This window comes from Lethenteron reissneri, chromosome 24 (genome assembly GCF_015708825.2).
Source record: "Lethenteron reissneri isolate LAM-NWPU_2019-01 chromosome 24, ASM1570882v1, whole genome shotgun sequence".
In the NCBI taxonomy this organism is placed as follows: domain Eukaryota; kingdom Metazoa; phylum Chordata; class Hyperoartia; order Petromyzontiformes; family Petromyzontidae; genus Lethenteron; species Lethenteron reissneri.
Window position 1 is genome coordinate 20586749 of NC_083802.1, and position 115893 is coordinate 20702641.

Sequence of the window (115893 nt, forward strand, 5' to 3'; positions counted from 1 at the left end):
ATGTATGTGTGCCTGTAAGTGTATGTATTCATATGTATTTGGGGAACGGTAGTGTAGCGGTTACCCTGCTGCGCTACGAACCCGTGGCCCGAGTTCGATTCCCCCTCTCGGCCACCAACTCCAGTGACGATGATCTAAGTCAGTTCTGGGCCTCCTCTAGGTCGATTAAGCCTCAAATTAGTACCTGGTGTGATGTGTCAGCATCGCTATTAGTGAGACAAAGGTGGCTGGGGCGTGGTTCTGGCCACCCAGCCCCTCGTGTGCCGGGCGGGCTTTCATAGGGGCTCGCTAACAGCACTTGTTCTAACAGGCTGTTAAGGCTATCCGGGAGGGATCTTTGTCTTTGTGTGATCGTATGCCTCGAGAACACGTGGCGTGTACCCGCGTCTCCGCGGGCACACTCTGCGGGCGTGCGGAATTCTTCTTATTCTGCACTGCACGTACTCTGCCGACGAGTGCTCTGTCCGTGGCAATGCTCTCTGTGTGTACTCTGTGCGTACTCTGTGCGTACTCTGTGTATACTCTGTGTATACTCTGTGCGTCCTCTGTGTGTACTCTGTGCGTACTCTGTGTATACTCTGTGTATACTCTATGCGTACTCTGTGTATACTCGGTGTATACTCTGTGTATACTCTGTGTGTACTCTGTGCGTACTCTGTGTATACTCTGTGCGTACTCTGTGTGTACTCTGTGTATACTCTGTGCGTACTCTGTGCGTACTCTGTGTGTACGCTCCCCGTGTGTACTCCGCGCACGGGACGATACGAGAAGGAGGCTGATGCCCGCTCGGCTGTTGCGTTACGTTTGCGGCGTCGTGATACCTCACAGGAACTCGTAACACAACGCAGCGATTGTTTCGCTGATGTCGTGTTAAGTGAAGTCGTGTTTTACTAGATTCGTGTTTATTGATGCCGTGAATATTGATGTCGTGATGACTGAAGTTGTGTTTGCTGAAGTCGTGTGTACAGAGTAACTGTAGGCTTGCTATTAATCACGCGCACTTCTTAATAACCACCGCGAGTCATAGAGTGTGTGTGTGGCTATGAGTGTGTGCGCACCGTGCGCACACAGTGGCGAGCACGTTGCACGCCGTCGGGTCTGCGCTCCCCACGTGCGCTCTCCAGATCTACTCTCCAGATCTACTCTCCAGATCTACTCTCCAGATCTACTCTCCAGATCTACTCTCCAGATCTACTCTCCAGATCTACTCTCCAGATCTACTCTCCAGATCTACTCTCCAGGAGAATGCGCCCAGCCCGCGCGAATTCGCACCCGTTCCGTCCCGAGCTCTCACCTCGAATAGCAACGTAAATTCGCCTTCCTTCACATACCTGTCTCTCCAAATAAACACATGTCTACACATTCCATCAGCCACACGGGGCTTCTGGGAGTGCACAATTTCCACACAAGAAAAACTCCCGACCAGTGTTCTCCAATGATTGTCCCATGAGCAGCAGTCTGGCTCGCCTGAACCAATCCTGGTCAACAGCCGGATGGATGTTTATAGGCAAGGGCCCTTCTCGGTTAGACACGGGTCCGAGTTCGACGACAAACTCTGCAATACACAGCGCAGGCGAATCACTCGCATCGCTCTGGAGAGTCACGCTCTCCAGAAGTCGCGAGTGATGGTTTCGTCTGATATCGGTGATGAGAATGAAACGGGAAACGAGCGCAGTTTGGCTCTCGCCTCCACGATCATCAACCCCGTGGCTGAGTGGTTGTGGTTGTTTCCGCAGCAGCAGCAGCTGTTGTGTGAGAAGGAGACACGGGCCCGGTCGCGCCATGCATGCAGCGGTTGTTTAATAGACTCACGGTACAGGTCAGTGCAGTGCACACACCTCGTCATGTACATCACGCGCGTGCAGTGCACACACCTCGTCACACCTCGCCACGTGCTGTACAACACACACGTGTAACGCACACACCTCGTCACGTGCTGTACAACACACACACGTGTAACGCACACACATGGTCACGTGCTGTGCAACACACACACGTGTAACGCACACACATCGTCACGTGCTGTACAACACACACGTGTAACGCACACACCTCGTCACGTGCTGTACAACACACACACGTGTAACGCACACACATGGTCACGTGCTGTACAACACACACACGTGTAACGCACACACATCGTCACGTGCTGTACAACACACACACGTGTAACGCACACACATGGTCACGTGCTGTACAACACACACGTGTAACGCACACACATGGTCACGTGCTGTACAACACACACACGTGTAACGCACACACATCGTCACGTGCTGTACAACACACACACGTGTAACGCACACACCTCGCCACGTGCTGTACAACACACACACGTGTAACGCACACACATGGTCACGTGCTGTACAACACACACACGTGTAACGCACACACATGGTCACGTGCTGTACAACACACACACGTGTAACGCACACACCTCGCCACGTGCTGTACAACACACACACGTGTAACGCACACACATCGTCACGTGCTGTACAACACACACACGTGTAACGCACACACCTCGCCACGTGCTGTACAACACACACACGTGTAACGCACACACATGGTCACGTGCTGTACAACACACACATGTAACGCACACACATGGTCACGTGCTGTACAACACACACACGTGTAACGCACACACATGGTCACGTGCTGTACAACACACACACGTGTAACGCACATACCTCGCCACGTGCTGTACAACACACACACGTTTAACGCACACACATCGTCACGTGCTGTACAACACACACACGTGTAACGCACACACCTCGCCACGTGCTGTACAACACACACACGTGTAACGCACACACATGGTCACGTGCTGTACAACACACACGTGTAACGCACACACATGGTCACGTGCTGTACAACACACACACGTGTAACGCACACACATGGTCACGTGCTGTACAACACACACACGTGTAACGCACACACATCGTCACGTGCTGTACAACACACATACGTGTAACGCACACACATCGTCACGTGCTGTACAACACACACACGTGTAACGCACACACATGGTCACGTGCTTTACACGTTACACCTCCTTTATTTACAGCAGCCGAGACCTCACGAAGAGGAAGTGGGACTCACGAAAAAAGTGCGTCTGGTTGAATCTCCGACATCTCAATCTCACATTGTACAACTCGCATACTTCAGATCAGATTTACACCAAACATTTGACCTCTTACAATTCACATCTCACATTGTAAATCTGACACCTTATATCTTACAGCCCTACATATTACTTCTCTGCATCTCACAGCCATACAGCTCACATTTTACATTAAACAACTTACGTCTTACACCTCGCATCCTAGACCTCACATCTTAAAGCTCCCATCTCACGTCTCATGAATCGAATCTCACGTGCTAAACCTCTCGCCTGACACCTCGCATGTCACGTATCACATTTTACATCAGCTCAGATCGTATACCTCGCGTCGCCCTAGCATCTCTTGCGAAACTGTTTGCCGGCCAAATATCGCTACAGGCAGACGGAAAAATAAAAATAATGACAATTACGATGGTGTCTGATGAGAGTGGTGGTGGTGATGAGGATGGTGGTGGTGACGCTCCATGAACCCGCACTCCAAACCCGCGTGTGTTGGGGCGAGGCGAGAGTTCGCGTGTCCCCGTCTCCCCTTCGCGCTGCTCCTTCAGTGCACCGACACGGACCGCAGGGCACCCGGCGGGGGACACGACGGGAGGTGCCCCCCGGGCGAGGGGCTCCTGTGCGGCGCGGCGGCGGGAGAGGTCGGGGAACCCCCCGGCCCGGAGGGCCGCGGGGAGGCCCCGGCGAGGAGGAGCGAGGCGGCCGCGGGAGCCGGGAGAGGCGGCGGAGGCGCGGGCTTGATGGGCACGGGCACCGCGGGGAGGCCCTGCGCCGCGTGTCCGCACACCAGCGGCGTGATGGGGACTCCGTAGGCGCCGTAGTCGCTGGTGCGCAGGCCCGGCACGGCCACGGGGCCCGCGGTCGCCGCGTCGTGCAGAACCCCCGTGGCGTACATGTGCGGCCACCCCGGGGCCAGCGAGCCCACGACGGGGGCCAGCCCGGCCGCCACTGGGTAGCTGGTGGGCACGGGCTGCACAGCCGCGGAGAGCGCCAGGCCGCCCGCAGCCATCATCGCCTTGTAATCCCGCGCGATGATGTTCTCGATGGCGAACGGGTGCTTGAAGCTGGACGCGGGTGGCAGCCCATGCATGCCGTACGCGGCGGCGGCGGCGAACTGCGGCAGGTGGGCCCCGCTGGCCGCCAGGGACAGACGCAGCTTGGCCGCGTGCTGCTGTTGCTGCTGCTGCTGTTGTTGCTGCTGCTGCTGCTGGTGCGCGTGGTGAGCGTGGTGCGCGTGGTGAGCGTGGTGCTGGAAGTATGGGGAGGGCGCGGGTTCCTTGCCGGCCGAGTGCAGCAGAACCTTGAAGCGCTTGCGCCGTCGCAGGAAGCTGCCGTTCTCGAACATGTCCCCGCACGCCGGGTGCAGGGCCCAGAAGCTACCCTTGCCGGGCTGGTCGGGTCGCCGCGGAATCTTGATGAAGCAGTCGTTGAAGGAGAGGTTGTGGCGCAGCGAGTTCTGCCAGCGCTGCGTGTTTTCGCGGTAGTAGGGGAAGCGCTCCATGATGAATTTGTAGATCTCGCTGAGCGGCAGCATCTTCTCCTGCGAGCTCTGGATGGCCATGGCCGTGAGCGAGATGTACGAGTACGGGGGCTTCTGGTCGCTGTACGTGTTCCGCCCGGGCCTCGGCATCTTCTGGGCGCGCCGGGACGCGGCCCCACGCGCGTCCAAGTTTCGCCTCGCGCTCGGGAGGAGGAGGAGGAGAGTCGCCGCTCTCCGCGCAGCCGAGAGCCGTGCGCTCCCCCGCTCCCTCCCCTCGACTCCGATTCTCCCCTCTCCCCTCTCGCTCTCTCGCTCTCTCGGGATTCGAGTGAAAGTTCCTCTACGGTGCGAACGGCGGCGACAGAGGGAGACGACGCGCAGCACGGCGGGGACTCGATGTCGCTTCTCCCCTCACGATGTCGCGGATCGCCTCTGTGGACTCGGTTCTCTGCTCTGGGCAGTACAGACCCGCGAGGCTGCGCTGCATGGACTGCATCGACTGCCTGGACTCGAGACGCGGTCCGCGAGACGGGGCTGGGTGCCTCGCAGGAAGCGCGTCCGCCTCTCCGCGTCTCTGACGTTCGCGAGTCGTGCTCACCCCCGGAGTGGCTTCATTAATGTTTCCTCACTCCATAATCACAGGACAATGGCCCCGCGAAGGCCTCATCTGGGTTCATTTGCACCTTTTTCACTCGGACACCTTTGGGCCAATCGGCTGCATCGCAACGCGCGGAGGGCGGAGCGCAGGACAATAGAGGGGGGCGCGCGAGGTTGGGGGCGTTACGGGGGGGGGGGGGTACGCACGGCCCTGCACCCACACCCCTCGCCTTACCCCCCCCCCCCCTCTTTCTAAACCCCTTCCCCCATCATCCTGCGCTCCCCAATCTGTAAGGCGCGCTCCGGGACACTGGGACACGGGACATGGGAATGCGGGACACGGGGACACGGAGATAGCGGGCACGGCGCATGGGGATGCAGGACACGGGAGACACCAAATACTTTGGAATGCGGGACACGGGGACACGGCAGACTGTGAGACGAGGGGACACGGCAGACTGAGACACGAGGGGACACGGGACACGGAAGCCACTGGAAGCGCCACGATACGGGAGACGTGAGGGACACGGGAGGAGCTTCGCGAGTCTCGTGGTGGCTCGGCGCCGTCACCGAGACCCGTGAAACCGCGCGCCTCGCGCCCCGCGGCACTGAGCACGATGCCCCCCCCCCCCCCCCCCCCCCCCGTGTCTGTGTGAACGGCTCTGGACATGTGCGCGTGTGGGTGTGGAGAGCGGTCGTGTCGTTATCAGCGCGCTGCGCTATGAACCCCGCCACCCGAGTTCGATTCTCGCTCATTGACAACACAAGTGAAGATTATTTGAACCGACCCTGGGCCTCCTCTAGGTCGACTCCGCCTCAAATGAGTACCTAGTGCGGTGTATTTTAACATCGCCACTAGGGAGATAAATGCGGTCGGGCGTGGTAATGGCCACCCACCCACTCGTGTATCGTAGGTGCTCGCTAACAGCACTTGCCCCAACAGTCTGTTCAGGCTATACGGGGGATCTTTGTCTTTGTGTAGGGTAGCGGTTAGCGCGCTGCGCTACGAACCCGGCGACCCGAGTTCCATTCCCGCTCACGGCCAGTAATGATTATTTGAACCGGTCCTGGGCCTCCCCTAGGTCGACTCAGCCTCAATTCGGCCTTTATAGGTGCTCGCTCACTTACCGCAGTAGTCTGTTAAGGCTATACGGAGCATCTTGTATTTGCGTGTGTGTATAACGGTAGTGTAGCTGTTAGCGTGCTGCACTACGAACCTGGTGAATCCCGTTCACGATCAACACCGTTGTGTTGAACCGGGCCTCCCCTAGGTTGATTCAGCCTCAAATGAGTTCCTGGAGCGCTGTGCAAAACATCGTCGCTGGGGAGACAAAGGCGGCATGGGCGTGGTACTGGCCACCCACCCTCTCGTGTGCCGTACCGGCCTTCATAGGTGTTTGCTGACAGCACTTGTCCCAACAGTCTGTTAAGGCTGTAGGGGGAATATTTGTCTTTGTATATATAACCACGCGGTATTTAATATGTGCGTATCTGTGTGCGTCGGGAGCGGTGGCGCAGTGGTTAGCGCACTATGTTACGGACCCGGCGAACCAAGTTCGATTCCTGCTTATGACCAATAACAGTGGCAAATATTTGAACCGGTCCTTGGTCCCCATGGATTGACTCTGCCTTAAATGAGTACCTGGTGCCGTGTTTAAAAGAACAGCATTGGCGAGACGAAAGCGTGCGGGCGTGGGGTTGGTCACCCACCACCTCGTGTCCCGTTCTGGCCTTATTAGGTGCTCGCAAACATCACGTAACCCACAAGTCTGTTAAGGCTCTTTTGGAGATCTTTGTGTGCGCGTGGCAGGGCATGAAAGTCAGGTGGCCGGGTTTGTTGCGCAGTGCACTGACCACGACGCTAATGTTCCCCATACACAACATGTACGTGTGTCTGTGTGCGTGTGAATGTGTCTTGGTATGTCTGTGTGCGTGTGCGTGGAGCGGTAGCTTAGAGGCTAGGGCGCTGGGCGCAGGGAGCCGGCGACTACACTATGATTCCCACTCAAAGCCAACATCGGTAATGATTATCTGAACCGGTCCTGGGGCGCTCCTCAACTCAATTTAAAATTAGTTCCTGGTGCCACTTGGGAGACAAAGACGGCCTGGCGTGGTGTTAGCCACCTACCCCCTCGTTCGCCGTGACGGCCTTAACAGATGCTCGCTAACAACACTTTCCAACAAAGAGGTATATGGGAGAACTTTGTCTCTGTACATTTCGTTATCTTCTTTCGTATGCCAGTATACTCTGGAGATAAATGCCAATATCGAGGTCTGCTCGCCACGAAAGGGGCTTAGGAGAGAGTTCGCGTCTTAACGATGTTCCGCCGTCGAAGGAGCGCAGACAACGGCGGTTTACTGAATCGCGAGTATATTTGTGCGTTCTGTGCGTGTCACGAGTTCGTGCTACGAACCCGACCACCTGAATTTGATTATCGCACTCCTCAGCCTTACCTGAGTACCCGGGGCGGTGTAAGGATGAGCACAGGGAAGACAAAGGCAGGCACGGTGTGCGTGGCGCTGGGATGAGAAGGCTCGGGTCCGTCTGTGTGCGTAAGATAAAGATCCCCCGTGTAGCCTCAACAGACTGTTGGGACAAGTGCTGTTAGCGAGCAACGCCTATGAAGGCTGTGACGGCACACGAGTGGGTGGTCAGCACCACGTCCGGTCGCCTTTATCTCCCCAGTGGCGATGTTTGCACACCTCACTAGACACTCATTTGAGGCTGAGTCGACCTAGGGGAGGCCCAGGATAATTGTCACTGGTGTTAAACGTGAGGGAAAATCGAACCCGCGTTGCCGGGTCCGCTACACAACCGCAGGTGACAGCTCTTCACACGCGCACTCGTCCTAGGTCGTAGGCACGCGTAGAGACACCGCACGTATACACACCGCACGTACACACACCGCACGTATACACACCGCACGTATACACACCGCACGTACACACACCGCACGTACACACACCGCACGTACACACACCGCACGTATACACACCGCACGTACACACACCGCACGTACACACACCGCACGTACACACACCGCACGTATACACACCACACGTATACGCACCGCACGTACACACACCGCACGTATACACACCGCACGTATACACACCGCACGTACACACACCGCACGTATACACACCTCACGTATACACACCACACGTACACACACCGCACGTATACACACCTCACGTATACACACCGCACGTATACACACCGCACGTATACACACCGCACGTACACACACCGCACGTATACACACCGCACGTACACACACCGCACGTATACACACCGCACGTATACACACCGCACGTACACACACCGCACGTATACACACCTCACGTATACACACCGCACGTACACACACCGCACGTATACACACCGCACGTACACACACCGCACGTATACACACCGCACGTATACACACCGCACGTACACACACCGCACGTATACACACCGCACGTACACACACCGCACGTATACACACCGCACGTATACACACCGCACGTACACACACCGCACGTATACACACCGCACGTACACACACCGCACGTATACACACCGCACGTATACACACCGCACGTACACACACCGCACGTATACACACCGCACGTATACACACCGCACGTACACACACCGCACGTATACACACCTCACGTATACACCCGCACGTATACACACCGCACGTATACACACCACACGTACACACACCGCACGTATACACACCTCACGTATACACACCACACGTACACACACCGCACGTATACACACCTCACGTATACACCCGCACGTATACACACCGCACGTACACACCGCACGTATACACACCGCACGTATACACACCTCACGTATACACCCGCACGTATACACACCGCACGTACACACACCGCACGTATACACCCGCACGTATACACACCTCACGTATACACCCGCACGTATACACCCGCACGTATACACACCTCACGTACACACCGCACGTACACACACTGCACGTACACACACCTCACGTATACACCCGCACATATACACCCGCACGTATACACACCGCACGTACACACACCGCACGTATACACACCGCACGTACACACACTGCACGTACACACACCTCACGTATACACACCTCACGTATACACACCTCACGTACACACACCGCACGTATACACACCGCACGTACACACACCTCACGTATACACACCGCACGTACACACACTGCACGTACACACACCTCACGTATACACACCGCACGTACACACACCGCACGTACACACACCACACGTATACACACCGCACGTACACACACCGCACGTATACACCCACACGTATACACCCACACGTATACACACCGCACGTATACACACCGCACGTACACACACCGCACGTATACACACCGCACGTACACACACCGCACGTATACACACCACACGTATACACACCACACGTATACACACCGCACGTACACACACCGCACGTACACACACCGCACGTACACACACCGCACGTATACACACCGCACGTATACACACCGCACGTATACACACCGCACGTATACACACCGCACGTATACACACCGCACGTATACACACCTCACGTATACACCCGCACGTATACACACCGCACGTACACACACCTCACGTATACACACCGCACGTACACACACCGCACGTATACACACCGCACGTATACACACCGCACGTACACACACCGCACGTATACACACCGCACGTACACACACCGCACGTATACACACCGCACGTATACACACCGCACGTACACACACCGCACGTATACACACCGCACGTATACACACCGCACGTACACACACCGCACGTATACACCCACACGTATACACCCACACGTATACACACCGCACGTATACACACCGCACGTACACACACCACACGTACACACACCGCACGTATACACCCGCACGTATACACACCGCACGTACACACACCGCACGTATACACACCGCACGTACACACACCGCACGTATACACACCGCACGTACACACACCGCACGTATACACCCACACGTATACACCCACACGTATACACACCGCACGTATACACACCGCACGTATACACCCACACGTACACACACCGCACGTATACACACCGCACGTACACACACCGCACGTATACACACCGCACGTATACACACCGCACGTATACACACCTCACGTACACACACCGCACGTATACACCCACACGTACACACACCGCACGTATACACACCGCACGTACACACACCGCACGTATACACACCGCACGTATACACACCGCACGTACACACACCGCACGTATACACCCGCACGTATACACACCTCACGTACACACACCGCACGTATACACCCGCACGTAAACACACCACACGTATACACACCGCACGTACACACACCGCACGTACACACACCGCACGTACACACACCGCACGTACACACACCGCACGTATACACACCGCACGTACACACTGCACGTATACACACCGCACGTACACACACCGCATGTATACACACCGCACGTATACACACCACACGTACACACACCGCACGTATGCACACCGCACGTATACACACCGCACGTATACACACCGCACGTATACACACCACACGTACACACACCGCACGTATACACACCGCACGTATACACACCGCACGTACACACACCACACGTATACACACCGCACGTATACACACCGCACGTATGCACACTGCACGTACACACACCGCACGTACACACACCGCACGTATGCACACCGCACGTATACACACCACATGTACACATACCGCACGTACACACACCGCACGTACACACACCGCACGTACACACACCGCACGTACGCACACCGCACGTACGCACACCGCACGTACGCACACCGCACGTACACACACCGCACGTACACACACCGCACGTACACACACCGCACGTACACACACCGCACGTACACACACCGCACGTACACACACCGCACGTACACACACCGCACGTACACACACCGCACGTATACACACCGCACGTACACACACCGCACGTACACACACCACACGTATACACACCACACGTACACACACCGCACGTATACACACCGCACGTATACACACCGCACGTATACACACCGCACGTACACACACCGCACGTACACACACCACACGTATACACGCACGTACACACACCGCACGTACACACACCGCACGTACACACACCGCACGTACACACACCGCACGTACACACACCGCACGTAGACACACCGCACGTACACACACCGCACGTACACACACCGCACGTACACACACCGCACGTACACACACCGCACGTATACACACCACACGTACACACACCGCACGTACACACACCGCACGTATACACACCGCACGTATACACACCGCACGTACACACACCGCACGTACACACACCACACGTATATACACCGCACGTACACACACCGCACGTACACACACCGCACGTATACACACCGCACGTACACACACCGCACGTACACACACCGCACGTACACACACCGCACGTACACACACCGCACGTATACACAGGCGCATTCATGCATTTGTACACAAACTCACACGCATATTCTCTGACGCTTACGTGTTTATTAATGTGCGTGGCCTGTATATCTGTGTACGTATAGGTGTGTGTATGTACAGTATATATAAACGGGTCCGGCAAGAGCTAGAACAGAGATGGAGTGATGTGGTACAGGAGGATATGGAGCTGAGTGGACTTGCCGATGACTGGTACCAGCGGTGTCAAGATCGGCCTCAGTGGAGGAGGCTCGTGAAGGACGTTACTGGGCAGCTGGAGGCAGTCGCCCTCCAGCAACAAAGGAGAGCGGAAGAACGACGCTCACAACAATAAGCGGAGCACCGGGCGGATAAAGCGCAGCAAGCCGGCACAGTGGGGAGCACAGGTGGTCTATTCCTCAGTCATCTCAGTTAACCCAAAACACCTAGGTCTGTCCCGTGACCTTCCAACGAACCTTCGACACTTCACGTGGGTTCAAGGTGAACCCAGCCTGGCACAAGCGCCGGCGCAAGCGTCACGTGTGCACACCAGAGTGTGCGTCGTGGGGAGCGGCAGTTTAGCGCTGCGCTACAAATCCGTCGACCCGAGTTCCATTCCGCTCACTAACAGCGAATATCGAACCGGTGCTGGGCATCCCCGAGCCTTCAAAACGAGTATCTGGTGGATTATGTAACAATCAAGACTGGGGGGACAAAGGCGGCCTGGCGTGGTGTTGGCTACACAACCCCCATGTGTGCTGTTCTGGCTTTCATAGGGGCTCGATAACAGCACATGCACCAACAGTTATGAGGGGATATTTGTATGTAAGTGTTAAGTGTATACGTGTTGTGTATTTATGTATATGTGTGGTGCATTCTATATGTGTGGTTTGCATTGTGCGTGTGTATTTTTTTAGAGTATTTTTGTGTATTTTTACGACGATTAAATATTTATATTTACCCCATAAATGTACACACGCACACATATACAAAGATCTTCCGATAGCCTGAACATGTTCACAAGAGGCCAGCACCACGCCCGGCCGACTCTGTCCCCTCGAGGCGATGTTCACACATCGCACCAAACACTCACCGGGTTCGTAGCGCAGTGCGCGAACCGCTGCGTCACGAGGCTGTCGAGTGCTGTTCGCGTCACCAATGTTCGTGGCCGCGAGCGGGAATCAAACTCGAGACCAGCAGATAACCACTACAAATACAAAGATCCCCCGTATAGCCTTTACCAGACTGTTAGCAAGCACACGAGGGGGTGGGTGGCCAGGACCACACCCGGCCGCCTTTGTCTCCCGAGTGGCGATGTTCACATGCCACGGTACTCCGCAGATGCACTGGTGAGGTGTGTAAAGCACAGGACCCGTTCAAATATTCGTCACCGATGTTGGCCGTGAGCGGGAATCGAACTCTGGATGCCGGGTTCGTGTAGCGGCGCGCTAACCGCTACACCACCGCTCCCCCCACGTGTACCAAGACACGCGCACACACAGGGCATGTGGAGTCAGGTGTCGTCCAGTTTGGATGGGCATGACGTGGTGTTGGCATATGAACGCGCGTAGTCTGTGTTAGGCGTGTATGTGTGTGTGTTATGTGTATGCGTGGTATGTCTTGTGTGTGTGTTATGTGTATGCGTGGTATGTCTTGTGTGTGTGTTATGTGTATGCGTGTTATGTGTATGCGTGTGTGTTATGTGTATGTGTGTTATGTGTGTACTGTATATGTTAGCACATTGAATGAGCGTCGCGGAATCCCCTACGAGTCCAGCGAACATCAGTGGCGAGTGATACCTGAACCGGTCCTGGGCCTCCCCTGGGGTGTGATGAACATCAACGTTGGGGGGACAACGTGGACTTGGATGGTTTCGTGTTTAGTTTGTTGTCCTTCCGCACCTCCGATTAGCACGGTTAGCTACGTGCGGTGCCAAAGAAGTTCAAGATACGTGCAAAGGCGTCCTGATGTGTTCCTGGCCACTCCACCCTGTTGCGTGTGCCGCTCCGGCCTTCGTAGGTAGTGCTCGCTCACAGCACTCGCCCCAGCGGTCTGCCAAGCCAGTCGGGAGGGTCTGTGTCTATGTGTGAGCATGAGAGTCGCTTGTGTTTGGATGCACACCTGTCATGTTCTATCTCCAGGGATTCTCCAGCTGAAATACTTGAAGTAAACAAATGAGAATGATGTGTTCGTGATTTTAACGATGCGGTCCGAAGTGAATTTACAAATCAATTCGCAGCTTCACATTCCCCGCGTGTCGCTGTGTTGCCTCCACTTGCCCGTCACAGCGGAGTCGCCCCGCCAGGTTCGTGGGGAAGCAGAGCGGCAGGGTGCGGAGTCGAGGGAATGAGTCTCACATTGAGAGGGGAGTCTTACACAGCGAGAGTTCGTGAGTCACAGTGGGAGGTGAGAGGGTCACAGTGAGGGGGGGGGGGTCACAGTGAGAGTGAGTCACAGTGAGAGGGTCACAGTGAGAGGGGGGGTCACAGTAAGGGGTGAGAGGGTCACAGTGAGAGTGAGTCACAGTAAGAGGGGGGGTCACAATAAGGGGTGAGAGGGTCACAGTGAGAGTGAGTCACAGTGAGTGGGGGGGGGGGGTCACAGTGAGGGGTGAGAGGGTCACAGTGAGAGTGAGTCACAGTGGGGGGTGAGAGGGTCACAGTGAGAGTGAGTCACAGAGTGGGGGGGGGGGGGGGTCACAGTAAGGGGTGAGAGGGTCACAGTGAGAGTGAGACACAGAGTGTGGGGTGGGGGTCACAGTGAGAGTGAGTCACAGTGAGGGGGGGGGGGTCACAGTAAGGGGTGAGAGGGTCACAGTGAGAGTGAGTCACAGTGAGGGGTGAGAGGGGCACAGTGAGGGGGGGGGGGGTCACAGTGAGGAGGGAGAGTGTCACAGTGAGAGTGAGTCACAGTGAGGGTGTCACAGCGAGAGTGATTCACAGTGAGGGATGAGAGTGTCACAGTGAGAGTGAGTCACAGTGAGGGTGTGACAGCGAGAGGGTCACAGTGAGAGTGAGTCACAGTGAGGGGTGAGAGGGTCACAGTGAGAGTGAGTCACAGAGTGGGGGGGAGTCACAGTGAGGGGTGAGAGTGTCACAGTGAGAGTGAGTCACAGAGTGGGGGGGGGGGGGGGTCACAGTGAGGGGTGAGAGTGTCACAGTGAGAGTGAGTCACAGTGAGGGGTGAGGGTGTCACAGTGAGTCACAGAGTGGGGGGGGGGGGGTGGGTCACAGGGAGGGGTGAGAGTGTCACAGTGAGAGTGATTCACAGTGAGGGGTGAGAAGGTCACAGTGAGGGGTGAGAGTGTCACAGTGAGAGTGATTCACAGTGAGGGGGGGGGGTCACAGTGAGGGGTGGGGGGGGGGTCACAGAGTGAGGGGTGAGTGTCACAGTGAGAGTGAGTCACAGAGTGGGGGGGGGGGGGGGTCACAGTGAGAGTGAGTCACAGTGAGGGGGGGGGGGGTCACAGAGTGAGGGGTGAGTGTCACACAGAGAGGGCGAGAGACTTCCCCGAGTGAGACCGGGACCCCGAGGCCCGAGAGGAGTCGCATGCAGACCGGCTCACTCACCGGCCCCGGTCACAATCGATAGCACAGTGGGCGAAGTATGGTGCGAAAGAAGTTCAACATACATATATTACAGTTGATATAGTACAGTCTAGATATAGACTGCACGCGCCACGATAGACATTAAGCGCATAAAGACGCCAGCGAACTTCACAGATTACACGTCGAACTTCACAGATTACACGTCGAACTTCACAGATTACACGTCGAACTTCACAGATTAAACGTCGAACTTCACAGATTACACATCGAACTTCACAGATTACACGTTGAACTTCACAGATTACACGTCGAACTTCACAGATTACACGTCGAACTTCACAGATTACACGTCGAACTTCACAGATTACACGTCGAACTTCACAGATTACACGTCGAACTTCACAGATTACACGTCGAACTTCACAGATTACACGTCGAACTTCACAGATTACACATCGAACTTCACAGATTACACATCGAACTTCACAGATTACACGTCGAACTTCACAGATTACACGTCGAACTTCACAGATTACACGTCGAACTTCACAGATTACACGTCGAACTTCACAGATTACACGTCGAACTTCACAGATTACACGTCGAACTTCACAGATTACACGTCGAACTTCACAGATTACACGTCGAACTTCACAGATTACACGTCGAACTTCACAGATTACACGTCGAACTTCACAGATTACACGTCGAACTTCACAGATTACACGTCGAACTTCACAGATTACACATCGAACTTCACAGATTACACATCGAACTTCACAGATTACACGTCGAACTTCACAGATTACACGTCGAACTTCACAGATTACACGTCGAACTTCACAGATTACACGTCGAACTTCACAGATTACACGTCGAACTTCACAGATTACACGTCGAACTTCACAGATTACACGTCGAGCTTCACAGATTACACGTCGAACTTCACAGATTACACGTCGAACTTCACAGATTACACGTCGAACTTCACAGATTACACATCGAACTTCACAGATTACACGTCGAACTTCACAGATTACACGTCGAACTTCACAGATTACACGTCGAGCTTCACAGATTACACGTCGAACTTCACAGATTACACGTCGAACTTCACAGATTACACATCGAACTTCACAGATTACACGTCGAACTTCACAGATTACACGTCGAACTTCACAGATTACACGTCGAACTTCACAGATTACACGTCGAACTTCACAGATTACACGTCGCATATTCGCGGCATCGCGGGCGCTGGGAACGACAGTCGGCGTGACAGTCCACGCAGACAAATACACAAAGCGGCGCTTGCGCGTTTCAGCACCACCCAACACAACAGCACCATGGCGTGCGGTGGTGGTGGTGGTTGTAACAGAAATCTCACTGATGCTGCTTAGAACCAGGAATGGATTGTAAGGATTGATGATTGGTGACGAGGCGTCGTGTGGGCGTCTTTGGGTGCGACTCCAGTATCTTGAAAGGCGGCGCAGTTGGGGCACAGACTCGATCTCTTGGCATCTCTCAACGTCTCTTACATCTCTCCCATCATCATCTCTCCCACATCGTCACATTGATCCAGCCGGGCTCCCGTCTGGATCATGGAGAGTGGCGTGAGGTCCTATCCGTGACTTCTCTCCCGTCGGCACCCTCGCTCCCACGTGCACTCTATTGTACCCGTGAATATGCAGGTTGTTGTGCGTACTGCTATTGCATGCACGTGTGCTCCCGTCGAGCTATCGATACCGTGTGCGTGCACTCTGTGTGCACTGCGCTGTGTGTACACGTGGTGATGAGTGAGCGTCACCGCCCCGAATCGTGTGGCCTCTGTCCGGGGAGGAGAGATGGAAGTAGAGGGGAGAGGAGGGGAAGCAGAGAAGAAGAAGAGGGGGGGAGAGCGGGGGGAGCGGGGGAGAGAGCGGGGGGGAGCGGGGGGGGAGCGGGGGAGAGCGGGGGGGAGCGGGGGGGAGAGGGGAGCGGGGGGGAGAGGGGAGCGAGGGGGGAGAGGGGAGCGGGGGGGAGAGGGGAGCGGGGGGGAGAGGGGAGCGGGGGGGAGAGGGGAGCGGGGGGGGGAGCGGGGGAGAGCGGGGGGGGAGCGGGGGGGGGAGAGGGGGAGCGGGGGGAGCGGGGGAGAGCGGGGGGAGCGGGGGGGAGCGGGGGAGAGCGGGGGGGAGCGGGGGGGAGAGGGGAGCGGGGGGGAGAGGGGAGCGAGGGGGAGAGGGGAGCGGGGGGAGAGGGGAGCGGGGGGGAGAGGGGAGCGGGGGGGAGAGGGGAGCGGGGGGGAGCTCTTTACGTGCCTGGGTTGGTCGGTGAGGAGGTCGCGAGCTTCCCCATCCCCCTGGCCCCCCCACCCGCGCACCTCCAAACCCCGCCCCTCACCACAAGGAGCCTCAGGTGCGGCCACGTGATGCGGCGCCGAGGCTGGGCCGATCTGCGTAACGGGTAGAGGGGGGCGTGATCTGATAGCGGATAACGGGGGGGGGCGATCTAGGTAATGGGGGGCGCGTGGTCTCGGTAACGGTGGGAGGAGGGGGCGTTATCTGCGTAATGGGGGGGGGGGGCTGCAAGTCTCTGACAAGAGCGACTGTGTGGCGCGCATCCAATTAGCGGCGGCAGCGCCGCGTCTCTTTCTGAATATTCAAGTTCCGCGCGGTAATTAGCGGAGAGTGGGAGAGGAGACGCGGGCCGGGGGACGGTGGGGGCTGGTGAAAGGCCCCGGACACAACGGCGGCGGCGGCGGCGTCAGCAGCAGCAGCAGCACCGCGGCGGCGGCCGTCGCCGCTCCTCGCCTTGCCCCCCCCCCCCGCCCCACTCGCGCACGGATGAGTGCGTCGAGCGGCGCTCACAGGAGCCGCGCTTACACCGCAGGCTCAAGTCCCGACCCCATCCCTTGTGGGATCGCGCTGCTGCTGCTGCTGTCACCATCCCAGAATCCCTCCCAGATCCGCAAGGACGCCGCTGGTGAACAGAGTGGAGAACAACGCGGCCGTCCAGAGTGACCCCCTCGTCTGAGACCCAAACATCGCCGCACCACCTCCTGGCTTTGACATTCCTGATCGTCGAAGACACCCGTGAAACCTTCAACCGTACCAGAACATCCACAGGCCTTTGCGCACATCTTGATGAATGGAAAATCAAAGACAAAGCCACAGTCGTGCGATAGTGGACATGCCATCCAAACTATGGACTATACAGTAAACCCAATATGGTCTGCGCTCCTTTAACGAAGGAGGGGGAAAGGCAAAACAACAGCAGCAGACCTCGACATCCAGCTCCCGAACCGTATTGCCTTACACAAGCATAGTATACATAGTTGCGAACTGTGGGATCAACAGTTCGTTTGATTGGTAGTTACTGGAGTGATCATTATTCTTGGTCATTCACCGTCAGTTTGGATCTAAATACTGCTGGATGAAGGCATTCCCCAACTCACCATATTTCACGTTCCCGCGATGCATTACTCCATGTCGCTCCTGCTCATAACCTATGCTGTTGCTTTCATCTCTGAGGTGTGCACGTCTACGTATGTATGTTGAACTGCTTTCCCGACCGTACGTAGGAAGGGGTGAGGTGTGCACGTGCATGGGTCAGGGGAGCACATTAACAGGTGACGTGTGCATGTGTACAGGTGAGGCGAGCACGTGTGTGGGCGAGGGGCGCTCGTGTGTGGATGAGGTGTGTACAGGTGTGGTGAGCACGGATACGAGTGAAGTGTACAGGTGAGGAGAGGACGTGCACAGGTGAAATGTGGGGGAGAAGCCCCCCCCCCAAAGGTTTCAAGATAAATATTAACCTGCGAGCACAATGGGAGCTGCTAATCTGCACTGGAATTAATATGCATGTAAAATGAATTAGGCGGCTTTCGGGAAATCAGAACCCCAGACAAATAAGCGCGTGTACGGAAAGCCCTTCTGGGCATTTGGAACATAAGCTGGAATTACACTTAATTGACTAATTACATAAATTACTCATTAATTTTACAGCACATCAATATTATAAGATATCTCAATTATTTTTGCATAAATTACACTGCGTGGAGGGGATGGAAATGAAAGCACTCGGTCCCCGCGGGCAGATTTCGGGGGCGACGGGGGGACCCCCGGGGCTCGAGGTCCGGTCGGCCTCCCAGCAGCCTCCACAGGCACCGCCGCCGCGGTGTCGCAGGGTCCCCACGCTGATGCAGTCTCCTTGACGCCGTGGGGTATGCGGCGCTGCTCTCGGAGAAAGGGGATCGCACCCTCTTCGACGGTTGGGGGTGGGCTTCGTAATGCCGGGACTCTGGACTCGTGTAATTAATATGATGTTCAAACTAAACGCGGAGCGCGGAATCCAACAGAGTAGACTCAGTCTGGGATTCACAGCTCCCATCGCATTGGCGACCCTGTTGGGGCGTCCCAGTGGCGAGATGTTGACTACCTCGCCTAGTATACAGGGGGTCGTGATTTAGACCCCGACCCTGACGCCTGTGTATTTGGAGTTTGTATGTTCTAAAAAAATATAGCATGGATTTTTCTCCGGGTCCTCCGGTTTTTCCCTACACATTTAGAAACATGCGTTTGGAGTATTTGGCTGCTATAAATTTACACGTAATAAGTCACTTCGTTGAGCTGTCATTTGTGGCCAGGTCGATTCTGAAAAATAGGTATACAGCTCAGTAGGCCTTACCTTTCAAAATAAAATAAATAGTTTAGCTTTTAGAATGTCGAATGTGGTCCAGACTTTGCTTGTGTTTAACTAATGCAGCTTAAATTAAACACGGGGCCGACTGGATGCGTAAGAGATACAGTACTTTTGACTTAAAGCTTTCATGACTGCAGGAATTCATATTCTTTGGGTCTTTCGGTAAAGCCACGTAGATAAAAAATATATATTATAATAAATAATAAAATATCACGACGTTTCGATCGCAACACAAGCAATCGTCATCAGGTGGAACAATCTAGCGGGAGAGCTGCTGAGGCAAACATTGTTTCTCACCTGATGACAATTGCTTGTGTTGCGATCGAAACGTCGTGATATTTTATTATTTTTTATTGATATGTTTTCTATCTACGTGGCTTTACCGCAAGACCCAAAGAATATACTTTATTTTTTATGTGGAGCGACAGATATGGGACCGAGGCAAATGATCTGCTTGCTTATTTTGTTCTCATTAGGAGCCTATTAATTACATGACTGGGATCACAGTCAGGAGACGGAGCGAGAGAAGGGATCGAGAGGGGATGGGATGCGAGTGGGGTGCGTGAGAATATCTCCGACCCCTGGGATGGACACGCGGGGACCCGGCACGACCACCACGAGGGGGCGCCGAGACCCCGCGGCCCGCAGGGTCAGACTTCCTCGGCCACCCTCGACATTTGCGACCCGTCTCCTCTCCTGGCCTCGGCGCCAGGAACTCGGGGTCAGGGACTCGGGGTCAGGAACTCGGGGTCAGGGACTCGGGGTCAGGGACTCGGGGTCAGGGACTCGGGATGAAGGGATTGAATTATGCCTCAATCGCGTACAGTTTGATTGTAAAGAGCGGATGGCCGCGCGTCGCCTGTGCAGCTGCAGCAGCAGCTGCAGCAGCAGCAGCTGCAGCAGCAGCAGCTGCAGCAGCAGCTACAGCAGCAGCAGCAGCTGCGGGGTATGGCGGAGAGGAGGGGCCGCGGTGGTTGCATCGCCGGCTTTGGTCAACGATGGCGCAATGACCTTGGGCCTGAATCGTGACAATTCCTCGGATCGCCGGGGACGGTGTGCCATGTGCAAGCCCCGGCCCACGTGATGATCTGCGGAGGTGTTCACTTTGATCTGATGGGCAGCGGTGATGCATTCGTGACCAATTCTAAATGCGTTTACTCAGATGCGATGCAAACCTCACACCTCTCTTTCAGGAACAGGCTCCGCGAACCGCATCAAACATTTCACCTGGAACGGCGCTTGAGACGGAGCGTCCAGGGTGTCGATTGTCGCGTGCAAAGAAAACGCGTGGTGACGACGCGCACACACGCGTGGTAAACCTACAGCTCACACCGTACGCAGTTATGCAATGACCGTCACAGACAGGGGAATAGGTAAATATCTGCGTCATGGGCAATGCAGTGGTGCACACCACCGGGTCACGCGGAATGCATTCTGGCTATTCTCTTCTCGCGTATGGCCACATGTCCTCAAGCAGTAACTTCAGCTGTCACAGTTGCGGATGGGGTGCGAATTCGGAGATTTAACTCGGTCAAGCTGCCCATTATTTCACTGGGAGATCGCTCCTTGTGAAGAAGCTCGTTCACATGTTTACGTATTATGAAAAATTCCATTTTACGAAACGTTGCCTATTATATCTACGTCACCTTTTAATGGCACAGTGTTATTGACACGGGACGTGTTGATTTTGTAGTCAACTGTGGATGCGCACCATGCACTGCTATCACCGAATCACGCGTCTGGATGAGAATGTGTCTCTTCGGGGGTTTGCTCTCTTTGCAAAAGCGCCTACAGTGACTCCTAATTAATCGGCCTCATAATTGAGCCTAAAATGGAATTCAGATCAAAGAAGGCGCTGTCTCAGCACATCGTTGTGTGTGTGAGCGCGATCATTAATATTGCAGGAGGCACCGTGGGGCCTGTGGTAGCCGCAGCCCATTGACGCGCGGCGAGGGTCCTGGGGCGACATCAGCCTCGACCTGCGCGCGGCGTGGACGAGACTGAAGCGCGAGGCGCTGCCACGGGCGCGAGTGGCGTGAAGGGGAGCACCTGGCCACCACGGCGCCAGCCCCGGCGCTCTCGCGAACCAGCCGCCAGCGCTCGCCCCGCCCTCACCAAATGACGCCACGCAGCCTCAATCACAACTCGTCTACGACGCAGCTGTAACTGACCCCCCCCTCGCCTGCCTCCCACACGAACTTCGGAGCTCGGAGAACGCGACGCGTCTCTCCCAGGTTCCTGCGTTCGCTTGCGGCATTGATCAGCAAAACGCGAAGCGTGTCGATGGGGGCAGTGACGTTTCCCTGCGGCAGCGTGGTCGCCACGTGAGGTTCGCGGCTTGGTCCCCACAGGCAGGCCTCGCCTTTGCTAGTAATGTGGATGTATTAACCGCAAAATACTGCACGCGGTCATCTCCAGTGAACAATAAAGATCCCCTGACGTCATTGGAAGAAGGTAGACCATTGTGTGCCGGCGTCACGGTCAAATGTGAAAATAAAAAACAGAACTCGCAAATGACAAATCACTTGAGTGGGAAACGTAGCAAGTATCTGCGTGCTAAGCTGACGAAGTAACATCATCCCCGACTGCAGAAGCATAGCGAGACCCTCCTAAAAACCCTTGAGACGCAGTGATGTGTCCATCGCTCTGCCAGCACACCCTTGCAAGCGAGATGCATGTCTCGAGGGATTATCCAGGTGAAATGCTTTATTCAAAGGCACATTCTAGTTTTTCACCCCTTCTGCACAGAGACTGCCGCCCACTTGACTGTGACGTCACCAATAAAACACCTGTTGTCACGTGACCAGTCACAGCTGCCCAGGTTTCGATCACCTCACCTCCCCACAGCTGCTTTTAGGGCACGATCACGTGGCTTCATCAGCCAATGGGAATGGCACGCGTTGGCTTGGCAACGCGGCCTAGTTTACATGCGCGGAGATGGAGCCTGCGCTCGGCTAATGCTGCCGGCGCAAGTTCCCGCTCAGGGTGAAGACAGGTCGGCGTTGGCGTCCGGTTTCACTTGAGGGCGTTGCACTCGAGATCTCCATCGACTGCGCGTAGAGGCGGAACCGAGGCCCTTGAGAGGGGCGCGGGTGCACGGTCAGCGGGACCGAGGGGACGGCGCGGAGCCCCAAGGCAGACCGAGGCTCGCGAGCCTGCGGGCCGAGGCCGCGTCAGGCTCCACGCTCTCGACTCGAGAAGAGGCCCCCGCGTGCTGTGGGGGCTGCCGTTGTCTCGCCTCGCTGGGCACTACCGTGACGCTGTAACCATCGTGTGGAGGAGATGGAGCAATTCCTGTGGGAAAACAAGAACCTCCTGGCGGTGAGTTCCCGCGGCCTTGGGTCGGAGCGTTCACTCGTGCCTCGAGGGCCGCTTTCGTCCGCTGCGTTAATTCTTCCCGGCATCACGTCGCCCACCTCGGGTGTGTGTTGTGTGCTTGCTTTTTTGACATCGTATCGCTGGAGGCCACGGTCTCTCGCCAGGGGAGTGACGACCGCGCAATGAGGCGGCGATGGAGGCCCGTTGCCACTCCGCGCTGCAGTACTGTCGAGTAGGACGCCGCTGCTGCTACTGCCGTCGTGCAGTGCCTGGCGCACTCGGTGAGACGGTGCACCACACACACGTCAATCGGCAGGGTGCTTGTGGTGGGTGAAGTGTGGGTGCGCCCCCCTCTTAAGACTAAATACCGTCTCGAGTTTGCTGCAGTGGGGACCCTTCTGCCAGCTGCGATTGCAGTGATACAACTTGACAATTTTGTTTTACTCCACGCCGTACAGACATCCCGAGTTGCAGAGCATCGCCATTATCATGGCAGGTTTCTCTAAACGTATCTCAACCTCGTGGGTCTCGTTGACCATGGATAGTTTATAACAGTGTAAGGTCAAAAGTCAAAGCGATTTCCTTCTCAAACGATCATTGAGGCGGAACTCATCTCCTGTTTCCAGCCATGAGCCAAAGGTGAAAATTCCACATTCCTAGGGCGGGAGCAAGTCTTTCAAAATTATATAACCACTGTTAACATTTACACAAAGTGGTTCACACAAAGTGGTTATTGTTTGATTGACCCTGGACGGACGATGGGCTGAGAGAACTCCCCCAACCTCATGGTCGGTTACTTGTGTAAGGCGCGGTTCCAAACGACTTGAAATTACTGTACTGTGATATTCATAACGTTAGCATTAATGACCAGTGATACCAGGTATGTGCCTTGAAATATCCATAGCTCCTCCCATTATCAGTCCTGTACATGAGCACAGGATTCGCCATTATAATACTATTACACCGAAGAGCTAAATGCAGCCATGAGGAGCATCGTCTCGGGCAAGTTGAAGAGCACCGCGCTGCCGCCGCTTCCGGTCCTCGCAACCATCGCGATGCCGCGTGTGTGTGTGAGGGAGTGCTGTGAGGCCATCAGAAATCCGAACCTTTCAATTAACAAGGACGTCTCCAGGCTCTAATCCAGAAAACATTTCTGGCAATATGCAGAGCACCTCCACGACGACGACGAGACCACTGAAGCACAATGGAGGGAAGCCCGGGCAAACACCAACCTCTTTGGGTCTTTCGGTAAAGTCACGTAGATAGAAAAAATAAATCGCGACGTTTCGATCGCAACAAGCAATCTCGGTTGAAATTGTGTCTGTGTTTATATATCTGGATGGCTTCATGAACATATCTCTGTTGATAGCCAGTGGGTTTGCATAGTACCTTCGTCTTGGATAAATCAATTTCATTTGTGCCCACCACAGCGTTAGAACAATGAGCAGCCACGGCAGAGGTATTAGTCCTACCGTGTTTCAGATCCGCCTTGTGTTCACGAACACGGTCTGAGACATGTCGCTTGGATTCTCCAATGTAACTACTGCCGCAGGCACAACTTAGTTTGTAGACACCGGGGTATTGCATGTCAGGGATAACATACTTCATAGATGGGATCAGATCACGAATTTTATTTACTGTGTTGAATCGAACCTGGATCTTGTGTTTTCTCATGATTTTGGAAATGTTTTTGGTGACCTCTGCTATGTATGGCAAGGTGATGGTTTTCATTGGGTCCTCAGGTGGTTTGGTGTACGTGCTCCAGTTCACTGGCTAGGTGGTGATGGTCAGCAGTTTGCCGGCTGTATTTTTTCACCTGAAGACGAGTGCTCGTGTTGCGATCGAAACGTCGTGATTTTTTTTATATTTTTCTATTTACGTGACTTTACCGAAAGACCCAAAGAGTATTAATTCCTGCAGTCACGAAAGCTTTAAGTCAAGATTTAAACACCAACCTGCTGCATAAATCCATCGTCAGTGACCCCACAATCCTCCAACCAGGATCTGGCCTACCGAGGAAGATCTGGTTCTCCTTGAATCGATTCCGGACACTCCATGGAAGATGTGGACACTTTCTCCATCAATGGAAAATTAATGAGAGTCCAGTTTGTGACTGGTGCGACATCTCAGGCCATGCAACATATCGTGAACGACTGCCCAATCGGATCATGCAACGGCGATCTGAAACAAATCCACGCAGCTACTCCTGAAGCAGTCGAATGGATATCGCATCTCGACATATACAGGGTGTTCCGTAGTGATGGACCCAATTTCAAAGCAGTATATTTCACGATGGCAACATGTTACAATTACACGAAAAGTTACAAACGGTTTAATGAGTAATCATGTTTTACTAACCATTTTATAAATGCTCTGTGTGCCCTCCGCCTGCTGTACGGACAACATCGAGACGATAGTTGAATTCGTCCCAAACGCCTCTCTTCTCACGTTTTCCTCTGAGGTGCGTGGTCGCCCTGTGCCCTTCCCCTTACATCAACAGCCGGTTTCCTCAAATTGTCGGTACCAAGGACGAATGCTCTTTGACATTGGCGGATCAATGCCAAAACGCCGTTGAAACGCATGCTGCACCGCAATTACGGATTCAGTCTTGCTGAACTGCAGAACGCAAAACGCCCCTTGTGTGTTTGCTGGGTCACCATCTTGCGAATGACTGAGGCTAGGAGCTGTTTGTGCGCTGGGAGAGGCATCAAGGGGTAATTATTTGAAACTCTATGCCCCGCCCTCTCTATGCCCCGCCCTTTCAAGTGGTAAGAGTTTCATTCATGGGCGGTTCGTGGTTGCAGAGATATAGCGATTTCAAATCGGGTCCATCTTTTTGAAACGCCCTGTATTTGTAATATGTTGCAATCCCCAAAAGTGCCATACAAAAGAAAAAGACTGAAGAGCAAACAGTGCAGCACCACTTCAGGGATCGTTTGTGACCAAGTACTATTTGGTTTGAGAGTACAAAATTTGTTGCGCATTTAAGACCATTTTGAACACAACCAAGGAGGCATCTTCTCTTTGCCAGGTGATGACATCCATCTCGGGTGTGTAATGTGCACACGCGTCTTTTTACTGTAGAATCCTGGAGGAACTGCACTGTGAATCATTCGCATGTGCTTTGTCGTAAAAGGTGCCTTCAAAATAAATCCAACCCGGATGCGGGATCTGGCAGAGGTTATAAATAGTTGGCGAGCTGTGGTTGCATCAACGACTTTGGCCATAATCATGTCTTGATCATGATATTGAAATGCAACACTGTTAAGCAACTGCCCGTGCCCCCCAGTGCAAGATGTCACGAAGTTAATGGTCCCATCGTCCGCAATGCACAAGCCCTTGTGTGTGATCTTCACAGCCTCTGATCTTCAGGAAGGATTCCTTGAAATTGCTTGAGTGCACGTGCAATTGCAGGAGCAAATAAAAGGCGTGCGCTCAGCTGACTGTATGTGAATGGCTGGTGGTGCAAGACAAGTCGATGAGGCGTGTGTGCCTGGTGGTGGGTTTAGGTGGACAAGCAAACCGATGTGAGGTTGATGGGCGGGTGGGTTGGTTTTTGGTGGGGGGTAGAGAGACTGCCGCTCCCTGCCAGCTGCTGGCTGATTACACCACCCCAGGCCTCGCGCCGAACCAGCCAGGCGCGCCGACCTCCCATCATCCACACGCGCCACGCAATCGCTTCTTAATGACTCCCGTCCCGTGATAGATGGCACTCAGCTGCGTGAATCAATTTAAGCAGGAGTTTGTTGGTCATGCCGCCAGGCAGGGCGCCTGTCCCTGCCACTTCCTGTATGTGTCACGCTTCCTCATATGTCCAAACAGTTGGGTGTTGGTGAACGCGTGGACCTCGTAGCACGCGCGTGATGTAACAGGGGTGAGGCTACTGATGGGCAGCGGGGTTGGTGATGCTGGTGTGATGTAAAGAGATTGGTTTTTGTTTTAACAATTAAAACAAGTACAAACATAATAATCGCATCAAATACTTTGTGGATTTGTTGGTCATGATTAAAATGTTTAACCTGGAAAATCCCTTGCGATAGAACAACTCATTTGGAAGAGTGTCTAGGATCTCGATTGACAGATACATACCAAAAATGTAATTACACATATGCAAACATTGACTGCTTATACATAATTCTGATAGCTTTTATTCTATCTGGGCTCATTATCCTTTTAAAAAGTCAACCGTTACACAAACTGGTCATTACCATAGGTACAGTATATGTGGGCATTGTGTGATGTTTACTTGTAGAGGCATGGTGAGTGAGGTGTGTGTGTGTATTTAATTCCTGAGTACGTGAGCTGGGTCATTTTGAGCGTCAGCTGAAGGCATGGAGAGTAAATATGCCTTGTTATGTTTATTGGTTAGTAGTGGGTTGCATTTGTTAGCTAATTAATGTTTAAGTCACAATATTGGAGGCTTAGTGCGGTTAGATGACCATGGTTGTAATGACTACATAACGACAGTCTGGGAATTTAATGCAGTTTAGCTTTTGATATTTCACAGGAACAAGTGGAAATAATATTGAAATGCATTCAAGCCCAAATGCAGTATTATGTATATATGTTGAATTTCTTTCGCACCGTATGTAGCCAACCCTGCAAATGGAAGGTGCGGGGGAAGGACAACAAACTAAACACAAAAGCAGTTGTATTAATACTCTTAGGTTTTTTCGGTAAAGTCACGTAGGTAAAAATAAACACTTGATACAGTAAATCTAGCTGTGACGGTCCCACCTGATGACGGAGACTTGTGTTGCTTCCGAAACGTCGTGATTTATAATTTTATTTCTATTATTATTTCTATTATTTTTATTATTTATTTTTACCTACGTGACTTTACCGAAAAAACCTAAGAACATGAATCCTTGCAGTCACGAAAGCTTCAAATCTAGAATCAGTTGTATTAAGTATGGACTCAGATAATATGCCTCCACATATCTGTCACGCCACATAACAAATCGATTTTCTACACATCCCGGCATCCACATGGCCTACAGGGAGTGTACAATAGCAACAGTGCTCGTTAAACAAGCCAAACACGAGACTGGCTTTGACAGTGTCACCAACAACCACGCTTGCTTGAACCGACATCGACCTGTGGACCGCTAGATGTTTATAGGTGAGGACCCTCTGGTAAATATGGGTCTTAGTTCGATGCAAAAAAAAATACACAACATAAAATGTATTTTCAGATATCTCAAGGAGTCGTGTTGTCTTCGGATTGAATTTTATTTTACTTATATTCCCCATGACGGCACGAATTATTACTTTGAGTTATTATTATAAAGTATGCGAGCGTGCGTTCACTGTGGGGAACGCTGACATGGAAGTGCACAATGGTGCTTTTGGTTTCCTAGATGCTGTTTGCCGTTCCCACGTGGCGTTTCCATGTTGTCTGTTTGCAAATCTAAATAAACAGTGACAAATGCCCGACTTAGGATGTTTGTGGTACTAATAATGTGTTTTGTGGGAGGACATTTTCTAGCTGGCTGGAGAGGTAATAATCCATAAACGCCAATTCATTCCCCACTCTTCACGAAGCCATTTAGTGGTGCGCCGCAAAGAATGGGCTATGGTGACTTCATCACCAAGAGGTTTAACTATAATTTATTTTTGTACATTAACTTGGTGTCTTTTATGATAGATTTGTTTATGTTATTAGTGGAACTATGAATGTGAATTCTTTTGTTGGTTTCGGCTGTAATGTACAAATGTGTATTTTTTTATCCGTACAATTTACAACACATGTAACACATGATGTAAATTGGATGGACATATAGTGAAGGACAATTGGGCAATGAGTAGTTAATTATAAAGGACAAATTATATCCCAAGTGAGGACTATACAGTGCTATGTGTTTGTTCTACGATATTAAATACATTACATAAACGTAATATTTGTTTCCCTAATGCCAATAAAATGAAGGCTTTTGGCCCAGTGTGCTAATTAGATATTTAAAAGAAATATCATTTTAGTTTTGGTGAAAGTTGTAAGCGCATTGCTCCAATGGTGCCGTGATCGCAGAGATGGAGGCGTCATTTTCATCTTGTCAAACTCCTGTTGTGAGTGAATTGTTTTAGGCTGTCACGGGGCTTGTAAAGTTTACGCTCCCCCTCCGTCGCCCGTGAATGATGAGTATAATTAACGGGAGTGGAGGTACTTTTTCACGCCATCATCAGAATCCGCTCCCGGAAGGCTGCCGTATGTCGTGACAAATGAGTGCTGATCTGGGCTGGGATGAGTTGGGGGGGAGCTGCGTGGCCCTCCATGGCTGTCCCTGGTTGTCAGAGGCGATCCGTAGCGATATGTGGATATCCTTGACTGTATCTCACGTTCCTTGGCGATCTGGGGCTATATCTCACTATCTCAAAGCAATATACTATCCCCAGCTCTCCCTGGCTATCTGCGGCTATCCCCGGCTATCTCTGGATATCCCAAGCTATCCCTGACTATATTTTGTATGTATGTTCAACTTCTTTAGCCAAACGTGCTACTCGGATGTGTGGGGGAAGGACGACACACTGAACACTACATCTGGCTCTCCTCAGCTATCCCCGGCTATCCTGGTTATCAGACTCTCCATGGTTATCCCCAGCTATCCCCAGCTATCCTGGTTATCAGACTCTCCATGGTTATCCCCAGCTATCCCCAGCTATCCTGGTTATCAGACTCTCCATGGTTATCCCCAGCTATCCTGGTTATCAGACTCTCCATGGTTATCCCCAGCTATCCCCAGCTATCCTGGTTATCAGACTCTCCATGGTTATCCCCAGCTATCCTGGTTATCAGACTCTCCATGGTTATCCCCAGCTATCCTGGTTATCAGACTCTCCATGGTTATCCCCAGCTATCCCCAGCTATCCTGGTTATCAGACTCTCCATGGTTATCCCCAGCTATCCCCAGCTATCCTGGTTATCAGACTCTCCATGGTTATCCCCAGCTATCCCCAGCTATCCTGGTTATCAGACTCTCCATGGTTATCCCCAGCTATCCTGGTTATCAGACTCTCCATGGTTATCCCCAGCTATCCCCAGCTATCCTGGTTATCAGACTCTCCATGGTTATCCCCAGCTATCCCCAGCTATCCTGGTTATCAGACTCTCCATGGTTATCCCCAGCTATCCTGGTTATCAGACTCTCCATGGTTATCCCCAGCTATCCCCAGTTATCCTTGGCCAGCTCTGCCTATCTCTTGTTATCTTTTGCTATCTCCAGCTATGCTGGATGTCACCAATTTTCCATTTCCGTCTGGTACTTGGAGGGTTGGTGGATCACGCCACTTCGTCAAACTCGCTCCCTGCCCGTGGGCATGACGGTTGTCATCTTCAGCCTTCCCATGATATGACAGTCCTGGAAGTCTTTTAACTTCCATCACGATGGGGATTGAGTGTTATCCCCCCCCCCCCACCTGAGCGTGTATTTTCTATGGTGACTGTGGTTTCCTCGCACGTGTATAAACACTCGTGAATGGAGATCACCAAACATCCCAAGATAGGAAACAGAGCTTGAGCAATTGTTGGCTCTGGTTCTGGCTGCCTTCCCTGCTTCTCCGCGGTGCAAACCTCCATGCGCGTTACAAATCCTGCATCGTTTACCGGTGAAATTTGCATAATTGACACCGTATGAAGGACAGTTATTATGATGATCTCTCTTCAAACATCTCAGGTTCGTCATGACTTGTTGTGTCTCTCCCTTGCTTACTAGAGTGTCTTCTGTGTCCCTCACTCCCTGTTATTAATAAGCACTTCCTCGCTAGCTCTCTGTGAGTTTGCATTCTAAAGTTTGAGAATGTTGCAATTGTAATGTATCCTTTCTTTGTATATTGTTTTAACTATTGCTGTAATTTGTTTGACTATACTCTTTGTTTTTTTTCGGTAAAGTCACGTGACTTTACCGAAAACAACCCCAAAGAGTATGAATCCTTGCAGTCACGAAAGCTTCAAATCCAGAATTGTTTTGCTATATTCTGTTTTTTATTATGAATTTATGTGATAGTTCAATGGATCTGCCTATGTGACTTCCTCTGTAATTTTCCACCAATGCTGACCCCAGCTTGCGCTGGACACCTATGAAAAAGAACTTCGCAACTAATGTATTCTTCCATCTTAAATCAAATGTCTATGATCCTCCACACATTTCTTACGATGGTGTCAATTATATTATTTTTAGTCCCATAACCAAACCTCATTACTTACACACGAGAAACTCTACTTGACATGCATAGTTTATATCGAGAAAAATCCATCTAAGATATGAGTGATTCTTTTTTCTCATAATTCACACTATTCCGTGATTGGTATTAAATTGAAGGTAACGCAAGTGTGTAAGTGTGCCTTGTGTTATTGGTGCATTATCTCGTGTAGCCTCTTTATCATTCCTCATTCTCCCTCTTGTATTGCTCACGCGGTCTTTGCTCATCCGTCGTCGTTTCATCCTCTCTTGTCTTTGACGACGACGGTTTGCATTTCATTACCTGACTCATTTATTTTTTAATGTGCCATTGATTGCAATCCCAGTGTCGCGTGTGCCGCCTCCTTCCCTGCAGGAGGTGTTGGCCCGAGGTGGAGCCGGTTGTGCAGAGAAACGCGCGACAAACGCCGGGGACGACGGGGAGGCCGTGGCAGCAAGTGGGGGAGCGGTGCGTGTACACGCTGTGCTGGGAAATGAGGCTTGCGACTTGGACTCGACCGTGTGTGCGCTCGTCTACGCACACTTTCTCGCCAAGGTTCGCCACGCTGACACCGCCACGCTGACACCGCCACGCTGACAACGCCACGCTGACTCTGCCTTGGCCCCGTCATCTACGTGCGTTCCGTACAGTGCTATCCACGGTGCCACCGTCATGATTGTATTGACATGTATTGTCGTGGACAGGCTGCTGTAAACACGAAGGTATATACAACTCTGATGCCATTGTCTTGCTCAAGATTTCGCAGTGCAACAAATCCAATTAGGACCTGCACATGAACTGCTCTCATCACTCCATTTTCTAAGCTGACTTGCTCTCGTTCCATTCCTTGGCCGCCACCCTGTCATGATTGACTATCGTCATTGTGCAGCATGGTGTGGTGTGCGTGGTGCAGCATGGTGTGGTGTGCATGGTGCAGCATGGGGTGGTGTGCGTGGTGCAGCATGGTGTGGTGTGCATGGTGCAGCATGGTGTGCATGGTGCAGCATGGTGTGGTGTGCATGGTGCAGCATGGTGTGGTGTGCGTGGTGCAGCATGGTGTGGTGTGCGTGGTGCAGCATGGGGTGGTGTGCGTGGTGCAGAATGGATTGGGTGGTTCAGCATGGTGTGGTGTGTATGGTGCAGCATGGTGTGTGTGGTGCAGCATGGGGTGGTGTGCATTGTGCAGAATGGGGTGGGGTGGGTGGTTCAGCATGGTGTGGTGTGTATGGTGCAGCATGGTGTGTGTGGTGCAGCATGGTGTGTGTGGTGCAGCATGGGGTGGTGTGCATGGTGCAGCATGGTGTGGTGTGCATGGAGCAGCATGGGGTGATGTGTGTGGTGCAGCATGGGGTGGTGTGCATGGTGCAGCATGGTGTGCGTGGTGCAGTATGGGGTGGTGTGTATGGTGCAGCATGGTGTGGTGTGCATTGTGCAGCATGGGGTGGTGTGTGTGGTGCAGCATGGGGTGGTGTGCATGGTGCAGCATGGTGTGGTGTGCATTGTGCAGCATGGGGTGGTGTGCGTGGTGCAGCATGGTGTGTGTGGTGCAGCATGGGGTGGTGTGTGTGGTGCAGCATGGGGTGGTGTGCGTGGTGCAGCATGGTGTGGCATGGTGTGGTGTGCATGATGCAGCATGGTGTGGTGTGCATTGTGCAGCATGGGGTGGTGTGCGTGGTGCAGCATGGTGTGGCATGGTGTGGTGTGCATGATGCAGCATGGTGTGGTGTGCATGGTGCAGCATGGTGTGTGTGGTGCAGCATGGGGTGGTGTGCGTGGTGCAGCATGGTGTGGTGTGCGTGGTGCAGCATGGGGTGGTGTGCATGGTACAGCATGGGGTACATGATGCAGCATGGTGTGGTGTGCATGATACGGTGGTGTAGATTTCACTGGGCTGGCAACATCCCGATCACGTCCATTATAATTAGTCGAATGTGATGTTTTACGAGGGAAAACTTTTCTGGGAAATTAGACTGATTGAAGGAGACAAAGTGGTTTTTGTAGCAAAAAAATTAAAAAGCCCCACGAGTGTTTTCAAGCCCCATTAGCTGCAGTGATCGCAGGGCCTGATCAGAGATGGGAGGAGATGAAGCTAAATTGCTTCTAGATAGAGTTAGTAATAGTGTAAGCCACTTAATCAGGCTGAGATGGAACTGTTTATTGAGACACTACATTAGTTATTTCTTCAGAAGGTGTATAGCTTTCTCCGGAATGCTGTCAATCATCGCGTGCGGCTGCTATAGGGCCTGGTTAAGCTATTTGCGAAATTGTTTATGCTTCCAAATGGCCTTACATGTTTGCAGGGTTGTGTGTATATTGTTCGCATAATTTTATTGATGGTGTGTGCACTCGTGCTTGTTGTGATTGTTTATGGGACAGACACTTTGTTTTATGTCGGCATGTGCACGCATCTTTGTCCGTGTGTGCACGTGTGTGTATTGAATATACGTGCTGTATATTTATGGCATACATGTATGTAAATTGCGTGTTTGTGTGTATACTTGAGGTACACTCACATGTATGGTTTTATGTATATAGTGTGTGTGCATTTGAGTGCGTTTTGGGAGCGGTAACACAGTGGTTAGTGCACTGTTACGAACCTGGCAAACAGAAGTTCAATTCCCACTCATGCCCAACATCGGTGAGGAATATCTGAACTGGTCCTGGGCCTCCCCTAGGTAGACTTGGCCTGAATGACTCCTTGGTGCGGTGTGTTAACACCATCACTCGGAAGACGAAGGTGTTCCGGCATTGTATTAGCCACACCACCCACTTCATGCACCGTGTTAGCATTTATTGCTGCTCTCATATGGCCCCAACACTGTTATGGTCATATGGGAGATCTTTGTCTTGCTAGGAGTGTGTGTATATTTTGGGTGTGTTTGCGTGTACCGCATAGAGCCGGAGCTGGGCTGTGTGCGTGTACAGTAGTAAGGCTGGTAATGAGGCCTGACTACTGCTGCAGGCTCTAATTAGATAACGAGGCAGGGTGCCGACAAAGAAAATTAAAAAGTTATGCTGTGGTCCAAAACATTTAAATCTTATTTCAAGAAAAACATAAATTATATCTGCCAACACTCATTTGGTTTGGCTGTCAGCTGCTGCTAAGCCATTAACATTCTATAGTGTTGAGAAGTTTGTGACACAAAGTTTCAACAGTGTGCATTACTCTTGAGGGCATTCAGATCAGGGTTTGGTGAATTAAGAACACTGGTTTCCAATGCACATCGATATTCATCACATTGGTATATCAGACATATCGTTCTACCAGAATGACTGTTTCATTTAATGCACAGTGTCTTCAACCAACCACAATATTGCAAGTCAAAACAACACACTCACCCACTCACTCGTCCACTTAATCAGCCACCCACTTAATCACTCATACAATCACTCTTCTATCGCTACTATCATGATTACTGTGCATGTTAAGTTTACTTATTGATTCGTCCATCTATGATGAGGACTCTGCCTACGAGACTTCTACAATAATGTGTTCAATAACAACAGTTGCCATTCACCAATAATTGGTGGTGATGTCACCACAGCGCTGGTGCCAGACTAGGTGCCCTTTGAGGCCACGGAATGTCGAAGGGCTGCTGATAGGAGCTCACGGATCAAATATAAATATTTTGGATTAACTGTCTGAGATGACTGACAGATGCACCACCTGTGCCCCCCACTGTGCCAGCTGTCTGCGTTTTAGCCACCCGCAGGTCCGCTGCTTATTGTGAGCGTTTCTCCTCCGCCCTCTGCTGTTGTTGGATGGTGACTGCCTCCAAAACCTTAGAATATCTATGCTCAATTCAGGAAACGTGTTTCACTGCTTGATGTTTTGGGCCTTTGGGCCCCGTGCCGAGTAACTGTTTTACAAAACAAAACCATGTGGTCCACATGAATATAGCACATCCTACACACTGGCCTGGTCACCCTATCTTCCCACTGCCCAGACTCGCCCTGCCGGCACTCATGTGGTGCACATGCCGGTGCTGAACATTTCACGCGAAGACCTCCCGCTGCGCCCCGATGTGTGTCGCCTGCTCGGGAGCCTGGGTCTGTCTCCCGCAGCCCTCACCTTCCGCGACGAGGCCAGCCTGCACACCCTGCACGCTCGCCAGAAGCTCACCCTCACTCTCGTCGACCACAACCTCCTTCCACAGTGAGCAGTGATCCACACGGACTCTTCGCACCATCATAAACGTTCAATGGTTTTCCAAAAGAAACTGTACACGTTACCATCCGGTATTGTTGCTTAGTGGTAGAGCGTGCCGCTTGCAGTTGGAAGGCTGTGAGTTCAATAGCCCATCATTCCTTCAGGCTCGGTTAAAACACATTCCTGCGGAGGGAGCTGGTAGGAACGTTGGGTTGCTCGGTCAATGGCCAGGGTCAACGGCGGCGTGGTGTATTCCACAAATATGCCCGACTGTGAGGGCGGGCACAAGCCGGCGTGCGTAGGTTAAACGTTGAGTTTTATAAGGGCACCACGGGGTGACCAGCCCCACCCCACCCAGCCCCACCCCTCCCACTGTCCACCCAGCCCCACCCTCTCCACCCAGCCCCTCCCCACCCTCCCTTCCCCACCCAGCCCCACCCTCCCCACCCAGCCCCTCCCCACCCTCCCCACCCAGCCCCTCCCTGCACGACGGACGGACACAATAATCCCCTGTGGGCTGGTGTAACCAGGAGGTTCCTACCAGTATGAGAACTACTCTGTAGGGAAGTCAACAGTGGTTGTTCTAGGGAGAGACTTGCCTGCCATAGGAATGTGCCGTTTCCACCACTGGATATTCTACTCTCACGTATGGCAATACGTGCAGGAGCTAAATGCCAATTTCGAAGTCTGCTAGCCATCAGAGGGCTTCAGGAGGGCTGTGAACAGGACATTAGCATGTCCCCAATGTTCATTTGAGCAGGAAATCTTTTGAATACGTCTTTAGTCAACTCGTGTGTATTGTTCCGAAATATGATGCTATGCTAATTTATAACTTGCATTCATTGTTGTAAATTTAAAGGTACTATCTGTATTCCATGTCTTTTATTATATTGGAGCTTTTCCATTTCAACATATTATAATTAAATAGTTTCCTCTTGTTTACGTATTCTCGAGTTTATTGTGTGACTGGTGTAGGGCTTCTCAGATTGGGTTGTGTGAGGGTGTGTCATTTGTCTGGTCTGGTGTGTTGGCTGTGTGGTGTGCATGATGTGGTTTGTCGTCATCATGGTGTAGTTTATGGCTGGTCATGTGTCTGGTCTGGTGTGTTGGCTGTGTGATGTGCATGATGTGGTTTGTCATCATCATAGTGTAGTTTATGGCTGATTCTGTGCGTGGTTGCTCTGGTGTCAAGCTGGTGGAATTGTAGGTCTGGTGCAGTGTGTAAATAGTGTTACATGTAGTTGGTACGGTGTATGGTCAGTGGAGTGAATAGCTGGTGTGGTATATGATAGGTGGAGTGTGTTGTTGGTGCGGGGTGTGGTTGATGCGGTGTGTAATTGGTGCAATGTGTGGGGTGTATCCCATGCAGTGTGTGGCTGATATGGTGTATGGCTAATGTTGTGTGGTTGCTGTGGTGCTTATCCGTTGCAGTGTATGGCTGGTGCAGTGTGTAAATGGTGTGGTGTTTGGTTACGGCGATGCACGATGGCATGCTGGATGATTGCTTTGCTGTGGTGTGTGGCCAGTATGGACACAGAGCTGGAACCTGCCGTGGTGGAGGTGATTGACCACCATCGTTTGGAGCGTCCCCCTTCACCAGGCTGCTGTGTTACGGTGGAGCCTGTAGGGTCCTGCGCCTCCCTAGTGGGGGCAGCCATGCTTCTTCAAGCCCCACACCTCCTTGATCTCACGTGTGCCACCATGCTGGCCGGTAGCTACCCAGCCCAGCACACACACCATGCACAACATCACCCCAAAGTCACTTGGCACTACGGCTCCACTGGTTCGACTCGGCAGCTTTGTATTGCTGCCAGAAGGCTGATGGAATGTGTAAAATATACTTTTATATTTTTATAAAAGTATATATTGGCTGCTTATTTATTTTGTCTAAAACAGAATTATTCACATATCCAGATGTTTGTAATTTGGCATTGGTGACAAGATCTCCTATCTGTCCACTGTGATATGATTCCCATTGTGGTGGAACTTGTTGGTGTGCTTTCTGAGCTGGTAATAGTAACTATTCACTCACATTTCGTTTATAAAGAATTGTGGCACCCCTTGAAGATCCATCTATTATTTTCAAGAGTCCAGGGTAATTACAATTTAGTTAAATGTTGTAGAGTTAATGCAGTTTATTTGAACTATATCTATCTCTTAATAAAATTAGCATGGACAACAATCTCTGAAGTGAATGTAAAATAGTGTACAATACATTGTCCAATATACATTTTCTCAAAAAAGTAATTTGATAGCCATCATGTTCAGTGGTGTACAAAAGTCAAGTCAAAGTAATGTTTTCTCAAATGAGAATTGAGGCAGTACCTATCTCTTATTCTGGAGTTAAGCCTCTTTTTAGCACAACCACCGTGATCTTCCCCACAAAGTAGTACCTATTTTATTGACCCTGTAGGGGTGATGGATGGAGTCAACTCCCCAATGAGGATGTGAACTATCTTATGCTATTTTATATTTGTTGCACGTGGTTGCACTTTGTATTTCTTGTGGTTGCACTTTATTTTGCTTAGTCGGTGTTAGCCGCCAAGGTCGTTACAGGTCTTTTTCATTCTTGTTGCTGCATGCTCCTGTACTGTTCACGTTCTGCTGTAATGTACACTGATGCTTACTTTATTGAGGGCGATATTGGCACTTAAAATAAAGATTGATTGATTGAACTCCCAGCCTTCCGATCGCAAGCCGCTCGCTCTCCCGCTGAGGCTTCCGCTGTAGTGCATTGCGTTACCATTGCGCTTTGCTGTGGTTCTATGTGCTGCTGCTGCTGTAGCTGCTATCGTGGTGGACTGCGTGGACATGAGGGTGGAGGCTGGGCGCGTGACCACGCGTGACCGGGAGGTGCTTGCTGAGTTGCGGCGCCGCTTCCCACTGCTGCCTCCAAGCCACGACACCTTCATCACGCTCCACGCTGCCAAGTTTGACGTGTCTGGTACCCCCCCGCCCGCCTTCCCATACACCCTGCAGAACTCTCCTAGCAAACTGCGTGAACACAGTCATGTTAGTACAGTACACCAAACCTTGCCCATCGCAGGTAATTAATTTCTTGAAAAACAGCCACAATGGGTAGATCTGCAATCTGCAAACTCAAAGCCATGTGGGAAAAATAGGGTTTGCACTATGAATGCAAACATGAAAGAGTAAGTATTTTTTATGCAAAATATGATTTATATTTTCTACAGTGTTGAATATAACTTATACAGTCAATGTATAGAATGAAAAAGTAGATGTAAGAGAAATTAAGCAACTGAACCTGAGACTGCCTGACTGATGCTGGGGACATGGGGCCCACAATGGGCTGCGTGGGAGACAAGATGGAGGAAAGATGGTGTGTGTGTGTATTATTTCGCGCAAGCATCATTGTGAGCAGTGCAGCTAGAGTACAGTACTTCCTTATGATGCGTACAGGAATTTCACTCGACCACGAATGGTCGGGCATTGTGTACATGCAGGACTTACGGTGGAGCAGACTCTGCGTAAGGACATGAAGGTGCTGAAGAGTGGTGATATCAGTGTGGCTGTATGTGCACTCTTCACTCCACTAGAGGTAAGGGTGCACTGCACACTATCTGTACAGGTATAGGGCAGTGGTGAGTACAGGGATGTGCCCAGGATGTGGGGACATTTATACAGTTGATGAGCATAGGCCCAATACCCAAACGGCACTATCAAAGTTCAATCTTGATTTGAAGCTTTCGTGACTGCAGGAATCCAGCTGGATATTGTTTTACGCCTGAGGACGAGCGCTTGTGTTGCAATCGAAACATCGTGATATATTATTTTTTGTTTTATTTTATATTTCTACCTATGTGACTTTACCGAAAGAACCAAAGTGTTTCCTATCAAAGTTGTAATAGAGAAGAGTGTAACTTGCTTGTTGAATTGAGCAAGGCTATAGGAGCTTGGGGAATGAGATGATGATGGGAGGGAGTTCCAAAGTCGAGCGGTGGGAGGGAGGAAGCATGACTGCTTACAATGTGTTTTATTATTATTCTTTGCAGAGTTTGCTTGTGTTGAGCCAATGCTGCTGAATTGATGCATTCCCAGAAGGCTTGATGGCTGATTGGATGTGTAAAAAAGTACTTAAATGCGTTATGATGAGGGACAGGCATGTGAAAGAGGCATATTGTTTGCTTAGTTATGTTATCATTCTCTTGCCTTCACTTTTGGCCTCTAATTGTGCGGTTTCCACCGCGAACATTCAAGTGCAGTTCAGGTTAAACAATCCACGTTGCTCTATTATTCAATGGGAACGAAAGTTGAGCCTCTTGTGGCATGCAGCACTGATGGGCTTTTAGATGTTTAAGCATTTCCTCTTATGGCAATAAATAAGAATTAATGAGCGCTCTGCCGAGTCGTGGGCGGCTTTCTGTGGCCAATCCCGGCGGGCAGCAGGGCCCCGGCGGCCCGTTCGCCAGGACGGGCCCACAGCAGCAGCAGCAGCAGCGGCGGCGGCTGTGCGCTCGAGAGCGGCCATCACTCTTATTTAATTGTGAGAGGGTCCCCGTGTTGCGCCGGGGTTAGTTAAATTTTAATTCGGACCTCCAGTTGTAGTGCTGCTGCCACACGCTTAATTGGCCGAATTAGTGATGTGCAAATGAGAGCCTTATTTAAATGGCCCTGGCAGTGGTTATGCAAATGAATGTTTTGCAGAACCTCCTGCATATTCATGTGGTGCAGCATGCAAATTTAATGGCCCCACTGTAAAATGCTGGATTTAGCTGCGCTCTGTTGTGGCAGGGCATGAGCACAGGTATTCAGACACAAAAGGAGCTGTGAAGAATGGAGCCTTGGTTTAAGTGTTCTGTTTATTTTGTGCAGAAAATACTTTGCTGTCCCTGATGTTGTATATCTGTTGACTCCTGTGCCATCTGTGTAATGGATATCTGGCCGTCATGCTACATAGCATTTGTATAAGTGCCTCTGCTTAACCCCTATGTGATGTGTAACTAGGCTTCCTTAACCCCTGTGGATGCCTCAACCCCTGTACAACCATGGGCCACTTAACTGTCTTGCTCTATGTGTATTAGAGCTGTGTTCTCCTGTGACTTTCAGTGTACAGCCACCAAGGGCTGTAAAGTGATTAATGTTTTGAGAATACGTGGCTTATTTAAGTGTTGCCCCAGAGACTCTACAGCTGTGTAGTTGTTTACATTTGTGGATTTAAAAAAAAAATCAGTGCCACAATGTAAGAAGTGAAGAGTGAAGGCAATATTTATGTTGGTTTATATTTCTGTGCCAGTTCTGGCTATACAGTATCAATTCTTATCTTGCTATACTTGATAGCTTGATATAATCCAATGTAAAGCAGTCAGATTGATTGATGATCTGGCACTCGCTGACTTACACCATTTCCTCGCTCACTCACTCGCCGGTGGTCAGTCGCCTCACTATTGCTCTTCTGTCGCTACTACCACGAACGTCAATCATTGATGCCTCCACCCATGTTGAGGACTATGAGACTGTTTCATCTCATACACACTGTGTTTAACCACCATAGTGCATGTCACAACACTGCTCACTCTAACACATAGGCTTTTGTGACCAATTTGATTCATCATGAAAAATGTTGGTTTTATCGCGTGAGTAAAATGCTAATGTGTGTCGTACACCCTCCTCCACCCGACACAGCCAAATCAAATGCGTGCCATGAATAACCATGGCGATGTATTACTGCTTCAGAGCACTGGTATGTTGGGGAGTAATCCACACATTTAGCAATTGGGTAATCTGACGTTTTGCTGTTTGTCTGGCGATTACCAGAATTGTGAAAACCTCCAGTCTTAGGCCTTAAACAGGTGATGTGATGTCATAAACATGCCCCCACAGGGAAGCGGCGAATCACTTCCACTTCCATAGTTTCAGCAGCATTGGTTCAACACAAGCAAACTCGAGACCAGTTTCGACATTCAATTCATCATCAGCAGAGTAAAGCTGGCTTGCTTATATATTTTTTGTGGAGGTACAGATACGCGAAGGAGGTATATTGTCTGCTTATTGATTTTGATGCTTATTTCTCCACATTGATGCTCATTAATTTGTGTTAAGTCTTAAAACCTTGCTGAATTTAAGAAATGTGTTACCTCTTACCTCTTGCAACTTTGATAGTGCTCAGTTTAACACTGTAAGCGTATTATTAAGTAACTAGCCTTTTGCCCGTCCAAGGACGGGTAAATCTGAAACTTGCAAGCGAAAAGCAGACCGCAACGTGATATATCCATTACATCAATTCGTGTGCAATTTATAAGGCCGCGGTGACACAGACCTATTTCATTTTAAGGTTATAATCCATTCTAGAAAGTTGTAATCCCTTGTTCATCATGACGTCCTTTTTACTTCTATGTCTCAACAGCGTGTACGGAGATTGCGTAACGTGAGGGTTTCTGCCTTTGTAGTGAGGGTTGTCAGTTGACGAGGGGGGAGGAGGCGCCTCGCCCCCCCCCGTCACCCGCTAATTATTATTAATGGAGGGGGTGTCCATTTGAAAGATGTCACCTCTTCATTATTATTAATGAGGGGGGCTCTTCCATGTGGAGTGACATCACCTGCTCATGATTATTAATGAGGTGGGGGGGGTCCATGTGGAGGTCGTCACCTGTTCATGATTATTAATGAGGGGGCTGGCCGACGTGGAGTGACGTCACGCGCGGGACACAGAAATTCTTGGGTCAAAGTAGTAAATACACAACACACATTGCAATGCCTTACAGGTGAGTCACATGCTAATTGGCTGATTACTGATCTATTACATAATTGCATACACCCCCACCGCCTGTGATCTCGAAACGTGATGGGGTTCAACAATGATGACGTCATCCTGCACTTTTTCAGACCGGAAGCAGGTGGATGGCTTCGCTATTCTGGCAAATCGCACGAAAATGGTTGATGTAATTTCCAGCAAAACGTCGTACTAAAATTGTAAATGTTGTGGATCCACACTTCAACACACCGGTGGGCTAAAGTAGTGGACTAATTATCTTTTGTCAACGTGACACATTTTTTACTGATTGGCCGTGTCGGGTGGTGGAGGGTTGTGACACATTTATAAATAATGCAATCTGACCCAAAAACCTTTATTATGAATTTGATAGTGCTGTTTGCTGCTGGGCGCTTGACGTTTGGGGGGGCCTTTGGGCCTGTGCTCAGCTACTATGGTTGTCACCTGTTTGGGTTTGATTGGGACAGTCACAAAGGTAATGAAGGCCCTTTGTGCCAACCCGAATATCCACATTTTACCGCAACTGTTCAGGTGGCAGGAATTGACTGTACCGAGATGTGGTTGTGGTATTATTGTCAGTTTAACACGTGCACAGTTCTGATACACCTTGGCAGACTGAGGAGTATGTCTTGAGTTTGGTCTGTGGAAAAGGTACATGCACGGCCCTCCTGCCTGCCTGCCGTGCATGCTGGCTGCATAGACACGGGCGCCCTCTCCTAGTTACAGTGTGCGCTGCAGCAGTGGTACATGGCTGCCCATATGACTTTGTCTCACCAGATCACACAATCACCATTGGATATATCTCACAATTAGGACACGGATTCGTTTAATCATCGCACTCAGTTGTGGTGCAGTATTTATACACTCCAGACATCTTCAACACGGACAATTAAATCAGAAACCCTGATGCTTGACAACAAAATCGGAGAACCGCTTTAGCAGTTGTATCACAGGTACAATCAATATTTGAAAATCACCACGTTCCTTGTTAATACTGCCTTAACATGTACAAACATATGGAAACGATGTGGACCATATCCTTTCAGAGCCGAGATGGCATAAAGATTGGCTGCCTTAGAGTTATAGATCACACTTTACACTGATGTCAAAAGGCAGTGATTTCCTACTTAAATGAGCATTAAGGTGGTGCTCATCCCTGAGCCAGTGGTGGAAATTCCACATTCCTATGGTGTGGGTGAATCTATCCATAGGACAACCTCTCTAGATTTCTACATCAAGTGGTATCAATGTTATCGACCCCGGAAGGATGATGAGCCGAGTTAACCCCTCGACCAAGATTTGAACTGAAAATCTTCTGATTGTGAGCCACTTGGTTTTCTTTATCTCCATAGTTGTAGATGCCTATATATATACAACACCCTGGTGAAAATCATGGGTGAATTTTTTTTTTTAAATAGCAGTTGAATCAAAAAAGTATTGAGTCACGTTTAATTTAAAATGTGTAATTGGTACATACTGTTAAATGTGTCATCAATGATCAAGATACTTGTTGGCACAAGGACGGGAGATAGTACGAGCTGGCACCCATTTCCAGGTTTGTGCATGGGAATGTGTTCAGGACCAATGCCCTCGTGTCACTGTTTGCCCTGGGCCCTTCCCAAAGACGAAGATTATGCTTCAGTCACTGGATCAGCCCCCTTTAAAACCAATCTCCTACAGTGTTTTCACAGGAGGTCAAGTGTTTCATTTGGATAGTGTGATGTATGTTTGTGTGTTTCCGAATTAATGGAACTCCCTGCATGAATAATGCATCGAGTCCCCGCTGGCTGCGTGTGGGAGCGAGGGTGCCTCTCCGTCTGCAGTGCCCTTTGTGTCGCGCGCTGCACGGCCTCATTTAACTAATCCCGAGCGCCGCCATAAAGGCGCAGGGTTGTGGCCGCCCAACCAGGCCGCCATTCCCAGGCCGACACTCGCAAGCACGCACGGACTCACGCACACACTTAACGGTGGCTCATTATGCAGCACGCTTCTTTCAAATAGATTTGTACCCACTTGTTCCAGCGTTTTGCTCATTGGCAGTGCCTCGAGTTTAAATCTCTATTTCGAATTGTGAAGCAAGAGGATCTGAATGGAATGGTTTCTGTGCATTTGCTTGCATCTGCTTGGTGTGTTTCATGATTAGCAAATGTGCTTAGTAACAGAGTTACTAAGCACATTTTCAAAGGCCTGATATGTCCAAGTGGCCAGCAACAAACAGTGCTCTCAGAGTTGTAATTGATGATAATAATTAACACGTTTCTGCAAGGTCATTATAAGAGTCTTGGGAAAGGAGATGATGGCAGTGAATTCCAAAATGGATCAGTGCGAGTGAAGTGCTGTGACCTGCAGCGTGGTGGCTGAACACAGAGTGGATGAGACGAAACAGTAAGTGTCTGGTAGAGCGGCTCCTCAACATCAGAGGAGGAATCAGAATGAAATTCACTGAAGCAGTAATTATGGTAGTAGTGATAGGGGGCTGACGGACTACCGCTGAGCAACTGCATCGAGTGAATCGGTGAGTGCTGGATTAGGAATCATCCTTATTGCTTTACATTGAAGTCTATCAAGTACATTGAGGTAGGAATGGAGCGCTTCACCCCAGATAGGACATTTCTCCACTGGTCAAAGTTGTGCTTTATGTGATTATAAGAGCTGTTTGGAGTAAAGCAAGGCTTTGGGACAGCAAAGAAAGCCAGGCTTAAGCGTGTTCTATAAGGGTCTGCAGGGTCACGATTGCAATGTGCTTCGCTCTTGTGTGCTGGCAAGAGGCTATTGTTTTGTTTATATCTGTTTGCCCCGAAGATCACAATAACTGAGCGCTTTTAACGTGAATTCTTGAGTAATCAACAGAGTACAGGGTAAACATTCATATTTCATGTGCTCACATAAGTCAGATCTGTCCATTAGCCTTGCCGCAATCCATGCATATTGAAGGTTTCTGCACGAGCATAATAATTTATGATGAAAAGTGGCTGTAATGGCTGAGGGCTGCAGATTCTGGAGAGGTTCCCATTTGTTTGGCTGGAGTGTGATCAGAGCTGCCAAAATGTGTGTGATCACATAAGGATAAGTCTATGCATATTCTATATCGTGGCACTTTGTCAAATTCCTCAGTAACCCAACGCACCTTACATGATATTACCATTCACTCGCTCACCAACGATCATCGCCTCCTTATGACTCTTATATCGCTACTACCAAGGTTACTGTTCCAGTAAACTTGACTCTGATTTGTCCATCTATATTGAGGACATGGGTGACCATTGGTCTTGATTGGAAAGCCTCTATACCAAAAGGATGAAATGTTGAGAACCACTGTGTTATGGCATCGTGTCCACCAATATTCAGTGAATATGTCGAAGCCTCGAGCTCTGACACCCATTGAGTGTCTAGATAGTGTCACCTAACATACAGCCCCGCTTCGCTCCTCCCCATCTTTGATCTCAGTGATTAGAGTGAGTTGCCAGTGTACATAACCAATCAATTACCGCAGTTGTGAAATATAGTGTTGATTGAAGAAAATGCATATATATCAGAGTGATGTCCTGCTCAATGAGCGTTGAGGCGGTGCCGCCTCCTGTTGGCAGCCCTGAGCTAGTGGTGGAAATTCTGCATTCCTATGACAGGGAGAATTTCTCCATAGGACAACATGTATATGATGTCAAAACATAATATTTTCATGAGAAGCGACTGAGTGGAGTGAAGTGGTGTTCGCGTGAGTTGACGTGGCAGTGAGGAGGCAGTGGGCCCTCTGTGGTGTTGCGCCATTGCGGTTGTGTCGCGTACGATCGCTCAACCCACCACCCCACCCTTGCACGGCCATAAAACCCCGCAGCCGTGTTCGTGGGTCACTGCAGTGTCAGTGCTGCTATAAAGCGTATTGATGATGTGTCAAAGGGGTGTTTTAATTTAGCTGATTATCTTCTGTTTTATGTAAGCAGTATGTTAGTCTACGTGTATTTTATAGAGGATGAAAGGTTGACCTAAAAAAACTCGGCTGCGCAGTAAATCTGCACACAGGGCGGCTGCAAGTTTACACCTGAACGGCGTGTCGCCACTGATGGGATTAGATACAAGTTGTGGTTGTCTGTGTACAATGCGAGCGCCATGCACAACTCGTCACACAGAGTGTCACGCATCATTATTTGGGGATTTTTCTCTTTGAAGAGCGTCCTGCTGTCACGCAGGCCTGCCTGCCGTAGTGTGCGGCCGCGGAGCCCGGGGACACTGTTTAGTACACGGGAGATTAAACAGCATTATTCACTCCGAGATGCCGAATTTGGCCACACACACACATCGGCAAAATAGCTGATTAGAAGAAGTTCTCATTGTGTGCCGTGCTTGTGTTTTTTTCATTGTAAAAACTTTTTGTTGTAGTTGTTGGAAGCATCGGGGCTAATAAAACTAACATTTGTGACCGTTCAAAAAGTCAAAGTGATTTCCTGCTCAAATGAGCATTGAGGTGGTGCTGAACCCCCGTTCACAGCCCTGTGGAGGCAGCAGTGGACATTTTACATTCATATGGCAGGGGCGAGTCCATCCATATGCCAGTTACTGACCGGTTACAGTTAATATGCTAGAAATCATCTATACTGCAGTGTTTATGATGTCTGTCAGTAACAGTTCTGTACAACAAAACAAAGATCCCCCATGTAGCCTTAATAGATTGTTGGTGTAATTGTCATTAGGTCGCACCTATGAAGGCTGGCACAGAACAATAGGGGGTGAATGGCAAGAACCATACTCAGCCTCCTTTGTCTCCCTTGTGGAAATGTTTACACATCGCACCAGGTACTTATTTGAGTCTGAGTCGATCTAGGGGAGGCCCAGGACTGGTTCAGATAATTGTCACTGGATTTGGTGGCCGTGAGCTGTAATCAAACTCGGGCCGTAGCGCAGGGTGCTAACTGCTACACGACCGCTCCTCACAATATCCATTAGCACACATGTTTGCAGAGGAACGCATATCATATGTTAGCTGCATGTAAAACCGAAAGAACTGTTTCAGCAGTGGTGGACATGCACAGGCCGAAATGCTTAATTCACCACTTTTGTCATTAACACTGCCTTATAATTTGAAACATTGATGAATAAATATTTAATACAGTGTTAAAACGAAATAATAATATAATTTTCTTCACCCAGCAAAGTCTCAAATGAGTTTCAATGATCATTACCAGTAGAGATGTTTGACAAACTCCTTCATGAGTTCTTTTAAAAGAACACCGAGTTCGAATTCTGGCTGGGGGGTCATCTCAGCCCATCATCTTTCCCTCCGGAGTCGGTTAAACGAGTAACTACTTTGCACAGAATATCAAAGTGGTTATCATATGGATGGGCTTGCCCCTGCCATAGGATGGTGGAATTTCAACCACTGGCTCTGCAGGGCTATAAACAGGAGATGAGCACCGCCTTAGTGCCCATTTGAGCCGCAGGAGATCACTGTGACCTTGACTTTGTGAGCACAGATAAGAAGTGCTGTCAGCACTTGCACGGCCATTGTGTTGACCCCCTCTTCCAGGCATCCGTGCAGCTGGAGTTGGCGACGGCGATCGCACACTCGCTACGTAATGTGTGCAGCTGCACTCGCTACGCGATGTGTGCAGCTGCTGCAGCTGGAGCGCATGGCATGTGAACCTGTAGTGTGCATCATGTAATTATTGACGTATTATGGGTGTGACTGGGTGCGATGTTAATTGAATTTAATGCATGATGTGCACGTTAAAGTTTGGCAATAACAGTGCCAATTTTATTATTTTAATGAAAATTTTAACCACAAGAGTATGTGGAGAGATCTGATCTTGCAAAAAATACAGAGATCATGGCAACATTCTAAGAAATAGAAAACAAAGCAGAAAGCTGAACCCTCATCACTATGAAGGCAAACTGGTGATTTGTGTGGGACTTACTGCTGGGACACAGGAATGTATGGATAAAAGTGGGTGGCATGGCTGTGAGAGAAAGGGAAGCAAGTTAATAGACAACCAAAGAGGACAGGGCACATGTGGAAGAGTTGTAGTTCCATGTGCATAGCCGACTGCCAGGAGGGAACTGCTGTTTAGTGGTGGTTGAGCACAGTGTGGATGAGACAAAACAGTGTTTGTTGACCCGAGCCCTGAACATGGGTGGAGAAATCAACGAGTGAAGTGAATGTGAACTGTGACTATGTTAATAGTGATAGTAGAGTGGTGAAGAGGCTCAGTAGTAGAGCAAGCAGCTCAAAAGTCGAAGGTTTCGAGTTAAAATCCTAGCTGGGAGTTGACTCAGCCCATCGTGCCTCCGAGGTTTACACAATTAGTACTACTTTGTTGGGAAGTTAACAGCGCTTGTCGCTACCAGTATAGGAATGTGGGATTGTCACCGCTGGCTGAGGGCTGTGAACAGGAAAAGAGCACTGCCTCGATGCTGATTTGAGCAGAAATCACTCTGGCCTTTGCCTTGCCTTGCATGGTTTTGTACAGCATGCAGCCATTTCCACTATATTTGATTGTGCAAGGATTTAATTGTTAATTACAATGTGCTGTGGGTAGAACCACAGGTGTACAGATAGGTCACAGCATACAGACATGGGGACACAGATATGTGTCTTCCCACATCAGCATCTCCAAGTCTGTGCATCTAACGGCATCGCCACACAGACAGACAACAACACAGGTGCACAAGACAACATTTGCAGCAACGGTGCATCTCTGCGCCCGCGGGAGTGAATGGCTTTACAGAGGAATAATGCACTGAGCCGGATGTTTGAAGGCTTCCCTTGTCCTGAGGGTGGGGAGAAGGAATGGAGGCAGCTGAGTGGGAGACAGGCCAGGGGGTGGGGAGACATGTAGTGAGGTGCGAGGATTGTTTGAAGATGTCCGTTGTCCTCGGGGAAGATCCGATTGGTGTTGGAGGGAGGTGAAAGGGGGGAGGCGCTACTTGGGCTGCAATCTCAAATCTCAATACAAACGGATGGAGCTTCTGTTGCGCTATGGGTTTCAGAGTTGTGATGATGCTCACACTTTGTGCTTTGTCCATATGCAATGGCTTTGGTGTAAATGTTAAAGGATGCATATTTAATAATGGCATGTATTGATATATTTTCTTGAATGTGGATGAAACCTGTTTGAGAAAATATCTCAGTTTTTCAAGGGGGGCCTTGTGAAACAAAGAAAATGGCAATTGCAAAAGCGAATAAGGTATAACTTTGGCACAAACAGCAGCCAGAAATAGCAGAGATATGCGTAATATGTTAGAGATTTACAAACTTTTAAAATTATGAATAGAAAAATAACAATTACATCCAAGATAACCGACTACAAAGTTACAATTTAAGGATGTACCTTTCACTTTAGTCTTCAGTTAAATATTGTTTTAAGTTGCAAAAAAAACATTGATTATAACAATGAACCTAAAAGTTTTGGGGGAAATTTTAAATTTTCTGGAAGCATATAACAATGCATTTTTTATAACAATTGTTGTATAACAATGTATTGAATAATCTATTACATGCTATCCTTGCACTCAGCATGTGTATCAAAGCATGTGTGTGAGAATCAATTATTTCCAATCTGTATGTATTATGTCATTGGTTTACATAAGTCCTGCAGAGATGAGAAGAAGCACTATATTCACTAGCACAGCAACAAAGTAATTGATGATTGAATCCAATCATGATTCTGAATTGTAATAGTTAATTGAATAGTCAAGGGGATTTGAACTCGTGAGTTACTTTTGCATCAAATCAATGAGAATCGTGCTCATGTTTACCACTCACTGCATTGATCAAACCTGAGCTGGGAATCCCGGTGGTGATGGTGGTTTATAAGTGAAGGGTAAACACCGTCGTTCCATGTAATTGAGGCTTCATAATTTAACCTTGTTAAAATATTGAGTGTCCTAGTTTTGACAATAGGACCCATCTCTAACATCGAGGGAGGATATGTATGTAAACATCTGACATTTCACCAGCATTGGTGAAAGCAAGCCTGACTGCTGATTAGACATTGAATGTCGAACTAATGCTGATAAAAAAAAATTACGTACTTCCAGATGGCTGTGTGGCCAATGAGATGTGAATTTTTTTTCATATGGAGGAACGGATATAATACAGAGCCATATCACAAGGATTTGCAAATGGGTAGAGATTCTCCTCATGGAAATGGTATATTTTAGTGTTTGTTTTCAATCAAATCGAGAACACCAGAATAATTGTAATCGTCATGTGGAGCGTTATCTGGACTTGTGAAAAACTGGCAACCATAAAACACATTTTCATGGACCACAATGGACTGATAACACTTTTTTTTATTAAAATGACTCAATAATGGTATCTACAACAGTTCCAGGAATCACTTCCCTTGGTCACTGTCCCTCTGGAGTCGATAATAAAATGAGTCCCACTTTGTGGGGTTTCAACAGTGCCTGTCCTATGGATAGACCCGCCTCCATCAAAAGAATGCGGATTTTCCACCACTGGTTTAGGGCTGTAGACGGGAGACGTTACACCGCCTAACTGCTAATTTCAGCAAGATATCACTTTGGCTTGGGGTTCGTGTGTTTATTTTGTGAGTTTTTCCTGTCGCGTGCGCTTCACTGGGACCGGTTGTATTCTCATTTATTACCTTGAGTGTCGCCTCCAGTAGTGTGCCGATTATGTGTGTGCCTTGTTGCTCTGCTAAACTTAAGCGTTATTATTTCTGGTTAGTTAGCAAGTAATACACGAATACTGACATTGTGTGAATGTGTACATACACACACCTTTACGCCGAAGTGGAATTTTCAGCAGATGTTGCTGCGATGTTGCGTAATGTTGATACATTGCATCTGCTTGTGGAGATTGTCAGTGATTTGTAATTCAGTTTTACTTTGAATAGTTTCTGAAATAATTTATTTAAGTCAACCTTTTGTATAGGAAATAAATTCTATTTAATAATGATTTATAATTGTGAACAGGTTAAAATTTCGATTTAAAGCTTTCGTGACTGCAGGGATTCATATTCTTGGTTCTTTCGGTAAAGTCACGTAGAAGGGAAATAATGACATAATAACAATAAAACAATACAATTCTCACAACATTAAGAAAAGAACGCTACTTTTTTCAAATTTTCTTGTTGTGCTTTTCACACCTGGTGATTGCTTGTGTTGCAACGGAAACGTCGTGAGAATTGTATTGTTTTATTTTTATTATTTTATTATTTCCCTTCTTAGTGACTTTACCGAAAGAATCAATAATAGTTTAAAATTTGTAACGTGATTGTTTTGCTCTGATTTGTATGTGGTTGTTTTTGAGCTAATTTTATTTACTTAATTGTTGTCCTCAATGTTTATGTTATTGTTTTTGTCATTTGCGGTGATCCCAGTGAGTCTTGCAAATGAGACTGATCCTGGTCTCTCGAGTTCACCATCTGGTTAAACGAAATTTACTTGTCACCCTCTATGCCAACGTAGATGAGGCAGGTCGGTACCTCAACTCGCTGCTTCATTTCCAAATCTGGTTGCTTAAGTAGCAGATTTATAGCATGCATCCCACTCTCCCCAAACTCCTTCATGCCCCTCCTGTGTCCCTGTGGTAAGTATGTCATTAATACGTTCGGTGTTTGCATTGACCCGTATCATTGGTTTATGGAGTTGTCTCCCGTGTCTTGAGACAGATTTATGTTCCTCTTGCAGGGTCATCTGAGTTAATGGCCTTTCCCAAGCTTCACCTGCCCACCTTCACTGCTCTTGCCACTGACATCAGTTCCTAGTCTCGTGGAGGCATAAGCAGAGTGGCAGCACCCTAGATTGAGATTTCTGCCAAAGTCGGGTTGCTCTGAGTATAACGCAGAAAAGATAGCAATGTTTGTGTGTATCTTGAACTTCTTTCACACCGTACATAGCCAACCGTACTAATCAGAGGTGAAGGGGAATGAGAACAAACTAAACCCAAATTTTTTCCCAAGAAATGAGTTCAAACAGATCAGCGCAAACCACAGAAGATGCGGATCCCTAATGCGCAAGTGGAACTCCAAACCATGGACCAAACAACTTTGCACTGCCCCACGTGAAGGTGGTGGTGGTGGGGGTGTTGTATCTGCGATGCACCAACTCTCAGACAAAGCAATTTATATATGTGTTGAACTTCTTTCGCGCACCGTACGTAGCCAACCATGCTAATCACTTGCAAGTGAATCTCTAATGCACTGCATAGGCCATATGAAACAAGGAGAACTGAGTGTTGAATGTACGTATGTGTGCGAGTAGTGATGATGGCCCATGTGGAGGTGATGTGGCATAGCTATGGCAATCTGCTGCGGATTGTGCTTCATTTTAAGATTTGTTAATGGGACTCAAAGAATGCACTTGTGGACTTTGCATTGATTTTAACAAAAGTTAATAGTTATTTTATTTGTTAAAGAGCACTGCAAAGTGAAGCAGGTGCATGATCCTCATCTCTGGGCATTAGCGATGGCAATCGGATGGCGAAAGTTTGAAGTTGTGCTCCTGGCTTGGAGATGATTCCAGATTAGCCGTGACCTTCTCCGTCTGTCGCAGCTAACTCATGCCCACCCCAGGGGGGAGGGGGGAGCCTTGGGGAATACACACGCCACCTCATCAATTACCACAGGAAGTGTTATCAAGGTCGCAGGCTGGCTGATTTAATTACGCTGGCGGTGTGTATTAAATGGTACATTTAGAGATTGCGAAGTGCAGTAATTAATTCACGGCTGGGACGCGCAGCGGGAAGCGCGGCGTCTCCCCCCGGAGCCTGATGAATGGATCAGACACTCGCGTCGCCCTCATGTGGGGCTCATCCCCACCGCCTCTAGCCGCCCCCCCACCGCACCCCTTCTCACAGCAACCTCCCACCCCTGCTCCGACCTATCCCACTCTTCCTCCCCTGCTCTCAGTAGCAGCGCAATTTCCTGTGGCATTGCGAAGGATTGGCGACGTTGCTGCGGTAAGATGAAGATCTTTATGCATCGTAGAGGCTGTGAGTTATAGCGTGGGTTGCCACCTTTTCCGCCGACTAAACCCAGACATATCTCAAGTCTTGCCTCTTAGAGTTGATAACCCAGATCGACCTTCACAATAGGTCTATCAAACACTGTGCAATATACTGTAACCGAGTACAATACAAAGCCACCACATTTCAGATCAAATTAATCCTCGCTGCTGGCACACAGATGGCAATTCCTGGACCGTTCAGGTTATGGCATTGATTTTAAAACAACTGTCTATAGACAGGTGGCAACCATAGTTGTTATATTGTGCATCGTTATATTTTCATGATAATATCCTGCAGATGTACGAACGTGAAAAACTTAAATTGTAAATATTGGTGCTTTAAGTGTACACAGCACACAGCATGAGCGTGTGGAGGCTTTGGCACGCAGACGTCCCATGCCTGGCGTTGATTATGTCTGTCACAACCTCTTTAACTGTTAATCTGTAGCAACGTAACTTTATCAGGTTGTGATGGAAGGCACGGGTGGCAGAAGCAACATAAATGATGAGCTGGTTAGAGTCAGTTTTTATTTGCCATTATCCATTACCCTTGGCTGACACCTGGTGTCGGGAGCCATGAAAACGCTGCTTCATCACGCCCGCTCTGCCGGAACATCCCATTTGTAACGAGCCAGGAGCCGGCTCTGGTCAGACGCCTCGGCTAATTAAAATTTCCTGCCGACGTCGCCACCCAGCCGCGCCGGTTGCATGACAAGCGAGCTTTGCTGAGCTTGTTAAAAAAAACACTCCCCTCTCAAGCTTTGTGTCCGTCGCATCAAATGTGCACATGCTCTATCGTCACCAAAACACCGTGATCCTTGGCTCGGCTGTGGACTCACGACACCAAGCTGAGTGTCGCACAGGGGCGTGTGGCTTGGGGTTGACGTGTGTCCCCACGCACGGGGGCATCGCAAGGCGTTGTCGCTGGGCCGGGGCACCAATGTGTGGAGTTTAAGTTGGTTGTGTATTTCATACTTCTCCTGTCGGTGCAACAGAGGAATCCAGCCTAGTGGTGTAGCGGTGGAGAGCGCAACTCTCAATATGAAGGTTGCAAGTTTGAATCCTCGTTCCGGGGTTGACTCAGCCCACCGTCCCTCCAGGGGGTGAGTCCCACTTTGCAGGGAAATCAAAGGTGGTTATCCTCTTCTTGGTTCTTTCGGTGAAGTCACGTAGAAGGGAAATAATAAAATAATAAACATAATAAAATACAATTCTCACGACGTTTCAGCCACAACACAAGCAGCCGTCCTCAGGTGAAGAACAGGTCTGTTGGCAAGACAGCGTCTGAATGAGCACCACCTTGCTTGGCAGCGTATATTTAAGTGGTTATCCTTTTGATTTAAAGCTTTCGTGACCATAGGGATTCATATTCTTGGTTCTTTCGGTAAAGTCACGTAGAAGGGAAATAATAAAATAAATCTTTTTCACATACTTTATTATTTCCCTTCTACGTGACTTTACCGAAAGAATCAAGAATATAGTGGTTATCCTATGGATAAACTTGCCTCCGCCATAGAAATGTGGAAGTTCCTACGACTGGATCAGGTCTGCAAATGGGAGGTGAGCACCACCTCCCATTTGCTAATTTGAGCCGGAAATCACCTTTACTCGACTTGAGCAAAGTAAGGATCATATGCCAGATTTTTGTACAGTGAAATTACAAGTCAATGTGGTCCGCATAGGAGGAGAAATGTAAATGTCGTTCTACCACTTGTGTGCTTTGACTTAAATTCCGACTGGGTTTTCCGTCAAGACAGTATCAAGAGAACAACTGAATACATTGGTAAAGAGATCAGAAACGTGTAGGTGCACTTTGAAGTAGACGTTTCTTGTAAAGACATAAACATTGTATGACAGACATTTGAGCAAAGTGTATTCATTGCGTTGGTATGTGTAATGTCCTGCTCAAATGAGAACAAGCATTGCTCATCTCCCATTTACAGCCCTGAGCCAGTGGTGGAAATTCCACATTTCCATGGTGGGAGTGAGTCTATCCATAGAACAACCACTGTTGACTTCTCCATAAAGTGGTACATTACTCATATAATTGACCCTGCAGGGTGGGATGAGTCAATCCCCAGCCAGGATGTGATTGGGGATTGACTCAAGAACTTTCTATTGTGAGATTCGCTGAGCTGTGTGTGCAGTGGGTATATTATGCAATTAATTTAATATCTTAATATTACTTGCTAAAATATTTAACATTTTACATTTCAACAATAGGGTGGTGGATGAGCCTCCACCAGAGTGAACTCTATACTCTTCGATTTTTTCTGTAAAGTCACGTAGGTAAAAAATAATAAAATAAAATAATAATAAATTAAAATAACTACATGAAAATAACAAAATTTCTATTTATTCTTATTTTATTATTCTTATTTTTTACCTATGTGACTACCGAAAAAACCTAAGAGTATGAATCCTTGCAGTCACGAAAGCTTAAAATCTAGAGTGAACTCTGTCTATATCTTAGTTGTCTGCTCTTTGGAAGAAGTGGGTGTACCCACACTTATCCTTGTCACGTGACCTGCCAATTGACTGGTGTACCCATTTATCCATTGATAGTGCTGGGTGGACAGGCGGGGTGGTAACGGGGGATTTAAGACATTTGCCCCGATGTTTCAAGTGCTTTGCCAGGAGATGTAATTGAACTGGCGATCTAGGTTGGAAACCTGGTGTGCTCACAACGACACCGCCATGGCAACTCATGGTGGAGAATCTTGAAGTAATCTCATTAACAGGATCTGAATCATTTGCAAAGAGTGGGCACGTAAGTTCTGCCACTGCCGTTTGTTGTGTACACGTGTACCGAGAAAGTGTCTGGCGAGATCCGTTGTTTGCTCGTCTTTCATCTGAAGCGACGCTAATTTGATTGCCGCTTATATTTGGAACAAACACTTTTGGTCGGGTTCCCGTGGTAGTTCCCAAGAGAGGAATAATTCACGGTGCTACAGCCCAGCAACAGAAAGTAGATAACACGACACAATCATGAGCGTCATTGTGGAGAATATAAATAACAAAAATATTACTCTATTCAATGCGTATTAAATAATGTACTCCCAAAAGGCTGTGGTGGCTGATGGGATGTGTCATTTTTTTTTTATGTGGGGGGAGGGACAGATATGGGAAGGAGGCAGTATTGATTTTATTTATTTTGTTAATGCCAAAACGGCTGCCGGCGACTCAGCTTTCATGCCGTATCGAATCCAGCGCGTGTGTTGACACCGCACGGCCACCGCTTGACTTGACGCCTTCCTCGAGCCGGCGCTGCCCTCCGTATCGAATCCAGCGCTGCCCTCCATATCGAATCCAGCGCGTGTGTTGACACCGCACGGCCACCGCTTGACTTGACGCCTTCCTCGAGCCAGCGCTGCCCTCCGCGAGTCTCTGGAGCCATCTGGCCCTCCAGAAGCATTGTGCCTGAAACTCGGTCACGACCAGAACCCTCAAATTAAAGAAGCATATTTAATCATCCTACCTCCTCCCTCCCATCTCCCCAGAAATTATACAGCCTACTTAGTTTTCCCACAAACACCTCAAACATTTAAATCCCATTAGTGGTGCCATACAAGGATATGCAGAGTCCTAATTGGGGATCAATATGCATTTCCTACCTTTGTAAATTCCCAAGGCTGGGGATGATTAATAGACAACCAATGGGTTCCCTGTAGCTTGTGAATAATTATACAAGGGCCTTCACCACAGCTCATTTACAGAAGGTTGCGAATTCTGACAAAAAAGTCAATAATATATCACAGTATTATTATGCGTATCAAATACATGCATTGTCGCACTGTTAACTATTGTGAATCCAGAAAAAAGGCTTTTAAATGTTCCTCTGCGTGGGGTTGTGGTGGGGGGTGCACTTCCACGTGTGTGTCCATTGGCTAGAGGATACATTTAAGAATGTGTGTACACTACTCTGCATACACGTGGTTGTGTACCTTAGCGTGGATTGTGGCAGTATGTTTGTGCCATTATGAATATGTTTTTATGCCAACATGGATATGTTTACCGTCATGTATATCTAATGTATATGATTATATGTGCGTGCTTTTTGTGTGCCTGTATATGCAATCTCCTGTATGCACGAATATATATGTATCTATTCCAATGTGTGTATACATGTATGTGTGCAATTGCCTGTGTGTGTATCGGTGCGCCTGTGTGCCTGTGCATGTACATAGTAGTGGCGTGGTGGTTAGCGCACTGCCCAACAAACCCGGTGACCCGAGTTCGATTTCCGCTCACAGCCAATATCGGTAAGGAATATTGGAACTGGTTCTCCCCTAGGGCGACTCAGCCTTAAATGAGTACCTAATGCGATGTGTAAACATCAGCACTGGGGAGACAAAGGCGGCCGGGCGTGGTGTTGGCCACCCATCCCCCCATGTGCCGTTCCGGCCTTCATAGATGATCGCTAGCAGCACTTGCCCCTTCAGTCTGATAAAGGCTACAAGGCGGGTCTTTGTTGTACGTAATAATATGTTCCTTTATGTAGATGTGCGTGCATATCTGATTGTATATTAATGTCCCTGTGTATATATGTGTGTACCTGTGTGTGTGCACGCCTGTGTGTGTGTGTGGCAGAAGAGAGAGTGCCGCTGTCACCCTCTCTGGTAAACACGCAGTGCCGTGAGCGCGCGTGTGGCCGTACGTCATCCCTCAGCACCATTACGCCCGCAGCCCGCCGTGTTGTTCCTGCCTCATTTGCATTCGCTAATTACATTCCACCATTACAAACCGTGCAGAGTTCGCCGTAATGTAAACCATAAATTATTCCTATAAAAAGCTGCTTAATTGAGACACAGCATGATACAAGGCCTCATGCTTTTAGGCTTAATTACATAACCACAACAAAAGCTGATTATCCCACTAATCTCCTGGCAAGGAACTTTTGCAAGTGTGGAAAGTTGGAAATACAAATGTGTGTTGTGAAGTTCAGTTGTACGCATGAGCATTCGTTAGCTGCTGCTGGAAAGCAGTGTCCCCGGGAGGTTGTACAGTGCTCTTGAGACGACACAGCAAGCAGCAATAGCCACATCCCGGTGCACAGCATCCACTCTGAGCATTAGTGAAATATGGAAGACGTGCAAATTGAAACACCGATATTAATTCTATCCATAGTTTCATTGCAACCGTCCACGTAGCTCAGCGGTAGGGCGAGCGGCTTGCAATCAATCGGAATGTTGGGAGTGGGGATTTCCTTAGTCCATAATCCCGGTGTGGTCGATAAAAGATATACCACTTTGTAGTGAATATCAACAACCCTTCAGCCGGGACTTTAACTCACAACCTTCGGATTGTTCGCCACTTGCTCAACTGCTGAGCATCCAAGTCGGATACAAAGAAACAAGAAATATCATCAGTCGCTGGCAAATGAACTCAAAGTGGAGAAACTCGCGCCCACCATATGAATGTGGAATATCTACCACTGGCTCAGGGATATGAGCACCACCTCAATGCTCTTTTGAGCATGAAATCACGTTGACTTATTTATTATTTCAATGCCCTGCATGTGTGCTAGATACATTACTGCATTCAAAAAGCATTGAAGCATCATTGCCAATGTAAATGTTCTCCATAGTGACACTAGTGATTGTTTTGTGTTGTGCATTCGTTTAGCGTCGAACTGTGACCGACATCTAACAGAGGATCCTTGCCTATGAATGTCTGACAGTTCACCAGCATTGGTCCAAGCAAGCCTGACTGCTGATGAGGCACTGAATGTTGAAACCGGTCCAGAGTCGGCTTGTGTCTATTTTCTTCTTTTCCGTAAGCATTTAAATGCACAGTGCACTCCAAGGGCACAGACAGAGAAGCACGCACATATAAAAATGTACGCTGAAACAAATGGTGTCAGTGTAAATGTAAGGTAAGAAGAGAGATGTTGAGCGTATAAGTGGGTGGTGTTTGGGTGGTGAGAGAGGAGGTCCATTGTCAGAATTTCCTGTTCCTTCTGCCCTCTACCCATCCCCTACGTGACCAGGGCAGAGAGGCTTGGGAAGCAATCTAAATATTTGTGTGGATAGTTTTACCCAGGATTAGTTCGAATGTCAAATTGGGCCCAGAGTTGGCTTATGTATAACCAATGCTGCTGAAATTATGCACTCTCAGGACATGTGACTGATGGGATCTGTAAAAATATACTTAATCTTTCCTTGTGGAGGGACAGATATGGGAGGTAGGTGAATTGTCTGCTCATTTATTGTTGCTTATATTCCAGGCCTCCTAAAACTGTGCATATCTACAAACTATACAGACTAGCTTAGTTTGTAGACACCGCCAGGATTAGTTTGTAGAATAAATGTAGATCATCTATAGAGCCCCATTGTTTCATTGATTTACGCTCGCTAACGAAGCAACGACACCAGGAGGCGACGCTGCTTTGTCTGGAAGATGCCCTCAAGGGACAGATGCATCATAGAACTGCGGAACTCGTCGAGTTCCCACTTGAGTATCGAGAAGTCCGACTCGACCGCCGTCGTGTTGGCGAGCACCGATGCCAATCCGCCGCTGAAAGCGCGGAGGTTGTCGAAACCACTCGGCAGCACATCCCACGCGTCGTTGAATGTCGTCGTGTTGGTGTGCTTGTTGATGGCGTCGTGAATGATCGTGTCCTCCTTGTAGAGCTTGACCAGTTGGCGATGCTCCTCCTCGACCATGTCGACCTTCACAGCTGACCAGAATTTCGTAACATGCACGCGACGCACTGCCAGCACGTCCTTCACGAACACACCAGGACGCATCTTCACGAGCTGAGCGGGCATCATGGGCGCCGCATCCTGGTCGAGCGCTCGATTGGCGTCGTTACGCTCTGCTTTGACGTCGTTGAGACCCGCGATCAGCGTCATCGCATATATCGAGATCTCCTTGACGATCCTTGTCTTGTCGACCTCATTGAGACCCTCGTAGCTCTCCTGCGCAAACGATCCCTGGTCCTCAATGTGGGCAATGATCGCGGCAGACGCGATGCGCATCGACTGATCATGATACGACACGTACGCCTCATCATGATTGTTGACGCCATCAACAATCTCAACACTGAACAAAACGGTGAGCGACCCGATAAGCGACTGAATATGCTCCTCCTGCTGCGCGATGAGCAGCGACTGGCTCTGGAGCTGGACGATAGTGATGTTGATGGCGTCGATGGCGGGTGCGAGCGCGTAGGTAAGAACCCACCAATCGGCGGTGGGCAGCTTCGCGGGGTTCTCAGTAGTGTACTCGATCAATGCTCGGCGGTACTGCTTGTAGAACTTGAGCACGTTCCCGAGATTGGCCCATCGGTTCGCCTTCCTGGGGCACTTGACCTTCATCTTGATGATCAGGTTGTTTTGGGTGCGGAGGTACACCGAAAAGTCGTACACGATCTTCACCCAGCTGCCATCGAAGACGCACTCGGCGGATTTCTTGACCACAATATCGATCTGATGAGGCGGACACCAGATTCGAATGACGTCGTTCTCGGCCTCCTTCACAATGAGCGTCACCAGCCCCCCATGACGCCCAGTCATCGTATTCTCGCCGTCCGATGAAAAGCCGATCAGCTTGGCGCGCCAGTTGGAATACAGCGCGTCGAGGAACTTGACGAGCATGTGGAAGATGTTCTGAGCAGTGTGACGCTCGAACATAGGGATCGCGACCAGGTGCAGATTGACGAGGAAGCCGCGGTAACAAACGCGGGTGCGCAGGTCGAAGAACGACTGGCCGCGGTGAGTACTGCCGTCGCCAGCCAGAGAGAAGGCCCACACCGATGGATCGTCGATTATCCTGGCGATCATCTGCAGCCCGTAGGCCACCAGAACACGGACTGACTGTGCGACGATGAGGTCGTTCATGCCCTGCAGCTTCGGCGTGTTGGTGCGGATCCTGGCATGATCGATGGCAGCAGCCGTTTGACGGAACGACATGCAGACACCGACGTGGTCCATGGCGAGCTCGAAGCGCATCTCGTTCTTGATTGTTGCCGTGTACGTATACGTCCCCTTCTCGATGTTCACTTTCTTGACGAACAGCTTCATCGCGTTGACCTTCTCCTTGGCCTTCTTGGCGGCCTTCTTGGCGATGGCTGCGGCCGCGTCCTCGTCGTCGTTGTCGTTGCCGCTGTCCTCGTCGTCATCGCGAAAGAACAAGTCCCCGATAATTGTCTCAATGATGCTGTTCTGGATCACGTAGTCGATCGACGCGGTCGACAGGTCCATGTAGTTGTGGAGCGTGTTGGTGCGCTTGGCCATGCCGTTGAAGTAGCTCTTCTTCTCATCGGGCGACAGCGTCTGGTAGAGCATCCACGGTTCCTCGTGCCGCCCTTCAAGATGGTGGCGGTACTGATGCGGCAGGAACGGCTTCGTGAAGTACTCGATGTCGGTGCGGTTCTTGCGCTTGCGGCCCGAGTCGCCCGTCACCTCGACCACATCACGGCCTTGGTGAACACAGAACAAGCAACGACAGGACTGCGCGCCATTGGCCTCCGTCGTGATGAGCTCCATCCCATACTGAAGGGTGTGTGAGGATTGGAACGGCGTCGCCACTTTCTTCCCTCCCATGTTGCTGCAGCTGCAATGCTCGGTATAACGATGCGGTACGTCTTGCCGCGGATTACGCAACTGCGCACTCCGCGCACTCACTAGTTTGTAGACGCAGCCAGGCTTAGTTTGTAGATATGTGGCGCTATTTATAGCGAATCTACAGTTTTAGGAGGCCTGTTATATTCTCTACTAAGATGCTGACGATTATTTAGTGGTTAATATAACGAGCGGCTTCTAAAAGGCGCCTGGATTCGTGGGGCTACACTGGCGTGGCCGTGCTGTAGTATGCGTGTATGTTGGGTTTCTCTTGCACCGTACGTAGCCTACTGTCCGTGCTATTCGGAGGTGTGGGGGAAGGACAACAAAGTAGTAGTACTAAAGAAATTAGTTTTCACTTTGCTTTTAAAAGTGCTTAGCTCCAGTGGCTTCCTAATATCGGAAGGACGAGCATTCCAGATGGCTGCAGAAGCGAATCTGAAGGCTCGCGATGCAGTGACAGTCTTTGTTCAATCGTTAGCCAAAAGCCGCTGCGAGGATGACCAGAGTTGGCGTGATGGTTTATGCTCCTTGACGAGATCAGCGAGGTGTCGTGGTTCATTTGTGGCAAGCACTTTGTGTGCACTGAGTGCGACCTTACAATGTATCCGATCGGCAACCAGAAGCCAATGCAGCTCAGCGAGGACCGGAAAGACATGGTCGGATCTTGCAGTACCCGTCACGAAACAAGCGAAAAGATATTGTACATGCTGCATGGGGATGGGAGCGAGTGGCCGTGCACCAGGGAGGCCTTGGTGAGGACAGGGGCCATGACAACGCTGCCTCGTGCATCACAGTCATGTCTGTTGATTCAGACACAGCCCTCACCAGTATTGCTTGTGCTTGTATCATCTTAATGATTAGTATATATCATAAGCATTGTGCCTTTATATACAAATATTCAAAATTCCAATTCTGTTATAAAAATATATATTTTATAAAATTTCCGCACCCCCGATTAGCGTGGTTGGCAAATTCGGTTGGAAATAAGTTCAACATACAGTGGTACCTCGGAGATCGAACTTAATTCGTTCCAAAACTGTGTTCGATCACCGAATTGTTGAAGTTCTGGGGCGTTCGATCTCCGAGGTTCTACTGTATATACATATAGACATGTAAAAGTGGATCTTTGAGAATTCCAAGTTCCACAAAGAGGTAATTTGTTGGATTTGCTGCTCAATATTTTTCACAAAGAATGCCACAGCCATAGTTATGGTGGACTAAATTGTTGGTTAGGGTGGACACCAATCAAGGGCATTGACTGCATCACCCATTATTGTCATTAATGCTTGTACTGTTTTAAGTCGGAGATAAAATGGGTCCGAGATCGACGCAAATCTACACATGGCACGAGCTCGTTATAACAAGACGCACCTAAACGACACCCGTTTATGACGAGTGGTGGTGCAGGAGCGCGCAACGCTCTCTTGCCTTCTTTGTGATACCTCCACACCGCAACCACTAAACCTGTTCAGGTGAACTACTCTTAGGAGCACATTTTCTTCCCAGTCAGCAAGTGGTTCCTTATGATGACGAAATGCTTGTTATACATAACACAAAGCAATCATGAGCATCGTTGTGGAGAATATAAGTAACAACAAACAAGCAGACAAGACGCCTATGGTTTAGGGTTGTGAAACAGAGACGGCGTGCAGAAGCAGCGATGTGTAGTCGAGCTTGGGGAAGGTCACCTGTGGTCTCAGTGGAGGGCTCCGGAGGTGTTCAGTAATGGACGCTAAGGTATTTAATGCCATCTTCTTCCTCGTATGGCAGGGTGATGAGCAATGTTGTATGTGGCATGTTGTATGTTACGAGCGACATACCTGCGTTCGGGCCAGTCCTTGGTTTCTACCATCTTTCATGCTTTGTTCAATGATCTCTCTTCTTCAACACGGCACTGACTCTCTGGGGTGAAGAGGCGTGAGTGCCTTAAAGAGCAGAGTAGCTACCCTGTATAGGGCAGTGTTCTTCACTAACTTTCAGATGGGGGGCAATTTCGCAGATAAGACATCAGTTTGAGGACCGCTATACATTTGAAACCCCATTGGGTTTAACAGTATGATGGGGTGTTTTCACATTTGTGTATTGTCAGATGCCGCACGCCAGGTGCTGCACTAAAAGCTACCAGGGGCCGCCAGTGGGCCGCGGGCCTTGCGATGAACAACACTGATATAGGGGCACATACCCATACCAGGCAATAATCACGAAAAAGTGTGCTGGCTCCGTTTGTAAATGGGGCTGACTCTTGAGCCTACATTCCATTGGCAGCATGTCAACCCTACGCCAAATTGGCTCGAGAGCTGTGCTTTTGGGCTTGCATTTCATCCCAGGATCTCAATAGTGTTTTCTGAGCAGTTTTGGATGGGAGTGTGTGGCTGTGAGCGTGTGATGTTTTAATTACTGGTAGTGCATGGGAGTGTGAGTTAGGTGGTCGTGGTGGATGTAAGTGTGTGTTGTGTTAAGTAGTGGTGGATGGGAATGATTCTTGCTAATGTAATAAAGGACTCGACCACGATGTCTGGCTTGGTGTCCTTTATTCGGTTCTTCTCTCTTAACCCGCACGGCTGTCCTTCTATAAGACTCTATACTGACACTGATACTGCTCTCCTGCAGTTTCTCCCCTCGTCGTTCTCTCAGCCTCTCTCTCCTCTCGTCGCTCTCGTAGCCTCTCCCTCACACACAGCCTCGCCGGCTGTGTTCCCCGCAGCTCCTCGTCCGCCTTCTCTCCAGCCGCCCCACCGCTGTCTTCTCTCGCAGCTCCGCTGGCTGCTCCCTTAGCTGGCCACCGCTGGCCGCCGCTGCCACCCCTTGGCTTTGCCCACGTGGCCTTACTCTGGTCCAGTCCCACTCGTTCTGCCTTCCTCTTCCGGTCTCCTCCCTTAAGAACCTTAACCTTTCCTCCCACGTCACCTAACTCCACCTCTCCGTGACGTCACATCCGGGAGGTCGCCCGCGCCCGCATTACACCACCCTCCCCCGTGGAGAAAAACCCAGCCGACCTCGGCTGAACAACACCAACAGTAATGCGGGCGAACCCGAGCGTAACACACCAAAGGACACCAAGCATGCAATATAACAGTAAGAACAATCAACACAACTCAACAATCAATAACGTAGCAGAAGCAGGCAATAAATACACAGTAAGAACAATACAACATAACAATCAACGAAACACAAGGGATTTAGAGCGTGTGCGGGTCGCCGGCCCGTCCCGGACGGTCGGCGGCCCATCCGCGGAACGGGAACGTGATTGAGTTTGAGGAGCGACAGGGTGAAATCCCCCTGTCGCTGTTGGAAGTCCACCAACGTCCCGTGTCCTTGAAGGATCAGTCTTGGGCTTGTCCCGCGGATGCGTCTGCAGCGGGGTCGGAAGGGCTGCAGGGCTCGAAGGACCCGCAGATCTGGCAGGCACCCTCCGAGCAGAGCGCCTCGTCCCCTCCGGCGTCAAGGCCGGCCTGCCTGGAACAGGTACGACAGGCGCTCTAGCAAGATCAATGGACGCAGGCGGGGGAGAGTCGGCAGCAACAGACCCCGGCAAGGCAACATTGGGAGATGATGCATCATGTAGGGGAGCAACATACGGTTTCAAGCGCGACGTGTGAACAAACCAGCGGCGAGAACCAATTTGAACACGCGCCGACTGAGGATTAGGAACCTCAATGAGGCGGACAGGCCCTCGCCAAGGTTTGTGAAATTTGGGAGAGGTACCCGGCCGCACCTGCGGGCAATGGAGCCAGGCCAGGTCCCCAACCTTCCAGGGGCACTCCCCTTTGGAACGCCGTGCGTACCTCTCATTTCGGGCCTGAGCTTTGGCCGTAGCCACACGGGCACTCTCCCGCGCCTCCGAGACCCGGCGAACAGTGTCACGAATGTAGTCAGGAAGCGGTTTACAAGGTCCCCTCACACCGGTTCCCATCTGCACATCCATTGGCGGCACGTTTTCCCGACCATACATAAGGTAAAATGGCGAATAACCCGTAGCCGCATGAGGAGTCATCCTGTACGCCGAAAGCACCCCCGGGATGTGCAGGTCCCAATCCGATTGTTGCTCACTCACCGTGTGGCACAGCATGGCAGACAATGTCCGGTTTAGCCGCTCAACCATACCATCCGTTTGCGGATGGTATGGGGATGTCCGGACCTTCTTAGTCCCTAGGCCCGCGCATACTTCCGCCAATAATTTCGAAGAAAAATTTCGGCCCTGATCCGTAAGGAGTCTCTCCGGCGCACCCTTGTCCATAACATATCCGAACAAAAAGGCGTCGGTAATGGCCGCGGCCGATTGATCGGGCAACGGCCAGGCCATCGGCCAACGGGAGAGGTACTCAACCCCGACCAGCAAATATTTATTACCCCTCGCCGAAGGTGGGAAAGGTCCCAAAATGTCCAGTGCCACCAATTCATTGACCCGAGACACCCGAATTGACTGTAAGGGTGGCACATAAGGATGTTTAGGAGGCTTACGCCGGGCACAGTCAGGGCACGCGCGGACGTGCCCCACGACATCCGTCGACATGCCGTGCCAAAAATAATGACGTTGCAACGTCAACAAGGTCTTCTGCACACCCAGATGTAATAGCGTGTCACAATGGAGAGTTCTAATCAACTCGTATCGGAGGGACGCAGGCACCACTAGACGCCAGTGTTCCTGGAGACTTTCCCTCCACATAAGCAGACCATCTCGGACCGCGGTTTCCGGCGCACCCTCCGTAACCGGACCCCCAACCTCCACTTTGGATCGCTTCCGCAAGGACACTAACGACTCATCCATCATTTGCTCCCTTATCCAAACAGACCGTGGCAGATTCAAAACCCCATCAGTCGGCCCCGGTTCCACAGTAGCATCCGACTTCTCCACAGCCAATACCACCGGCTGAGGGGGGGGTAGGCTGGGCGCACATCTCTGCGTCCCCGACGCACATTTGCAAGGGGAGCGCTGCGGCAACCTAGAAAGTGCGTCTGCGTTCGCATGGCGCACCCCTTTACGATGGTGAATTTGAAATGAAAATTCTTGCAGCGTGTCCAACCAACGCGACAGCTGGCCGGAAGGTTGATCCATTTTAAGGGCATATTGCAAGGCCGCATGATCCGTACGTACGATAAAGGAACGGCCGTACAGGTACGGTCGAAACTGACGTAGGAAAAAAACGACGGCTAAGAGTTCCCTGCGAGTGACACAGTAGCGTGTTTCCGCGGGCGACAGGACCCGGCTACCATACGCAACGACGCGCTCTACGCCCCCTTTAGACTGAGACAACACCGCGCCAATACCTGTGTCGCTCGCATCCGTATCAAGAATGAACGGTTGATTGAAATCCGGATAATCCAATGTTGGGGCGGTAGCCAACAGATTACGCAGACTCTGAAAGGCCGCCTCTTCCGGTGGTCCCCACGCAAACTTACGTCCCTTACCCGTAAGGAGGTGCAAGGGCCTCGCGATGGTCGCAAAATTCGGTACAAATCTTCGATAATACGAGGCAAATCCCAGAAAGCGACGTACATCCCCCACGGTGACCGGAGTCGGCCAATCTCGGACGCACGCCGTTTTTTCCGGGTCCGTAGACACCCCCTCAGCACTCACGATGTGCCCCAAATAACGGACGGACCGTTGCAGTAGGTGACATTTCTTTGGTTTAAATTTCAAGTTCGCGGAGCGCATCCTCGCGAACACCGTCTCCAGCCGCCTTAAATGTTCATCAAATGTGCGGCTGAAGACGATGATATCGTCCAAATATATGAGACATGTCTCCCACTGCAACCCCGTCAAAACGAGTTCCATGAGCCTTTGAAATGTGGCAGGGGCCGCATTCAGCCCCATCGGAAGGCAGTTAAATTGAAACAACCCCTGCGGCGTACGGAATGCGGTCTTCTCCCGTGAGGGCTCGTCAAGGGGAAGCTGCCAAAATCCCGAAGAGAGGTCCAGTGTAGAGAAATACTTAGCCCCCGACAATGCGTCGAGGGAGTCGTCCATACGCGGCAGGGGATACGCATCTGCCACCGATATCTTATTCAATTTTCGAAAGTCAACACAGAATCGCAATTTGCCATCCTTTTTCTTAACCAAAACCACAGGCGCGCCCCATGGGCTGTTCGACGGCGATATAATATCCGCAGCCAACATATCCTCCACTGCCCCCCGAACGTGTTCTCGCTCGGCCGGACTCATTCGGTGCGAATTCAACCGAATAGGGGCAGCGTCGCCTGTAGCAATGTGATGGTGAAGCAATGAGGTGCGTCCCAAATCCAAATCATTGGAGCTGAACACATCGGAATACGTCAATAACAATTTATGAAGCGCACCCCGTTGATCCACAGACAGGGAAGAATTTCCGTCACATAAGCTAGCAATCCAGCGGTCATCCGAAGCCACAGGCTCGGAAACACCAGCAACCACTCCCTGGCTATGCGAACAATCGTGAGCCGTAAATGCCGTGGTGGCATGTGCCACAACCGTGCCGGCTGGGACACAGACATTTTCCGTACCCGCATTGAGCACCTGCAAAAACGGTAATTGATCTGGCCGGACGATGGTCTGCGCTCCGACCAGCGCCGATCCGGCCGTTATCGAGGCTGAAGGTGACAACAAGATCCCAACCGCTCCCAGCCGACCAGGCAGGGGCTTCCGATACCGCAGGGGAATAAGCATCTGTGAACCAGGTGGAATATCAACAGATGCCACGGATAGCGCCTGCACTTGTACGGCCGAAGCAGGTCGCCCCCAGGGCGACGGCAGAAACGAAATTTGACGGCCACCCGGCAGTTCAATACAATTCTCATTAATTTTGATCAAAATAGGCATCTTAGCCAGAAAATCAGTGCCCAATAAACAGGGAACTGCCAAGGATCTTGAAATCAACACAACGCCCGAGGCCGACACATCCCCAATAGATATTTTAGCGTCCACCTGGCCCACGATGCCCATACTACCCCCGTTCGCAGCGACGCACGACCCGTAAACCGGACGCACGGCCCCGGGTGGGATGCCTAACAGATGAAAAATGACATCCGAAATAATAGTCGCGGACGCCCCGGAATCGACCAAAATGCGCACGTCCACCCCTTGTATAGACCCCGGCACGGTGGACGAACCCGTAGCGGCCGCAACAACCCTCCGTGCCAATTTGCGCCACTGCGTCACAGAGCGACAAGGCCCCGTCGAAGGTCCCTCTTTAACAACAACACTATGACCGCACAACGAAGGTGATGGGTGAGGTGTAAAGCCTTGCCGGGTGTCTGGTGCGTGCCGACTTGCCTGTTTCGGTGGATCCTTGGGCGGCTTGGCCGGTAATGAGGCCTCCTGTTGTGGCGGACCCGGGATGCGGGCCCAGCAGTCCTTCGCGTAGTGGCCCTTCCGTCCGCAGCGGAAGCAATCGGCGTCGTTGCGCCGAAGCGCAGGCCTTGCATCGCGCCGCCCGCGTATCGGCGGTGCAGCACGAGAGGCCGGTCCACCGCGGCCTGACCATGGCACCGAGGCGGCCGTCAGCTCCTGAGGGCCCCGCTCATCCGGCACGTATACCGACTTCGTAGGGTCCCAACCCAGAGCGCCACCCTCCGCGTCGGGCCCCCCTGTCCACGCCGTGACCTGTTTCCATCGTCGTAGGTTGAATTGTGCATCCAGACATTTCGCCGCCGCCCGGGAGGTGAGCTTCTCATGCCCGCACACCGGCATGGGAATCCCAAGATCCCGCGACAGCTCGAGCATCTTGCCCAAGATGAGAGGCTCGAGCAGGTCAGGTGTTGTATCTGGATACGCGGCCATAGCCAAATCAAGCACTGCACCCCTGTACGCCACAGGCGACTCCTCGGGCGCTCGTTGTCGTTGAGCGAATCGCCGATGCGCGTCGTCAGGTGGCTCGTAGGCGTCGGCCATTTCTTGAAAAACTCCATATAATGTCCTCTTCTTCTCGGCCTTAATGGAGCGAAAAAAACGAACAGATTCGTCGTCCAGAAGAGTCGGCAACACTTCCAAGGCCTCAGCATCGGTCCATCTCGCAGAACGGACCGCCGCTAAAAATCTGCAGGCGAAAGCGCTCCAGTCGCCCCCAATGGCGAATTCCTTGACCGTGGTGAGATGGCGACTCCGACTTCGCTTCACTCCGCCCTCCGCCGATGGTTCCTCCGGAGGCAAATTCAAAATGGCGTCGAATCGCGGCGTGGTCAAGATGGCGGATTCCCGCCGCGGCACGCGCAAGATGGCGGCCTCCTGCCGCGTGGCCCATGGCGCCGGGAGTGAAGAACCCGTGGCGGCCTGTGGAGCACTCTCCGCTCTCTCCGTCGCCGTGCTTGGGGTGACGAGATGACACAATTGGCCCAGGGCGTCCTTGAGAGTCTCCAGTTGCTCAGCCACCTGCAGCCATCGCCGATCAGCGTCTGATGGTGTCGGCGGCCCTGACACTGTGGCTACATCTTCCACTCCCGTCCCCGCACTCGTTTCAGCAGGGCTCTCCTCCACCACCCTGGCAGGATCCATGTTTGGAGGGAAGTCTTCGTCTTCCGACGAAGAAGCCGATGCCGGCGCTGGAACATTTTTCTTTCTCACTTGTTTCGACATGCCGTTGCACTTCCGACACCAATGTAATAAAGGACTCGACCACGATGTCTGGCTTGGTGTCCTTTATTCGGTTCTTCTCTCTTAACCCGCACGGCTGTCCTTCTATAAGACTCTATACTGACACTGATACTGCTCTCCTGCAGTTTCTCCCCTCGTCGTTCTCTCAGCCTCTCTCTCCTCTCGTCGCTCTCGTAGCCTCTCCCTCACACACAGCCTCGCCGGCTGTGTTCCCCGCAGCTCCTCGTCCGCCTTCTCTCCAGCCGCCCCACCGCTGTCTTCTCTCGCAGCTCCGCTGGCTGCTCCCTTAGCTGGCCACCGCTGGCCGCCGCTGCCACCCCTTGGCTTTGCCCACGTGGCCTTACTCTGGTCCAGTCCCACTCGTTCTGCCTTCCTCTTCCGGTCTCCTCCCTTAAGAACCTTAACCTTTCCTCCCACGTCACCTAACTCCACCTCTCCGTGACGTCACATCCGGGAGGTCGCCCGCGCCCGCATTACACTAAGATAGTGGTGGCGATGCTAGGTTGGAGGAGTATTGTGTTATTGGTGGTGGATGGGAGTGAGTGTTATGTTAAATAGGGGCGGTGGTGGTGGATGGGAGTGACTGTGTTATTGGTGGTGGATGGGAATGAGTGATGTTTTAGATCCTCGGTTTGCTTTTGACAGTTTGCTGGCTTTGATTTGAGGGGTAGGGGTGTTGGTGAGGGTATGGTGGGGGTACGGTGGGGGTGCGGTGATGGGTGTTGTTGGGTTTGGGCGGAGGTGATTCATTGGTAGCTGCTGCGACCCAGCTGGCCTGATACTGTGCTCACCCAGCCTCTTCTGCTCGGCCTACTAATCAACTTTAATGGGCTCCATTAAATTCAGAATGATGCTATGCCGGGAAAGGTTTTAATATCGTCAGTTAAAATGAAAGTTGCGCTACAGTAAAAATGACAAATTGGGTTCCTGAGGATTTAAGAAATTGAGTCAAATTAAATTAATAACGAGATTTTAACTTCCTTGAAGTAGTTTGTCATCGTCTCATTCTACATATGCATGCTGTGAGTCTCCGCTGTAGGAACGAGCATATGCTGTGCATCTCTCCGATTCACAATAAGTTTCTTTAATACCAGACGAGCACTCGGTGCTGCGGAGACGTGGAGTCACGTTGATCATTGTACTGTTATGCTGCTTAATTGGAGCATTTAGGCTCTTGATGTGAAAGTTGAGCATTGTTTTATTACAGTTATTTCTTATTTCTTTCCAGTAAATAAGTCAATATTGCAAACATATCAACTCACGATTTAATAGTGGTGTCGTTATATATATTAACTAAAACAGTATTACATTTTAATATACAATGTTAACTGTCTTGTGGCTTTGAAACTGCCCAGGATTTGCCAAATGAGTGTTCTTGCATTGGTACATTTGGGGAGGACATTTGCACGATGGTGGGGTGAGTGATCACGCAATGATTGTTCAGCCTTGTGGGTCAGGTCACCAGTTTTTCCACAGAGCAAACCCAGATATATTTCTCAGCCAGCTGGGTCTTTCTAAATTGTAAAGAATACTGTAGAAAAGTACAACACAATACCGTCACGGTACAAATCAACTTTTGGCACCTGAACGCAGGTGCCAAGTCCTGGACTGACTGGCAACCCAAGGGACTGTCTGGGTCAAACCTGGGTCACACCTAGCCCTTGTAATTGTATGAATGTGCATCACCCCGCTGACATCGCCTGCATGCGGGACACCTGTGAACCACGCTTGTGCCGTCGTCAGCCGCACGTGTGTTTGAATGTGTCGTCGCCGCCGCGGTGCTAAGATGTTAATTCCCTCGCCTGGTATGCAGGAGGTCGTGGGTTCAAATACTGGTTGGGGGATAAGTCAGCCCCTCATCCCTCTCAGAGTGATAGAATGAGTACCACTTTGTGGGGAAATCAACAGTGGTTGTCCTGTGGATAGACTCGCCCACACCATAAAATGCAGAATTTCCACCACAGGCTTAGGTCTGCAAACAGATGTTGAACACCACTTTAATAGCAATTTGAAGAGGACAGCTCTTTGAGTTTATTTGTGAAATGCACTGGGCCTGTGAAATGTTCACAGTATGCCAGACAGCTGATGTTATTCGCTTCACTTCAATTTCAAAACATAAAACGAGTTCGTTCATTCGGTCACACGCACACAACGCACGTATGCACACACGGTGTTGAATAGCACCGTTGGCGGTCGATTACCGGTGACTTTAATGAAAATTTATGGCAGGAGTGGGATACAAACGACCCACAGCCAGCACAGTGACACACAGGAAAGTCACCTGGCCCAGGATTAATAACCAGCCAAGTAATAGATTGAGCTACGTGTAGGTGAGCGCACTGCGAGACGGAAGCTATGCAACGGGTGCAATCATTTTTCATTCTAATTGAGAATAGGACTTCCCCCACCTCCCAAAGCTGAGCCCCCTCTCCCAACCGTCGGTTTCTCTTCTGCGACAGGAATACCTGGGGCGACCGCAACTGGAGGAAGACTTGCGCGCTTTCTGTCAGGCCCGGGGTCCGGCTGATGGCTACGCTGCACTCGTGCTCATGGCGGTCTCCTTCCCGGAGGGGAGCCCCGTGCCCTCTCGACAGGTGGCTGTGTACAGCTGCTGTGGAGCACTGCAGGCGCAGGTGTGTCTGGGTAACCGCAGATTCAAATGTAGTCTCAAGTGGAGTTAGTCTAACCAGTTGGGAACTTGCGAGGTTGGGATCTTCTCATTTGCCAAGTGACCTGTGTGATATTTGCTTGATTTATTTTGATGACCAATGTCACTCTTACGACTGAGTCAAGGTCTTGGTCGCTCTCGTTCTCACCTGGTTGGGAAATATATGTGTACATATTTCATCTGAAATTTCTCTTTGAGATGGAACATTTCATTTTCAGGGGTGTCCATGGTATCCGTTCACACATACTTGGCAAACACATACTGACACATCTATTAATGTGTTAAATCTATAACATACACAGTATGCATTTATGCAATGAACATCGTACCCAAACAAATCAAATACATAATTAGATGGTATACATCGCTGGTTCATATATAATGCACTCTAGTTGTACATAGATTAAACTTCATATATATGTTATGATGTTTCGCTCTCACCGACTCATGGTTTTTCTTCGTGTAGATCTGTGGGGCATTGCAGGCGGCCGATAGCCCCGACTTGCAGCTGCGTGCGATGGAGAGCAGGTGCCCCGTGGTGTCCAGCTTCCAGCAAGGCACACACTCTGCTACCCGCAAGCACGTGCTGCCCATCCTCGCAGGCTTCCTGCAGAGGTAGCAGCAGTCACCGTCCCTCTGCCGCCTTGCAGACGCCGCGTTGGCTCCTGCTGGTTGGGGTGGACCAGGGCTGCCACCTTGTCCAGAGACTAAAGCCGGACAAAGTTTTACTGCCATTTATACCTCTTCCAGTACATTAATCAATATTGTGAACATATCTATATACACTTTAATACTAGTGTTATTATTATTTTTTTTCTTTCCTTAAACAGTGCCAGTTTTATTATACTGTATTGTGTTTAACCATGATTCATAATTAGTTTATTTTGGGTTAGATCGTATTGGTATGTACATTTTTTAATATAGCCCTCCACCACTGGAGAGCCAATCAAATTATGTTGTAACTTGGGTGGAAATGTGCCAATCGATTTGGTTTATCAGCAAAACTGGAGGAATGTTAATGTTGCACACTCGAAATGAAGGACGTGGGCAGGTGCTCCAAATCGAGGGCAAGCACATTTATTTATTATGGTTAATATTAATCTTGGGAAGAACAGCACCGTCACTCTGTAAAATGCAACAACACGTGTGTTACAACCAGCCTTGCGCCCGAGTCGCCATTAACCATGTGACTGGTTTACACGTACGGTTATTCATTAACCCTTTCTCTTAAACCCAATTCTACTACTGATAAACCATCCTTGTCTTTGACAATCGCATTTGCACATCACTATTCGACTATTACTTTAATCCTAAGCTGTATGTCTATCTATACCATCCACTTATATCGGTATATTACACCCATTATATGTACTGTATGTGTACAGTATACGTACTGTATCTCACCGTTGTACAGCTTACTACTTTACATGTGTTCTATTCTCAATAGCATTGCAAGTAGTCATACTCTGGGTACATGGGCATGGTTATAGACTAAACAGTATTAGAGTTAGAGAATTACAATGACAGTAACTAATTACAGTGCGTCATCCCTTTACAATGCACAGTGCTAAAACGCCTCTAATTGCATATATCACAAACGAACAATTCAAAGCAAAGGCTTAAAGTCTAGAACAAGTCTAGAACAAGTCTAGAACATTTATATAACGATCAAAAACAACATTTGGGTCCTTTACCTGTAAAATGCAACAACACGTGTGTTACAACCAGCCTTGCGCCCGAGTCGCCATTAACCATGTGACTGGTATATCCGCGTGGTCATTCAATAACCCTGCCAGCCACCTTACAGGCCCGACTCAGTCATCACATGCTGCTGTACATACATGCATTGATGCACTGCACAGCCCATCAGGACTTTCACAGAACCACACTTTACTCCCTTGCTGCACAAGGACATACTTAAAAGAGTGATCCATTCCTAATGTGCCACATTAAAAAGTAAAATGTTTACAATTTGTATTCGACCTTTAGCTGGAGATTATAGCCAGCATCATCAGGCATTTAATAACAGCTCAGCTTTTGAAGACCCACATCAGGAAGCTCTTTTATGCAAGAGTATGAGCTTTTGTTAAACGCTTGATGATGCTGGGTGTAATCTCCAGCAAAATGTCATATAAGCATTGTCAGCATTCTGCTTGGGCTTTTCTAGTTTTGTTGGTCAACCAAACCACTCAGCATATTCGCCCCCACGTGACAACTTGATATGATTGGATCTGTCGGGCGGAGGTTTATGGTTAACATTGACAATACCTACATGACCATTTAACCCAAAATAAACTAATTATAAACCATGAAAATTGGTTATGAACGTCTACCTATAAAACTAGTATTTAACTGTGTTGTGGCTCTTAAACTGCCCTACATTTGCCAATTGAGTGGACATGGACTTTGCTCTTGTAGTTCCATTGGTACATTGGGAGAGATTTGCACGATGGCACCGTTAGCGATCACGCAATGATTGTTCAGCCTTGTGGGTCTAGCCAGGTCGCCAGCTTTTCCACAGCAAACCACCCAGATATATTTCTCAACCAGCCTGAGACTATCTAAACTGTGCAAGATACGGTATGAAAGTAAAACACATTACCACCAAAGTGTTTGGATTCTGTATGGCTTTCCTGGGTCAATAATTACATATTACTCGCGGGAAGCACCCGGCGCTGCCCGGGCGAAAAAGGCACACACACGCATCGACTTACACACAAAGACATCGACCCACACACAAGCACATCGACTTACACACACATGGACTCAAACACACACATACTCACACGCATCGACTTACACACACACATATCGACGTACACACACAGTGACTCACACACACACACAGCGACTCACACACACATCGACTTACACATGCATCAACTTAAACACACATACATCGACTCACACACATCCAACAACACACACGCACATATGGACTTACACACACACATCGACGTACACACACACACACATCGACTGACGCACATAGACTCACGCACACACACATTGACTCACAACAACAACAACAGCCATTCGCCACTAAGTGGCGGTGACATCACCACGACGCTTGTGCCAGGCCAAGTGCACCTTGAGGCCACGTGAAGTGTCGAACGCCCGCTGGCAGGAGGTCACGGGGCAGACCCAGGTGCCACGGGTCGACTGACCGAGATGACTGGCTGATGCACCACCTGTGCCCCCTACTGTGCCAACTTGCTGTGCTTTAGCCACCCGGCGCTCCGCTCGTTGTTGTGAGCGTCGCTCTTCCTTCCTCCGTTGTTGCTGGAGGGCGACTGCCTCCAACTGCCCAGTAGCGTCCTTCACGAGCCTCCTCCAAAAAGGCCGATCTTGACACTGCTGGTACCAGTCCTCCTGCACCACATCACTCCATCTCCTCTCTAGCCCGTGCCGCGCCCATTTAGCCCCCTCGATCCGGCCGAACAAAAGCTGTTTAGGCATGCGGTAGCTGGGCATGCCGGCTACATGACCCAGCCAACGCAGCCTTGCCTGCCGGAGGAGATCACCGATGGGACTTTGCCCAGATCTTTCAAGGATTTGTGAGCTCCTCACACAATCCAGCCTGGTTAAACCCAGGATGGATTGTAGGCAGGCCAGCCTAAATGTTTCCAACCGGCGAAGATGCTCCATTAGGGGGGTCCACGTTTCGCAAGCGTAGAGAAGGGAGGGAATGACCGTGGCCGAGAAGACCTGAAGCTTCGTGCGGAGCGACAGACCAGGTAGCTTCCACACAGCGTTACGCAACCAATGAAAAGATATTGCCGCTCGACTGATTCGGAGTGAGACCTCTGCTGATAAACTGGAGCCGGTCATAAGCACACTGCCCAGGTATGGGAAACTCTCCACTCTCTCCACAACTGCCCCATCACCGATTGGGAGTTGTGGGGGTGGAGTGTCCAATGGTACAAAATACCCAGGCAGGTGCTTAGTTTTGGTGGGGCTGATGGTAAGGCTCCACCTCTTAGTGGCACGCTCCAATCTCAGCAGCAGCGTCTCCAACTCCTCTTCTGAATGAGCAGCTATTACCAAATCATCGGCATACATAACGTGGTTGACCAATAGGGAGCCATCCCTTGATCGCACCCGGGCGTCGATCAGCCTCCCATTATATCTGTACCAAATGGAAATTCCCCCGGTACAGCTATTGAAGGCTTCACGAACTACGCAGTCGAAATAGATGTTAAATAATGTAGGAGCCAGAGGACATCCCTGTCGCACCCCAAGGTGTACAGGGAAAGGCTCCGACTCCCGGCCACGTAGTTTTACCCAGGCCCGCTCACCATCATGAAGGTCCTTAATGATCGTGAGCAGAGGGTCAGGGACTCCGAAAGCACGAAGAACAACCCAGAGCCCAGGCCTACTGATGGTATTATAGGCCTTGACCAGGTCAATAAAGCAGAGATGTAGATATTTTTGGAATTCCCTACACCTCTGCTGTAGCAGACGGACAGAAAATATGGCATCTGTGCAGGACCGCCCTTTCCTGAAACCGCATTGGGGTTCCGCAAGCCTCTCCTCAGCGTGCCTAGCAAGGCGATGTTAAATAATCCTTGCCAGGACCTTTTCCGGCACACTGAGGAGTGAGATTCCCCTGTAGTTGTTACAGTCTGTGCGGCCCCCCTTCTTAAAGAGGGGGACCACCAGGGCATCCTTCCAATCCTGCGGAACCCGTCCAGTGGTCCAAACTGTTGTTATGATGTCATATAGGGCAGTCTGTGCACAAACGCCACCCTCCCTCAGCATTTCGCTTGGGAGATCATCTCTGCCCGGTGCCTTTCCTGGTCTCAGACTCCGGATCGCCTTCAGTACTTCCTCAACAGATGGCACCTCAGCCAGCCACTCACAGGGGGTGACCTCTTCCATTATTTGAGGCACCGCAGCCTCAGCAGGGTTATCCCCACTTTGTGCCATGATGTTTTCCTGACTGAGAGATTTTCCCTCCCCCAGGACCTCACAGAAATGCTCAGCAAATCTGCAAACCTGTTCCTGGGTGTCGGAGATTGGATCACCGTTTTTTCCCCTAATGATGGTAATAGGTGTGGTGCTGCAGGTTACTTTTTTGATGGAGTTAAATAGTGATTTGTGATCGCGGGCCACTGAGGCAGACTCCATCTCCTCAGCAACCCGCGACCACCACCCATCCTTGCAGCGCCTTACGGCTCTCCGAACCTCCGAGCGAAGGCTGCGGTAAACCTCATTCTCTGATGTGGGATGCTGTAGCCGATGAGAGTGGGCCTGTCGCTTCTTCTCAATTAACCTGAACACCTCCTCTGTCAGCCAGGGTTTCTGGGGAGGTCTGGACCGCATCCCCAAAGCAGCCATTTCAGCTGCATGAGTCAGTCCTAAACCTCGCCCATTTACCCTCGACATCAGGAGGAGTGGGGGACGATGCCAACCCCAGCTGCAAGCGATGATGAAATTCTCGCTTGCAACTTTCATCAGCTAACTGAGACCAGGCCACTTTTTGTTGGAATGGGGTCCTGGGTGTACACCCACCACCGGAGTGGAAGAATGGCAGGCGCATCTTACAGATGACTAGTCGATGGTCAGAGGGCAGATCAGCTCCATGGTAGGTCCTGGTGTCAAGGACATGGGCTCGCATCCACTGGTCCGTCACTATGTAGTCCAGCAGATGTTCTTGCTTGGACCCGGCATGCATCCATGATGTGTGGATGCGCCGATGCCGGAAGAGCGTGTTGGTAATTACAAGCCCATGGGCTGCACAAAAATCTAGCAGCCTCCTACCGTTGTTATTGAGCTGATCTGGCCCATGCCTTCCAATCACTCCAGACCAGGTGCCAGCATCATGACCAACTCGGGCATTGAAGTCACCCAACAAGATGACTCTGTCCCGAGTGGCCACTTTAGTCAGCACCTGTGACAGGAGGTCATAGAAGGCATCTGACTCATCGGCTTTGCCTGCATCCCTCCACGGATGTTCGTCTTCGGTGGGGGCATAAGTAACCACGACCACCACTCCTTGCCTCCGGTTGATGGGAAGGCGAGCCCAAAGTATCCTGGGGCTTACAGTTTCCCACTACCTCACTGCCACGCTCCCACGCCCCCTTCATTCTTTTGTTCAGAAGAAGAGCCACACCCTGTTGTTTGGCAGTCTCCTGCCCCAAGTGGAGGACTGTCCACCCCTCATGGTGGCAGGAGCCAGAACCGGTCCACCGGACCTCCTGAATGCCACAGAGATCCAGGCGGTACCGGTCCAGCTCCCGACAAAGGAGTGGCAGCCTCTCCTCCGCAGTGAGCGTTCGAACATTCCACGTGGCCATCCGCAATGGTTTTTCGTTGTTTCTGAAGGAGCCCCGAGGGTGAAGATTCAATCTCCTGGCTCCGCCAAATGGGGTTTGGCCAGGAGACGTCATAAAAGCCTGTCCCCCCGGGGCCTCAGGCACAAGCTTATTTGTTTCATGTTTATATCGTTGTTTAGTGGTAATTAATTGAAGGTGGAGGCGTTACCAGCCCCTCGCACCCGTCCAGAGCCCCTGTTTAGCCACTGTGGTGGTCACAGACGCCATGAGGGGAGAGGCCAATGGGCATTGGACCTCCCCACACAGCACTGCCCACGACAGTGTTGCCCGTCCGGCACCGCGAGGAGGTAGGAGGTTGTTTTGCCGGACTCACGCACGCACATAGAGCCACACACACACATCGACTTACACACATTGACTCACACACACACATCGACTGACACACATCGACTTTCACATACACACATCAACTCAGAAACACACGTAGATCGATGCACACACACATCAACTTACACACATCAACTCACACACACACACATCGACTCACGCACACACACACACATGGGCTTACACACACAAACACAGCGACTGTCACGCACACGCATATGGACTCAAACACACATCGACTCACACACACACACACATCGACTTATACACACAAATATCGACATACACACAGCGACTCACACACATCGACTTAAACACACACATCGACTTACACACATCCATAGACTCACACATCGAACTACACACACACACATGGACTTACACACACACATCGATGTACACACACACATCGACTTACACAGCGACTCACACACACATCGACTTACACACACATCGACTTACACACACATCGACTTAAACACACACATACATAGACTCACACACACATCGAACTACACACACACATATGGACTAACACACACACATCGACGTACACACACACACATGTGTAGTGTAGTAGAATGGGGGCTGCAGGCAGGTGTCACGGGGGTCGTGTCGGGCCGTGACACTCTGCGTGAACCCAACAGGACACGTGACCGGATAAAGGGGGGCCAGGGCCACCAGGGGGGTCCACGTGGTTGGGGTTCGGGCCTTCCCGAAGGATCGGGAAGGAAGGCATGGCCTGGGGTGGTGCCGGAGTGGTTCTAAGCGGGGCGTGGACGGAGAGCTGGGGCTGTTCTGTGCGGTTCTGCTGGGTCAACTCTGGGATGAAGCCACCATCTACGATCCTCGGTCTCCAGTCCAGAAATGTAGTATCCCCGTGTGTTCGCTAAGTTAGGAACGGTGGTTACCACCACCCTATGTCGTTATCCTGCTAATGTTAAGAGTTACCCGTTGTGTTTAGCTAATAAAGTGTTGCCTCCAAAGTTCCAATGTCCGCCTGAATTGAACCTACTACACATGGACTTACGCACACACACACATCGACCTACACACACATCGACCTACACACACATCGACCTACACACACACATGGACCCACACACACACACATCGACTCACACACACAGCGACTCTCTCACACACACACATGGACTTACACACACATCGACTCACACACAGAAATATCGACTTACACACACACACATCGACCTACACACACATGGACTCGCACACATCCATACATCGACCCACACACAGACACATCGACTTGCACACACACAGTGAGTCACACACACACATCGCGACTCACACATACACATCGACTAACACATGGACTCGCACACAAAGACAAAGACCCCCCATATAGCCTTAGCAGACTGTAGGGGCAAGTGCTGTTAGCGAGAAACTATGAAGGCCGGAACGGTACATGAGGGGGTGGGTGGTCAGCACCACGCCCGACCGCCTTTGTCTCCCCAGTGGCGATGTTTACACACCGCACCAGGTACTCATTTGAGGCTGAGTCGACCTAGGGGAGACCCAGGACCGGTTCAGATAATCATTACTGGTGTTGGCCGTGAGTGGGAATCGAACCCTTGTCGCCAGGTTAATAGCGCAGCGCGCTAACCGCTCCACTACGCAGACATATTGACTTACACACACACATCAACTCACACACACATCGACTGACACGTCGACTCACACAACAACAACAACAACCGCCATTCGCCACTAAGTGGTGGTGACGTCACCACGACGCTTGTGCCAGGCTATGTGCACCTTGAGGCCACGTGAAGTGTCGAACGCCCGCTGGCAGGTCACGGGGCAGACCCAAGTGTCACAGGTCGACTGACTGAGATGACTGAGATGACTGGCTGATGCACCACCTGTGCCCCCTACTGTGCTAACTTGCTGTGCTTTAGCCACCCGGCGGTCCGCTCGTTGTGAGCGTCGCTCCTCCGCCCTCCGTTGTTGTTGGAGGGCGACTGCCTCCAACTGCCCAGTAGCGTCCTTCACGAGCCTCCTCCACAGAGGCCGATCTTGACACCGCTGGTACCAGTCATCGGCAAGTCCACTCAGCTCCACGTCCTCCTGTACCACATCACTCCATTTCTCTAGCCCATGCCGTGCCCGTTTAGCCCCCTCGATACAGCCGAACAAAAGCTGTTTAGGCATGCGGTAGCTGGGCATGCAGGCTACATGACCCAGCCAACGCAGCCTTGCCTGCCAGAGGAGCTCACCGATGGGACTTTGCCCAGATCTTTTGAGAATTTGTGAGCTCCTCACACAATCCAGCCTGGTTAAACCCAGGATGGATCGTAGGCAGGCCAGCCTAAATGTTTCCAACCGGCAAAGATGCTCCATTAGGGGGGTCCACGTTTCGCAAGCGTAGAGAAGGGAGGGAATGACTGTGGCCGAGAAGACCTGAAGCTTCGTGCGGAGCGACAGACCCAGTAGCTTCCACACAGCGTTATGCAACCGATGAAAAGATATTGCCGCTCGACTGATTCCGAGTGAGACCTCTGCTGTTAAACTGGAGCCGGTCATAAGCACACATCGACCCACACACACACATCGATGCACACGCACATGGACTCACACGCACACATGGACTTAGACACACATTATTGTAAAATTATGTAACCTAGTTGTTTAATATTAGTTGTGTACACACGCACACACATTGACTAACACACACATCGACTGACACGCGGACATATGAACTCACGCACACACATCGACTCGCACACACATCGACTTATACACAGATACACGGCCGTACACACACACAGTTGCAGACACGCACATAGACACATTAATATTGTAATATTTAGCAGCTAAATATTAGTTGTGTACACACACACCACGCACACACATTGACTAACACACACAGAGACATCGACTGACACACACACATATGGACTCACGCACACACACATATAGACTTATGCACACACACACGGACGTACAGACACACTAACATCGTCGCAGACACGCACATGTACTCATACGCACACCAGGACTTAGACACTTGAATAATACTCTTATATAATCGCAAAACTTTATCTGTGATGAATGCTGCACTTTCTGTCGTTTTCATGCAGGGGGCGCTGCAAACCTACGCGCTCCTGCATGAACGACGGAGGCGCAGGGACAGACGTTCGATTACGTTGGAATCGATCTGCAGACGGTGGTCTTCTCGCACGGCCAGCTCTGTCGCCTTATCTCGATCTCACAATCCCAAACAGGTAAAGGTCCGCGTCGAGCCGAACCCCCAGCAAGGCCATCTACTTAACGACGAGAGAAAATTCACACGAAATGTCCTATTCAATGAAGTTTTCCAGATGTAAAATGATATAAGCTTTTCATGAATACAATTTTAAAAACATAATACAGGGTGTTTCAAAAGATTGGACACAATTTCAAAGCAGTATATTTCACGATTGCAACATGTTACAATTACACAAAAAGTTACAAACAGTGCTCTATGTGCCCTCCACCTGCTGTACGGACAACATCGAGACGATAGTTGAATTCGCCCCAAACGCCTCTCAAAGTGTCTTCTTCCACTGAAGTCACCGCTGCCGTGATTTTGTTTTTGAGGTCATCCAGATTAGTCGCAAATGGTGGCACAAAAACACGGTCTTTGACGTATTCCCACAAGAAAAAGTCGCAGGGTGTGATGTCTGGGGATCTTGGGGGCCAAAGAGTGTAGCGCCAAGTCTTGGGGTCCCGTGCGACCTATCCAACGTTGTCTTGCGAATGACTGAGGCTAGGGGCTGTTTGTGCGCTGGGAGAGGCATCGAGTGGTCATCATTTGAAACTCTATGCCCCGCCCCCTCTATGCCCCGCCCTTTCCAGTGGTAAGAGTTTCATTCATGGGCGGTTCGTGGTTGCAGAGATATAGTGATTTTAAATCGGGGCCCATCTTTTTAAAACATCCTGTTCAATTCAAAGATGTTTCATTTTAAAACTTCTAAACGGAGCATTGGGTGCTTGCGTGAATGTGTCGTTCATGTGAAATTATTTTCGTGACTTTCCTGGCCGAAGGCCGTAAATGGTTGCGCAGGGCGCCACAAGCGCCCCCGAACAACCCCTATAGTAACAATTACCAAGTAAATTTATAAATATTCGTTGTCAACACACAAAAAAAATATTTTTATATTTCCAAGGTGATTATTAAAATAATAGGTTTCTATGTACGTGAGTTTAGCGAAAGAAGCAAGAAATAGAAATATTAGTTGTCTGCACAAAACATAAATGTTATATTTGGAAGGTAATTATTTGAATTGGTTTCTATCAAAGCGAATTTAGCGAAAGATACAAGAAAATAGTACATCGCCGTGGTGAGGCCTAGTCCCGTACAGAGCCTCCGGACTCGCCTAGATTGGCCAGCCCGCTGTGCAGTAATATCTATGGCCTATAGTGTATAGTAGTAACTGCACGCATTGGGCTGGGGGGGGGACATCACACTGTGAATAAGTTATCTGAGCGTTTTGTGTATTTTATTGCATTTTTAACATGAAAGAAAATGTCCCCCTCACCTCCACTGAACGCGCGTGACTTGGTAGGGCCAGTCCCCCCCATCGAAGGCGTTTGAGTTGGTATGGTCGAGCGCACGTAATAAATAAATAAATCCCCCTAAATCGCTAATTTAAGTACTTGTACGTTGAGGGATGATACAACGGAATAGCGCTTGCTCACCACGGGGCTCACGGCGTGGTGCCTGGAATTATTTATTTATTTTGTAAACCCCTTTTGAGAGCCAAATCCTTCGCAAGTGTGTGTGAACACATACACAGACGAAAATGACATTTATATATAAGAAAAATTGTCTGGGCCCATCACAGGAACCCAGACTTATAAACCGGGGTCATGTGCCACGTTTCCACAACCATAAAGGAGGGTGCTGCTTAGTCTGTGAACCTGCTACTCAGAGCCGTGCTTCCATTGGCAGCCCCGTAAACCCAACATTAAGCACACTTGTAAAATGGTCCCAGGAACTACCTTTGATTAAGGAAGCACGCATTTAGTCGGGCTGATCTCAGAACCATTAGTGAATTGCTTTTTTAAATGTTTCACCTGCAAAATCCCTATATGGAACAATTCCGTTTTCAAGGGTGTACATGGTGTTCGACACATACGTAGCTGACACATATGAAAAATAATCAAGTATCAATAATGAACGTGAAACTCAAATACTTGGTCAATGGCAGATCTTGTTTATTTCACACAGGGCCATGTTTAAAACAAATAAAATTACAAAATAATATCTTTAGCTTCAAATAGTTGAACTTAACCCTGGGTTAACACGAAGTAATTCGCATTGTTGTGGAGAATGTAACAATAAATAAGCAGACAATCACCTCTATTCAATATCTGTCCCTCCACATAAAAATACAAGTACGTTTCACACATCCCATTGGTTCAATACAAGCAAAACTCTGGACCTGGTCCGATATTTACGGTCTCATCAGGAGAGCCAGGCTTGCTTGAACTAATCCTGGGTAAAACGATCCACACAAATATTGATTTAGATTGTTTCCTAAGCCTTTCCGAGCTGGCCATGTAGGGGATGGGTAGGGGGCAGTTGGAGGAGCAGAGGGACTCATCCCCCACAGAGCGTTATGAATTGTGACCACTTTAATATTTGGGACATGATGCCAGTGCCATGTGCTGCTGCTGATTCTCGAACAAGAGGTACTGGATTCCAGAGCCTTGTTGCAGTGGTTGTGGAAAAGTAACAATTAGAGGAGCTGCTTAATAATTCAGAAATGCCAATAGCATTAAACTCACTATTGCCGATCAAGACAACTCGTCTTCAATGGTATTTTGCTTGTAATTGCATGTGTACCATGCCGAACGTCAACATGGCTGGCTGTTACTGCTAAATCTTCTAGCTATTTTTGTTCTGATTAAAGTTCACAGAATAGGAGCCGGTGTCTGGGTCTTGCTGAAATTGAAAATTCTGAGTGGAGAGACCAAATGGCCGCAGAAGCAGATTTCCCAGGTCCTTAAGTTTGCCTGCGAAGACAAGGCAAACCAAAACAGTTGTTGAGTACAGCCCCAAATGTCAAGCAGCCAGCAACAAAAAGCACTATCCAAGTTGCAATAAAAACTCATATTTGTCAATAAACACCACATTAAATGGAATAATATATTATTGGCAACAATTTGGGTAATGGCCCGTCTACATAGCACAAAGGCCAGAGAGATGGTGTGGAGTTGTAATGGATAATAGTGAACGTTTCTTCAATTGAGCAAGGTTATTATAAGAACTTTTGGAAAAGAGACTATGGGAGGGAATCCTAAAGTGGAAGAGTGTGAGGGAAGAAGCGGAGAGAAGTGTTGTGACCTGCAGTGTGGCAAGTGAGTGAATGAGTTCGTGTGTTGTTGTGACCTGCAGGATAGTAGTTGAACAAAGTGTGGTGGTTGAGACAAAACAGGCAGTGACTGATTGACCGAGTCCTCAACGTGGGCAGAGGAATCAACAAGTACAATTCACAGGAACAGTAACCACAGTAGTATGGATAGAAGTGCGATACCGGGGCGCCAGACCACTAGTGAATTGGTGAGTGACGTAAACACCAGGGCATGTTCATGACAGCAAGCACACATCATGTGACGAGCACTGCGCGCGCTGTGTGTGCGTTCTCACCCAACATTTCCTCCTTCATCTTCTCATTCCTCACATGGATTTGCTCTGGTAAGCGCTGCACACACACATTCATGTAATTGCAACCACACACAGATACTGTATGTTGGTGATGAATTTCACGTGCATGTATGTATGTACTAGATGCTAATTTCCATTCAATATATCAACCTTTAAAGCAGGAGACATAAAAAGCTGAAATAAAGCAAGATAAACATTTTGCTTTCATTTTGAATGATTTTCTATGGATTGTTGTGCCATTACAAGCCTTGTTGGTGGCTTGACTCGTACACCCTCCCTGCCTGCTTTTTGCTCTGGAGCGGTGTTAATGTTTTTTTCCATAGACAAGGGGGGTGGCAGCCAGAACAAGTGCCAACAACTGCCCAAGATCTGTCCTTAAATTGGAACTCCGTCAATAAGGGAGGAAACTCATAGCACCCCAAGAAAACCCAGAAGTATCAAGGGGCAACACTATCCCATAGCGATGGAACAGGTGAAGGCCACATTTGCTCTAACACCTTCTGGCGAGCCAGGATATGGCACCCCGACGTTTATGGGAAGGGAGTTTCACAACATTTGTGTGATCCACCAACCCTTGCTAATCACAAAGCTGCTGCCAAGGAGCTACTCCACATTCTTAGGTTTTTTCGGTAAAGTCACGTAGGTAAAACATCAAAATTAATAACAATAAAATAAATCAAAAATCACGACGTTTCGGAGGCAACACAAGTCTCCGTCATCAGGTGGGACCGTCACAGCCGGAATAGCTGCATCAAGTGCATCAAGTTATGAATCCTTGCAGTCACGAAAGCTTCAAATCTAGAGCTACTCCACGCGAACGAGCGACCCCTTATTGTATTTGTGCTTGCGAATTTTGCATTAGATGATTATCATGGTTGGCTACGTATGGTGCAAATAAAGTTCAACATACGTACAAGACTATTAAGCATTTACTTACTTAAAAGAGAGACAAACATGGAGACACAAAGCGAGAGTTTCGAAACAGGGCCGCCCATGGTGCTCGCGATGCCTTGCGGTAAGTCACGTGCTGCGGGTGGCGCTGGACACAGCACACTTCTGACAAATATTTTAAACATTGAGCAAAATCAAAATTATTTCAGACTTTGCTCATACTGAAACGTCTAAACGCCAAATGCTTAACACCCCAAGTGTGTGCACGTACCACGCAGGCTTCCCTCGCAGCGCCGTGGGTGGGTTCCAGCACGAGGAGCGCTCGGTAATCCTCCAATGCCTCGTCCAATTTGTCGCTCGTCTCGTACAGCTCCGCTCGACGACCCCGTGCTCGTGCATAGCCGGGGTCGAGCCCCACCGCTATGCATAATGCCGGGGAACACAAATAGTGTCACATGCAACCCCGGAGACACAAGTGATATAATTCATTCATCTTTTATAGCAATATGCATTACATGCTGCGATGAAATATGAGAGGCGAGACACCGTTTCCAGTTGAAATGCCACGATCATGGAAATTAACAAATCTTCATTCACAAACCTTTGGTACAGTCTTGAATGGCTTTTTCCGTGTTGCCCTGTGAACATATGCGCAAGTACATATCTGCTTCAGGCTACTGTAAAAAAATGTCAAGTGATTTCCTGCTCAAATGAGCAGAGGCATTGGTGCTCATCTCCTGTTTATAGCCCTGAGCCAGTGGTATAAGTTCCACATTCCTATGGGTGGCAAAGTATATCCGTACGCCAACCACTCTTAGATATCCCCGCAAAGTGGTAGGTTTATTCTAGATTTGAAGCTTTCGTGACTGCAATGATTCATATTCTTAGGTTTTTTTCGGTAAAGTCACGTAGGTAAAAACATTAAAAAGTAAAATAAAATAAAAATGACGACGTTTGTGTTGCCTCCGAAACGTCGTGATTTTTATTTTATTTTACTTTTTAATGTTTTTACCTACGTGACTTTACCGAAAAAACCTAAGAATATGGTAGGTTTATCCCTTGTTTTACGGCAACTCAAAACATGCAATTGCACTCGTAAATTAGAGAACACATTTGAGATACATTATGTTAATTTCGCATTTACAGAATTCTGAATCTCTAAATCATTATTTGTTCCCACTGCGCTCACTCCCCACGCTCCCCCCGTGCCGTTCCCACTGCGCTCACTCCCCACGCTCCCCGTGCCGTTCCCACTGCGTTGACTCCCCACGCTCCCCCCGTGCCGTTCCCACTGCGCTCACTCCCCACGCTCCCCGTGCCGTTCCCACTGCGTTGACTCCCCACGCTCCCCGTGCCGTTCCCACTGCGCTCACTCCCCACGCTCCCCGTGCCGTTCCCACTGCGTTGACTCCCCACGCTCCCCGTGCCGTTCCCACTGCGCTCACTCCCCACGCTCCCCGTGCCGTTCCCACTGCGTTGACTCCCCACGCTCCCCGTGCTGTTCCCACTGCGCTCACTCCCCACGCTCCCCCCGTGCCGTTCCCACTGCGTTGACTCCCCACGCTCCCCATGCCGTTCCCCACTGCGCTGACTCCCCACGCTCCCCGTGCCGTTCCCACTGCGCTCACTCCCCACGCTCCCCGTGCCGTTCCCACTGCGCTCACTCCCCACCCTCCCCCCGTGCCGTTCCCACTGCGCTCACTCCCCACGCTCCCCGTGCCGTTCCCACTGCGCTCACTCCCCACGCTCCCCGTGCCGTTCCCACTGCGCTCCCCCCCCACGCTCCCCGTCCCGTTCCCACTGCGCTCACTCCCCACGCTCCCCGTGCCGTTCCCACTGCGCTCACTCCCCACGCTCCCCGTGCCGTTCCCACTGCGTTGACTCCCCACGCTCCCCGTGCCGTTCCCACTGCGTTGACTCCCCACGCTCCCCGTGCTGTTCCCACTGCGTTGACTCCCCACGCTCCCCGTGCTGTTCCCACTGCGTTGACTCCCCACGCTCCCCGTGCCGTTCCCACTGCGCTCACTCCCCACGCTCCCCGTGCTGTTCCCACTGCGTTGACTCCCCACGCTCCCCGTGCTGTTCCCACTGCGCTCACTCCCCACTCTCCCCCCGTGCCGTTCCCACTGCGCTCACTCCCTACTCTCCCCGTACCAGGCTCTTGTTGAACCAACAAGAGCCTGGTACTATACTGTGCAGGATTTCACCCTTTTTAATGTTATTCAGTAAAGTCAAGATGTCTAGAGAGGCCATGAAGTGCAAGTTACAGCAGAAATTAAAAAAGAGACTGGAAAGCAATTACCGTGAACGTAAGTTTGGTACGATGTTTTTATTTCACTTCATTTTGAACTATTAATATTGATTAAAAAAGATCTATTTTGCATTATGTACATGCTTCAAAAAGGTTTTCTGCATTCTTAAGTGTGATTTTATTACGTCTTTGGGCCGAATTTATTTCTGTAAGAACGCATCTTCAGTTCTATAATGGAAGTCAATGGGTAAATAGGGCTCGATATATGGAATTTGGCTTTACGGTCAACTTTTCAAGAAAGTATCCATTCCAGAGTCGGTTCCCAACCAAAATTTGTTCAGATACAGTTTCCTCTAGCAGTAACTATGTGTGTACGGTGTGTACGCAAACGCGTTCCATGTTGTATCAAACCATTTTTTGGTGAGCGGCGGCGCGGTTAGAGTAGAGCACGGCGCGGTGGCTGGAATAGGCACGCAGGCAAACTTTGAGCGCACGTGTGTACGTATCTGCAGCCTGTTGGTACTCTAGTCACACACACACACACACATCTAGAGTGAGTGCATTGCAACCCTACGACTGCACCGAAGACTGCAATCTCCTGTTTTACAGTAAACCGTTTCCTTCCTGTCAGTTTACAATTTTAATACAGTACAAAATATATAAATGTTAATATAAATTGTCTTTGTTTACAATACGAATGGTAAGTAATGAAATAAGTTATGAAGTGTTTATAGTATGACATGTTAAGTTACGAAGGCTGGGAACGAATCCTCAGTACTGTTATAAGTTATTCAATATACGAAGTTTGAATATACAAAAACAGCTCCAGGAACGCATCTACTTCGTATATCGAGGTATTACTGTAAACCTGAAAACACATGGCCTCGTTTTACGAGCCGGTTGTAAAAATCGTTGACTTAATGTGGTTGGTAGCCAGGTGGCTCAGAGGCTGAACACCTGCAGTTGTTTACACTAGACATTTTTAATTTTGCATCTTTGGTCTTACAAAAAAATTGTTTGGTTTTACACTGAGAGACATAGAGAGCACAACATGATGACATTAATACATAGGTAAGTGGCATCCAAACAGGACGGAATAGGAAAGTGGGCTTGGGTAGGATGTGTCATGGCTAGAAGGGACAATGACGATGGTCAAGAATGATGATGGGAGTGGCGGCCAAGAATAAAAACACTTCGGAGAGGACGTTCCCTGATGAGATGGATCAATTAATTCAGTTCATCTACAGGTGCTCGATAGAATGTTGAATTGCAAGATTGTGAGAGGTGACGACGACTGAAGGAAGCCTTTGTCCAACAGTTGACTGATCATGACTGACGATGGCGAATGGAAACCGATTGAGGTGTCTTGCTCCATCTGTGACCACTCGTACCTGCTTGTTTGAATAGCTGGTTGCCACTTTCCTTGAGCATCATGGCCTCATCACGGCGACGCTGTGGACCGTTACACAACTGTGTTAGTGAAAACAATATTAACACAAGACCAGTTACACAACTGTGTTCCTGAATACAATATTAACACAAGACCAGTTACACAACTGTGTTCCTGAATACATTATTAAGACCAGTTACACAACTGTGTTAGTGAAAACAATATTAACACAAGACCAGTTACACAACTGTGTTCCTGAATACAATATTAACACAAGACCAGTTACACAACTGTGTTAGTGAATACAATATTAACACAAGACCAGTTACACAACTGTGTTAGTGAAAACAATATTAACACAAGACCAGTTACACAACTGTGTTCCTGAATACAATATTAACACAAGACCAGTTACACAACTGTGTTCCTGAATACAATATTAACACAAGACCAGTTACACAACTGTGTTAGTGAATACAATATTAACACAAGACCAGTTACACAACTGTGTTAGTGAAAACAATATTAACAAGACCAGTTACACAACTGTGTTCCTGTGTACACAACCCAGAACCCTCGTCACCCCGTGTTAGTCTCACCTCTTTTTCCTCATCGCTCAATCGCATCTCTTCCTCCAAAATAGATTCTGCATCAGATTCTTCTCCCAGATCTCCACTTTCATCTGGCTCCACCACCTCCATTCCACACAGCAACACACAACACGTATAGTATGTTCACTTATTTTAGGGCCAGTGTTGTTGAAAGAAGATTCCTAAAAATCACAGGCATGTCAACGTTTACCTCTGGTTCAGAGGACACATTTGTGTTGGCAAGATATACTTTATTACTTGCAAATATAGTCATCAAAATTAATTAAACAAAAAAAATGTTGCTTTAAGAGGGTGTGAGGCACCTGTTACATGGTGCCTGTCGAGCTGATTCTATACTTAGAAAATAAAAACAAGTTGGCTTGTGTAAAGCCATGAGAATGATCGATTGGAAACTGGGGCAACCAAATGGGCTGAGGGATGGTGAAATTGGAACGATGCTCACAATATTTCTCAAGAGGGCATTCATTGCCCAGGGGGTGCTGGGTTATTGGCTCAGCTCCTGCTATATAAAGGGGCTATATCAGCCAGAGAAGCAGGAAAGGATCTGTATAGAACTCCTGTTAGTTCACCTGACAGCGCAGCTGCCCTAAGTTCCTCTTACACATTGGGGGCAGCAGTGCCATAGCGCCACTGACTCATCAAGTTCGCAAACACGGAGCAGGTCTTGGGACAATGGCTGGTGGAGCTGATACAGCAGTGCGCCTAGCAGCAAATGATCCAGGCACATCAGCATCAGCACTACCCAGCCTCTCACCAATTAGGTTAACATTGCACTTGTTTAATCATTCACCAGCCTGGTTTAACACGTTTCTTGAATTGAGCAAAGTCGGGGAAATAAACGATGGGAGGGAATTTGAAAATGGTGCAGTGAGGGGGAGGAATAATAAAGAGGTGTTGTGACCTGCAGCAGCATGGTGGTCACTTTGTAGTTGCAACGGAGTATGGATTCACTCATCTTTAACATTTTTACTTTTTTTTTCTAAAACTCTGCATTTAGCTTGTATGTACAGCAACCCCCTTATCCAAACTCACCACTTCAGATTTTTCTTTCATTCTCTCTTGACTGTTTTCCACATCCTTGATCACGTCTTCATCCCCACGCTTGTCAAACATGTCTGAACAAAGCTCTTTTTCCAAACTCCCTCCGCTCCCCGTCGCGCCCACTATGTCACCATGGTTTGAATCATCATCCAAGCAGCTGTCCAGCAACACCGCTCCCTCGCCCACCTCTGCTGCCACCTCATCAACCTCGTTACCACCGGGTACCCCCACCGCAGCCTCCTTAGTCAAGGCCTTGTCACGTCCTGCGCCGTCCCGCGAGTCGTTTTCTTCCTCCATTAATGAGGCAGAGCAGTCGTAAAATGCCTCCTCTTGAATGTCCGACTCGTACTCTTCCATTGGTCAAGGCAACACCGAGACTACATTGGGTGCAGACACACCGTGCGTAGCATTAGGGATTGCACTGGAGACAAGGTAGCAGGCAGTGGCCCTGTACGCAAACATGGCTACGAGGTGAAAATACGTGACGTAAGTCGATGGGAATTTGACATCACAAACTGAAAACATCGCCAGTCAGTATTGATCACTTTCCATCAGCACTCTTTGCCACTGCAATCGCCATGCCTCATCACCATCAACAATGCAAATGCCTCTCGCCACGCGACCTGAAAAGGCAGAGCAACAACAGCTACCATCAGTCACCAGGTGGCAGTGTCACATCGACTGGACTGTGCCGGTGCACTTTGAGGGCCACGTGAAGTGTCCGAGGCTCGCTGGCACGGGATAGACCCAGGAGGTGCCATGGGTTGACTGGCAGATGCACCAACTGTGCACAACTTTCCACCTTTCATCTGTCCGGCGCTCATTTACATACATACACACACACATGCACATTTACATACATACACACATGTACATTTACATACATACACACATGCACATTTACATACATACACACATGTACATTTACATACATACACACATGTACATTTACATACATACACACACATGTACATTTACATGCATACACACATTTACATTTACATACATACACACACACATGTACATTTACACACACACACATGTACATTTACAAACACGTACAAAAACCGCCAGTCGCCACTAACGAACACACCTTTGATTACCAAGGTTGGCTACGTACGGTACGAAATAAGTTAAACTATAAGATACAATATCATAGATTTGGGGGAAATGCTGTTGGCGAGTGTCTATGAAGGGCGTAATGCCGTAATGCCGTAATGGTACACGAGGGGGCACGTGACCAACACCACAGCTGACAAGTGGCGATGCTTTTTACACACCACAGACGGTACTCAATTGAGGCCGAGTCGACCTAAGGGAGGCTCAGGACCGGTTCAGATCATCGCCACTGGTATTGGCCGTCAACGGGAATCGAACTCGGGTTTCCGAGTTCGGAGCAAAACGCGCTAACCGCTACACTACCGCCCCTCATTCATTCATACACACACAACACCACGTACACACACACACAACAACACCACCACACAACACCACCACCACCACACACACAACACCACCACCACACACACAATACCACCACCACACACACAGCACCACCACACAACACCACCACCACACAACACACACAACACCACCACCACACAACACACACAACACCACACACACACAACACCACCACACACACACCACCACACACACACAACACCACCACACACAACACCACCACACACACCACACACACACACCACCACACACACACCACACACACAACACCACCACACACACACCACCACACACACACACAACACACCACACACACCACCACACACACACACACACCACCACACACACACACACCACACACACACACCACTACACACCACACACACAACACCACCACACACACACCACACACACACACAACACACACACAACACCACCACACACACACCACACACACACACAACACACACACACCACCACACACACCACCACACACACACACACACAACACCACCACCACACACACACACACACCACCACCACACACACACACACAACACCACACACACACCACCACACACACAACACCACCACACACCACCACCACACACCACCACCACACACACCACACACACACACACCACACTCAACACACCACCACACACACACACACAACACCACCACACACACACACACAACACCACACACACACAACACCACACACACACACACCACACACACACACAACACCACACACACACAACACCACACACACACACAACACACACACACCACCACACACACCACCACACACACACACACACCACCACACACACACACCACCACACACACACACAACACACACACACCACCACCACCACCACACACACACCACAACACACACACACAACACACACACACCACCACACACACCACCACACACACACACACAACACCACACACACACAACACCACACACACACACACCACACACACAACACCACACACACACAACACCACACACACACACAACACACACACACCACCACACACACCACCACACACACACACACACCACCACACACACACACCACCACACACACACACAACACACACACACCACCACACACACCACCACACACACACCACACACACACACACAACACACACACACCACCACACACACCACCACACACACACACACACACCACCACACACACACAACACCACACACACACCACCACCACGTCGAGCCTCACCACCACCTCACGTACCGCGCGTCTGCGCCGCGCTGCGCCCGACTTCTGCCCCGCGGAACCAATGGGGGAGCGGGACGAGGGACACGTGATCGGAACGCTCCTTGCGATTGCAACGCGGCGTCAGTTTGCCTCTCAGCGCGTTGTCGAAGCGGAGGTTTTACCTCGTTATTTCTAGAGTCGCCCTTCAGAGTCAGACTACTGGTAGGAACCTCCTGGTTACACCAGCCCACAGGGGATTAGTGTGTCCGTCCGTCGTGCAGGGAGGGGCTGGGTGGGTGGGGAGGGGCTGGGTGGGGCTGGGTGGGGAGGGTGAGGAGGGTGGGGCTGGGTGGGGGATGGGAGGGGAGGGGATGGGTGGGGGGTGGGAGGGTGGGGCTGCGTGGGGGGTGGGAGGGGTGGGGCTGGGTGGGGAGGGGTGGGGCTGGGTGGGGAGGGTGAGGAGGGTGGGGCTGGGTGGGGGATGGGAGGGGAGGGGCTGCGTGGGGGGTGGGAGGGGTGGGGCTGGGTGGGGCTGGGTGGGGGGAGGGGCTGGTCACCCCGTGGTGCCCTTATAAAACTCAACGTTTCACCTACTCACGCCGGCTTGTGCCCGCCCTCACAGTCGGGCATATTTGCGGAATACACCACGCCGCCGTTGACCCTGCAGGCCATTGAGCGAGCAACCCAACAACGTTCCTACCAGCTCCCTCCGCAGCAGGAATGTGTTGATATTGGAGGAATCCGATAAGCTATGAAGCTCTTTTTTCACAAATGTCAGGTGAGATAGTTACAACAACAATACAAACCCAACAGGAGTGCAAACGGATATGAAAGGTAAGCAAGTCACTAAAATAAATCAAGTACAAATTGCGAAGGTATGTCAATGCATTCTGATTTAAAACAATACATTCAAACGTTGGCAAGGCAGCAAAACAACAGCAAAAGTCCCACGCCACAGCAAGACAATACACAGTCCCTCAATAAAATTGCACATTCAAATTGGACTATCGATACAATGTTTGCAGCTCACCTTCCTCATGACGCAGAGCATCTTGTGTGCTCGGAAGAAAGCCCATTGCCCGAAACGTCGCCGACATTCCAACTCACTGACTCACCCACCCACCCACTTTACCGTGTGCATCTCTCTGTGTCTAAACTGTCTTGTTTCATTCTACCAGGTAAGGCCCACTGTGATATACAAAATAGCTCTTTTTCAGAAGCGACCTAGCCACAAATGATAGTTCAACGACGTGGCTTATCATATGGAAATTAATAGCAGCCAAATACTCGAAATGCATGTTTCTAAATGTGGAGGGAAAAACCGGCGGACCCACAGAAAAATCCACGCGACCACGGGGAGTGAAACACGCAAACTCCAAATATACGGGCGTCAGTGTCAGGACGAATCCACGACCTCCTGTGCACCAGGCGAGGTCGTTAACATCTCACGGCCACCGTGATGATGATGAGAGAGAGACGCAGACTCCACATAGACCTCCTGTGCACCAGGCGAGGTCGTTAGCATCTCACGGCCACCGTGATGATGATGAGAGAGAGACGCAGACTCCACATAGACCTCCTGTGCACCAGGCGAGGTCGTTAACATCTCACGGCCCCCAAGCCGTGATGATGATGAGAGAGAGACGCAGACTCCACATAGACCTCCTGTGCACCAGGCGAGGTCGTTAGCATCTCACGGCCACCGTGATGATGATGAGAGAGAGACGCAGACTCCACATAGACCTCCTGTGCACCAGGCGAGGTCGTTAACATCTCAAAGCCACCGTGAAGATGATGAGAGAGAGACGCAGACTCCACATAGACCTCCTGTGCACCAGGCGAGGTCGTTAGCATCTCACAGCCATCGTGATGATGATGAGAGAGAGACGCAGACTCCACATAGACCTGCCTGTGCACCAGGCGAGGTCGTTAACATCTCACGGCCCCCAAGCCGTGAGCCGCCGTGAGCCGCCACCCGGCGACTCTGGCTCGCTCACGTTGGTGCCTCGCGAAGGCTCGCTGGCTCGCTGGCAGGTCACGAGTTGACCAACTTGATGACCTTTTTCTCGATTGTGCACTCCTGTCGGGTTTTGTATTGTTCGTTGATGTAACTTGCTGACCCGCCCATACTGGACATCTGTGAAAAAGAGCTTCATAGCTCATCGGATTCCTCAAGTCTAAATAAAGATTCTGATTCTGACTTGGATGACTGGCAGGTGCACCACCTCTGCTCCCCACTGCGCCGCTCCTTGTCAGCATCGCTCATTCGCCCGCCGCTGCTGTTGGAAGGCAAATACCTCCGAATGGCCCTGTAGCCTCAAGGTGCACCTAGCCTGGCAATGCCCAGTAGCGTCCTTCAAAAATGTCTTTCTCCACAGAGGCACACATCCTCCTGTACCACACCAGTTCAGCTCTTGCCTGTGCCACGTCCATTGAGCCCGGTCTTTGCGGTAAAACAAAAGCTGTTTGGTTGTTTTTATACTGTAAAAAAAACACTATTTCAAGAGCCGCAATGCGTGTGAAGAACGTCACGTCCTTAAAGAGCCAAATGCGGCTCCGAAGCCGGAGGTTGCCGACCCCTGGATTTGGAGTTCGGGGTTCGGACTATAGGGTCAGAACTATAGGGTTGAGGTGGTTGTATGTGCATTATAGGCTAGGGATATAGGGTTAATCGAGGATACTGTGCAGGCGTGTCTTGCTTAACAAGTGTTCTTTCTATGAGAACTCGCTAAAACAATACATTTGAATTTACACCAATGTTTTCGCAAAACGACCAAATTTTCGTGTAACGAGCGGAGATCAATAGGGTTGGGGCTATAGGGTTGAGATGGCAATATGTGGATTCCAGGTTAATGGTCAGGGCAAGCGAAAAGGGTTGAAATTTCTGTATGTACTTGTGGATGTACACAAGTCACGTGATGCCCTCTTGTGGACAAACGCATTGTAGCTGCTGTCTTGCAAAGAACAAAGTAACTGAGCAAGAAAGACATTCTCCAGTCGCCTCTCCACATGAATAATGCGAGTGGTTACATCTCGTCAGCTGGACGACCTCCTGCGAGTGCATTGATTCAACACGAGCAACAGCCTGGCCAGACTTCGACACTCCGTGCCTCATCAGCAGTCAGGCTCGCTTGCAACAACACTGGCATAGCTATAGTAATGTATCAGTACCTAGCACTCTACAGGCTCGCTTGCAACAACACTGGCATAGCTACAGTAATGTATCATTACCTAGCACTCTACAGGCTCGCTTGCAACAACACTGGCATAGCTACAGCAATGTATCAGTACCTAGCACTGTGCAGGCTCGCTTGCAACAACACTGGCATAGCTACAGTAATGTATCATTGCCGAGCACTGTGCAGGCTCGCTTGCAACATGTTATTGGCAGGGACCCACTCTTACATTCAGGACCTAGTTCAGCACCACACTCCTAAACGGATTTGCTCGAGCCTGGCTTGCACGGACAAGCGCCGCCCTCTCGTGGACAAATCTCTGGATGCAGATTATTTGGTGTAGCTGCCTTGACAGCGGTGCACGAACGCAGTTGTCAACTACATGAAGACACGTAGTGGGCTTTCGCGACCAATATCATCCATAATAGAGGGGTTTTTTTGGGGTTAGATCGCGTAAATATATAAATGTGTCGTTAAAACCCGCCACCACCCGACACAGCCAACTAGAACGGTTACAATGATGCACAAATCAACAGGGCATTGAATACTCTTTGGTTCTTTCGGTAAAGTCACGTAGTTAGAAATAAAATAAAACAAATCACGACGTTTCGATCGCAACACAAGCGGTCGTCATCAGGCAAAGAACCAAAGAGTTTGGATTCCTGCAGTCACGAAAGCTTCAAATCAGAGCATTGAATACCAAAGCAAATAACACGAACATTGAAACTGCCCAAATAATTAAAACGATCAAAATACCGAACATTGCGGGAGTAACTGATAAATTAGCCAGATGTTTGGAAAAACATCCGAGTCAGATTTAGCACGGTACATAAAATACAGAATTTAATATCTGGAACAAAAGATGCATCACCGAAGCTATAAACAGAAAGTGTGTACAGGAGTAACTGCACGTGTGGTAAATGTTATGTTAGGCAAACAGGACGAATGATCAGCACGAGACTAAAAGAAAATCAGGGAAATATTAAATTCTCCCAAATGTAACTGTCAGCAGTAGCAGAACGCGCGTGCCAACAAGGACACTCAATTGATTTTTATAATGTTGAATTTTGTGGAAAAGCAGCTATTACTGGCCAAGACTAATTAGAGAATCTATCGAAATTTAAAGAAATCTAAATAACTTTAACCATTCGGATAGCTACCGTCTTAGTGCTGCGTGGAAGCGATCATAAAATAATACATTGTTTAAATGCTTGCCTACAAAGGGCAGCATACTTCAATAGGGATTACCGTTGGTCGGGCTATTTTAATAAACACAATAGACAGGAAGGACAAGTTGAAAGGGCTCGCATAATGCACATGCATCATGTACGTTGCCTCAGTAATCCCCCCCCCCCCCCCCCCCATCATTGGGCAAGAGCACACCTACGCCTCTATATAAGGAATGATACAGTAAGACTTAATTACAAATCTGGCTGTCGCCTGATGAAGCTAGTTGTAATTACTGGCGGAACGTCGTACTCAGATTATACATGTCGTGGCTTGGCTCTCCAACACACCGGTGTGCTGGACTAGTGACGAATTGGCCACGTTCTGTTTACGTGACAACCCTTACTAGTTGGCTGTGTCGGGTGGTGGCGGGTTTTAACGACACATTTATATATTTACGCGATCTAACCCAAAAAAAGCATCTATTATGAACTACATTAAACTCCACACATTCGTAAAAAAAACCATAACCCTTAAAACACCATCAGGCAACGTTTCAGAGACGACCTTCCGCCCGAGATGCTGGGTCGGTGCGTGGCCTGGTCCCGCGCCCTCTGGTGGTGGAGGTAGGAATAGGACCTGGATCCTGGGAGGAGGCCTCCTGCTCGTTCGCTAAATAACCTAACCAACATGGACACTCGCTAAGTAACCTAACCAACATGGACACACGCTAAATAACCTAACCAACATGGACACTCGCTAAATAACCTCACCAACATGGGCACTTGCTAAATAACCTAACCAACATTGGACACTCGTTAAATAACCTAACCAACATGGGACACTCACTAAATAACCTAACCAACATAGGACACTCGTTAAATAACCTAACCAACATGGACACTCGCTAAATAACCTAACCAACATGGACACTCGCTAAATAACCTAACCATCATGGACACTCGCTAAGTAACCTAACCAACATGGGCACTCGCTGAATAACCTAACCAACATGGACAATCGCTAAGTAACCTAACCAACATGGACACTCGCTAAATAACCTCACCAACATGGGCACTTGCTAAATAACCTAACCAACATTGGACACTCGTTAAATAACCTAACCAACATGGGACACTCACTAAATAACCTAACCAACATGGGCACTTGCTAAATAACCTAACCAACATTGGACACTCGTTAAATAACCTAACCAACATGGGACACTCACTAAATAACCTAACCAACATAGGACACTCGTTAAATAACCTAACCAACATGGACACTCGCTAAATAACCTAACCAACATGGACACTCGCTAAATAACCTAACCATCATGGACACTCGCTAAGTAACCTAACCAACATGGGCACTCGCTGAATAACCTAACCAACATGGACAATCGCTAAGTAACCTAACCAACATGGACACTCGCTAAATAACCTCACCAACATGGGCACTTGCTAAATAACCTAACCAACATTGGACACTCGTTAAATAACCTAACCAACATGGGACACTCACTAAATAACCTAACCAACATAGGACACTCGTTAAATAACCTAACCAACATGGACACTCGCTAAATAACCTAACCAACATGGACACTCGCTAAATAACCTAACCATCATGGACACTCGCTAAATAACCTAACCAACATGGACACTCGCTAAATAACCTAACCAACATGGTCATTCGCTAAATAACCTAACCAACATGGACATTCGCTAAATAACCTAACCATCATGGACACTCGCTAAATAACCTAACCATCATGGACACTCGCTAAATAACCTAACCAACATGAGACACTCGCTAAATAACCTAACCAACATTGGACACTCGTTAAATAACCCAACCAACATGGACACTCGCTAAGTAACCTAACCAACATGGGCACTCGCTGAATAACCTAACCAACATGGACAATCGCTAAGTAACCTAACCAACATGGACACTCGCTAAATAACCGAACCAACATGGACACTCGCTAAATAACCTAAGCAACATGGACACTCGCTAAATAACCTAACCAACATGGACATTCGCTAAATAACCTAACCATCATGGACACTCGCTAAATAACCTAACCATCATGGACACTCGCTAAATAACCTAACCAACATGAGACACTCGCTAAATAACCTAACCAACATTGGACACTCGTTAAATAACCCAACCAACATGGACACTCGCTAAGTAACCTAACCAACATGGGCACTCGCTAAATAACCTAACCAACATGGACAATCGCTAAGTAACCTAACCAACATGGACACTCGCTAAATAACCGAACCAACATGGACACTCGCTAAATAACCTAACCAACATGGACACTCGCTAAATAACCTAAGCAACATGGACACTCGATAAATAACGTCACCAACATGGACACTCGCTAAATAACCGAACCAACATGGACAATCGCTAAGTAAACTAACCAACATGGACACAAGCTAAGTAACCTAACAAACATGGACACTCGCTAAATAACCTAAGCAACATGGACATTCGCTAAATAACCTAACCATCATGGACACTCGCTAAATAACCTAACCATCATGGACACTCGCTAAATAACCTAACCATCATGGGCACTCGCTAAATAACCTAACCATCATGGAAACTTGCTAAATATCCTAACCAACATGGACACTCGCTAAATAACCTAACCAACATGGACACTCGCTAAATTCCCTAACCATCATGAACACTCGCTAAATAACCTAACCAACATGGACACGCACTAAATTCCCTAACCATCATGAACACTCGTTAAATTCCCTAACCATCATGAACACTCGATAAATAACCTTACCAACATGGACACTCGCTAAATAACCTAACCAGCATGGACACTCGCTAAATAACCTAACCATCATGGACACTCGCTAAATAACCTAACCAACATGGACACTCGCTAAACAACTTAACCAGCATGGTGCTGTAGCGCCACCGTGTGGTCACGTGGTACCACTGCAGCGCCTGGCGCGGTGACAGCAGCAGTGGCGCTGTGCGGCGTCTTCACGGCTTCATCGCCGCCAACCCGCTTGGGACTCACGCCAGGACGCCGCAGCAGCAGCGACTCACAACTGCGGGGAACGCGCGGGGTGACGCCTGACAGCGGCAACTGCTGGCGAACTGTGTTGGCCTACACTGCACATGTCCACCACATAGCAGACTTCACCATGAATTGAATGCTTGTGGTAGTAAATCTTGACTTGTGGTACTGCATTTGTCCACCAGAGGGCACACGTAAGACGTTCAGCGTCAGGAAAAAACTAAACTATCTGGCCGATTTGCACTGCAATTCTTTATTTCTTCACGGATTTCAAGTAACAAACTGCTGCATTGCCATCTATAACTGTACCATATGTTTACACCGTTGAATATTTGGTGAACATCGGTGCTGAAATAGTGAAACGCACTGCATTCCCAAACAGTGCGCTTCAAATCGTCAACATTCACACCCATCATTGACTTCAATGCAAAATGCCGCCCCGGTTCCACACGTCACACAAACAAGTGGTGTGTGCCCTTCGACTCTACTCGACAGAGTCGCGCCATATACGATTCAACTCATCTCGCTGAGACGCGTTTCAAGGCATTTTTGAGGCATCTCACTTGCAACCCTAAGAAGTCAAAATTCCAAAGCAGGAGTCTCAATTCCAAATCTCGGAGTTCCGATTCCTCATCCGGGAATGTGAACACCAAGGAATTGGTTGTGGGGCTCACGGAAATGGAATAGGGACTCTCAAAATAATCCATATACCCTGTTAGCCTAGTCAGGGTTATGGTAAACGGTTAGGGGTCAATGAGAAGTGAATTCCTCCATTGAATTTACAATGCTGTATACAAACTGGGGAATTTAACATGTATATTTTTTCTGCGTGAAAAAATCGACATAGCAGTCAAATACACTAAACGCATGTGGAGGGGAAAGCCACACGACCGTGGGGAGAACATTCAAACTACAAATACACAGCAGGTGTGAGGGTCGGGGCTGAACCTACGACCTCCTGTATACCAGGCAAGGTCGTTACATTCTTGCTACTGTGAATTCTTCCGTTGACATTAGTCTTACTACGTGATGTATGAAACAAAAACTGTTAAATTAAACGTACTACGTGTTTTCTTGCAAAAAGATTGCCACATTTTTAACATGTAATTTTACAATTAGAAGTTCATTCCTCCAATGCCTTGAGGCATACTATGCTATATATAAAATAAAATTGGGTGATTATACAAATATGTTTTTTCTCGAGAAAAAAAACCAACGCACTAACCCAATTGAATTAGGGGTAGGTTTAGCTTTAGGGGTTATGAAGGTGCAAAGTTAACAATTTTTCAGTGCAATTTTCCATTGGAAAAAGTCTAATTGTTGCAAAACATTGCTAAAAAGCCCTTAATTTTGTTTGTTAATAACACTGCAACCAAAGGACATGGAGAGCCAGTTGTTGCATTTCCTGCTTGCAGAATATGGAGGCTACAAATTGTCCAGGGGTTTGACGAAAAACATTTCGAAAGCATTTGCAATTTCTGCGTCCCAGAATTGTACGAAAAACATACTTAAAACTGGTCTGGAAGATCTGTATATACTGCAACTGATGTTGACCCAGTCACCCCTTGTCTCAATGAAGCCCCCCAAGTCAAAAACAGTTGCATTTGAGCCACTGAGTTGAATGGTTTTCCAAAAAAGTGGGCTCTGTGCTCAAAATGACATTCTCTTTCACAGGCTTTCATTGACAGATCAAAGATTGTTGGGCATTGACTACTGAACAATCTAAAGCTCCACAGAGTCAGTTTTAACATTTCCTGATTTCAAAATATGTCGGCTACAAATTGTCCCGAGGGATTTAAAAAACACTTCCATCGTGAAATGAGCCCCCAAAAAGCATTTGCAATGTATACATCCCCGAATTGTACTAAAAACAGAGGCAAACATCGGATAGCATAAAGGGGGGGGGGGGGACATTTTTTTTTCAAAATCCCTTTCCTCAAATAACTGAAGTATAGCAACTGAAAATATAACAATCATTGTGGCATGCAAGCCAGATATTCAATTAAATCAAGGCCATAGGGTTTGAGGTGGCTATATGAGCATTACAGATTATGGTCAGGGCTATAGGTTCTACACAAGTCACGTAGATACGTGGACAAATGCACAACTGCAGTACACAGTCGAGGGTTTTCAGCGGTTTTACTTAACTTGATACCTGTGTCGTGGTCACATCTTGTAATCAACATTTAGTCTACTTCCTGCTGTCCAATCAATTCCAAATGTGACAATGCATACCTGTATCAAAATCGGCATCATTTAATACATTAATTCGCTACTTTAAAGCAATTTACATTTTGTATGGACGCCTTATTATTTATATATATTTGTGTAGGTCAAAAACTTCGCGGTCCCTAAACTCTCGAATCGCGTCGCCCAAGAAGCAGGCGCCACGTGCCTCAGGCGCGCACGCTCCGTGTCAACGAGTTAAGGGCACCCTCGCTCCACGCAAACACAAAAGTTGTACATTGAAGATTAATTTATAAAATAACCAATTTATTCAAGTCAGCGTTTATGTGGGAGCAGGCGCCGCATCGTTGACATACTTCTCGACCGTGAGTTAAACGAAGTTGTGAATAAAACCGTTTTAAAAAACTTTTTTAAGGAGTTTATTTAACTTCCCTTGTGTTTGTCGTGGTCAAATCTTGTAATACAAATTTAGTCTACTTCCTGTTGTCCAATCATATTCCAAATGTTGCACACGTACTCAGATCCGGAGAAAATGCATGCCTGTATCAAAATCGGCATCAATTCAGGTCAAAAAACGCCGCGGTCCCTAAACTGTGGAATCGGCTCGCACAAGAATCAGGCGCCGCGTGCCTCAGGCCGCACACGCGCCGCGTGGGCGAGTTACGGCCGCCATCACTCGACACAAACACAAGTTGGACATTCAAGACGCAGTTATAAAGTCATCAAACTATTCAAGACGCAGTTATAAAGTCATCAAACAATTCAAGACGCAGTTATAAAGTCATCAACTAACACAAGTCGGCGCTGATGTGGGAGCAGGCGCCGCATCATTGGCGTACTTCTCGACCGTGAGTTGAACTAAGTTGTGAATAAAAACTTAAAAAAAAAAGTTTTAAGGAGTTTTTTGGGGCTCTAGTTGCGAATGGCACTATTATATGATGGATTAACAAAAGCTATTTTTTTTATTTGCACGAAGTAGTCTGGAAATGAATTTAAAGGAAAAGATGAAAGGCACCCGCATCATGTGCCTTGCCTTTTGAGAAAAACAAAGATGCGTACTTTAACGAAAATAAGTGTGACGACTAAAAAAGAGATTAATTAACACAATGCATTGCTGCACCTTAATATGCTGCATTAATATTGGTAGGAACCACCTGGTTCCACCAGCCCACAGGGGATTATTGTGTCCGTCCGTCGTGCATCCAAATGGGAGGGTTGGGGCTGGGTGGGGAGGGGCTGGTCACCCCGTGGTGCCCTTATAAAACTCAACGTTTAACCTACTCACGCCGGCTTGTGCCCGCCCTCACAGTCGGACATATTTGCGGAATACACCACGGCGCCGTTGACCCTGGCCATTGACCGAGCAACCCAACGTTCCTACACCAGCTCCCTCCGCAGCAGGAATGTGTTTATCCGTGCGATTGTTATGATGACAAGATCTGACATCTTTGTATTTCATGTAGTTAAAAAAAAATTTTAAACGGTGGGGAAAAATACGTTTAAGAAACCGAGTCATGTTATTCGTTACATGATTTGCATGTATCGGCATTTTTGTTATTTCTAGTGGTCGTATATTATATAAGCGCATCTGCATTCACGTGTGACGCTTTTGATAAAAAAAACCCAATGTTATATAGATAACTAGCTTTACTACCCAGCTTCGCCCGGGACTTGGATTCACCACACCCGACCGCCTTTGTCTCCCCAGTGGCGATGTTTACTACACACCACACCAGTTACAGGTTTGAGGCTGAGTCGACCTAGGGGAGGCCTAGGTTCAAATAATTGTCACCAGTGGTAGCCGTGAGTGGGAATCGAACTCGGGTTGCCGGGTTGAATGAAATGCAGATGGCCGTCTTCTCGCACGGCCAGCTCCATGTCGCCTTATCTCGATCACATCGAACCGAACCCCCAGCAAGGCCTTCTACTTAACGACGAGAGAAAATTCACGTGAAATGTCCTTTTCAATGAAGTCTTCCAGATGTAAAAGATATAAGCTTTTAATGAAGAAATAAAATTATCTAATTCAAAACATAACACAATTCATCATGGGATCTCCTTTGCCAGTACCAAAATATGATAATAGGGTTTTCCCCTTTTTTCTGGCAACAAAACTGGTGTTAAGATTTCGATTTAAAGCTTTCGTGACTGCAGGGATACATCTTCTTGGTTCTTTCGGTAAAGTCACGTCGAATGGAAATAATAGAGTAATAAAAATTAAACATAATACAATAATTCTCACGACGTTTCGGCCACAACGCAAGCAGCCGTCCTCAGGTGGAGAACAGGTCTGTCGAGAAGACAGAGTCTATTTAAGCTGGGATGGAGGGGGGAAGAGCGCCTTGACAAAATAATTTGCATATCAAGATGAATTTAGCATATTTATGGGAAATGCAGATATGCGATTAGTACCACTTGTGAAAAGCGTAGGGGGTTTGGCGGGGGGGTTAAAGTCATATTATGCCCATGCATTATGCAGGATTAGCAGCATCAAAGGGAGGGGATAGGGGGAAGCATTAATAAAGGGAAGGAATGTTAATAGTATGTAGCTGCAGTAACTGAACAACCACGTAAACAACTAAAGTATAAACTACATAGTATCATCAGTATACTAAATATACTCTCCAATAAGCTGAGCTACTAACAGTAAGTAATACATTACAATTCTATGTCGCAAAACATATAATATGCTTCCAGCTAAACTTTATTCTCTTACATCACACGGGTATACCCCGTACTATATACTGCCATAGACAGACCCAACATTAAATTATATACTGTATTACTATACACTACCCTATACCTTATACATTGTAATAGTATAGTGTATAGTCAATGGTATAGTGTATAGCAGATTGTATAATAATAAATAATATAAAATTGTAATGTTTAATACAATGTATAAGGTAATATACAGTATCGTAATTGTATAGTGAATATACAGCTGTGTGGTATACAGTAGGGTGGGTAGAATAATACTTAGGGTAATATTATAGACGAAGATGCTGCTAATCCTGCATAATGCACGGGCATAATATGACTTTGAAACCCCCCTGCCCACCTCCTACGCATTTCCCATAAATATGCTAAATTACTCTTGATATGCAAATTATTTTGTCAAGGCGCTCTTCCCCCCTCCGTCCCAGCTTAAATAGACTCTTGTCTTCTCGACAGACCTGTTCTCCACCTGAGGACGGCTGCTTGCGTTGTGGCCGAAACGTCGTGAGAATTGTATTTTATTATGTTTTATTTTTATTATTTTATTATTTCCCTTTTACGTGACTTTTCCGAAAGAACCAAGAAGATTATTTGATTTTGTTTTCTCCGTGACTTTACTGAAATAACAAAAGAGCAGCATGGTGCTGTAGCGCCACCGTGTGGTCACATGGTACCACTGCAGTGCCTGGCGCGGTGACAGCAGCAGTGGCGCTGTGCGGCATCTTTACAACTTCATCGCAGCCACAACCGCGCTTGGGACTCACGCCAGGACGCCGCAGCAGCAGCAGCGACTCGATACTACGGGGAACGCGCGGGGTGACGCCTGACAGCGGCAACTGCTGGCGTGCTGTGTTGGCCTGTACTAAGCATGTCCACCACAGCAGACGTAACCACGAATTTAATACAACAGCCAAGTTTGGTGGCGATTGTTTTAACGGTGGGGATTTGTGTTTGGAACAGACTTTCATTTTCATATACTGTACATAGATAGAAGATAGATGGTATGTTACGTATTATGGAAGTGTAGGAGATTGAATAGAAAATACACGTTACATGGAGTTACTAAATACTTTTAAAATATGAAGAACACAGGTGCTGAGAGAAATGAGAAATGGGGAGAGATACTAATGAAAGAAGCGGCACTGTAGTTGTAATGATTGAGGGCGCACCGAGCAGTAGAGGCCAGGTGGTGAACGAGAGCCATGACAGGCGGCTAGATGATGATTGATGGGAAGGCGTGTGCGGAGCGAGGCGTCACGTGGGGGGAGATTGAGGGCAGGGAGCGTCGTAGACAGTGGGGGGGCCCCACGCAGAGCGCCGTCTCGCTGGGCACGTGGGCCACGTGACGGTCGTGGTGGCTTGGCTGGGCACCACGTGGACGTGTTTCTTGTTGCGTCGTTGAGTTTGTCTTGAAGCATCGATCACCAGCTGGTCCATATGGCTTACCAGATCGTCCATGTGGATTACCAGCTTGTTCATGTGCATTACCAGCTCGTTCATGTGGATTACCAGCTCATCAAGGTGGATTACCAGCTCGACCATGTGGATTACCAGCTCGAGCATGTGGATTACCAGCTCGTCAAGGTGGATTACCAGCTCGTCAAGGTGGATTACCAGCTCGTGTTCTGGATTACCAGCTCGACCATGTGGATTACCAGCTCGACCATGTGGATTACCAGCTCGTCAAGGTGGATTACTAGCTCGTTCATGTGGATTACCAGCTCGACCATGTGGATTACCAGCTCGACCATGTGGATTACCAGCTCGTGTTGTGGATTGCCAGCTCGTGTTGTGGATTACCAGCTCGTGTTGTGGATTACCAGCTCGTTCATGTGGATTACCAGCTCGACCATGTGGATTTCCAGCTCGACCATGTGGATTACCAGCTCGTCAAGGTGGATTCCCAGCTCCTCAAGGTGAGTTACCAGCTCATTCGGTGGAATGTTTTGTCAACACAAAGTTACGAGGCCTGTCTTGTGTTTATAGTTAGTCATAGCTAGACTCGTAGACCTTTGCTTTTTTTAAGCGAAACATTTAAGCTATTTTAAGCGCAAAATCCTCACAGATTGTTTTTCATTGTAATGAGGTGAGGAGGAGGCTGTAACACATCCCCAACAGGGATGAAGTTTAACTTCCTGCATCAACACGTGTTGAGATTGCAGCTTGCGTGGTGATTATCGGCAGCCTATGCATAATTTAGGCGAGTCCATGCTCGTTGAATATTGATTTTTTTGCGAGGGTTTTAAAAATATATACTTCTCTACGATCGTTTTGTTCATTTTGTGTAATATGACAGTGATTGTCAACCTTAACCCCCCCCTCCAAAAAAAAATTTCCCGAAATGTATTTCAGAATAAATGTTGTTAAGGTTCATTGTTGACAATTTGTCAATTCAATTTCCCTTAGGAAAAGTCAAACCTGAAGCAAAATATTACTAAAAAGCCTTTAGTTTGCTTGTCCATAACACTGCAACCAAGAGACAGTTGTATCACGTGGTGGCCACACGGGGGCGCTGCAGTTGTATCACGTAGTGGCCACACGGTGGCGCTACATTTGTATCACGTAGTGGCCACACGGTGGCGCTGCAGTTGTATCACGTGGTGGCCACACGGGGGCGCTGCATTTGTATCACGTGGTGGCCACACGGGGGCGCTGCATTTGTATCACGTGGTGGCCACACGGTGGCGCTGCAGTTGTATCACGTGTTGGCCACACGGGGGCGCTGTGCAGTTGTATCACGTGGTGGCCACACGGGGCGCTGGCAGTATTTTATCACGTTGTTGCCACACGTGGCGCTGCAGTTTGTATCACCAGTGGCCACACGGTGCGCTGCAGTGTATCACGTTGTGGCCACACGTGTGGCGCGCATTTGTATCACGGGTGCCACACGGTGGCGCTGAAGGTTTGTATCACACGTAGTGGCCACACGGTGGCGCTGCAGTGTAATCACAGTGTTGCCCACGGGGGCGCTGTGGCAGTTGTATCACGTGGTGGCAACCGGGGCGCTGCAAGTTGATCACGTAGTTGCCACACGTGTGCGACTGCAGTGATATCACTTTGTGGCCACACGGGTCGCGCAGTTGTATCCGTAGTGTCCACACGGTGGCGCTGCGTTGTACACGTGTGCCACACGGGGGCGCTGCATTTGTATCACGTATGGACCACACGGCGGCGCTGCAGTTGTAAATCACGTGTTGGCCACACGTGAGCTGCATTTGTATCACGTAATGGCCACACAGTGGCGCTGCAGTTGTATCACGTGGTGGCCACACGGGGGCGCTGCATTTGTATCACGTAGTGGCCACACGGCGGCGCTGCAGTTGTATCACGTGTTGGCCACACGGTGGCGCTGCAGTTGTATCACGTGGTGGCCACACGGTGGCGCTGCAGTTGTATCACGTGGTGGCCACACGGGGGTGCTGCATTTGTATCACGTAGTGGCCACACGGTGGCGCTGCAGTTGTATCACGTAGTGGCCACACGGTGGCGCTGCAGTTGTATCACGTGGTGGCCACATGGTGGCGCTGCAGTTGTATCACGTAGTGGCCACACGGGCGCGCTGTGCAGTTGTATCACGTGGTGGCCACACGGGGGCGCTGCAGTTGTATCACGTAGTGGCCACACGGTGGCGCTGCAGTTGTATCACGTAGTGGCCACACGGTGGCGCTGCAGTTGTATCACGTAGTGGCCACACGGTGGCGCTGCAGTTGTATCACGTGGTGGCCACACGGGGGCAATGCAGTTGTATCACGTGGTGGCCACACGGGGGCGCTGCAGTTGTATCACGTGGTGGCCACACGGGGGCGCTGCAGTTGTATCACGTTGGCCACACGGGGCGCTGCAGTTGTATCACGTGGTGGCCACACGGGGCGCTGCAGTTGTATCACGTGTGGCCACACGGGGCGCTGCAGTTGTATCACGTGGTGCCACACGGGGCGCTGCAGTTGTATCACGTGGTGGCCACACGTGGCGCTGCAGTTGTATCACGTGTGGCCACACGGTGGCGCTGCAGTTGTATCACGTGGTGGCCACACGGGCGCTGCAGTTGTATCACGTGGTGGCCACACGGGGGCGCTGCAGTTGTATCACGTGGTGGCCACACGGGGCGCTGCAGTTGTATCACGTGGTGGCCACACGGTGGCGCTGCAGTTGTATCACGTGGTGGCCACACGGGGCGCTGCAGTTGTATCACGTGGTGGCCACACGGGGCGCTGCAGTTGTATCACGTGGTGGCCACACGGGGCGCTGCAGTTGTATCACGTGTGGCCACACGGTGGCGCTGCAGTTGTATCACGTGGTGGCCACACGGGGCGCTGCAGTTGTATCACGTGGTGGCCACACGGTGGCGCTGCAGTTGTATCACGTGTGGCCACACGGTGGCGCTGCAGTTGTATCACGTGGTGGCCACACGGGGCGCTGCAGTTGTATCACGTGGTGGCCACACGGGGGCTGCAGTTGTATCACGTTGGCCACACGGTGGCGCTGCAGTTGTATCACGTGGTGGCCACACGGGGCGCGCTGCAGTTGTATCACGTGTGGCCACACGGTGGCGCTGCAGTTGTATCACGTGGTGGCCACACGGGGCGCTGCAGTTGTATCACGTGTGGCCACACGGGGGCGCAGTTGTATCACGTGGTGGCCACACGGTGGCGCTGCAGTTGTATCACGTGGTGGCCACACGGTGGCGCTGCAGTTGTATCACGTGGTGGCCACACGGGGGCGCTGCAGTTGTATCACGTGGTGGCCACACGGTGGCGCTGCAGTTGTATCACGTGGTGGCCACACGGTGGGCGCTGCATTTGTATCACGTGTGGCCACACGGGGCGCTGCAGTTGTAATCACGTGGATGGCCACACGGATGGGCGCTTGCAGTTGTAATCACGATAGGGGCCACACGGTGGCTCCATTTGTATCACGTGTGGCCACACGGTGGCCGCTGTGCAGTTGTAATCACCGCTGGTGGCCACACGGGGGGCGCTGCATTTTATCACGTAGGTGCCACACGGGGGGCTGCATTTGTATCACGTGTTGGCCACACGGTGGCCGCTGCAGTGGTTTCACGTAGTGGCCCACACCGGGGGCGCTGTGCCGTTGTATCACGTAGGTGGCCCACACGGGCGGCGCTGCAGGTGTATCACGTGTTGGCCACAACGGTGGCGCTGCAGTTGTATCACGTAGTGGCCCACACGGTGGCGCGTCAGTTGTATCACGTGGTGGCCACACGGGGCGCTGCATTTGTATCACGTGTGGCCACACGGTGGCGCTTGCAGTTGTATCACGGTAGGTGGCCACAACGGTGGCGGCTGCAGTTGTTATCACATGGTTGGGCCACACGGGGGCGCTGCAGTTGTATCACGTGGTGGCCACACGGGGCGCTGCAGTTGTATCACGTGGTGGCCACACGGGGGCTGCAGTTGTATCACGTGGTGGCAACACGGGGGCGCTGGAGTTGTATCACGTGGTGGCCACACGGGGCGCTGCAGTTGTATCACGTGGTGGCCACACGGTGGCGCTGCAGTTGTATCACGTGGTGGCCACACGGTGGCGCTGCAGTTGTATCACGTGGTGGCCACACGGGGCGCTGCAGTTGTATCACGTGGTGGCCACACGGGGCGCTGCAGTTGTATCACGTGGTGGCCACACGGGCGCTGCAGTTGTATCACGTGGTGGCCACACGGGGCGCTGCAGTTGTATCACGTGGTGGCCACACGGGGCGCTGCAGTTGTATCACGTGGTGGCCACACGGTGGCGCTGCAGTTGTATCACGTGTGGCCACACGTGGCGCTGCAGTTGTATCACGTGGTGGCCACACGGGGCGCTGCAGTTGTATCACGTGGTGGCCACACGGGGCGCTGCAGTTGTATCACGTGTGGCCACACGGGGCGCTGCAGTTGTATCACGTGGTGGCCACACGGGCGCTGCAGTTGTATCACGTGGTGGCCACACGGGGCGCTGCAGTTGTATCACGTGGTGGCCACACGGTGGCGCTGCAGTTGTATCACGTGGTGGCCACACGGGCGCTGCAGTTGTATCACGTGGTGGCCACACGGGGGCTGCAGTTGTATCACGTGGTGGCCACACGGGGCGCTGCAGTTGTATCACGTGGTGGCCACACGGGGCGCTGCAGTTGTATCACGTGTGGCCACACGGTGGCGCTGCAGTTGTATCACGTGGTGGCCACACGGGGCGCTGCAGTTGTATCACGTGGTGGCCACACGGGGCGCTGCAGTTGTATCACGTGGTGGCCACACGGGGCGCTGCAGTTGTATCACGTGGTGGCCACACGGGGCGCTGCAGTTGTATCACGTGGTGGCCACACGGTGGCGCTGCAGTTGTATCACGTGGTGGCCACACGGGGCGCTGCAGTTGTATCACGTGTGGCCACACGGGGCGCTGCAGTTGTATCACGTGGTGGCCACACGGTGGCGCTGCAGTTGTATCACGTGGTGGCCACACGGGGCGCTGCAGTTGTATCACGTGGTGGCCACACGGGGCGCTGCAGTTGTATCACGTGGTGGCCACACGGTGGCGCTGCAGTTGTATCACGTGGTGGCCACACGGGGGCTGCAGTTGTATCACGTGGTGGCCACACGGGGCGCTGCAGTTGTATCACGTGGTGGCCACACGGGGCGCTGCAGTTGTATCACGTGGTGGCCACACGGTGGCGCTGCAGTTGTATCACGTGGTGGCCACACGGGGCGCTGCAGTTGTATCACGTGGTGGCCACACGGGGCGCTGCAGTTGTATCACGTGGTGGCCACACGGGCGCTGCAGTTGTATCACGTGGTGGCCACACGGGGCGCTGCAGTTGTATCACGTGGTGGCCACACGGGGCGCTGCAGTTGTATCACGTGGTGGCCACACGTGGCGCTGCAGTTGTATCACGTGGTGGCCACACGGTGGCGCTGCAGTTGTATCACGTGGTGGCCACACGGGCTGCAGTTGTATCACGTGTGGCCACACGGCGCTGCAGTTGTATCACGTGGTGGCCACACGGTGGCGCTGCAGTTGTATCACGTGGTGGCCACACGGGGCGCTGCAGTTGTATCACGTGGTGGCCACACGGTGGCGCTTCAGTTGTATCACGTGTGGCCACACGGTGGCGCTGCAGTTGTATCACGTGGTGGCCACACGGGCGCTGCAGTTGTATCACGTGGTGGCCACACGGGGGCGCTGCAGTTGTATCACGTGGTGGCCACACGGTGGCGCTGCAGTTGTATCACGTGGTGGCCACACGGGCGCTGCAGTTGTATCACGTGGTGGCCACACGGGCGCTGCAGTTGTATCACGTGTGGCCACACGGTGGCGCTGCAGTTGTATCACGTGGTGGCCACACGGGGCGCTGCAGTTGTATCACGTGGTGGCCACACGGGGCGCTGCAGTTGTATCACGTGGTGGCCACACGGTGGCGCTGCAGTTGTATCACGTGGTGGCCACACGGTGGCGCTGCAGTTGTATCACGTGGTGGCCACACGGGGCGCTGCAGTTGTATCACGTGGTGCCACACGGCGCTGCAGTTGTATCACGTGGTGGCCACACGGGCGCTGCAGTTGTATCACGTGGTGGCCACACGGTGGCGCTGCAGTTGTATCACGTGGCCACACGGGCGCTGCAGTTGTATCACGTGGTGGCCACACGGGCGCTGCAGTTGTATCACGTGGTGGCCACACGGGGCGCTGCAGTTGTATCACGTGGTGGCCACACGGTGGCGCTGCAGTTGTATCACGTGGTGGCCACACGGGGCGCTGCAGTTGTATCACGTGGCCACACGGGCTGCAGTTGTATCACGTGGTGGCCACACGGGGCGCTGCAGTTGTATCACGTGGTGGCCACACGTGGCGCTGCAGTTGTATCACGTGGTGGCCACACGGGGCGCTGCAGTTGTATCACGTGGTGGCCACACGGTGGCGCTGCAGTTGTATCACGTTGGCCACACGGTGGCGCTGCAGTTGTATCACGTGGTGGCCACACGGGGGCGCTGCAGTTGTATCACGTGGTGGCCACACGGGGCTGCAGTTGTATCACGTGGTGGCCACACGGGGCGCTGCAGTTGTATCACGTGGTGGCCACACGGTGGCGCTGCAGTTGTATCACGTGGTGCCACACGGTGGCGCTGCAGTTGTATCACTGTGGCCACACGGTGGCGCTGCAGTTTATCACTGGTGGCCACACGGTGGCGCTGCAGTTGTATCACGTGGTGGCCACACGGGGGCTGCAGTTGTATCACGTGGTGGCCACACGGGGGCTGCAGTTGTATC

General features: G+C 49.8%; 3 protein-coding genes across 6 annotated transcripts; 1 reads left to right on the forward strand and 2 right to left on the reverse strand.

The window, feature by feature from the left end:
* Positions 1 to 3066: 3066 nt before the first annotated feature.
* Positions 3067 to 4886, reverse strand: LOC133346313 (forkhead box protein B1-like). Its single transcript, XM_061557809.1, has one exon. It carries the CDS (start codon positions 4761 to 4763, stop codon positions 3678 to 3680), a length of 1086 nt encoding a protein of 361 aa, XP_061413793.1. The 5' UTR covers positions 4764 to 4886; the 3' UTR covers positions 3067 to 3677.
* Positions 4887 to 22875: 17989 nt separating this feature from the next.
* PRUNE1 (prune exopolyphosphatase 1) lies at positions 22876 to 83680 on the forward strand. Of its 3 annotated transcripts, none has more exons than XM_061558684.1 (9): positions 22876 to 23278; positions 31826 to 32005; positions 35398 to 35606; positions 37127 to 37311; positions 38386 to 38544; positions 39065 to 39159; positions 72891 to 73064; positions 73566 to 73714; positions 82869 to 83680. In XM_061558684.1, the coding sequence occupies exons 1-9, from the start codon at positions 23240 to 23242 to the stop codon at positions 83014 to 83016; spliced, it is 1338 nt and encodes a 445-aa protein (XP_061414668.1). In that variant the 5' UTR covers positions 22876 to 23239; the 3' UTR covers positions 83017 to 83680. The 3 variants fall into 3 exon arrangements, with proteins under 3 accessions (XP_061414668.1, XP_061414669.1, XP_061414670.1); XM_061558685.1 differs by lacking the exon at positions 82869 to 83680 and adding an exon at positions 80412 to 81130; XM_061558686.1 differs by lacking the exon at positions 82869 to 83680 and having other exon boundaries at positions 73566 to 75709.
* Positions 83681 to 84965: 1285 nt separating this feature from the next.
* LOC133346800 (tetratricopeptide repeat protein 1-like) lies at positions 84966 to 95495 on the reverse strand. Of its 2 annotated transcripts, none has more exons than XM_061558687.1 (9): positions 95363 to 95495; positions 92616 to 93001; positions 91572 to 91667; positions 90974 to 91034; positions 89994 to 90106; positions 87933 to 87969; positions 87603 to 87751; positions 86423 to 86477; positions 84966 to 85788 (listed from the first exon to the last, which is right to left on the reverse strand). In XM_061558687.1, exons 2-9 carry the CDS (start codon positions 92979 to 92981, stop codon positions 85661 to 85663), a joined length of 1005 nt encoding a protein of 334 aa, XP_061414671.1. In that variant the 5' UTR covers positions 92982 to 93001; positions 95363 to 95495; the 3' UTR covers positions 84966 to 85660. The 2 variants fall into 2 exon arrangements, with proteins under 2 accessions (XP_061414671.1, XP_061414673.1); XM_061558689.1 differs by having other exon boundaries at positions 95348 to 95366.
* Positions 95496 to 115893: the final 20398 nt, after the last annotated feature.

What these genes read in the sequence shown, in the direction of transcription:
- LOC133346313 (XM_061557809.1), bottom strand. Translation starts at nt 4,763, where the DNA reads ATGCCGAGGCCCGGGCGGAACACGTACAGCGACCAGAAGCCCCCGTAC.
- PRUNE1 (XM_061558684.1), top strand. Translation starts at nt 23,240, where the DNA reads ATGGAGCAATTCCTGTGGGAAAACAAGAACCTCCTGGCG. An exon ending in GACCACAACCTCCTTCCACA is followed by an intron (nt 35,607 to 37,126) that starts GTGAGCAGTGAT and finishes GTGTGTGGCCAG; the next exon opens with TATGGACACAGAGCTGGAAC. An exon ending in GTGTGCCACCATGCTGGCCG is followed by an intron (nt 37,312 to 38,385) that starts GTAGCTACCCAG and finishes CTGCTGCTGTAG; the next exon opens with CTGCTATCGTGGTGGACTGC.
- LOC133346800 (XM_061558687.1), bottom strand. Translation starts at nt 92,981, where the DNA reads ATGGAAGAGTACGAGTCGGACATTCAAGAGGAGGCATTTTACGACTGC. An exon ending in TGAGCGATGAGGAAAAAGAG is followed by an intron (nt 91,035 to 91,571) that starts GTGAGACTAACA and finishes AACGGTCCACAG; the next exon opens with CGTCGCCGTGATGAGGCCAT. An exon ending in CTGCGAGGGAAGCCTGCGTG is followed by an intron (nt 86,478 to 87,602) that starts GTACGTGCACAC and finishes GTGTGTGTGCAG; the next exon opens with CGCTTACCAGAGCAAATCCA.